Raw genomic sequence first — 144,179 nt, forward strand, 5'->3', positions numbered from 1 at the left:
GGTTTTCCGTGGTAATTCGACACAGTAAATGGAAAAGGATGAATTCTAACTGTTTACATGGATGTCTCTAGTCAATACATTGTTCTAGGTTGTAAGACATGCTATTCCCAGAAAAAACTTAAAGGTGAGTTAGATGTGGTGGTTTGGGTTAGCCCTGGAGGTCATCACTACCACATCCAACGCCCCTGGCTTCCCCATCCTCCAACATCAAACAGGCAGACTGCATTCCTCGGCCATGTACCAATAAGCACTAATAATACTGAAAAATCCAAATCAAAACAGATGGTGTCCAATAGGGCGGGAGTATTTCTGAGGCTATCAAAGGCTGTATCTACACATGTGGGCAGTTCATTCTGTTCTCAGCAGAAGGACACAGAATTGTCCCGTTGCTCACAACACAAAGGGTTCCATACAGTATCTGTGGAAGCTTCCGTAGTGTCTAATCATGCAGCACACTTCAAGACTCTAAGATAATGACTGGCTTGAACAAAGTGTTAGACATTGGTCACCACCACTCCACCACTAACAGTTAACCACAATGCAATAAAAAGTGCCCAACAAAAACAGAAAGCAGATTCTCTTCTCCCCTATTGGACTAGCATTGGACTGAGAGCAGGGAGATCCAGACAATAGTTAGAAGCCTGCTTGTCTTAGGTCCACTCTGTAATTAATTGGGCTGAGGAAAATGTGGTGACTGTTCCATTGAAGGTTGAGAAATACTGATAGTAAAATATGCTCTCATTGTGCTACAATATGCTATGACTATGAAAACAGAAGAGGTCAAATCTTTTCATTGTTGGGTGTATAGAGCAAACATAGTAATATTTTACAGTAGATTACTGAAAGGTTTAAATGGTATGAATGGTCTGCTGATTTCAGAAGTGGAGGAAGTGTTTTAAGGTCTTTGACTGAAACATATTTCTTTTGATTGTCTCCTGACATGCTATGGTCTTGAGAGGCAGGCTGCCGAGAATGTATCCAGCCATTCATTTCCCCCATTGGATAAACAAACAGGACCATTTACAAAAAATGTCTTGGTTTGGAATGTACGAAAAATCACTAGGAGAAAAAATAGATTATAGAACTACAACTGTCTCTCCGGTGGAAATGTGGGATTTTGGAAATCGAATGAAAATATTGTCGCAGGACTAATTTCCTATGCGGTGCCAGAGTGGCAGAAGAAATATGTGTGAAAAGCCTAAAGAGGCCACCATTAAGAGTGGAAATATATGTGAGAGGGTGTGAATGGTAGAGGTCAGCTCATGTTTCAAGAGTGGTGTTTTTTTGCCCAGTCCACAGGCCACCCCCCATGTCTGTTTCATGATCTTCTTCTCTGGGTTGACTCAGAGTAGACAGTACTACAGGTGACCATTCTGACTTCAATGTTATGGCTTGATTAATTCTGGTAAACTTCACGTTTTGTGTTGATGATGGGCAGGACATGTTATACGACCAGGTGTAGGAGAGCGAAGAGGTTTCAAAGAGGGAAAGAGTAACACATATTTTGTTAGCTTATATCATATAATCTCCTAAAATATTAGAATCCAACATGAATGAAAAGGATATGGACTCCGCACACTACAGTTTAATAGAATTCCATGCTATGTGTTTGCTGGTGAGAAAGCTTTCAATTGTCCTTAGAGCCCAACACTGTTGGGCCAGCTCCATGCTGAGGTCTTGACTAATGTTCTTTTCAAAATGCAAACACACTGTGGGTTCTCCAGCTCCCTGTGTGTTTACTGTAAATGAAGCTCTGTTGTCCTTTCTATTTGCTGTGGCTTTCAGTTTGTAATCGTCCCACACATGCACTGCCCATCATCTGAATCTGCTTTCAGAAAACAGTCATTATGAGGCCCATTCACTAGTCATCTCACATCACAGCTGTACAGACCCTTTAGTCATGACTCTTAATTAATCTGAAGTAAAATCAACATAAAAATGAATTATAGCCTACAAGAAAAAAAAACTGTACAGGGATATAGTTGTACAGTATATTGTGTAGTTCTAAAGTATATTGTACAATAGAAATGGTAACTGCGTCAGCCTATGTGTGTCATAGAGGAGAAATCTCAGCAATGCAGACGCAAGCCATAAGTCACATAGAGGCAAGCTGATAGTGGTGCTACCTTGTCATTTTCATTTGAGGACAGGTCAACAACTGAGATTTTTAGGTGATGGTGTGAGCAGTTCCCCCTCAGGGATTGGAGAGAGCATGCCAGAGAGACAAGGGAAGATGAACAACCATAGCTTCCAACACCTGCCATGTCAGATCATTGGGATGATACGGAACAGATACACTGTGAGAGAGGGAGCGTGCACACCACATCCCTCTCCGAGTCTTCGTTGTGAAATCAGTGGATCTCACACAGTGCTCTTCACAGTGACATTAATGTTTTACCTGCTATTGAAAATCAACTAATTTACTCTCTCTCAAAAATGTTGTCCTTCGCTATGTTTGAAGGACACAAAGCAAACAAGCAGCCAAAATATAGCTATGAACCAATGATGACACAAAAGAGTGCTAAACTAATATTTGAAGAATGCTGACCAGCAGCCTTTCAGCAGGCTTTTACATGCAAGAGTGAGGAAGAGTTCAAAATGGGAGTGACCAGGAGTATCACCAATTTAAAGATGACAGCCCAGATAACCAGACATCATCAGACAGTACACAGAAGGCAGCATGTATGGTGGGGCATTGGGGGAAGTGTCATCTTGCTAACAGCATTGGGGAGCTGTCAGGGAGCAACCCGGTGTTTGCTAGTCTACATTCAAGCAGCTGCTGCCTGCCCTGCCTGCCTGATGTAACCCCTCTAGGCTGCACTGCGGGGTTTCCCTGGAGCCAACTGAATCTATAGTACAGTATCCTGTTCTATTTCTCATAAGTACTGAAAGTTCAATCTATCTTTATCTCGCTCTGTCTCTCAATAAAATCATGCGTAAATGCAGTTTCAAAAGTTATCGATTCACATAAAATCCCCAAAATATAGCAAATCTTATTTTGTCTCTTCAACAACTGATATACCATTGAAATGCACTATAATTCATTCTTGGTGTCAAAATTGCATTCATGAGGTTCAGTTTCAGGTTAGCATGAATTCAAATATTATCAGGAGAAAGATATTATTGTTTATTCAATGAACCAATAGACTTTGGTAATTTAGCAATATCTTAACATTGAAAATGAACATTTAACATGGTCTCAAGTCTGTAAGAAATAAATAGCACACTTTTGCTAATTTCCAGCTTGGCTAAAACAGGGTTATGGTTCATAATAAAATGGCATACAAATTCATTTTGTAATTTTATAATCACTTATGACATAACAAAATGTTCTCCTTTTTAAATAAAGCTTCTCAGACTTATAAGTACCTTCAAGAGCATGTTATAGTTAAATAAATAGAATGGTTTCCATTTTAACATGCACAACCAATTTGCTTGGGAAAATATTTACACTGAACAGACACTGTACTCCCTATTTCTTTTTCTGAAGGTATATGTCTACACTCTTTCTCTGACACACACACGCGCACACACACATACTCACATCCTCTCTTGCAAACACATTCTGTATATTTACTGTGAGCACAACATCTTCTCTTTAGGGCTAAAACTATCAATGTGATCAAAATGCATTATAAAGAGGAAACATGGAGTTCCGACACCACATTCCTATACCTCAACAATTTACAGGATGTTTTTTATGGGTTTAGGTCATATGGTCGTACAGTTAATTATGAAGACATGCATAATGAGAACTGGTGGGCCTGTTGTATTTGATTTGAATTTTCAACAGTGGCTTTGAGAAATGTCTTAATGTGGACAAAGAAAGGTGTGCTACCTCTATGACAGTAATATACAAATATGACACCAATAATCTCAGAAAAGGAGAATAGTTTTAGAGAATTTGTTTCTCTTTTTCAGTCCATCGACTGCACATGATCCAGGAGTCATTAGAAGAGGTCGATGCGTATGTCTTGTCCATAACAGTGTGAAAACTCCTTTATGTGAGGCAGTTGAGGAAGTTGGGAAGCAGAGTTTGTGAATGACCTGCTATAATAACTAAAATCATTTCTGTATGTGGCTTTCATGATGCAAAATAAGAGTTCTGCATGGAATAAAGTCGGTCAATTGGTCCCACACGTGCTTGCATGTTGACCTCTGAAGATGCCATGAAGCAGTCACTGAGGCTGGTTAAAGATGTGTCACTGTCTATGTCATGGAAAATGGAATCATTACCTACAAAGAAGGGAAAGAGAAAAGTATGTTTATGGAATATAATAAATTAAGTGTTAAAAAAATGCTGTACACAATTAAAAGCAAACGGCACTGATAAATCAAATATATTTATGATTGTCTTAAAAAGCAATGGTCTTGGATGCTAGCGTGATTCTGAACACTATTTGGACAATATCTCCCTGAATGCATTGTCCTGCCTCTCTGGGACAGTTACTATGGATCTGAGACGAACATGTCAACAAAGAGCTGAATAGCAAATGTTTATGCCTCTCATCCTTTCTCATATTATTTTTCCAGCGGGAATTGTTAACTTTATTGCACGCCAGTTTTAATGACACTGTTACACAAGATGGGGACATAGTGATGAAGAGACATATTTTTAATGTGTTGGCAATATCACCCTTCCCTCTATGTATCCCATAAAAACGGAGGGAGTGTGATGAGACAGGGACTTGGGGTGTTGCAATTGCAAGAAACAAAACGCGGGTTTCAAAAAGTCCAGGATTTTCTTTTTATGGGGCTGGAGACACTGCACTTCTTAGTTTTGTCTCTGAAGTGGCACAGTGGTCAAAGAAGCTGGATCACAATGTGGCTGCTTCATTGACCTCGGTTCCTATCTTGGTCATAGCATCCCAAACTTTCCCATAACTACAGCAAAGGGTAGAGCAAATTGACTCAGCAACTCCCTGGTAGGGAGGGTCAGACAGGGTTGCCAGGACATGCCTAAATATAGTGACTCCTTGTGGTGGGTTGGGCAGCTGCCATCTCAATTGTGGTTTTCAGCCACGTGTCCTCTCCTTGCAATGCGATTTTTTTTTTTCCCGGTTGAGCAAGCTATATGATAAGAAGTAGTATGGCTTTGCAAAATGTGCTTTGGAGGACACATATCCCAATCTTCAACTCTCCTATGCTGGGATGTGCTGCAACTAGGAAAGGCCATAATCAAAATGTCTGTTTTAATATATGTATAATTCACCCCATGTACATAATTTGAAGGGAAGGAACGATGATTGAAATATTTTTTTGGGTTTGCCACAATCCTGCGACATACCGATTCTGACATATTAATAAAATAAATGGTTATTTCCCATAGTGGCACATTACTTCACTCATCATGGTCACATTTGTTTTCATTATAATTTACCACAAGCCCTTAGGATTATTTAAAAGCATCACTGCATAGTCTGCAATGCAAACTCTCAGATATCACAGTGCATGCCACCAAACCACATGCCCAGACAGAAAAGTGATTAATTGGAAATTGGGAAGGGGAGGGGAAGTTGAAAATATTGGACTGATTTGAAATTGAATCTCCAAATAATCCAGTGGCCTGTGAGTATGTTTGTGCCATCTTATGTGGGCGCGGGGCAGCTTGAACCTTGTGCAAGATGCCTAAACCAGGGTTCTGTGGCCTGAACACATCCGCTATTAGTTAAGCAGAGAGCAGAGGTTTGGACGCTCACCATAAGGGTTCATGTGGTCTCCGGGCATCTGTGGCGGGGTGAGGCCCTGCTGAAAGGGGTCCGTACTGTAGCCGTTCTGATCCATGGCAACTAGCTGCTGCTGGGGTGGGGCTAATGGCGTAAAAGAGTTCATTATGCCCTCCATCCGATTGGACATCACCTCTGTAACACAGCCAACCATGAGGAGAAAGACAAATAAACATTATTGTGGAACAGGCAATTACATGATCAGAATATTCTCATCAGTGATAACGGGAGCAAAGCTATGAATTGTAAATCTAATATGGAAACGAGACCAAGAACACGGTCTCCATGGAAACACTGTGCTCTGCTGTGGCCAAGACAGCTCTTCCTTGAATTCCCTGCAGGTTTTAACTCACTCAGTGGTAAGAGAGAAACTCACACATCCCTTGCCACCAGCCTGGAATCTAACACCCTGCACTGCAGGTGAGCCGTTGAGATGTTTTATTTTGAGATTAATTTTGATTGGGTTCCAGAATTTATTATTGAATTTTCTGCTATCATGCTTTCTACATTTATCTAGTCTTTTAATTATCATTAATAATATTACTATTAAAATAATTACTATTAAAAAATAATATATTTTTGTTTAATGTACAGTTAGGTCGGGAAATATTTGGACACTGACACAAGTTTTGTTATTTTGTCCATTTACCAAAATATGTTTAAGTTACAGCTAAATAATGATTATGGGCTTAAAGTGTAGACTCTCAGCTTTGAGGGTATTCACATCCAAATTGGAGAAAGAAATTACAAATCTTTAATATGTAGCCCTCAAAGGACCAAAAGTAATTGGACAATTGACTCAAAGGCTGTTTCGTGGACAGGTGTGGGCTACTCCCCCATTATTTCTTCATCAATTAAGCAGGTAAACAGTCTGGAGCATTTGGAAGCTGTTGCTGGGAACCCACAACATGCAGTCAAAGGAGCTCTCAATGCGAGTGAAACAGGCCATCCTTAGGCTGCAAAAAACAGTTAGGTACATTCTGAGAAAAAAAGAACGCACTGGTGAGATTTGCAACACAAAAAGGCCTGTACGTCCAGGGAAGACAACAGTGGAGGATGATCATAAGATCCTTTCCATGGTAAAGAAAAACCCCATAACAACATCCAGCCAAGTGAAGAACACTCTCCAGGAGGTAGGCATATCATTATCCTAGTCTACCATAAAGAGAAGACTTCACGAGAGCAAATACAGAGGGTTTACAAGTTGCAAACCATTCATAAACCTCAGGAATAGAAAGGCCAGATTAGACTTCACCAAAAAACATCTAAATAAGCCAGCCCAGTTCTGGAACATCATTCTTTGGACAGATGAACCTAAGATCAACCTGTACCAGAATGATAAAATGAAAAAAGTATGGAGAAGGCTTGGAACGGCTCATGATCCACATAATCTCTAAAACACATTGGATGATGGCATACAGATGCCTGGCTTCCAGTGGCACTGGGTCACTAGTGTTTATTGATGATGTGACAGAAGACAGAACCAGCCGGATGAATTCGGAAGTGTATAAGGATATACTGTGTGCCCAGATTCAGCCAAAAGTTGATTGGACGGCGCTTCACTTTACGGATCGACAATGACCCAAAACATACTGCGAAAGCAACCCAGGAGTTTAAGGCAAAGAAGTGGAATATTCTGCAGTGGCTCAGTCAGTCACCTGATCTCCACCCGATCGAGCATGCATTTCACTTGCTGAAGACAAAACTAAAGGCAGAAAGACCCATGAACAAACAACTGAAGACAGTGGCAGTAAAGACCATCACAATGCAGGAAACCCAGTGTTTTGTGATGTTATGTCCATGCGTTCCAGTCATTGCCTGCATAGGATTCTCAACACATTTTTTAAAATGAACATTTTATTTAGGATTGTGTTAATTTGTCTAATTTCATTTGAGCCCCTGAAATAAGGAGACTGTGTATGAAAATGGTTGCAATTCCTAAAACGTTCAAACACATGAATTAAAGATGAAAGTCTGCACTTCAATTGCATCTCAGTCGTTTCATTTCAGATCAATTGGTATGGCGTACAGAGACAAAAGTTGTGTCAAAATATTTCCAGACCTAACTGTATATCACAGCAACATTTATTTTAAATAATTCATTTCTCTAAATCTCCTTTAGCCGTTGAAATGCTCAGGCTGATCGTACCGATAAAAATACATTTGAAATAATAATGATATAATGTACTAGTAAAATTAGCTATTCGTCGGAAGTGTTAGGTCAGTGGTTAGGTCAGTGGTTCCCAACTCCGGTCCTTGAGTACCCCCAACAGCACAAATTAAAAAAATTCTTGTAGCGCTGGACAAGCACACCCAATTCAACTCAATGAGAGCCTGATAATTAGTTGACAAGTTGAATCAGCTGTGCTTGGCTGGGGCTAAAATAAAAATGTGTACTGTTGGGTGTACTTGAGGACCATAGTTGGGAACCACTGGGTTAGGTTATGGAATATTCAGTATTGTAGTACCTCCTACAATCATTCCTGCCCTGCCATTGATAGTTGGTGAACTCCGTCACTGCCCGCTCGCCGGAAACTAGCATAAAGTCGGACATTTCTCAACTCTTCGCTGTCGCTAGGAGATATCGTCTTGGAGAGTAGCTCCGCCTCTGTCGCCATGATTCGCTGGCTCTCTTTGAAAATGTATGAGAGCGTGCCTCTTTGTAGCTCTAGCGAGCGGACAGTGTGTACGTAGGGTTACACTTCACTCCTTTTCATTTGAACGGTCATTGTAATTGAAATATAATTACACTAACACTTTAGTAATTTAGTAATTCAACACTTTCAGCTGGAAGGGCATACTGTACATTCTAATATAATCAGATCAAATTGTCACATTTTGATGTGGGTCTAAAGTTATCCCAACTAAACAAGATACAATTACACTCACCTAAAGGATTATTAGGAACACCATACTAATACTGTGTTTGACCCCCTTTCGCCTTCAGAACTGCCTTAACTCTACGTGGCATTGATTCAACAAGGTGCTGAAAGCATTCTTTAGAAATGTTGGCTCATATTGATAGGATAGCATCTTGCAGTTGATGGAGATTTGTGGGATGCACATTCAGGGCACAAAGCTCCCGTTCCACCACATCCCAAAGATGCTCTATTGGGTTGAGATCTGGTGACTGTGGGGGCCATTTCAGTACAGTGAACTCATTGTCATGTTCAAGAAACCAATTTGAAATGATTCGAGCTTTGTGACATGGTGCATTATCCTGCTGGAAGTAGTACATGGTGGTCATAAAGGGATGGACATGGTCAGAGACAATGCTCAGGTAGGCCATGGCATTTAAACAATGCCCAATTGGCACTAAGGGGCCTAAAGTGTGCCAAGAAAACATCCCCCACACCATTACACCACCACCAGCAGCCTGCACAGTGGTAACAAGGCATGATGGATCCATGTTCTCATTCTGTTTACGCTAAATTCTGACTCTACCATCTGAATGTCTCAACAGAAATCGAGACTCAACAGACCAGGCAACATACTCCAGTCTTCAACTCTCCAATTTTGGTGAGCTTGTGCAAATTGTAGCCTCTTTTTCCTATTTGTAGTGGAGATGAGTGGTACCCAGTGGGGTCTTCTGCTGTTGTAGCCCATCCGCCTCAAGGTTGTGCGTGTTGTGGATTCACAAATGCTTTGCTGCATACCTCGGTTGTAACAAGTGGTAATTTCAGTCAAAGTTGCTCTTCTATCAGCTTGAATCAGTCGGCCCATTCTCCTCTGACCTCTAGCATCAACAAGGCATTTTCGCCCACAGGACTGCCGCATACTGGATGTAAACCTTAGAAATGGTTGTGGGTGAAAATCCCAGTAACTGAGCAGATTGTGAAATACTCAGACCGGCCTGTCTGGCACGAACAACCATGCCACGCTCAAAATTGCTTAAATCACCTTTCTTTCCCATTCTGACATTCAGTTTGGAGTTCAGGAGATTGTCTTTACCAGGACCACACCCCTAAATGCATTGAAGCAACTGCCATGTGATTGGTTGATTAGATAATTGCATTCATGAGAAATTGAACAGGTTTTCCTAATAATCCTTTAGGTGAGTGTATATGTTCATACAATTCCCAACTAAACTGTTCCCAACTAAACTGTTCATATAGAAAAGGGGTATTGTCTTTACTATGTAAATAGCATTAAATTGAAAATGGAAGTAGTAAGGTATTATAGGTGGGTAAGTGATACATTTAAATGCAAGTCTTGGGATTTCCACAGCAAAGAAATGTAGAGCTGCTGTAGCTTGTACAACTATATTTCTCTACTGCATCTCTTCATTATGCATGATTTGTGTAGACTCTTCTCTTATTTTTATCTGTATGTTTTCTTACAATATTGTGCGACCAAATACTTAAATAGTTGATATGTACCTTTCTAATAAAGCTTTCATATATGACTATAATCGCTTAATTTCAAATCAAGTCAAAATTCCAAATCAAATCTCATTTAAGAAGAACTTAAACCTTTAAAAGAAAACCTTAAATCCTGCCGATTTAACTGGTTCAGTGACTATAGGGCGAGGCAGTGTGGCAGTGTGACATTGTGAGCAATATTTAGACTCTTCTCTATATTTATTTGTCTTGAATTCTGAGAAAATAGAAGTCTAGGGACACTCGTTGGTGTGGCTCTAACCCAAACTAACAGAATGTGTAGGACATTATTACAGGGGTGCAGTCTTTGAACAGAAACATGAGTGTCTGGTCTGGCTACAGCATGCATACTACCAATACTCACACAGGATGGGTCATCTGCTCTACAAGACTGCTTAACAGGTTTTGAGTTGTAAATCTCCGCACCCACACAAACAGCTCCAGTGGTCTCCCCTGTACCCCACCTGACTGGGGCCACATACGCCAGCCTCCTCCAACTCCACAAACCAGCGATAATACGAGGGAGGCCACACATGAGCAAAAGCCATCAGGACAGTTGTCTCCTGTAGTTTCTATGTTGCCTCAATCATTGCCAACAATAGTCACACAGGGGTGTGGTATACACTGAATCCGATTATCCTGTCTCTGTGTTCACCGTTGAAGTACGTTCACGGCTGTCTCAGTCATCATTGCCGCTATAGAATGTGATTATCTCAGATCGCAATTCAAACGATAAATGCAAAATAAGTGTCTAAAGCTTTGGTGATACTATAGCGGTACCAGCTGTTTTTAATGAAACAACTTAAACGTCTGTTAAAAGGATGCTTGGGCGGTGGTTTCTGTGCTACAGTACTTCAGCCTGAACTGTAAGTTGTTCACTGTACCTTGGCCAAGTCGCTGAGAATTCTGTTGTTCTTGTTGCTGCTGCTGTCGTCTTGCCAACTTTTTCATCTGAAAAACAAGAAAGAGTTTTAGGTAACTTCTCAAATTAACATGCGCTCTTTCTTGAACATTACGCTCCTTGATGCTCACCCCTGAATGAACTACAGGAATATGTATCTAAATGACTGTATTTCATTATCAAAGGTTTTCGAAGATAATATCAAAAAGGAGGTGGGTGTGGACATCTAATGTAACACTGCCTTAGATTTGCAAGCATTGCGCTTTAACTTTACAGAGTTGAAAGGAATGCAGTGAAAAACATCATTGATAGCTGTAGTGATTTGTTAGCTGTAGCCTATTGAGGTAATACATCCCAATCCTACAAATACATATGTAACTACATTGCTCTCATTACATTAGTGTCTTGATTAATAACAAACAATACAGCCTTTGGGTGGTTATGCTCTCACCTTAGCTCGCTGGTTTTGAAACCACACCTGAACCACACGAACACTTAGGCCAGTCTCAGCGGCCAAGGTCTCCCTCACCTTAAACCGTCAACACAAAAGCATTTCAACTTTTCACCAGAAAACAAACATTTCATTCCAGATTGAAATCTTATGTATATATATATATATATATATATATATATATATATATATATATATATATGAAAAAAATTGCGTTGGGCATATCTCCAAGTGGGCCCCTCTATTTGCTTTGATTTCAAATGTTGAATAAATTTGGCAGTCTTTTGGACCTCTTGGTAACTGCCTCTTCAAAGCTTTGGACCGGGTGCAGTGATGTTTTCAGGAACTTTGCTATGGATGCAATTTCTCTCTCTCGCAAAATGTCATTTGGTGCAGGGCAGCTCAGCTCCATTAACCCCCTACCTCATTTAACACAGACCAGAGTGCTGCCGGCCACTTCAAAGGACCGCTTTGAGGTGCTGGAGATTTTTTGAATTTGGGAATTTTATTTGTGGAACTACTGTAGGCCTCATGGCATGCCTCCAAATCGGCACATGTCAGTTTGTACTGGGGATTTCATTAAGTATTGCTATGGACTGCGATCTACTGTACACTGCAATAACAACCCAAAGGAAGTTTAAAACATAGATTTTTACTTTATTTTTTATGCTTTAAAAACAGGTTTACTAATGTGTGTCTACTATAGCCCAACATACTTTTTAAATAGCTTTCCCAATATAGGTTATTTTTCTTACAAGATATGTTCGTACCATCGTTATTTATACATTTGAGCTCAAACTGCAGCCATTGTTTTCATACAAGAGGTTAAAAAGGGTGTAGGTTTTCAGCTCAGTTGAGTGTTCCGTAGGCAGTCAGCTGTCTGTATGTCTGGTGAGAAACGAGTACCTGTGGTGGTGACCAGGTCACGTGTTGAAGAGGAGAGGGCCTCACCTTTCTGCAGGGTTTGGAAGACACCTCAAAGGAGGCTTTGAAGGCTCGTCTCTGCTGAGTGGTCAGAATAGTGCGTGGCCGCTTGGGCCTCCTGGGGTCCTTCCCATCATCTGCCTTCCCCGGGCCTCCTGTGCCTTTCTCCTGCTTGATATCCAGATCTTCATCATCACTTTTCTCTGCATGGAGATGCAACCATTTCGACTGATATAAGCATGGGTTTGAGCTGACAACAGCCCTGACAGGCTACTGATGAATATGTGTTTTTTTTCTTTTTAAATTTGAAGAGATTCTGTCTCCACAAGTGTATCCATAATGAAAGGAGACATGTGGTTTTAATACTTTTCTTATCAATTTATTACAAAAAGAATAGACCACATTCATGATTAGACATTCAGAGGACTGTATGTCTTACCAGAAACACACAAGGAAATATGCACATTTGTCATTATATTTGACATTTTGTCATTGGTGATTCATTGCACTCAGCTTTGGCTGTTTTACACCAAATAAATCTTTGATAAGAATCCTACGTAGCGGATCTACCACAACATGAAAAGGCAGCATGAGCACATGAGGGAAATTAACTCAAGATATCATGTGAAATATATACATTTCAGAACCTCACAAATTCAGAATTAGAAGTACATGCATACTAGATCTGAACAGACCAAAATACTGCATGTATAAAGTGCATATTTGCAAAATTTTCAAAAGGTCACTGATTATTGTCTGCAGTAATTGAATGCATCCATTAAGGGACCTTGGGGCCGGTTTCATGGATACAGATTAAGCCTTGTCCTGGACCAAAAGAAATCTAACCCAACGGAGATTTTCTATTGTGCTTGATTTTTCAGTCCCGACCTAGACTTAATCTGGGTCAGTGAAACCAGCCGTGATGTCTCTTTCTATTTGCACACATCAAAATGACTTAATCAGCGGATTGGTCTACACACATTAGAATATGTATCTAACAATATCAACGTGTTAGAAAGATCATGAAAATTATATCAACAAACATTTTGGCTCTGTTTGGTGGAAACAGATTAAGCATTGTCCTGAACAATAAAAATCGAGCTTAATGGATTTTTTTTTGTCCAGGACTAGGCTTAATCTGTGTCTATTAAACCGACCCAAAATTCTCCATGCAGCTTGATTTTTTAAGCCTAGATTAGTCCCTTGAATCGGTATCTCTAAAGTGTTAGTAACAGAACACAAAGCTTGTGTGAGTGTTTTCAAAAGCAGCAGCACAGTCAATTAAAGCAACAAATGATGTGGGCTCCCAGACTGCTTAGAGATGCATACTTGATGGTTCCATTGTGCCGGCTGTCATCTGGTTCTGATCTTCTCTACCATAAATATTGTTGTTTAATAGGCTAAACTGCATTTCTCAAGTTGATTTCTACATTCTGTCTGGGGTATATGCTGAGGTTATACTCTGTTCAAGTAAAGTTGTGAATTTCAAAGACAAGAAAAAAAAATACCAATGTGATTAACTGGGACAAAACCAAATACGGAAGTAAAACAAATATTGTAAATAATTGATAAAAGTTTACACAGGCACATATGTATTTGACAAATTATCCTTTGAGTCCTGTTTGAGTCATGTTAAAATGAGAGCCAGATGGATCTGAACAGTAAAGCTTGGCAAGACGTCTCATTGTACAGCGGCAAAGCGAGGAGGCGAGGAACACAGAGGAACAGATAAGAGAAAATCAGCTCTGCCCTCTGCAAAGAGGCCTCAAATCATCCCGTCAGTCACCAATATACACTGATTCTTTCCAGAACAAGAGCCCGCCCACACAAAGATCCAGCAGCCTTGCATACAAAGCATACAAAGTGACTTTTCCTTTGTCTGGTTCCCACTCCCTTACCCTATGAGCTTCTGCCCGTTGCCCATGTCATCAATTGTGCACAGACTTACAGTCATTTTGGTGTGTCTGTTGCCTATTAACTGTGCTTATTTGGCGACTGTGCAGTAAGTGGCAGAGGATTTGATCTTACCTGAGTCTGAGTCATCTGGGCTGACAGAACTGAGCAGGTCCTTCTCCTTCTCGTAGTCACTCTTACACAGCAGCTGGCCCTCCTTCAGGACGAACTCGTCCCCTTTCCTTAGTTGCCGGTCACAAACACAGCAGGAGAAGCAGTTGAGGTGGTATACACACTCCAGGGCACGCATCACAAACTCTGTGGGGGCGATCTTCTCCAGGCATCCACTGCACTTGGTGGCAAACAATCTATGAGATGAGATGAGAATGTAGTTACCATTCATTCAATTCAAACATGTAAACATCATTACAAGTTATCACTTAATCAGGGGGTTATAGTATCCCTAGCTTTACCTGTTGTCATCAGGTTTTGATAAAAAAGGGGAAGGAGGCACTGGGCTGATCTTGTGATCAGCTAGTACCTGTATATAACCCCATTAGAGCTCATGTGTAACAATAACTAGGAAGTAACTTCACGCTGAGTAATTGTTGCTAAGTGTGAAGTGGAGTACACTCAGTGCATACTCAAGCTACCTTTACTTTATTTCGTATATGGAGAATATGGAGAATGCATTCCACAGGTTTTTGGCTGGGGTATGCATTCTCCATATTGATGTGTACCAGTGAAAACTTTCAGGTTGAGTGAGCAGTGTGATTAGTGCGAGGTTCTGTTTTGTTAGGTTTCGCTTTTCCCTTTGTTCTTAAATGTAGCCTGTCCTTTTGTTCTGATGGTTTTCACCTGTTTGTTGTTTAGTCCTCATTAGCACCCAATTTAGTTTACCCAATTCTGTCAGCCCTTTGTTGAGTCATTGAGTGGTTTTGCGTATGTGTGTTGCCTGCTATCAGTCTGTGTTTTTTTGCCTGCCGTTTTCCAGTTTTTTATCCACCACAGTATCCTAATTAAACCCTTTCTGCTGTCCTTCAAATCTGCACCTTGTGTCCTGCATAACCAAAACGTGTAAATAAGAATGTCTCAATCTATTCTGCATCCCACTACTGTGGAGTTGTTGCAGTAATGCAAGGAAATATGGGAGAAATACTGTTAAAAAGGTTAAATACATTTCAACTAAAAGTAGACATTTTCAGCTTTCTTTTGTTTGTCATTCACGATTAACCTTTTTCAGCATCTGATGTACTTGGCTCTAAGCACAGACAATATACTCTGTCAATATGCTCTGTTAGAATAATGTCTAAGAACTGGAATCTGCCAAATTGTCATCTCCCCCATTCTATTCTACTCCCACTATTTCTGAGCCATGACTGGACTGATGATTCCTACTGTACTTCAGACTTATTATTTAATCTGGTAGTCCTAACTATCCTCTATGGTGTATTGGAACATTACTAGGGCCAAGACTATTTATATACCTTCAGGAATATTTGAAACTGTTTGTATTGTTTTATTGGGGGCTGGGGCAGTTTTTAATTCATTAGCAAGGAGGCAGAGAGTGTGGTTGATCTTGTCCAGCCGTGAGGCGGGATTTATTAGCATGCTCTTTGTTTGTGTTGGTCTGGAGGACAGCTGGCAGCTGCCTATCCATTGGTGGAGAACATCTATGTAAGGACAGGGAGGGAGGGAGACGGAAGGAAGCACAGATATTGAAATCATCTGCTGTTTCAGACCTGAAGTGAGTGATAGTGATCTTTATGTGTAAAACATAGGGTACAGAAACCCATGTCAGGGAAATCTCATAATATAATGTCTTAGGGATTCTAGAAAATTAATTAGTTCTACAGTAAAAAAAAAATATATACGATTTTGTTAGATTTTTTAAGCTAAAATTCTGTAAGAACTTTTATTTTATTTTTCAAAACTTTCAGAACTGTCATTCATTACAAATGTGGAGATTTGGTCAAATTACATGAAATAAAATCCTGGAAAAGGAATAAGCAAGGATCCCTTCTTCATTACATCAATATACTGAGTGGAAACTTTCACTAGGTTGACTAAATTTTTTAATCTGTAGAAACTATGTATTTTTTTTTACAATTTAAAATATAAAAAATAATTTAAATGGAATACAATATTCGGTGCTTGTTGTCTCACTTCAACAGAAATTAAGTGAACTGTGTATTTTTGCAAACAGGAAATCGCTGATGGATTTCTTTCTTGCACCTGTTTGCCAATGTTCATGTGTGTTAGATGATTGTGTTCCTTAGTGATGCGGATGGAGGACAGGGTGCAGCTTTTCCATTTGACAACAGAAGCCGACACCATTTATTTCTGGGTAACAATTTCATAAAATATAATGCAAAAAATTCTACGTATTGCCCATTCAACTACTGAAAAGTATTATCTGTGAAAAGCACTTCAGCCATGTTTTGTTAAAACAACCGTCCATCCTACAGTATGTTTAACCAGCCAATAAATGAAATGATTGTGAATGCAACAAAATATGTTTATATTTTATATAACCTCACACATTCACTTTTATTTGTGGCTTTATACCGTATGAATGCACCTTATCTCCACATTAAATGAGATCCTGTGACAATTCTGCAGTTAATGATTATGTCATGGCTATGCCATAGATTGATCCAGTGGTCTTAGCTGATCCCTGAAGTGCACTTGTAAACCTTCAGGATGGGTTTGAATCTGGCCCGCTGATTTCTCAGGAAAAACTCACTCCCCTGTCAATCCCCAATGTTTTTGTCTAATAAATGCCTGAAAATCAATCTTATAAAGAAATATTATGAAATGTTCTTCTATTTACTGTTTTACATTACTTTAAGGCAGGTGAGAGCCAATGTTACTGTACATCCTAGAACAGAAGTGTGCATGTAAAACTATCATTTACAAATGATAGTTAGATGATGCTGCATTACTACAGAGATGACAGTATATCTGTTCCATGCTTAGTCTGAGAGACATGAGGAGATGAGGAAGTGGAGGCAAGCCCAGGGGTCCAGCTTTAATGTTTAATGATTGGTATTTTAGTATGAGAAGGAAAATGCAGAGGAAATAACTTGTTAGTACCTTTTCTGTTATGGCCTGATTCCATATTCACAGCGAATCCCTCTCTAAATCTCCTCCAGATGAAAGAACTCCTATTCAGCCATTTCGTTCATTCTTTTTTCTTTCTTTCTTTCTGCCTTTCCTTTCCTTTCTACCTCTAATCTTGCAAGCAATAATTTATCTATTTCCCCTTTCTGTCACTTAGCAGAATTTTGGTGCTGTAATTCCTATTTGTTGCTTGTGGAATGATCCTTTCCGCTTTGTCCTATGGTTTAATCCGGATCTGTAGCCTGTTGTCAGCCTGTTCCCCATTCTCAGTGGGGTTCAGATGGAATATCCATGCCCATTCTATGGCAACCACACCTCAACATGAAGACAACTGAGACTTTGGGATAGGCAGAAAGGGCCTTTCAGAAGCTGGCAGCAGAAGTAAATCCTTCTCTAAGGAACAAGGGGAATTAGCAGGGAGTACTGGACTAGGGATTTAACCCTACCCCTGTCCTTTGAAAGGCCCTGTTAGTCCGACTCCCGTGGCTAGCTACAATCAGGGGGTGGGGGGGGGGGGGGCACAGCTCCCTGAATGACACAAGCACTGGATTGTGGAGGAACATAATCCCACTTTAATACCTTTCCAAGTTCAGCTCCTAAAAAATGCTCTTTAAAACAACATCAGTGTGTGAGCAGTGAAGTCTGACCACAGGGAGGCATGCCTTTCAACCTGCCTAACGTTACCTTGATTAGCCGACAGAGGCCCAGGTGGCCAGCACATGCCCACGGGAGACAGTGAAAAGACCCAGATGATGATGGTGATGATGAAGATCACGCTGATCCATAACATTCTGTAATAAACACATCAACTATCAAGGTTGTGCTGACACCAGACATAAGATGAACAGGGTCTGCAGTTTGTACTGTAGCCTAGCCTCCTAGTAAAAGCCTAATGGGGCCAGGGGGAAGCGATGCGTAAGTTCTTCTAGAGCTGGACCAACATGGTTCGATTATTACTCTCATCTGGTGTTATGAATACGATCACTCATGTGAATGAAAAATGATCAGCTGAATTGATCCAATCAGTAGCTGCCAAAGATCCACCAATGAAAAAAAATCAGTAATCAGGTTCTGCTCCTGCCAGTATTAAGCCCTATATTGGACACTGAAATAGAAGGTTTGTGTGCTCAGCAGCTGTCCTGTACGTCTGCTTAGCAAAGGGATAGAGCAGGGACCTGAAAGAGGACCACCAGCAGGATTTGCTGTCCCTGATACTATTGGCCGTCAGGATCTGCATTTCTCTGCTCACTACCTGAAAGCACAGACCAGCCCATGAGACCCTTCTGTGCGAAAGAAAGAGTGATCACATTTCAAGTAGCAAAGTGCCAATATTTACCAAGGCCTCATCAGACCTAAACCAAAGAAAAAAGATAATCCCAGCAGATACCTTAAGAGTGCTCTCAAGGGGATAATTATCTCCTTCAAATATTTTGTCCACTCAATTCCACTTCCTTCGTTACATCTCTTAGCAGTTTTTCTTTAGTGTGTTCTTTCCCTCTTACTTTCTTTCTATTTTCCCCAGTCTTTGACAGTATTTTAAGCATACTATTCTGAGATGCAAAATAAAATAATCACTTTTACAAAGATATTGTAAAACAATGCTCTTTTTCTATCCAGTAATGTTATTGACCTGTTGCTAATTAACCTAATTAGTTTGTGAGATGTTCCACCAGGTTTCTTTTTTGTATTACACAACTTCCTGTCTTTTGTAGCCCCTGTCCCAGCATTTTCTTAAAGTATTGTTAGCATCAAATTCAAAATGGGCACATATTTTTCAAGGAACAATAACATTTTTACATTTCAACATTTGATATGTCATCTTTGTACTATTGAATTCTATTGGATACAGGGTTAAAATGATTTTCACATATTTGCATTCTGTTTTCAATTAAATTTTACACAGCGTCCCCACTTCTTCGGACAGGGGGTTGTACAAAGCAAGCTGTAGAGAGGGTCTATAGGGAATGTTCCTCTGTGTTCACAATAACAAGTACCTGAATTGGCCCTACTACACTGACACTGTGGTAAAGAACAGCTCAGGCTGCATTAAAGCAATCATAAGATTCTGTGGAAGGTTGAAAGGTCAGCCCAGAGCACTGTTGAGGGAAAGCTGGCTGCTCTTCAGGACATTTACTCCACATGGTGCCAGAAAGCCCATGAAAATGGTTATGGGCCTCAGCCAGTCAAGCCACAGGCTGTTTGTGCATATACCATCTAACTGAGACCTGGCATCATAACCCAGACCCTGGAAGAAGGCCCTAACCCTAACCCTAACCCAACCCCCATGACATATAAACCCTGAACTCTGAGCTGCAGCATGTCCTTCTGACGAAACACACAACCTAGCTCAATCACACACACCCAATCCCTATGCAGACACTTAATCATATACACACATCCACTCACACATCCACACATTCACACCCACACATACACTTTGTCATGTTGCCATCCCATGCACATAGTAATCCTGAACACCGGTCAAATTCCATTTAAATCCTGCTCCCTTTTTTAAAGTGTTAATATACAAGCACCGGCTCCCACTTGTCAGTACTGCCGATCAACTTGATGGTAAATAAGTGCATATTTAGAAGTATATTACTGTGTCTTCTTGTGTATTTGTTATTACACCTACTGAATTGTATAGAAGCATGAAACATGACTTCAGCTACACCTGCACCATCATGGGCTACATTGCGTATGTGAACAATAAACTCTGATTTGCGCCCAGTGCAGATGAGTCCTCAGCCTTGGGAGTCATGAGATTTTACCTCCCTATTTCTCATCTTTCTTTTCCCGTACTAAGGCCCGCTGGAGAAGTATGCACTTTCCCTTTGAACAGATTATAGGCAATTTAAAGTGTGACAACATCTTAAGCTTTCACCACATGTTGCCAATGATTTCCCACTAAAGACATTACTTTCAATGCTTCTGCTGCAGTGATAAGGATCAGGGTAAGTGGATGAAATAAAAAGAAGAGCCCGGAGGAGTGCTGGAGTGGTAAGAAGGAGTGCTAGAGGGGTAAGGAGGAGTGCTAGATAGGTAAGGAGGAGTGTTAAATAGGTACGGAGGAGTGCTACAGAGGTAAGGAGGAGTGTTAATTAGGTACGGAGGAGTGCTACAGAGGTAAGGAGGAGTGTTAAATAGGTACGGAGGAGTGCTACAGAGGTAAGGAGGAGTTTGTTGCTTGATTTCCATGGTACATTTAGCAACACATGCTCTCATCTCGCCTACTCCCCTTTCGCTAGTGATCAACCAGAAAAGATCCTAACAATTTATGTCAATTTATGCCATTATGTCACCACGTCATCTTCAAAAGAAAGAGAGGATCAGGATTAACCCAAAGAACAGCTGAAAATGATCACTTTGAAGATATGTCTCCTTGTTTCACTAGGAAGCCAGTGGGCCTGCGAGGCCATGTCAATCAGCCAGACATGAGGGATGAAGTGAATGGACCCGGGTCACAGCCACAGGAAGGACTCTGGACACTGCCTCTGGTCAACACAGCATGGTTGGAAGCTCACTGATTTACAAGCTTTGGCCTGACCTTTCTTTTCAGCCATTCATCTGCAATGCAGTCCAACAAGAGCCCAGTCCGCCTGTCTCCTGGAGGCCAAGGAGATGGATAGAGTGAGAGACCAGAGAGAGGGCTGGGTGGGAAGATCAGATGGGTGGGGGCAGAGGGAGAGACCAGAGAGAGGGCTGGGTGGGAAGATCAAATGGGAGAGGGGCAGAGGGAGAGACCAGAGAGAGGGCTGGATGGGAAGATCACATGGGAGAGGGGCAGAGGGAGAGACCAGAGAGAGGGTTGGATGGGAAGATCAGATGGGAGAGGGGCAGAGGGAGAGACCAGAGAGAGGGCTGGATGGGAAGATCAGATGGGAGAGGGGCAGAGGGAGAGACCAGAGAGAGGGCTGGATGGGAAGATCCGATGGGAGAGGGGCAGAGGGAGAGACCAGAGAGAGGGCTGGATGGGAAGATCAGATGGGAGAGGGGCAGAGGGAGAGATCAGAGAGAGGGCTGGATGGGAAGATCAAATGGGAGAGGGGCAGAGGGAGAGACCAGAGAGAGGGCTGGATGGGAAGATCAGATGGGAGAGGGGTTTGCAGGTAGAGACCAGAGACCAGTGGAAATGTCCAGAGCAGGGTAAAGGACGGTGATAAACAGAAGCAACTAAAAATAACATGGCACTGTTACTCTGTTCCAACGGAGACTGGATTGTAACAGCATGACTATGAAGAGAAGGTTGATAGGAAATGACCTTGTTGTACACTTTTCTGTTTCACCCTGCATGTTAAGACCACAGAAGCAACTGATCTAAATATAGCAGCCTCAACTATGAGCCTACTTTGTCCAATTGCTTACAGTGATACCAGAGAACCATTGATGTAAAACACAAAATATTGGGGATACTTGACACGGTAGAGCATGGGCTGTCATCAACTAAAACCACACTAAACTTGTATATTAAATCCCATGTAGAAAAATACAAGGCATAGCTCCTCAGCTGTATGTTTTCCACATTTACCTTAGGTGTGTATAAATACCTGTACAAAGTAATGAAGCTAAACAAGAAGAGGTCCCATCCTTTCAGTCCCCAGGGTCAGCTTAAGTCATCTTCAAAAGCTGCTTAATCACCTCGCTCCCCACGCTTAAAGCATTAGCATAGTAATGGGCTTGAAATTTAGCATTTTTTTCTACTTCTAACTGTCGAAAAATATGCACACCATTAAAGGTGTTTTTCCATGGCAGGTTTGCACAGGTATTTGACAAGAAAATCATAGTTCTTTGTCACAGTTTGCTGCCATGAGTCTGCCATGTTCTATAGCTAATACTGGCCAGGAACCAAGAACAAGAAGGGTAGGTGGTCTTACAAATAGCAAAACCCAATGATTTGTCAAAGTGTTATGAACTGCTGCTATTTTAAAAGTAGTAGTTAGCTAGATTTGGACTTTTATGGATTACCCTAACAGATAATGCCACAGCAAAACATTTATACAATGACCATACTGTAACAACAGAAATGGATCAGTCTGGAAACACTGAATTGTTCAACACCATCTAGACTGCAGTTGACTTTGTGCTTTGGGACAGCCCATGTGGATGGCTAGTTGGACTCGGAGGACATAGACATCAACAGCACTAATTAAACACAAACATTGGTGATCAGTACGGTAATGCACTGTTTTTCTTGCACCTGGAACACAAATAATAACCCACGAGGCTAGTTTGTGCTGGTTCTGGCACGGTACTTTAGGAACTAGTACTACCCGTGGAAAATATAATGGCCCAGTAGTGCCTTTTCCATCAAAACGTCAACATGAGCTCTCCTATACTCCTATATATAGTACACTGAGAAAGTATGATAAGCTATCCCCCACCGATGAAATCTAAAGAAAAGAGACCAAAAATCAAAAAGACCTAAAAATCCATTATATGCATAGTTGTATACAGAACATGTGCTGGCCTCACAAAGCTGCTCCATAGCCCAGAGGTCAGAGCAGGTGACTTTATCCAAAGGTAGTGAGGGTGATGCTATACTCGGGGTTTTTAAGAAAATCTGCATACTCATTCAAAACAACCATGTAGTTTACTTCTAAACAACTTTGTAATAACTCCAGAGGATGCCTATCCCAGAGTTCTGACTGAGATTGAAAGGTTATTAGGCTGATGAGAATTAGCATTACGACTGAACGCAGTGTTTTGATTTTTGTTATACTATGCTATTAAAAACACTTCTGTAATGTAGCACATTGTGGCAACATCTGGGTGAATGATGCGTCATACTGTTGAGAGCTGGCATTTTCAAAATTACTTTGAAACAAGCATTAACACATGTGCTTGAAACGTTTGTGTATGGAAAATCTGCTTGACGTGCCAAGCTGCAGTGTAGGCCAGTGGTCACTTCAACTCTGTACAATTCAGGAAGATCTAAATACACACCCCATTGAAATACATAGTTAGGCTGATACAAATAACAGACTTTGAATAACCTCTGGATTCCAATTTGGAATATTTAACAATTGGCAAACATACTTACTGTGACCTGCATATCTCATGTGGTCCACGCGCTGTGGAATTAAGACCACACTAAAAACAACTAAATGTATAATCATTGATTTACTGTGTAGAGTATGAATTCATTCAACACTCACTCAGCCAAAGCTTCAAGTTTGTGAGTTATTGAGTGCAACAACCATGTCTTTGTTCCTTATAATCACAGTCATGGGTGGGAATCTTTCACATTAATTTAAAAAAGCATGCTGAGATATTTGCAAATAAGACTTAATCAATACTAATAAAAAAATGAATTAATTGATCGGGTCAAACATGTGTGAATCATTACCTTAAATGATTTAGGTTGAGTCAGTGATGTATTGCATGCAAGTTAGACTGCTGATGTTCACCAGATCCAGAATCTATATGAAAACATAGCATAGTTTTTGGACATCACCATAGTTTACAATATTAGTAATAATAGTGAGTCATAGTCTGGGCTGAGGAGGTATTATTCTTATTGCTGCTGGTTTGGCTGAAATGAACAGAGTATTTCTAGAACAAAATGATCTCCAAGAACTGGAACGCTAATTCATTCCTTCAGACAGACAGCAGATAGTCATATTTACATATTTGGGAAGTACCAATTTATTACACTATATACAAAAGTCCTTTTCTAATGATTACATTCTAACAATGTTTTGTTTTTTTCCACCCACTAGACACGAGGTGAAACAAGATTAAACTTATTGTATAGTCCAATCAACATCACAATGTATTATCCACATTGGTTTATATGGCAAAATATATCAACTTATATTGCAGTAGTTTCTTCTTTTCCATGTTAGTCTGATGTTGGCTTTTCAGGACCACTAGACACTGTGAACTCTGTGGGCACAGGGTTACAGTTTGATTGATTGATTGATTGATACAGGCTACATGCTGCATGACACAATTAAGCAATTAACATAAATTAATGCTCTGCGACATGTGTAAAAATGCTGAGCAATGCACACCATGATTTTGGATCCAGATGGCAAAAGTAGAGGATTTAAGTTGAAAGAGGGTTCATTATTGGGTCTTTGTCACCTGCCTGTATATTGGCACCCATTAAATTAGGTATTTTGGTATTTTGGACTCATAGAAGAGAACACAGAAATTGCTGTTGTCCACAGAAAAAATATTCAACACAATAACATATTTTGTGTTTTTTAAAGGATTGTGTTGTAATGAAGGTAATGAAGTTCCCCCTTATGTTTGAGGCCATATGATGACTCGTGTAGTTTATGTTTTGCATTAACTTTTTCTCAGTTTAATGGCTGTGAATTGCGAAGCTGGTATTAAGAGTGCTCTGCTTCTTCTCATGGCCCCAATCAGTCCAGCTGACAGTTACTGAAACTGTTAGTATGGGCCATCTCCTCTGTCGACTGCTGGAGATGTGACATGTTTACAGCACATGCTCTGCAAATGAGCGCTGCAGAGAGCAGAGCTAGGGCTTTGGATAGTTTCTATTAAAAGCCACTGTATATTATTGTTCAACCATTTTATATTCTTAATAAATCCTTCAGGGCCTCTCTCTGTCTGCCCCTTCCAAGCTAATATAGGTGAGGTATAGCAGATCCCTAATTAAAGGCAGTGCCCACTCAGTGAGGCATCTTGGGTGATTGCTTCTCTTGAGGGAAGGATCTGGAGATGGCTAGCTATAGTTTAAACAGTATGTACCATGTATTTTGGCATACTGTTGCCTGATACAGTAACAGAAAACCTGATATCTGCTGTTCTTAGCCTAGGTTACTGAAGTTGTGGCAGAGGACGCTTCAAGCGTGCGCTCATTACCACTCTGCACCTGCACCTGAGGGCTGACATCCTCTTTCAAGCGTGGAGACACTGTACTGTCCTAGTAGAATACATAATATTAACTAAAAGTAATAGCTAAGGTTGCAGTAAACGAAATGGAGGTGTTTGATGATGAATGATCTGATCCTCCATCAAACAACAATCAAAGAAGAATCTAAAAATCTAAGACCACAACAATTTTTGAACAATTTTGAACTCAACACAACACAATTAGACACAGCCCTGGGAATAAAAAAACACATGGTTGTTTAAATATATCAAATAAAAGGGTTCTAATTTCTGCAAAAAGTGGGTTTTATAGTATTATATGTAAAAGTGTAATGCCAACTGAGAAAAGTATTTAAAGCCATTATTTGAGCAGTACATTTTGTTTGTCTGAAAAAACAAACATTGGAAACTATTAAGAAATGTAAATACAATGATACATTCATAATGATACATTCATAAAGATACATTGAACATTAATACAAAGTAATAAAGTCATGTCTTTGACATAATTATATCCTCTCTTGATTTTGGCTGTTCTTTAATCGGTCCATGTGATCCTACACAGCTTCAAATAGGATGAGGTAGCAAAGTGTTTTGGCATCCTAAACTTACTGAAAGAAAACTTTTCTGTCAGTCAAAGATGTACATTTCTTGTAAGACTCCTTCTCATGGTCTGTCAGTGTGTGACTGTGTCAGAAGCGTAGGAAGCACTTTGCTGGATTTCCTTCTGTCTCACAAAGATGTTACCTTTAGGTACTGTTCATCAAATATTCAATTTTCTGTCCTCAACTTGCCCAGTTCCTTCAAATTTGTTCATGGCATTTCTTCCATCTCACAAGATAACCAATTAGCACAGCCAGTTGAGACAGGAAACCAGAGTGGCCATTGATCAGTGACACACCAGCTGATGGGGATCCCTCATATCACAATATCAGATTTCATTTTGACTGTAATCGTCAAGATACTAATTTAGTTCTGATGTGCACTGGTCTAACTAACATGGTACAAACCCACCCACCACTGACCTTAATCCTAACCCCTAACCCTAACCCCTGTTTGGTCCCTAACCCCCTGTTTGGTCCCTAACCCCCTGTTTGGTCCCTAACCCCCTGTTTGGTCCCTAACCCTCTGTTTGGTCCCTAACCCCTGTTTTTTTTTTTGTAATCTTATATATTATGAGCAAATTAACACTTACTGCCCTGATAATTAGCTTCACATTTTTTTTTTGGTGGCCAAAGACTTTTGCAAAGTACTGTATATTTAAGAAATATATTTGGGGAAATATACATTGAACATCATCTTTTAGATCCAGCACTGAAATGGTTAAAGAGCAACATTTGGTGAGGAAGGTTTCATAATTACTATTGACCTCAGAGGGTACCAGACTAAGAAATAAAACAAACAGTAATATGAGGTGCTCTGAAGCAGAGGTCTACAAATATGCAAAGACATGGTCTGGTGGAGAACATCACGCCTTGGCTTCTTTCTCAGCTCCTAATCTGAGGTTGAACACAATATTAAAACGGCTTTAGAGCCACTTGTGACCCAGCTGTTCACTAATGAAAAATTCCAAAGCTCTGTGCAGAGGCCAGTAGGGTCTGCCCCTTTACCACCTACCAAGCGCTGTCCATCTTGTAGAGTTTACCATGGCTGAATAGATACCGAATTAATATGTAGAGACAGGGAGGCAGTCGATCATGATGTTAATCCCAGTGCCTTTGCTCCCTCCGCTTCCTCACAACTTCAGGATATTGGTGTGAAGACAAGTGTTTACTGAGGTTTTCAATATCAGCAACGATGTGGTGATTATTGTGATGGGGAATAGTTGGGTGAGGGTATCAAGTTATTCAGCAGAGAATCAGCCTGAGTCCAAAATCAGTCTGACTAGAAGAATCAGGCAGGCAAATTTGAGCTTTTATTCATGAGAGCCAGTCTTTTTCAATCTTTCGACTGATTCTCTGTCATTCTCAGCAAAATAAAGCCCCTTAACTGTAATCCACTGGTTTGATTTCAGTTTTTATAGAAAAGTGTGTAAATCTACTTTGATAATCTCAGTTGTTTATTAGGTATTAAAAAAAATACAAATTATATATAAAAAATATTATTTATTTAATTAAGTGTTCTGGAATTGAAGATCCCCTTTCAACCCAAAGATTCCTGTCTGACTATAAATTCACATTTAACAGCATGAAAGAAAACAGAAATACAGTGAAAGGCAATTTATCTGATTGCCTAATTGAAATATTTTTTGGACTATAAAATTATATTCTGTTTCGAGCAATTGTTAAAGTAAATAGGCTCACAGTAAAAAAGTCTTACGCACCAGAAAGTCAAACTACAGCAATTTTTTCAGGAAGTAACTATTTATTAGTAAAGAAAAAAGATATACACTGTACATACATCTCTAAAACTGTTGCACAGTGTTGTACTCATTGAAACTACTCAGAATATAGACAAATTCTATTAGGGGACAATGAGGACAGTCTGAATTTTTTGCCCAAGGCATCTTTACCACATGAGTTTCCATGGCATTCCCATGGCATTTCCCTGTTCACCACACATAGCCCCTTAAAAAGGTAAATATTGTTTTGTGCCTAAGCATATTGCCATGGCAGCATTAGCTATAACATGAGAAGGGTTTCTGATGGATGTCTTGGAGGAGGTTAGGTTAAAGATATCACAACATCCCTTCCATAGGTCAGCAGACATTAGCGGCTGTTGTGAAAGGAGGTTTAGGGACAATGTTCACTGGACGTTTTCTATAAAAATAATAAAAATAAAGCTTTTTGTTGAGGAATCTCATATATATACAGGCACTGGAAAGACCACCGGCTTTAGAGGAGGAAGCCACATATAATGGAAAACGATAAAGAAAACATATGAAAGAAAGTGGGAGAGAATGGAAGAGACAAACCCAATGAAAAACAAACAACCTTTTTCAATGACAGGATGTTTCAGGACCAAAAGGCCAGGGATTAACATTCAGATTAGCACGCAAAAAATAAATTTGAAATTCTGATCTGCAGGCCTTTTCAAAGAACCAAATCCAATATCAGCGGGTGTTATGCTAAAAATCTTATTGTGGGACAAAGTTACTCTAGCCAAACAAATATGTCTTCTAATGTAAAAGCTGGAATGAATACATGGATGTAGACACAGAAACCAATTGGCAGCGCTGAGGCTGAAAATGAAAGGGGCTGGGAGCAGTGTTGGAATGTGTGAAACATACAGAGGGATCAACTCTATTGTTCTAAAGGGCAAATATAAAAGTTTATTGTGAAATTACAAAGCTCCTCAATTGCTCGGTATTTTCTATGTTTTGGACACTACAGACCACAAAGTTCTGTGGGAGGAGTAGTTTGCTTTTCTCACTCACTCCGGAAAGTACCCTATACAAAATACACCTTTGACTTTTTTCTTATATATCATTGTTTTTAAAGCAATTTTTTATATTTTAAATCAATCGTTCACTTTATAGCTTCATTTTCTTATAATTCTGAACAACCATAACAAATATGCTTTAGAAACAGCTATGCTACAAAATCAAGGGCACATGACTTCCTTGAAACCCTTTCGCAAAGCAGGGGCCATGCTCGTTTTGTTCCCTATATTACGTAAAACATCGTTTTCGAGACTATTTATGTGGTCACGTCCGAGTTTTAAACCTTTAATTTTGAAGATGCCAGAGAACCTTAGAGGTAGTATTTTCAATTTGTGAAATGGGAATGATTATATAGTTAACTGTGTGCAGAGAGCACTGTGGTTGCTATAAGAATCGAAAAAAAGAGCCTAAAATGTGCTCAGATGTAGAAAGAAAACCAGAAACACAAATGTCTCGGAATCATAAAGGTAAGAGTAACAGAATGCATTGTCTAGACATTGTGAGACAAATAACAACCTCAAACTTACTTGCCAAGCAAATACTTGCTAAGACTTGCAATGTGTATCTGAATACTCACAGACACGATGTACACACAAACTCAGAAACAGGCCCACCAATACACACATAGCTGCCTTTCATGTGTCTGGCTCTGTGCTTCTGTGAAATAACTCCAACTGGAAGAAAATACAATTCTCTTTTTTCCATGTGGAGCCTTCAGGTTATAGAGAGGAATGGAAAAGCGTGGCAGAGCACGTCTCCTCTCCACAACACACTTGATCATGTATTGATAAGCTGCAAAAGGATGTCAAGGTGATGATATTATATGATGGCAACAGTGAACAACATTAAAGCTTATTTACAAATTCTCACAACCGCTAATACACTAAAAATTGTTCCATAAACAATATACACCAAACTATTGCACTATTTACCTGTTGTCTTTGTTCCATTCACACATTTGCAAAACCCTAAATACAATTCTGCACACAAAATGTGGGAAGCTGGGCTTAGCCAAGCCTCAGCCATTTCACTGTAGCATCAAATGTCCGGGAGGAAAGGAAAAAAAGGAAAATAAGTTACTTATTGTAAATGATCTCTTTGCTTTCACCAACAATGTACTATTGGTACTCTCTTTTGAGGCAAACACAATGAAAACTGGCCTATGGAGAGGGAGCAGTATGGTATGACTATGGGCAGGGTGAGGTGTTTAAGGTCATCAGAGAGGAACAAAGCCAGGAGCCATATCTGATGAGATTCTGATGACAACTATTTGACAATATCATAACCCATGGATTGACTGTCTAGATATACTTTGAGCTAAATCATCTGAATCTTCAATGTGGGACCACTGGTAAATCAACCTCTGATGTTTGTTTCACTAACTGTTGTAGTGCTGTAAATAAGAGACATTTTGCTCTTGTTTTAGACTTCAGAAAAGAGTAGCCGGATACTGTGGTTGGTTCAAGAGAACAATGTAATTTACTTTCAGGAGGTCAAGAAAAACATTATTGATCATTTGCCAACGTACCTACAGTCAGCATAGACAGGGTTCCTAGAAGAAATGACATTAGAATGAAACAAGTGTACAGAATCCCCTGGGACCAGGACAATGACAGGGTGATTCCGTGCCAGTGGGCTCAGGTTTGTGAAACTTTACCACAGCACCTTTAAGTATTACTGTATTGAGTCAATTATATAACTATATACTAAAAGCATAAAATACATCTACCCTATGTAGTATATGACACAGTATTTGACATTGTAATATAACCCCGTTTATGTCATCAATCGTGTTGCTGGCATCAAATTCTATGTGAGCATACATTTTTCAAGGAACAATCAAAAAAATCTTGTTTCAACATCTGATATGTTGTCTTTGTACTATTTTCTGTAATGATTTGCACATCTTTGCATTCTGTTTTTATTGCCATTTTACACAGCGTCCCAACTTGTTTTGGAAACGTGGTTGTATAAAGCTCATGCTGTGATCGGCTTTCTCCTCAGAGAATCATGGAGATTGATTCCAGTGCCATCCCACACAAGTGTGTGTTTGTGGATGAAGCAGTTTTTAAACCCACAAAGAAAAGGTGAACCAGACATGTTATAGGGAGGAGGGCAAACCTCTGACATCCCTGGTCAGCCTGGGGACAACATTACCATGTGAGCCTCAATTGGACAAGGAGTGATATATTTCACCATGTCCATATTGGTGCTTGCAACAGTCTTTCTCGATGGGCCGGCCCAAAAGCTGAGAGAATTAGATGATGCTGCTGGTGAGGGGACTCAGTCCATCATATGGGACAAGGCACGGTTCCATCAGTCTCCAGGTGCAGCAACGGTGTGATTTTGAAGATCTTCCACGCTCTATATTCCCTATTCCTGAACGGCCATGAAACATTGTTTTCCCGCCTGGTGGTGCCAAGCGTGCCAGTGTTGTGCCCGAGTGCAGCCTGCCCTCCTTGATGCCATGGAGGCTTAAGTGCTGAGGCTTGCCAGGGTTGGATCAGGCACACAAAGCTTTACATTACACGTCGCCCGGCTTGGGAAAACATACTGAGTGACGTAGGAGAAGGTGAAAATGACAGGAAAGACAATGCCTAACAAAATGTAAGCGTATCATTTATAATTCAGTAAAATTACAGAATTAGTCAGGGGTTTGAATACCTTTGCAAAGCTCTGTATTCAACAGCAATACCGCAAATACATAAGCAACAGTACTGTCAATGTGCCATCAGCTGGGGGGTAAGAGAGACTATTCAGAACAGAGATATAAGCATACTGTCAATGTGCCATCAGCTGTGGGGTAAGAGAGACTATTCAGAACAGAGATATAAGCATACTGTCAATGTGCCATCAGCTGGGGGGTAAGAGAGACTATTCAGAACAGAGATATAAGCATACTGTCAATGTGCCATCAGCTGTGGGGTAAGAGAGACTATTCAGAACAGAGATATAAGCATACTGTCAATGTGCCATCAGCTGTGGGGTAAGAGAGACTATTCAGAACAGAGATATAAGCATACTGTCAATGTGCCATCAGCTGTGGGGTAAGAGAGACTATTCAGAACAGAGATTTAAACCTTACAACAATGACCGATAAGGATCTCAATTTCCCTTCTCCTGTACTGATCATCTTAGTGAGCCCTGTCAGAATGGGTTTGTTTCCACCAGACAAATATGCCTGGGACCAGTCTATTCTCTGACTCTGCTTGGAAAAGGATCCGTTTACATAATGCAGTGGCAGCACTTCATGCTACCGATAGAGGAAGAGTAACTGGCAGAGCTTAAGGACAAGTGAAAAGCATCTGAAACATATTTTTTTTTTAACTTTCAGTCATTTAGCAGAGGCACTTATCCAGAGCAACTGACAGTTAGTGAATACATATTAACGTGGACCACCCACACAACTCAGTAGTATTGAGTACATAATCCTCAATGAACTAGCTATCAGAAAAAAGACAGGGCTGGGAAGAACAACAACAAAAATAAACATAGCCAGCGCTAGTTCACGAAGGCTTTATGGAGGGGTTGGCTATTAAAATAAACAGACAAGTAGAAGAAAATGCACACCTACTAAACACAGTAGCATTATAAATGGGTCAATCAGCATTTTTTATTACAAGTAAAAAAAAAAAAATCTTAACACTAACCTTAAACTAATCCTAACATTAACCCTAAAAACCTAACCCTAACCATTACTACTAACCATAAATGTAACCCCCTAATGTCTAATCATATCCCTAATTCTAACCGTTACCCAACCATTTTTTTTCCTTCCAAAATGGGGACGGATATTTTTGTCACCATTTATATAGTCCATGCACAATGTACACACACTGTGCAGATCAGCAGATATATTACCAGAGGCAATGGGCACGTGCTGAGGGGATAACTGGTCGACATGTCCCACCAGCCGAGGGCATTCCCCCGGGAGGAAGGCCACACCAGGAAATACAGCTCTCCTATCCTTAGGGCAGTCACCTTTCTCTCCACCTCTCACCTCCATACCCTAATGACTGAGCCCTGAGGCCTCATCACAGTCACCCGCCTACCTCCCCTCCTCTGGCCCCGCTGTCCTTCCCAGGTGCCTGTCGGAGGGGTGTCTGCTTCACAACTGGTGTCACCATGGCCCCAGGCCCAGCTTTTCATTTGATGTGCCCAGGCTCAGCGTTGCCACAGCCTGAGCCCATGGCCTGCAGCCCGGGCTATTGTCTGACCTCAGAGAACACCATTATTTCAACTCAATTTAATGTGAGTAAACAGTGAGTGATGAGTAGCCCTCCCCCCCCCCCCACCCAACCCCACACCCCCATATCATCCCCAGCCTATCCCTCACACACACACACACATTTGTTTATCACTGCAGGGACCTTAAAACCAGAAATCTAAGTTCCCTATCACCTAACATTGTCCCTTCCCCTTTTAAATAATAAAAAAAAACAAACATACACTCTGGGGATAGATATGTTCACATTTTAGTATCTTTGTGTCCTCTCAGTTTCGCAGAGACGTGGATCATAAACATTCCGACTTAAAAACTATTTTCTCCTAGACCATGGGCTGTAATATAGACTGGCAAATACACTCATAAGTATATCAGGTTACTCCATTCTAACTTCCAATAATAGTTATTTACATTCGAGTGTTAGATGTTAGACTGATAGATGGTATTGATAGATGAGAGACAATTGAAATGGGAGAATGCATTTCGGTGGCTTTTGTGTTTACCAGACAATGGTCCCAGTGTGGCTTGACACACACAGCTGCAGAAGGAGACTAGATTGGGAGTGTGTGTGTCTAATGTGGTCAGTGCAGTCAGTCCACACATTCAAAATGCATAATGACACTAGCATCTTTTGATTAAATGTGAGATGAAGCCATGAGGATGTGTATGCAGCTCTTAGGGCTCTATTTTTTTGAACGTGAAAAAATGTAAATACATACATTTTTGTAAAAATAGCACCATATTCCTACGTGAAAAGCATTTATGTGTGAGAGACAATAAGGTATGTCTTAATAACAGGGAATTACCCGGCAGCTTTAACTAGCGGTCGTTTATACTGTCTCTGCCCGGCATTGATAATGGGGTTATTTGGGGTGTACTTTATCTTGGGCAAAAAGAGGCTGAGACAGTAGCACAAACTAATGTGATAAAAGATCTAGCTATCACAGCTTGATTTACGGATTTTAAAGGTAACTGCTTATGACAAGGTAATAATGCCGCATGCAAAAGGCTGGCCTGTAAATTGGTTAGTTAGGGCGTGATGGATGAGGGAGAGACTAACCTTATTTTCAATAGAACCACTTGATTTCTAGAGCTGAGGATAATGAATTTGATTTAATTAGCCAATCCTTTATCTAATTAAGAGTTTAAGAATTGTGACCCTACATGTAGTAACATACAGAAGAGGAACATTGTGGTACGACTACTATAAATATCTAAAACCAAACCCCACCAAATCGTTTTATTCTCAAAAGAAAACTACTACAGGGGCTGTACTAAAAGGGAAAGAGGTATAGTGCATATTTCCACTGTTCAAGCCAGCTGTTGATATCTGCAATAAAACATTATGTACTGTATCCTTTTCTTTTACCAGTTCATCATTTAAAATAAAGAAAGTAAATATAAGGAACTGCGGTAAACAAACCAGTGTGAAGTCATCTGAGAGCAGGAGGCTAGGGGTTGTTAATTAAGATAGTGATTCATCATCAGATTATTAATGAAGTTTGTGTTGGGCCCTCCACTCCATAGTAAAGTGCTGGTGTATATCTGTCTCCTGGCCTTCTGGGTGGACCTGGACCTGGTCGAACACTGCCAGCTAATCTCTTTAAAGGCCAGGGGGAGATGGGCTACACGCCCCTGAGGCTCCACCATGCCTCTTAAATGTTCCCCATCACTTGGTCCCCATGGCTCCCCACACAGGTCTACCTGACACCTATTATGACTGATACTTCTCACTGTTTCACCCATTCGAAAAGTTCTCTCATGTCCATCCTTTGATTGTGTCCGCCTATCATTAATTGACCACAGTGGAGAGCCAAAGAAATAGAAACGGAAGAAAAATAGAACTGAGAACAAACGATGGGTTCAGCTGCTGTAGCCTGTCCGCTCCAACATAGGGCAAGGTGTTTATACAAGTCAGGGGTTTTGGGGAGTTATTTTTCTTAAGCCAGATTTGATTTGCTGTACTCTGTGTAGATGTGTATGGCCTGAGTCCTAAGCCTTCTGACTGAGGAAATCAGCCAGCACTAGAACGGGAGTTAGAGAGACATACTTATCACTGACAGTCCATCACATGCTCCCGCTGGTGAGCTGGGAAACAAGAGCAACAATACACAGCCCAATGATGCTTAAGAGGGGTAGCACATTGCAGATCCAATTACCTGTAATACACACGTTAGTTTATCTCACTCCTAGTCATTATCTAAATTGCTGACATATCATTAGGCTACCTGGTCGAGAAGTGTGTGTGTGTTTCTCTGTCTTCTAATAGGGCCCAAAGGGACATTGTTGTTTTGTAACTAACCCTCGGTAGGCCACTAAGGCATCGCTTTATAAACTACTTTTAAAACTGGAGGCAGGACCTACGGAACACTTCACCATTATGCATCGAATACAAACATATCTGTCATGAGATGGAGATGGTGAGCTTTCTCTCTCTCTCTTTCTTTCTCTCTCCCTGAACGTTGTGGAATAAGGAGATTAATTATGTGATTGGAGAGAAAAGGAGCCCCAAACCCTTCAGTCAGACCAGTCCCTCATTACATTACTGAGGCCTCTGGAGAGACCCATTTGACTACATACCCACACAGCTCCACTGCTTCAGTGGTGGAAGAGTGAAGTACCTACCTACAGTACCTACAGACAGTAGACAAACTTAGATTGAGAACCAAACCATACTATCGTATTATCGGTCACAAAATGTTTCTGTATAATACCACAAGATCAGGAACACATTGCAGATGAGAAAATACAGTGTTAGGTCAAAAAGCAGAATTAAAGAATAGTTCAGTTTGTTACCATAGACATGTTTCTTAATTAATCAGTTATTCAACTGTTCTAGTATTCTCGTCAACTAGATTATCCATACAGTACTGCATGGAAGAAATACATTATGGCCCTTAATCGTTAAAATCCTTGAAAAACATAAATAATCATTAAGCATAACGTTTAAAATGCTGCTGATTCAAATAGCAGTATATGTACTTCTGATCACCATATGCTTTTCTTTTAATATGGGGATATGAGGAAATGATTACTAGGAGCCAGCCAATAAAATAACATATTACATCTCAGATACAAAGATCTTAAAAACCATCTAAAACACAAAACCACTAAGCATTGACATTAAAATGTTCAGCTTTTGCGTACTGTCAGTTTCTCCTTTCCCGCTTTTGAGTAATATTATAACCGTGAACTGCCATATCGTCATTTACCTGTACTACGGTAATCCAAAACCAGCGACAGATAACACCTCTTGTCATCACCATAACCAAGCGAGTGATATCTATGACCATGGCCTTTTCTCATAGACCTACATATGCAATTATAGAAAAGGTGAGGTGGAGGATGCCCCATCCATAGGGAGTTTCACACAAGCAATAACATGCTATGAGAGAGAGTTTCAGCTATCCAGACAGACAGGGAGCATGCTTAATTCCACTCCCATCATCTGGTTATGTTCAGAGGTCAGGCTTAGCTAATTTAATTCCTGGGATTTCCCACCCAAAAAAGGCGAGTGCCACTCAGAAGAAGTGGCAGGGAGAGGGGGGGGGGTTAAGGGAAGAGGGGGAGAAGGCCTTGAATAATTATTAATCAGGAAGCTTAACCTTCTGGCGAGTTAATTTGAAGAGAACTGGGAGGAGGAAGAGGGACTTTATTTCCCTGGGGTACTCCTAATGCCATTGTGTTGGAATGGAGAGATTAGGCTGCAGAGCAATATTGTGTCTGTTAACGGCCATATGACAAGCTGACCCCGTGGACAATCACACCTGCCATCATTGCGGCTAATTTGTTAAACATATCAATAGCTCTCTTTCGGTCCTTTCACTCCCATATTGGCCTATTGATGCTGCGACTGTGGTGAGTGACAATATACCCCCCCCCCCTCCCCATCAAGCCACTCGGAGGAGAAGAAAGAAATAGGAAAACATCAGATTCCTGGCCATATTGGCTGAAATGACAACACAACAGAAGACGCTCAGCATACACTTGAAAGAGGACGGATAATGACAATTTCTGATATTGTCACAACACCTTCTATATTTATCAGGCCTACTAATGTTTCCCCTCGATTAATTTTGACCATAATGTATGTGTGTTTTGGGAGAGGGACAGGGATCAGGAGGGGGTGGATAGTGAGTGCCGGGAGGCAGGGATACAGACACAAACCAAGGGTTAGATAAATCACAGCATGTGCAGAAATGATACTTGGCAGTCCCTGGCTTTGTGAGGCGCACTAGCAGGAATTCTTTCATTTGGAGCGGGGCCCCAGTCCCCATCTCTCTCCGGGAGAGTCTCCTGTCATGTTTGCAGTTCGGAGCCTGAGAGATTGGATCGGTGGATGGCAGAAAGGCCCTGTTGTGTTGCTCTGGCAGCAACCTGGGCCTATGGCAGCGCGGGCTGTGACATCTGGTTTGAGTTTGCTGTGAGCACACTCAAACAGGGCTGCTCTGCCAAAAGGAATCTCAGCCCTTTGATTCCTACTCCCTACTCCTGCTCTAATTGTCATCTCTCATTATTTAGTCCAAGGTGCAGGGATGAATCATAAACTATTATGTGGGGATGACATTCTCCTCTCCCAGTGAAATACTCCTCTCATTTTAGCTTCCTCCCCCTTCTCGCCTTGTCTAATAACAGCACTTTTTTTCTCAGAGGAGGAAAGACTAGAGGATAAACATTGCTCATCTCTCAGACTGAAGTTTTCTCTGCTCAGATTTGGCTGAGAGGGACTCGGAATTCTATGCTGTCATTTCTTCTCAAACCGCGATCGACATTAGATGAGAGCAGTGGAAGTTCACAATGATTTAATGAGAGAGTTCAATTAGAAACAACTTTGTCTTTTGTAAGGAATGCCTGAACACAACAAGGGGAGTTATTTCCATGCTAGGGTTTAACCAGTAGCAATTGTGGAGATTATTGCAAATAAAAGTGCTTACTGCATGGTGAAAGAAGCTTCATATTGAGAGGTTGGGTATTTCCTATAAATTAACAGCATACTCAAAAGCATTATAATATTCTATTGATTTACAGCAAATGGAGGGGGAGGTCAGAATGTAAAAAAGGGTGGAGAAGTTCAGAGAATTTCAACAGTATCAGTGAATAGATCCTATAATCATCCAAGATGGCTGTATATCTATTCATTGTTGCACTCCGTATGATCCTCTCCTTTCCTATTTATTGGTTGAGACCAACTGGTTCAAATCTGCTCAAACACATAAACTGTACACACTTTGATAATCCCCCAACATCAGAAATGTGAACCATGGCGATGTCATATAATCAAACAATAATTCCCATTCAAACTAATACAAAGTATGTACACACAGAACATGTACAGTACATATGTGAGAAATGCCCCATTAGAAATGTTTCACCCCTGTCACATATTTCCATTGTTTTTATAGCAAACACCGGTCATGTCATTTGAACAATCCATAGCATGGTCCTTGTTCATTGTGGCCTCTAAAGCCCTTCCACAGCAGTGTATTCAGTTTGAAAATACTTCTAAAGTTTACAACTGTCTCTATAAAATGTCATAATTAATGTAAATTAAAATGCTCTGTCACTGCACTATTATCATCCTGCTGTGTAACATTTGAATTAAGATACAGCAACTAAAGTTTTTGTGAGCCTAGACTTATATCTGAAGATTTTAAAGGACATCCATGTCACATATGGCATGTACCTTTAGCCTTATAATCTGGCCCGTGTGGCTAGTAGGGAGTATGCCAGTCACGGAGTTAGTCAGGTGAGAACAGGTTCAGTTGCATTAAACGTCACCACACTGCGGGTATGCTGCTGCCTGCTCTCCATGACATTCACATTGTTTCCTCTAGTTGCCATATTCTATAGGAAGGAGCTGAAGGTATGTCTACAGTAGGTCCTTGGGCCAGGGCCACTCAATACACGTTAGGTACGTTTTGAAATTCAGATTTTAATAGATTACAACCAAGCCCATGCATTAAGGGACATGTCTGGCCAAAGGTTTAATAGGAGTCTTACTGAGCTACCAAATGTCACTGCAGTACTTTCTCTCTGACTACAACAAGTACCACATGCATTTGCAGGTCAACTGAAGGACTGAAAAGGAGGCGGAAAGATAAATATCAGTCCTTTCTATCTTACACAGCTCTGACTCCTCTGTTTATTGTTGTTCAACACTGGTTGAGAAAGGCTATTTTCCTTTTCGTGTGTCAAGAATACCATCAGATTAAGCAGGCTCTGATTTCGGCACTCATTTTGCTTGTCCACTTAAGAAGCTGACAGCTCCTCAAGTGAGAAAGCAGACCTTGGTGACACAACACTCCATCATTGGCTAAATGATCACCACTCAAGAGCTACATGCTAACACTAATAGCACTACTGCCGGGCATCTGACTTACACATCCCTCACACAGAGCTACATGCTAACAGCATTAGCTAGCTCTAATGTCGGGCTTCTAACTAGCACATCCCTCACTGACGTACATGCTAACAGCATTAGCTCTTTGTTGGAAAAATAACCCGGACCAGAATGCAGCTCTTTAATATAATCAGGCAAATTATTCTGCCTTATCACCCTCTGTGGTTGTTTTGGGAAATGCCCCCATTTTTGAGAATGTGCTCTACATTGTTAGGGAGATAAATGCTGTTTTGATGCCATCCTGTTATATCCACAAATGCCTACATCTTCTTGAAAGTACAAGATGTGCCTGTAACACTATTTTTCAATGTCCGGGACCCAAACACGAGCCCGGCTCCATGGGGAAGCAATGCCTGGTGCAGATCATAATAACAAATTACAAAGATAAAGACAAAGAACAGACAAATACTGAATTATGTACCTGATTTAGATGCTGCTCTCATCCTTCACATCTAACTGGACAGTAAGGAAAACAAAGCAGGCATCTGTGACATTAGAATAACTCATCAGCACTCCTAAATTAATATTTAGAGCAAACATGCTTGATCTAACTTAAACATCAGTTGGATGACCTTGATAATAATGTCCCACTGTTCTTATTAATAAGAAATAGGTCGGGGACAACCCATTTGTTATGTTACTACTGAAGAAAATAATAATGCATATGGAGATGCGTGTTAATACTACTATCACTACTAAGGGACATTAATAAAAATAAGAATACTATACATTTTAAAAAAACTCTATTTGTTTCATGTAATATGGCTTGGAATGGTTTGTCACTTCAAAAAAAATTGTTGAATTTAAAAACATTGAAAACCACTGCTCGAAGAGGACTCACCCTTCAAATCCTATTATGATTTTAAATTCCACATGCACATTGAACAACCAAGACCATTTTTAATTAGAACAAAAATCTGTCAAATTTACATTGGGTAAAAACAATAAAAAAAGGAATGTTTTTATCTATGGAAGGATTAACTGGCTTTATTTAAGATCTGTGCCAATGTGCTAACAGCAATAATTATGTTATAAAGAATTATGAGAGGAAATCAAATTTGCCTCGCCACTTGAGCACCACCAAAATGCCAAACAATAAACTACCAGATTGCAAATTAGATCAGTAAAAAATATCAAACACATTGAGGTGGAAGAAAATCCATAATTGCGTTTAGCGCCAGGCATCTCTGGGGAGGCGAGACACTAAAGATCATCAGCACACCGCTACACAAGAGATGCTATTGACAGAGCAGTAAAAATCGACAGGCTAACTAAATAAACACTTCAGGCATTATTTAAATATTCAACAGCTGAGATTAGACTGGAACGCCTGGATCTCCCATCCTCTGCGTTGGCTTCTTTCTCTCTGAAGCACATATTCCTCAACCCCCACACTCAGCATCCCCTCCACCCCCAGCCCCTTCCCCCCGGCTCCTGACAGCAATAAATGATGTGGTGCCTGAGGGCCCTGCTGCAGTGGGAGACCTGGCTGGGAGGACGGCGCAGGAGAGCAAAGGAAATAAAGAAGAGACAGCCTATGACCAATGGCCATTGACTGGGGGCTAAGGCGAACTCCTATGACACCCGACGACCCCCCCTTGTCCCTCTTCAACAGAAATGGAGAGAGTGTCACCAAGTCCACCCACCTGACTCATTATGTAACCCTTTCACCGCTGGGACGTCCTAACGGAAGTGTCACGGAGAAATCACACATCCCATGCCACCGAATTCTATTGTATCCGCAGAAATAGCAAAGGAAGTCGGACAAAGCAGTTATATTTCATAGAGTACCAGAGGCCGACGCGGTAAAACAGAATACGCGCCGTTTCCCCGCGAACCGCACTGCAATCCGGCATCTGTTTCATCACTGCCTGTATTTCAAACAGCACTCGCCGCATGAAGAAAAAAATACATATCCTTGAATAATAGAAACTCCTGAGGCAGATGACAAGATCATATGCGTTCATCTACCCTTGTGAATGGAGCGGTGTTATGCAAATGGCCGATGACAACGTTATTGTGTGAAGAATATCAATGGAGTAATTACTGTTAAATGTCAGGCTCCCCCTCCTCCACTGGGCCCTGCTCTACACTCTATATCTCAGCACTCGCACTCCCAGGGGAGAGATGAGCCGCATGCTCTCGAGAGCAGAGCTAATAACAGCAGTTCGGATACGGGCATGGCTTTGACGAGCCCTGGGGTCCCGAACCGCAGACTGCTAAATGTCGCCCGGCTCTCAGGAGACTTCCCCAGCACAGATCAAATGATTAAAAACCACCGGAGCTGAGTGACAACCATGCCTGTCACCTAGGAGATTCTGTGTGTAGGGTCTCACCAACTTTTACAACAACTGGTGACCTTTTACCACATCAGATGACATCAGACACTGACACGTGCGACTGACAAAAGCTGATTTTTATACAACTGGGAAAACATTAATGAATGCACAATAATAGCAGATGATTCAGAAAGATCATGGTTCCATGTGTATTATTCTCTGTACACTAATGAACGTATAATTGTTTTACACTTACTGTTAATATGCAAAAGCAAAAAGATAGTTTTGCCAGCTGGCAAATGAACAGTCTAGGCATGTAAATTGAAATGTAAAGCTCTAGTTTTTCCTAGGTGCACATCCATCTATGTGCAACAGCAGCAATCTGCAAGAAGATCAGTAATATGCAATGAACTCCTATTCCATGCTGAGGGATTGACAAAAAAATTGCAAGGTAAGACAGAGGTACATCTCATAGAAAACGAGATATTGAGAAAGAGAAGTGGAACATGAAAATGAGGAGGCAGGCTTGTGTATACAGTACGCTGTGGCTGTGAAGTAACATACCAACAAACCAGGAATGCCCCCCCCACATGCGTTATCAAGGAGGGAAACCAAACGGCTAGTTCATCCCATGAAAACTGCAAAAAATCTTATCGATGGTAATGTATTTCTTTATAAAATCAAATACAATCCATTTGAAGACAAGAAAACAAAGACATTCAAGACGCAGGCGAGAGCAACCCCATGCCGTAAAGTTGGAGAATGATCTAGTGTGCTACAGTGTGGGTTGAGGAGAGAAGGCCAGGGGTTTCTCTTGTACCCTCGCGCCATTCATTTCCTGGTCAGGTGCAGTGTCCAGACACCTCATATATCTTCTGAAGTAGGATCAGGCTTATCTCCACACTTATCTCACAAGTAATAAGTCCCACTTAGACCAGCACCAATCTAACATAACCAGGGCGGGTAGCCCGAGATACTTGGGTGGTAGGCTACACTGCTCCTAGCACAGCCTGACCAATACTACTTTCACCACACCTCCTAACATGCCCAACACACACACACACACACACACATGCACCCATGGATGTGTGGCCGAGCTGAGACACTGATCCAAGCTCTGAAACACAAAAACACATTTCTGTATAGACATGTCTGTCAGGATGTGTGAAACATTAACAAAAGGAATAATGAACTGCCCACTCTGGGCTTTTCTTTCTACTGATGTAGATCATTCATGATAATTTTCTTCTTCGATCATTTTCTGGATTTTGGATGAAACTAAACCCCCAAAATTAAGATGGTATTCCAAAGCTGTTTTTAAGTAAGGGTATGGTCTAGAAATGGTAAAAGGCCATTTCAGCCTTTACTTTCAAACCCAGCTATATTTCAGGAAAAAAAAGCATTGTTAAACAAACAAGACTAAAACAGTCAAATCAATTAAGACTTCCCCAGCTGACAAGCACCAGAATACTACAGTGGGACAAGTTGAGCCAAAGAGCCACCCTTTGTTTCTAGGAAACATAACATGAATGATCTGAGCACACTGAATTCCAAAAGTATCTGGACAAAGACATATCATTACATATCTGATGAGCCAGTTAGAAATTGAAATACATTTCGTACATAGTTTCTCAATTTTTACATTGACAGATTAACATTATGGGCAATAAAGTAGTCATGGTTAGTACGCAGTTGCACGAAGTTGGCAACCCATGGACATAACCAGATGCCGGTTCTTCCATGGTGATGCCCTGCCAGGCCTTTATGGCAGGGCATCTTTAGGTTCCTGCGTGTTTTGGTGGATTTATGTCTGCAGTCTTGTCTTGTCTGAAAGGTGTGCTCAGTTGGATTCAGACTGGGTGATTTAGATTGGCCTTGGTAGGTATGGCGGTGTTTTTGGGGGTCATTGCCCTTCTACATAATGAAGCTCTGTCAGTTGGGTTAAGAGGCACTTGGTTGTTTCTGAGCAGACAAGATGTTTCTGTTCACTTCAGATTTCATACCGTTACTGATGACCACAGTTAGGACATTAATAAAGACAAGTGAGGCATTTCCACTGGCAGCCCTACGTGCCTAAAACATAATAATCCCTCCACCATGTTTCACTGATGATGTGGTATGTTAGTTAATTCTTCTCATATGTCCTTAAAACCTTATTCCACATCTCTGTAGGCTTTTTTTGTTGTTGTTACTTTTAAGGCCATACTGTTTTTGAGGCTAACTAGTTTCTTTGCAACTTGCAATCCAGCTTCTCTAATTCAGCTGATAAGATTTTCTGTAGATGGTAATGGCTGGCATATCTGCACTTTCCCCCTGAAGACAGAACCTGATGCAGTCGGGTTAAGAGTGCATTGCTATGATAGAGGATATGATAGAGGCTATGATAGAGGCTATGATAGAGGCTATGATAGAGGCTATGATAAAGTAGCACAGGGATTACCAAGTAGGCAACTAGAGACAACTGAGTAGGTTGCCAAAGACAGGTAAGTTACTTAGGAAAGAATATATAAATACAAATTAAACCATGTATAAAGATTGTACTTAAGTGTCTGCATAAAACAAAACAAAAAAAAAACACCTCAAACATGATATTCACATTTAAAACGTGTTGGGTGATTTTTTTATTTAAATGAAATGTTTTGTTCAAATTAAGGTGATGCAAAAAGTCGGTCATATATGTACCATCAACCACTGTCACAGGACCATCCAAGGTCACATCCAAGTTACGCCAGAGACCACTGTTTTCTAGGGATACATAACATCCGGTTGGAAAAAACATCAATACTTCCTTGACATAGTGATGCTGAATGTAAAAAAAGCATACTTATAGTACCCCAGTTTCCCCTATTAAAGTCAGAGGACCAGAACCCGGTCATACTTACACTAAGGTCTTATCTGACATCAATGCTTTAGACAGTGTGCTACTCAGTAGTTCATCACAAACAGCACTGCACTGCGAAGGAAAAAGCTCATCCAATCAGTGTTCTATTTCAACCCTAGACAGAAAATAAATTACACAGCAATAAAAAAAGAGCCAAAAACAGAATATATGGCTGTGGTGGGAAATTTCAAATGTTTTCTGGGGTTTTTCCCCTACACTACTTTTAAGCGCTATTGTTCTTATGTTTAAGTGGTCTGGTTTTTATTTTCTGTATTTTTTCACAGCAATAAAGATTAATATAGTAAAGAAATTGGCCTCTTCCTGGCATGGTTTCTCACCCTGGGATGAGTTGTAAATGTGATAGCAAGATTAAGCATGCATAACAAAAATAAGGTAATATTGTTTATTTGTTCCTTTTTCCTTGCCTAATATCTTTTCAACAGGGCTTTGATCCTTCTAAACTTATGAACCATCACCGTAAAGAGTTACCTGCTCATGACACTTTTAATGTCCTGATGTTGGATGCCAGACATCTGCAAGGAAGTCCAGAAAAAGACACAATTAAATCTTGTGCAAAAGGCATTCCTTTTGGATTCTCGGGTCACCATTTTGGTAAGGTTTTATCACATGAAATATTCTCTCATTGTGACAGTATGCTGTTCACAGGAAGACATCATCTGTACTGCAGAGACACCTCGCTTCTCTGTCAACCAGATTGGTGCCAACACCAATGAAGCTTTGAAAGGCATTGCATATTTACCCACAAACCACTATGCCAAGAGGCATTTTCACAGATTCTAAAGGACAGTTCAGATCTGACTGTTGCTCAGAAGAAAGTTAAAACCCTGCTTTGATACCTGACACATTATAAACAAAACGGTTTTGACCCTGACATAAGTTAACATACATCTCTGGAAAAAGATAAAAGACCACTGCACCTTTTTCTTTCCTTTCCAAAAAAGTTGAAAAGGGAAGTTTTGAGTGAGGAACAGAAGCATTCAATTTGCAGTGGTCTCTTAATTTTAACCCTTCTGTTCCTCCCTCAAAACCTTCCTTTTCAACTTTTGTGGAAAGGAAAGAAAAAGGTGCAGTGGTCTCCTAATTTTTTTCCAGAGCTGTAGTTATGACTTTGAAACTATACCATACTGAATATATGGGCATTTACAACCCTAATATTCTAATAACACACATAACACACTCAAACACACATGCATACACAAACCACAACAAACATACACAGAATAATAATAGCAGCTCTTTTACCTCAAGACTATTTGCACTAAGCATGGAGGGGAGGCCACTGGAATGGTTTGTCAGAGTGACTAATCACAATCAGGCTTGGACTCAACCTATAACAGGTCCACAAGTTTCTTCATCCCACACTGAGACACTGAGTGCTATGACATGTGACTTGACCCTCTCTTCTTCTCTGCCCTTATCTGCCCTCCTAGCCCCCATCATTGTCCCATAGACACAGCTCCACAGGAGCACTGTGACGTTCCCCTCTTTCCCAGCAAGACCACAAACATCAGCCTGAGGGCACAGTAAGCAGAGCACCATGCTTTAGTCAAAACAAATGTTCCCTTTCGTTTTGGTTTATTTATCCCATTAATAATCTTAATAATTAGCAGATAGTACATATTATTTCCCCTCTCAACCATGTGTTCAAGCCTATGAATATCAAAGACACAAAGGAATAATTATTGTAACAAAAGAATGCTACCAGAAAGGGAACGACATGTGGTTGCTAGGCAAAGTAAGAGTTTCCATTAGCAGTTGCCAAGGCGCCATTAAATGTTATGGGCACATCAGGGCCTACAGAGCATGTTGGTCAGCACAGTGGGAGCATGACATCTTACACTGTGCAGGGCTCCATTCTGGACCGTGGAGCAAGCTTCAAAAGAACTAAACACTCAAGAAAAAAAACAGTCTGTATGAGGCTACCATGGTGACAAGGAGCAATGATAACTTGGTTCCACTGCTGTTTACCTATAAGAGCTACATTCAACGACATTGTAAGCATTAAGCCAAGCTAACCACTCCATATGAAAAAGAGCCCTAATGCATGAACGTACCGAGCCCATCAAAGACTTGTCGAAGCAGTTGGTCACAACACTGAAATACAGCGCAGTCTGTAAAGATATATACACTTAAATTAAAGACAGTCTGCACTTTAACCTTTCAGTCATCTCCCTTCAAATCCAATGTCAAGGAGAACAGAGCCAAAAGAACAAATCTTGTGTTACTGTCTAAATACTTATTGACTGCACTGTATCTGTAAAACAGGAATGTTTGAGCATAAGAAAGGTGTTTTAAAAAGTCTGGGTGTAAATCTCTTTTAATGTTTCTGTTCCCTGTATAAGTGGTGTATCCAGAGACCACTCGCTGTTTCTCGCTCCCCACAGTTCCTTCATTACGCATAGTCTGGGAGAAAGGGCTACTTTTTCACCTCAACTTCTCAAATATTGCAAACTATAAGCAGTTTTTCAAAGTTATTAGTTTTCAAACTGCAGAGAACAGCTCTGCCAAGAGTCTGCTGCTCTCTCTGTATGTCTCTCTTTCCATTTTTTCTCTGTGCCAAATTTGTGACATAAAAAAAGCTCTTGCTCTTACATTAAAGCTCTGACTCAGCTTACATTTTATTTGACATTGACCATTATCATGTTGACCATCTGCATTGACTGCAAATTCAGCAAAAGGTGTCTGGCAAAACTGTCCAATCATTCTCCATATTTTGCTCCAGGTAACCAGGTTAGGTCACGGTGGTTAGATTAGCCAACCTATTTTCTTTCATGCTTATCTTCCTGCCATCCCTCTGTGGTATGGCGTGAACCCACTCCCTCACTGGTTCCAAAACCACATGCGTCTCTATCCAGAAGTTCTGCATGACTAAATGTGTGTATTTTCTGAGGGCATGGGGGAAGTGCATCTGTGATTTGCGCTTGTGTGTGTGTTTGTGTGAATGTGTATGACAGTTCAAGATATGGGAGAGAGGATACTGTATCTTTGGGATGTTTGGTTGTGTGTGTGTGTGTGTGTGTGTGCTATCTATGAAAGAAGACAGATATCAAACCTTTTGCAACACCACTCCATTACGAAGAACCCTGACATGACAATTCCTGCACCTGACAAATCACTCACAATGAACTAAATGTAAATAGAAAACCACTGGTTAATGATGTCAGAGGTCATTACTGCATGGTACATCAACCACCATCAAACATACAGGTATGAATGATTTGACTGTTTCAAAGGAAAACCTTTGAAGCACATATAATGTAGCCTTTACAGTGCACATTTGAACAAATACTTCAACTAATGTTGTTTTCCTCTGAAAGGCCAATAATTCTCTCTCTGAAAGAGGATATAGAGTGTCAATTTACCAAGTACAGAAAAGAAAAACTTGGTTAAAATAGTCAAAATATCAAGAAATCAGTGGATTGTGAAATTACACATTTAAGAATTATGGAGTGCCTGCATACAGCACTTAGCCATAGTATTGGCAATATGCCACAAACCCCAGACATACCTTATTACAATTATGAACCATTTAATAACCCTCAATGTGATGTTATTCACATGGCATACTATCTCATATACTACTGCTTTCAGCCAATCAGCATTCTGGATTCGAACCAGCAGGTATTATTAAGTGAAATAATATTTCTGTAGCAAATGTTTCAATGTTTTGTTGGCGACATAGAGATGTTGTCACGGGTGATGAAATCCTCACATCTACATGTAAAACATTTAACAAATCAGTGATCCAAATGGTAGTAAAGTATCTAGTCCATTGAACTGTAATGTCAGAGTGCATGCTGTGAACTTGCTTCCCCATCAGCCAGTGCATGGCTTCTGGTTAGTGTAACTGGGATCCGCCTGAAAGCTAAAAGAGGCCTTCATTTGTATATGTTATGTTACCAAGGAAAGATAGACCAATTCATCTGATTATAGTTACAGATCCTACATGTGTATGTCTATGAGCATGTGGGGTACAGATGTTTGGAGTATGTTTAAGTCCTTGTTTTACTGTACTGTACTTGATGACCAAATAGACTTTGGCAGGTTATTTTGCTTATCCCAATAAGGAAAAAGGCTAATTTCAGCATACTCTAGCTGTAAGGTTCAGGGTCAAATTTTAGGAAAGCAGTAAGGATTATGTTTAGCATTATGGTTAGGAGTTTGGGGTAAACGTTAGAAAATGTATTATTTAGCGAATGACAGAGGGACTCTAACACTCAGCTTTGACATACATTTACATGAATATTATCACATTTTCAAAAACAAAAACTTTCAATGTCAAGCATTTTCTCTCAAGCCTTTTCACTCGTTATAATGTCCACACACAGAATATTACCTCATACACAGACACACACAACTCTTCCAATCCCTGGACTGGAAACATTTACACAATCATTCCCTCAACTGATGTTTCGCATGCATTATCCCTTTATCAACTGAAAAAAGTGTGTTATCCACTTAGAATAACACAAGTGAGCAGCAACTGTATGCAAATACAGGCCTTGGGTGACTGAACGTCCCTCGGAAGTTGGAAAGTGATGGAAAAAAAGAGACTGAAAAGAAATTCAGAGTGAAATAGTAAACCATCTGTCAAAGCCTTCTCGGTCTGTTTGAAAACACAACACCAGAGCACTTAAAGAGTTTTAAACAGCCTCTTTTTACTGGATAGCCATGAATATGCCTTTTCCTTTCATTTTTATGTGAGTCACTCACAGCCCTGTCTTCCGGAGGGGTGTGTGTGTGTTGTGCCACTGTAGGTCGGCCGTGCAGAAGGGTGAGAGGAAGGAGAACGAGGAGCTGACAGACAGGGCCTGATACTACACCTCCACCGCAGGCAAATCCCCAGCTAACCCCTGTGCTGACAGCCAGGATGTAGCACTCATCCGCGGGCCACAGGCCGGGGCCCAGAGAAGGCAGGCAGGGAGAGGGCCAGACCACTGGTGACTGGGGCGGTTCAAAGAAGTTAGAGGACCACTGGTTCGAGCTCTGTTTGGGACAATCAGACAGTGGAGGATGAGATACCAAGTAATCAGCATGACGCCCTTAATGTAGTTATGTGTGAACGGGACAACCGGGGGAAAGCCACAGACTATGTTGCCTGCCAACACCGTTTCCAATGACTGGCTGTGGGACAGAACCACATCAAACACACACACACATTACATCAGTGCAAATGGTTTAATACACAAAAGCAGAGCTGGACATAGTATACAGACAAGAACATAGGATACAGAGAAGAACATAGGATACAGATATGAACATAGTATACAGACATGAACCTAGTATACAGACAAGAACATAGGATACAGAGAAGAACATAGGATACAGATATGAACATAGTATACAGACATGAACATACTATACAGACATGAACATACTATACAGACATGAACATAGTATATAGACATGAACATAGTATACAGACATGAACATAGTATATAGACATTAACATAGTATAGACATGAACATAGTATATAGACATTAACACAGAATAGACATGAACATAGTATATAAACATGAACATAGTATATAAACATGAACATAATATATAAACATGAACATAGTATATAAACATGAACATAGTATATAAACATAAACATAGTATAGACATGAATATAGTATATAAACATGAACATAGTATATAAACAGGAACATAGTATATAAACATAAACATAGTATAGACATGAATATAGTATATAAACATGAACATAGTATATAAACATAAACATAGTATATAAACATGAACATAGTATATAGACATGAACATAGTATATAAACATGAACATAGTATATAAACATAAACATAGTATAGACATGAATATAGTATATAAACATGAACATAGTCTATAGACATGAACATAGTATATAAACATGAACATAGTATACAGCAATCTGTAAAAAAGTGTAAACATTGAGTATTTGGCCAAAAGCATTTGCTTGCACTATTAATATGAAAAAGTGATCTCTATTTTCAAAAATGATGTGTAAACTATCAGTTGCTTTTTCAGCTAAACATTTTGGGGCATTCAGCATCTCCTGTCTGTTTACTGTAGATTGCAACCCATTTAAACTGATTGCAACCCATCTGTCTGTTATGTTTGAGTCTGCCAATAACAACTGTCATACATACACAACCTTTACACATAATTATCACCACTCTGTATGGAGCAGAAGATTCTCCAGTCTCCATGTAGAATGGGAAAAGGTCCCCATATCCACATTGCAAGAGAGCAGGCCCCGGTCAGAGACAGGGCTATCTCTCAAGCTGTGATCACAACGCTAGACTGAGGCTTGGGTTTCAGACCAGGACCCCAGCCTGAGGGCTCAGAGGTGGGACGCCTGTCCCCTGTGCTGGGGAAGAGGCAAAACCCAGCAGTGGGCCTACAGGACTGACATCAGACAGACGTCCACCCCAGGGGGCTGGGTCCGCTCACCCGTCCTCTCTCAGGGGGAGGCAGTGACAAGCACAGGGGCCCAAGATAGATAGGGCTGCCAATAGGGCTGCCGTAGACCACAGGTTTGCCTTTTTAACTGTTTAATAACACCTCACTGACTCAAATGTAAAATCTCTATAAGAGATTTTACTGTAAAACGCCACCGGGATTCCCAATGGGGACGAAGCATTCAAATGTTTCTCAAACAAAATCAATATAGTGACAGTTCTGATTTAAATTTCAATGTCCTTCATACAGAAAAGAGACAGATAAATCTTCATTAACGAAATGTATCAGAATCCATGTGGTATTCCATTCTGTAAATCTTCCATATTTCATTCCCTTATCTAGTCTTCTCCAAGGTACAGGATCGTTTTGCCGTGATCATGAGCACTGGAATTTCCCAGGAAGATGTATTGTAGCTGTTTTCTGGGAAATATTAAGATCCAGCCAGCAGAGATAGAAGGCCAGGCGGCAGAGAGAGGGAGAGGAGGGGTTCACAGACGATCCATATCATTCTGTCTCTGATGATGAAATGGCTCTTACACCCCAGTTCTCTCTCTCTACCTCACTTTCATGCCTAATTTTCCCTTATCTACCAATTCTATCTTTCCATCTTTCTCTATAGATTGTCTCTTCCTTGTCATACAGGTGCCTTGTCAAACAGGTCTTTGGGGCAGTGTCCGTGAAGGCTAAAGCAGGCAGCAACTCATAGTAAACACTTAACTCTTTCATAACCACATTACAACCTCTACATCTGCATTGTCTTACCACTGGTCATCAACACTTCAACCCCCACAACCACCCCCAGGCCTTCCACTCTCACTCCCTCAACTAGATCATCCAAATATTTCCCCGCTGTGCCTTTTGAAGCTACCATGGGTCACGGGACCCGGAGCACAAATCATTGTAGCTGGTTGTGGGGTTGGGGGGAGGGGGGGGCAGTACCACAGTGGTTGGGAAAGACACATCAAACCACAATCTGCAATGTTTTAACTGCAAGTAACTGAGAGGAGGTCTGTACTGGTCTTTGTGTCATGGCTGCAGTTCACTTCAACATTTCTCCTCTCCTGCTTCAGGGGTCTGGCCTGAGGCAACTGGGGCAACAGCTTGCTGTGCCTGGCTTCAGGATTTAGCCCCGGATCTACAGTCCCGACTCTCATTTGATAGATGGAGAACACAATACATCTCCTGGTTTCCAATAAATTTTAGTTATTCGTATTTACAGTGTGACACCTCACTTGCCGTATTTGTTTTTATTGAATTATGGCCCAATGTAAAGGGATCCAAAAAGTACAAAGTATGTGCCTCCTCTGAGCTGAACATAACCCTCACTTCAGTTGCCCCACAAATGTGACCTAAAGTATAGTATACTGAAAAAATATTTTCTTAAATTATTCTTCCTCAGATCTTAGTGCACCTTGGAGAACACTTTGAAGTAACTGCCTAGTGAAAAACATGATATGTTAATTCAAACCCCAAAATGTTGTCCTACACACATGTAGTTGCCAAATCCCAACTCAGACAGTCCCGGAAAAGTCGCTGTCTGGATGGCAGCATATGTTGCTCCAAAACCTATATATACTGTTCAGTATTAGTGGTGCCTTCAAAGATGTGCATGTCACCCATGCCATTTGCACTAATGCACCCCCATACCATTACCGATGCTGGCTTGTGAACTGTGTGCTGATAAAAATCTGGATGGTCCTTCTATTTGTCAGGAGGACACGGCACCCAAATTTTGATTCGGCAGACCACAGGACAGTTTTCCACTTCACTTCAGTCCATCTTAAATTAGCTTGGGCCAAGAGAAGGCAACTGCATTTCTGGATCTTATCTTATATGGTTTCTTCTTTGCATGGTAGAGCTTTAACTTGCATTTGTGGATGCACCAACATACTGTATTCACACACAATGGTTTTCGGAAGTGTTCCTGAGCCCATGCAGTGATGTCCACTAGAGAATCATGTCTGTTTTTAATGCAGTGCCGCCTGAGGGCCTGAGGCCCTGATCACGGCCTTCCAAAATAGATTTTCGGCCTGGTCCCTTGCATCCAGAGATTTGTCCGGATTCTATGAATCTTTTAATGATATTATGTACCATAGATGATGAGATCCCCAAACACTCTGCAATTTTACATTGAGAAATGTTATTCTTAAACTGTTACACAATTTGCCCACACAGTATTTCACAGAGTGATGAATCACTCCCCATCCTCACTTTTGACAGACCCATCCTCTCTGGAATGATCTTTCAATACCCAATCATGTTACTGACCTGTTAACCTGTTTTTATGATCTCTGCTGCCTGCAGCTTTCTGACAGAAAGATGACGTTGAAGAAGAATTTCACCTTTAAACCTTTAAACATGACAACGCAAAGCACACAGTTAAACCATAACCCTAAATCAGCTAAGTCAGAGCCTGGACCTGACCTAAAAATCTCTGGACTGACCAAAAGAGGGCTGTCTGATTAACTGGGGTACTATTGCAAAATCTGTGTGCTAGGTTGATCTACTCTAACAGACTTACTGCTTTAATTTAAAAAAAGGGCTTCCACAAAGTTTTATTAGTGGGGTGGGTACACCTTTGTGTAAACGTGGAATTGACTTTTTTTTATTCTTCTAAAATCTCTTTAAAGGTGACAAAATACATAAACAAAAAAATCTGCATTTTCAATAAGGGTCTGTATACTTTCAATAATGAGTTACTACACAATGTTAGATTTCACAATGTTAGATTCACAGAAGTTATGTCCTTGGGGATTATATATTTATTTTACCCACTAATAGAATATAGGTGGTTAGGTGATTGGTCAGTTGTGTTCCTGGGGATGAATTACCAAAATACCCTAAACTGTTTCCCTTATGGCATCACTCTCAAGAACCATATTTGGTTTCAACTTGTACCTTTGTGGTTAAGAATATAAATTACTGTGGAGAGAGCCAACATCAACTTAAATTTTCAATTGCCCGCCAAAACTAATGGTATGGGGTAATAAATGTCTAAATATTCATAGAGAATAGACTTTCAAAGCAACTCTGCAGCCAGAAGATATTATATTAAACAGCTCTGTATGCCACTGGCCTGAGAGACAGAAGCCTCTGATGGACGGGATAGTGAACCATGGAAAATAATTCACAGTAGTGCCAGCGACCCACCCACCTGCAGAGTACATCAACGGCAAATCAACTAGGATGAGGCGGCAGATGAGAAGCTGAGGAGGAATCTGCAGGCCTAGTTCAAGTAATCCGATTGGTTTTCCTGCATCCGATCTGCAGTGTAACAGACTTCCAAACAGTTGAATGAGTAAATAAAGTGCCCCAGGGGACTCCTGCTGGAGAGAGATTATTGTAACGGTGCACAGATAGGGGCCTATGCCCCGGCACTCAGGGGACTCCAGACAAAAGCCTATGTTGGGGTTTTATCACGGAACCAACCAAGTTTATTAATCTCATCCTGGGCTGCACCTCCTGCCATTGCAAGCTGTGCAGTTACATACTTAGAAATGCATGTCCTCAAAAATACACTCACACACACACACACACAAACACGTATGCAAGTAATTTACATGCCCACACACATAGAAACACACACACACACACACACATTTAAAGCACATGCTTTTTTGTTCATCTAATCCTGTGTGTGTTACTAGTTTGTGGGAGCATACTTCAGCGCACACGTTTCTTTGTCAAACTCATCCCGGTCTACACTTGTTGCTATTGCAGGCCATGCACTTGCTCACATAAAAATACATTTGTATTCCCAGGTATGTACACCCAATTACACACACACACATTTTCTGTGAAGACCCAAAATAAATATTTCCTATTTCCCCTATCCCATGAGCACCTCCCTTTAATTTAACAATAACCTTAATCTCAATATCCTAAACCTTGTCTACATCTAGCATAACCACAACACCGAACCCTAAATCTAACCCTTAATGCCAAACTCTAAAACTAACCCAAATTGTGAGGTTATTGTTAGCTTAAGTGAAAAGGGTTAGATTTAGTGTAAACCAAATTGTAAGGTTTACACTAAATCTAACCCTTTTCACTGTCAGGACTGCAAATTATCAAGTTTTACTATCTGAACATCTGGTCCCTACTTGCATACTAACACCAGGATTACAGTGAAATATACAATAGATGTTTCTGAGTATGAATGTGTGTATGTGTTTGTGTGTGTGGGTGTGCGTGTGCGTGCGCGTGTGTGTTGGTGCCTCATAAGATCAATCTCATGCTTACTTGGCTGTGGAAGAGGGTTTAGCAGAAAGTTCTAGCTGTGGCATTATGGAGCTCCAACCCATCCTGCACAATTATTCCTTCTCTCTCCAGCCTGAAACAACTAAATGGATTAAGAGCCCCTGTTTCTATCAGGTCCTCCATCCAGGACAAAGCACTCCACAGCTTAATGTCACAGAGACAGCTTGGGAAGAAATACCTTATTTTAAAGCCAATCTCTTTACAAGGTCAGGGAAAATAGTAGCAATAGAGTCATCTTTAAAGACTAAAGTGTGTTAAGTAAAACCAATCATTGTCACAATGCATAAAGTACATTACATACGTAAAAGAACTAAGGCACACCATTCACCAGTACCATTATATTTCTACTTGCATGACAAACAGACATAATTCATTGGTGAGCATAGCTTACATAGTTATGAGTTATAATAACAAAATAACAAAACATGGTTATACCTTGCACAGGGGAAGAAAAAAGAGAAACAGAGAGACAGATAGACCCCTGGTTGCGGTTAAACATTCCCAGATCCCCATGTGTTGTAGAATGTGTGATGTCAGTGTGAGAGTGTGCTATGGCCATACAGCAGCCAGACTGCAGCACTTGCCACACTGATGCCACCCCTTTCTTGTGTATCTGTGAAAAGCATACGTGTTAGAAAAACATTCCAGAGTGGGAGCCCACGGAGATTGGGGGTGAGCTCTGAAACCCAGAGCCCTGTCTTAATTCTACATGCAAGTTTGACTCTGAGGCTTAGACAACAGGCAAGGAATGAGCTGATGCTGTTACAGATAATGTAATTGCACTAAAACATTTGCATAGTTTTTTTTGGACAGTATAATTTTGTATATTTTTGTATTTAAATAATGTGGTAAAAATCTCACCAATATCTTGTAATAAGGGATTTTCAAATTCATAAACACGTTTGCCTATCTCAAGAAAAATATAAAAAGTTGCATATTGACTGTAAAATAAAGTTACAAGTTTAACTGTAACAGCATTGATGATTTCAATTTCAATCCGCAGCAATGAATTTCCTTATGAAAGGAAAAATGGAACTGAAAGCAAGCTTAACAAAAAAATGAAAGCGCTAAATCATTTCTAGCCTGTCTATGTATTGGTTGATGTGTTCTGCTCAACTCTGTTTTCCATCATCATATTGCAAAATGAGCAAAAACCAGTTATATATAAACATATTTAATAATAATAAAATGAGACACCCGTTAACGTAATAGCATTCACCTCAAAAAAGATATGTTTTGTCTTTCAATATGCAGAAAGTAATAGAGGAACATATCAAAATGTTTAGCCTTTATTCTTACACAATTTCTTGAATTTATGAAAACATGTGGTATACATTCTATAGTATTTATTTGAATTGTATTAATTGTATACATGTAGTTTAGATGACATTTTATTGAATATAAAGGGCTTTTAAAAAATCTAGATTGGACCATAATATCAGATTAACGATCAAAGGGATACAAAAGGCACTCATTTTGTTGGACAATCATCTTACATTTTCCCAAATTGACACCTTTACTAAGGTGTCTCTAACTTCTTCATTGTATCTTATCTTTCTCTCTCTCTCACTCTCTCTTTCTCTCTGTGTATATACATACATACAAGTATTTATAATTTGTAGATTTGCATTTATGCAGCTTATTGAGATACAAATTGACTGTATGTTTTTGAATAGCTGCAATCCTCTGAATATAAACCTGATCCCCTGAGAGTTGAAGCAGTATGTAACCATATGTAACAATGTGTAACAATGTGTAACCCTGTTTCTTTCTCATGGCTGACTGACATGTCCAGCTGCTTCCCTGACTGGACCCCTAATTGCCTGCTTCAGAACTTGAGGTTGAGTCGTGGATACCCACAAACTGTATGCTTCAGTTGCTTTGTCCCATTTGCCATCATTCAGAGTAATGTTAGCCCACCAGGAAGCTCCCAGTACAGATCTGACTCCTCTTCCCCTTAGGCCAGCAGATCCCCCACAACAAGCCACAGGCATAGCCCCACATCTCTATGCCCAACAGCCTGGCCTCTTGGTGATGGGTATCAAAATGGCATAGCATTTGTGGCTTACCAATGTATCCTGCAAGCTTTTCAATTTTCTGCTATTACAGTGCACCCATGTACAAGCATCTACATGTAAACAATGATACTCAGTGATAACAATGATAAGCTGTGATTAAACCTAGTTGCAGACATATTAAGCAAACCATTTTGTTAGTTTATGAACAACTAGGCCTTTATTACCATGATTTGGATGTTGGGTATTATGACCTGTTTAATAAAATATTAATAACTGAATGTTACTGCAAGAGAGCATCTTATAATTGGAAACTACATTAACCACTAGGAAATAGATAAATAGAAAGGGCATACACCATTACACACAAAGTCCCCTACAACACCCAGGTTACAATGTACGTTCTGAGATGACAGATGATTGCATCATTTAATGCTGCTGGGACAGGCAAGGCAATGTTGACATAGAACCCAATACTTCCTTACAGAGGAACACAGCTAGCCACAGCCAGCTCCTTGCCACACTGTGCAGTAAGAATCCAGACAAGCTGAAGCAATATTATCTAGCTTATGGCAGATAACATAAAATGTGTCTTTCTGCTGGGCCCTCAACCTCTTCACTAGATAATTCTTCATTCATCCTGACTATTTATTTTGGAAAAATGTGAGAACAGAAAGCAGTGCGTCTTGCGAAATACATCTCACTGTTTCTGACCTGTTTGTATGTGCAAGAGTACCTTGTCCTACTCCGAAATATCCAACCTTGTCCATTTAGCATGACCAAAGGCCACACGGGGGTAAGTGAAACTCGGTGAGCTAGTGCAGGAACCTAGCCATCAGCATGTAGTATCTTTCATCCCACATCCCGAACACAACTAATTAAAAAACAACAATTCACACATGAGCAGCCCTAACAAGCCTAAAAAGCACCTATCATCCCACAAGGGGAGTCCAACTGAGAATTATAGGGACCGAGCGAACGGGGCTACTATGGATCAGTGGGCCGTTATAATGGGCCTAGTGATATGAACAATATACTGCCACTTAAGAGAGTGGATCAAGTGATTAGCAATAAAGTTATTATTGTAAAACAAAAATGAATTAAAATATTAATCGTTTGTTTAGCTGAACATTTCACAGGATCGGTTGCCACTCAACTGCTTTTGTCTGAACATCATAGCGTAATTAATTGATTTCATCTATATTCAGTACCAGTCACACTTTTCACTGGTACAATATATTTTAAGGAAATAATACATCTCCCACACAGGCCAACCTGCTCAACATTCCCTAATGATGGCCTACTAACCAACAAGAGAAGTGACACACTTATTACATGATCCATTTTGGACCAGAATGTTGGTTAGGGAAAACATCTCGGGGACACATGCCTCCTCTAATGATATCCAGTTTGACTCCCAACACCAGGATAGAAGCAGCTCTTAGAAACATGGCAAATTCCCACTCCAATTTACATCTCCACCCCTGTCCCACAGATGACCATCTCATGGCTTCGGCTATAGCTCCAACACAACAGACAATCGTTATTAGTGTTTTCTTTACAATCACACTTATGCTTGTCTAAAGTACTTGAAATAGAATCTCAATTAGGTTCGAAGGAGACTTAAAAAAATCACATTACAATATGTAAATATAGTAAAAACATTTGCATGCATTTGACTTAATGGAATATGTGGACATTATAACACACCCTCAAAGGGATATTTCACAGCTGTTCTACTCAGTTATATACACTACCATTCAAAAGTTTGGGGTCACTTAGAAATGTCCTTGTTTTTGAAAGAAAAATTAAAATTTAAATAATATTAAATAAATCAGAAATATACAGTAGTGAAATATTTATTATGGAATATCTAATTTACGTCTATCATTGTAAAAGGCTAATGGAACATTTAAAAACCCATTGGCAATTATGTTAACACAGCTGAAAACGGTTGTGCTGATTAAATAAGCAAAGAAAACTGGCCTTCTATAGACTTGTTCAGAATCTGAAGCATCAGCAATGGTGGATTCAATTAGAGGCTCAAAATGGCCAGAAACAAAGAACTTTCTTCTGAAACTCATCAGTCAATAATTTTTCTGAGAAATGAAGGCTATTCCAGGTGAGAAATTGCCAATAAACTGAAGATCTCGGATAGCGCTGTGTACTACTTCCTTCACAGAACAGTGCAAACTGTCTCTAACCAGAATAGAAAGAGAAGCGGGAGGCCCTAGTGCACAACTGGGCAAGAGGACAAATACATTAGTGTCTAGTTTGAGAAATACATGCCTCACAGGTCCTCACCTAGCATCTTCATTTAATAGTATCCGCAAAACACCAATCTCAATATCAACTGTGAAGACTCCAGGATGCTGGCTTTCTAGGCAGAGTTGCAAAGAAACATTTCCTGATTACAGGCAAACCACAACATCGAAAATAAATCAACTATTCTTGTAGTTTTCTTTCAGATGCTGAGGAAACAGGGCTCTGTCAAACTGTAACCTTTACAAAGTCAAACAAAATGTATCAGCTAGGCTTTCCTACAGTGTTGTAGAAGAAAGAAACATTGCTGAGACAAGTCAAATGACTATTGAACAAGGAAAACCATATAGTGTGATAAGCAGTTGGTAAAACTCAGAGGCCATAAAAAGAGCTAGAAAACATGACTATCATCACTTCAATCTGATTTTTACATCAGATTGAAGGCTCAATCAACCAAAAACATTATTGGTAGAACTTACTATGGACAGAATTTTTTAAATACTGCATTATGCAAAATTATATCTGAAACACCTCCAATCCCTTATAACTACTTAGAGAGTCTGAAAAGGGTATTTTGATTAAAATGTATCAACAGAACAAATATATATATTTATAAACTGTGGATTTGTCTATTGTGTTTAGGTCTATTAAGCCATTGTGAAAAGTAAAAAAAAATAGAAACATTCTGTAATAGAAATCCTGTTGTTTATAATATCAATGGGGAAAAGTCTTCAGAAAATATATAGAATTACATTTTACCCTAATCCTACAATAAAATTGTATTCCCTAACTGGGGCAGATTTTGTAAAACTAACACCTTTTGTAGTTGTGTCATTCAATGCTGCCAATCTCTTTAAGGTAACCTCAGATAATTATGGGGCATGAATCAATAGGAATGTAATAAGGCACCTCTGCTGTTCTATGTCCAGGGGCCTTGCAGCGAACAGCCATTTGTGGGCTGGAAAATGCACCTTAAATGAATGCCATAAAAACCAAAAGGTGCCATTTACATCCGAGTATCCCATCAATGCCAATGAAATAAACTAATACAGGTACATGTGTATGTGTGGGACCCCTCATTAGTTGTTGACCTTAGAATGATGGAAGGTGAAAAAGGTGTGGTGTGATGATGGATAAAGATGTGGGAGTACATGACAGCAATCAGCGGGTTACCGATTAGAGTGGTGGTGTTCAAATCTGGCCCTCAAAGCCAGTTCTACTCCATTTTTCTATTGTAACCCCCTAATCAGGGACTTAGCCTACTGTTCTACCTCATCATTTATTGCACCCACCTGGTGTCCCAGGTTCTAAATACGTCCCTGATCAGGGGGTTGCAATGGAAAAATGGAGTAGAACTGGCTTCCAGGGCCAAACTTGAATAACGCTGGCTTTGCCTTTGGAGCTCACACATTTAGAAAACAATTGCCATAGAACTTTATGGACAAACACACTACTACTGGCTGTTCAGGCCACATACACAACTTATATGCAGGCACATTCCTAATAAGCAAACTGCACAGAGGGAAAGGTGGTCGAATAATTGTTTTCTTCTCTGAGTTGCACAGCTTCCTGGCCTCTTCTCCCAGGGAATTGCATCCCTGACCTGCTACTTTGAAATTCACATTGTTACCACTAACTGCTTACGGTCATGTTGGATAGAACAGGATGAATGGCAGACAAAAACAGTGACGCAAAGCAATATATGTAGCTCATTGTTTGTTGCAGGGTATCTAGCTGAGAGCTATTATGTCCCAGTGATTGAAGGAGCAATGTTACAAAGCCCTGACTCAAAAAGCTTAACATTCAGTGAAAAGCATGGACAAGCTCTCATGCTATGAGAGGGAACACAGGGCACCCCAGGGTCCACATGCTGCACAATCTACGAGGAATAAACTTCAGCCTCCCATGAAGACAACAGCCAACACCACCAGCCAGTCAGTTCAACTCACATGAACTCACAGGTTGGATGCTCACAATGGTAATTTTGACAATATGATTCCGGTTTGCAGTGTCCTGCTTAGCGCATGTATGTATTCTGTACCTAACTATCCCATAACCGTAATGTTTTGTTGAATTTACTTACGTTTATAACTGCATAATTGTTGCCAGTTATAATTATACGATTTATTTCCATTTAAGTTTAATTAGTCAGTCCCAAAAGAGTGGCAATTCCAAGTAAAATATTATTATTAATAATAATAATAATAATAATAACGAGTTAAAAATAATAATTAAAATTATTATTTTAAAATATATTGATTTTTCTTCAGTTTTTGGTTTTAACAGTATTCCTAGAACGTTAAATACATCATAAATAAATAATTTTAGTAAACAAACGCACTATATTCCCCCCAAAAATATGTAGCTCACTTAAATTATATTTATATTGTGTGTGTGTGTGGGGGGGGTGTATGCGAGCGAGAGCGATAATAAGTGTGTGTGTGTGTGTGTGTGTGTATGTGTGTGTGTTTTTGGAGACGGGGTGGAATTACAATGATAAGTAAAAACGAAATAATATCAATAAACTACTCCTTTAGGTAGTGTGTATTTTTTGTATTCCTGCAACGAGAAAAAAAGCCTAGGACAAATATGTTTATAAATATGTTTGTTAACTTAAAAAAATCTAAATTAAATGTTTTGGATCAGACTTTAATCATGCCGTTATGGCATTCACTAAATGCACTACTAAGTGCTGCAGTGGCCATAATCGGTCTACAATCCAACCAGGCACTTTCCTCAAGAGATCTAAGTCCTAACAAATCCGAAAAAATCTATACTTCTAATAAGTAATAAGCACCACAAAACCTACTGAGTGACTGACTATAGACGACCAAGCAATGGATACGGAATAGGTTACCCAAGTTGCGCCAATTAAGGACGTTATTTTGACATTCTTGTGGTAACATTTACTTGTTACCACACGAAGTTAAACAGAAAGAAAACACTGAAAATATATTTTCTGAAAATGTATTTCAGGTCTGTGGCAGCCCAAGTGTAGTCCAGGTCCATGTCATTGACCAGCAGGCCAAACGAAGTGCGTGTGCCTGGATCGCACTGTTGAACAACGCAATTTGAGATTCGGACACTTAATCGTTTAGGCCTAGTAAATGAATGATTTAAGATAAATCAATCGGGTTCATCAAATTAATAAACACAGCCTACACCACTATTACATGAATTCATACCAAACGGTTGTATGAGTCTTGATGATTTGTCCTTGTGCGTAAAACAAAAAAAATACAGATCAAATATAAATATAATTCTTACTGTTGGTAGTCACGTTTGCAGTACAATTTTCTATCCCGGAAGTAACAACTGGCAGTGAGAGGTTGTAGACACATAGCGCACTGCAAACACTCCTCGTGCCATGAGGAATCGTTGACTCTCATCAGAAACCGGTCAGATATTGGACGCTGGCATCCTTCACACAGAGATTGGTGATGGCATTCCGTCCCTTAAACGAATGTAAAATATGTTTTGAGGCAACGATATTGACAAAAAATGTAGACTAGTAATGTATCCATATATTCAGAATCCTGAAATAATTTAACCGAAATATAGGCCAGGAGATTTTAGTTAATGTGTTAAAGATAGGTTCAATAATTGTGATCCAATTACCTAACAAATTAATAATTTCACAAATGAATGGAATAAGGTTGTTTGTCAGTGTAAAAAGGAGACCGTGAATACAGTGCTTTGTTTTAGGATACACAATAAATGCAAACATTTATTGACCATTTAACTGGCAATTAAACAAATGTGTACAACTTAGAAAATTAAGGAGTAATGAGGCCTGGATAGCTGTAGGACACACAATTACAGAAAATTAAGTATATGCTATAACTTTCTCGTATCATGTGTTTCGTCTGTGCTCCCAGGCTCTTTTGGATGCATATTAAACAGAGGACTTACCAAGCATGACTCCGAGGGTAGCTTGACGGTGTGGTTGATCTTCAATCTTAATACCGTCTAACATCCTTGGGTACTTGGACTGGTGTCTCTTCCAGAAACAGCGTTCTAGTGACTCGGGACCTGTTGCAATATCCATAACAATGAACTGTCAGACCTGCCTTCACTTCAAATCCTAGCTAAAGCCCACAATATTTTGACTAGGCTACGGTTTCCAGGTCGCTCACTTTCAGTAACGATAAAAGAAAAAAAATGAAAGATCGATGCCCCACTGTTGAGATATTTCATACATGTATGTCTCGGAATCGTATGATAAGCAAAATAAACCTGAAAAACACTATTTGGTACTGTCACCTGTAAGTTTGGACTGAAAACGTATAGTCTATCTTCTTGTTTGCACCCGTGCGTGTCAGCATAGGAAGGCAGTGGAGTAGGGATGTACCCGCTCAAGTTTTGCGTCTACCAACACAAAAAACAAAAACAACAACAATAAAAAATCCAGGAAATATTTGTGAAATCATCCAGTGGTAACTGTTGAAATAGTTTGACTCCGATTATTGCTGGCTGAAAAGTCTCAGACCGAGATTGAAGAAAATGGATCCTCCCACCCCGCCGTCCCGCGTCACATCTTTTTCTTTTTTTCTTTTTTTTGTGCCTATTTACTAACATGGGGATGCTATTGATGTTCACTCGATCCTGTGCTGTACAAAGTTGATATATGAGTTCCGCATTTTACTTTGAATTAAGTTATATACACAATATGGTGATGTATCATAGTCAGCAGGCCTAGACAAGAATGACCAAGAAAGACAGTGTACAGTAAATAAAGTTATTTCAAGTAGGCCTACACTATAACTTGCTATGACGATTTATAAATATATATATCGTGTATATGTTGTTTTTACAAAAGGTAAAACGTTACAATTAGAACGTATTTTTACATGATTGTGATTAGAATGTATCCAACTACTAGACTGCTACTACAAGGCTACTATTAAAGCGGGCAAGTATAGAAGTTGAATGGTAGGCTACTGAGCCTGTTATTGGTTGTTGGTGTTGATAAGCTCCGTCTCATAGGTTAACTACCATTGTAATCAAGTATCGGACCATCACGCTTTCGACGTTTACAGTCTTGTGTCCACTACAAAGACTTGAACCTAGCGACCCCTATTCCGATGCACCTGGCGATGGGTGGCGATAACTGAGCCCCTCCGCAGCCTATATGCCTAACGGTGAGAGTGGATTCCCCCTCAAAATGCTTGACATACAATTTTCCCCCCCAATAAATACACTACATAGACTACTATTTATAATATTGAGACCTTTATGGCATTCATTCATTTGGGGATTCAATTTTCCTTACTAGGGCCACTTAAATTATTGTTGATGTCCTATACATCAGACATTTCGTCCGGTTTGTTTTTATACTTAGCTAGGTAATTGTAAGCGGTTTGATAAACTTTTTTGGGGGGTGGGGGGTCGTGCTTGCCGATCAATCGAAAATATTATTATAGGGGGTGTCATTTTTTGAATAAAAAAAATATGCACACTAATAATTGCAACAGTTATGAAAACAAATAATGACTAGTTATAATTATTCATACTGGCACAATTATGCTGTTCTTTGTCTGACTCAGGCCATCATTATAATTCAGCAGAGGGTTATTCCTTTCATCTGTTTTTATCAATTGCACGTGTCCTCAGTTGTGGTTGAGATGCACAGGACTTGGAACCAGATTTATTCATGACAGGATGGACTAGAAAAACAATCCTTGGAATCGAAAATATCCTCAACAGAAGATAAAAAACACATTCCTCAATTCGAAATTATTCCTGATTTCAACCAATAAAAAGATACAATATACAATGTGAAACAATTAAAAATACATTGTATTGCAATTGTGTGATTCTATAATATTGTCTATATCGTTATATTTGTCTAACACTTACAATATTTTCTTACATTTAGACTTTGTTTTAGGTAGTCTGGAAAGGTTAGCAATGCGAATCACATAGGGTTCATAATTCGTAATGCCTCCCATTTCGAATTTCTTCAGTGATGCTGCACTTCGGATGCGTTAAGACACTTCACGCAGTCACTCTGGGATACTGTCTCTTCAGCCTCATTCCTCACTGTCACTGGAGCAGGCAAAACATAATTGCAGGCCTAGAAAATATTGCCTATGCTTACGCGTGTAAGAATATTTAGAGCAACAGTTCCCTTTTCAAATATTTGTGCTGAAATACTGGCATACAAATATCGTGCAGGAGGTGGGTCGGAAGAGACTGCTTCTGCTATTATTTATGCGCGTTCGACTAAATCCAAGGTATATCCTATGTTAGAGAAGTCAAATTTAACTACTGGATCAAACTTATACCGACTTTCAGCAAACAAAATGATGCCAACATTTTGTTCATTGATTAAATCGTTTAAATGAGATTAATCATATGTTAATATTTCTTTGCAAAATGACGTTATGTTGCTGCAGGGTTTATAATCAAAGCCACATTTGTGATATCTAGGAGAGACATAATAAATCTGAGAAAGATGTACGTGTTGGCCGGTGCAAATAATTGTAGCGACATTTCGATGACAAATGTCAGCACTATACAAATACTTCGTAACAATTACCGATACAAAATAACCCCAACAATTAAAACAATACCACAATTGCCAAATAATAGTTATACTAATTGAAAGTATTACAATCCGAGTAAAGGCACTGCACCTTACCTGGTACTCTACACATATGCCTATGGAAAACACATTTGTAGCCTAAAAGTAGGCTATAGTGAAAATTGAAAATGTAGACACATTTTAGCATTCTGGAAATATTTGCAAGTGTGTCATTTTCACAATACTCAAAAAATGCCCCATTTGCATACTACTCACCATATTTAAGAAAGTGAAATGACCAAATTATCCATTACATTTAGGGAAAAAAATGCATACGTTTCAATATAGAATGTATGAAATCTAGGTTAAAGCTACCTCGTATCCATAAGTGTTCTTGATATCCTTTGTGGATCATATATGAACTGTAGCCTACTTTGCAATATTACAAGCCGGAGAACTGCACGATGATTTGTTAACGACACCCTCTTGCGTTCAGAAGAGGAATTGCTAAGGGCTATGACTGGAAAGAAGTATTCACTATCAGTAAGTCACTATTTACACATTTTGGATGGCATTTGGGCAGTGTTTGATTGGGAAAATTGCTTATATTTGTTTACAAGCGTCAGTGGTTAAACAAACGTGCTTGTCTTGGCAGAGAGCAATGTGTTTTATTTCCTTAGCCTTTATACTAGCCTATATGCCGCAGGCATCAGGAAAAGGTATGATACAACTCGTATCATACCTAATAAACACGTTTTAGGGTTTAATTAAGATCTCTATACAATAATCTCTGTTACAGACGGAAAAGGCAGTGGTCTTATTGACCGGTAGGCCTATAAGGATGGTGTAGCCTATACAGGCTAAGGATGTTAACGGCAGTGCCCCATTGGAATATCTACATTCATGTGTAATACAGCTAATTATAGTTACTTTATTGTAATAATTATTTCAAGGATGGACACACAATACCTCATAAGTAGGCCTACATCATTGCAAGTATATCATATCGACAAAACAATTCAAACATTATTGTGATGAACACAAACTGGCAATCAGAAAGGCCATAGCCTTACCAAAAGCTGTGATTTTGACCCGCGTTTAATGGGTCTAAGAATCCCTCCCCATATAAGCCTACTAATGAAGAAATTTCACGCAGCAGGTGTGTTACATGTGCACCTTGGGGAAAGGTCGTATACTAAGATTATAAGGGTGAGTCTGTTCAGTAAAACAACCAATTTCTGTTGCATCCACCGAAAAGGTAAGAGGTTATTGTTTGAATGAAATGCATGCAAATGCGAATTTTACTTTACATTTTTGTCATAAGACAACAAAACTGGTAGCCTAAGAGCACGTTACTTATATAAGCTAAGCTAATGCCAATTGATAGATATGTCAAAATATACTCAAGTTTATTAGCATACTCAAACCATAAAACATTTTGTTACGGTAAAATACACTGTAATAGCCTATATTAAAATAAACCAGTAAATAAAAGTAAAAAAGCGAAAACTAATGGAAGTAATCTAAAAGTATTCCTTACATTTCAACGTCATTAGGCCTGTGATTAGCCTACGCATCTTATCGAGCTCAACATACACCCAAGATTTTTCAGAATTTTACACGTGATTTTTAAATGTTAAGTTTTATGAGTGTGTATTAGAGGCCGATCACTGAGACTGGTCTCAAAACCATTATTAGTTTTTTCGCCTAGAAAGCTTCCTGTAATTGACCGATGAGGAATTTAACGTGTTAATACAATTATTAAAGAAGGAAATATGATAGATTAAGGAAATTCAAAGAAACTACTTATTGACAGTTATGTCTCTCTTGTAGAAATAAACACGAACTTTGTCGTATTAATTGTTTTTACTAATAATAGTAAAAATAAAATGAAAAACTAAATAGTTGTTAGTTTAAATAGCGAAGAAGTCATGTATGTGATTGTGTTCACTGTGAGGGTACATTTGAATACACATAACACTTATTTAATGCAAAGTCTTAACAAATCAGTCTTAACATTTTCAATATTGTAATATTCATCCAGCATTAGCTGTCGGTCCCAGCAATCACATGATTAGATTAGGTTAGTAACAGGACGCTATAGTGTAGATTAATTAATGAAGCAATTTCAGAAGTGAACCGCTTGGGAGTACGTCTTCTTGTAGGCTGCTTATCTGGCATATGCAGAACAAACAGCGTAAATCAAACTATTTTAATGGGGATTGACGAAATGCTAAAAAAGGACACAATACATGACTTAAATGCTATCATGATTATTCAGAAGCGTATATATTTTTCACTCATTTTTAAATAGGCCTTATTTTGATTTATCAGATTCTTCTGTGCACACCAAAATGTGTTGAACAATGTGGTAAATAAACATACAAAAGACAATTTTTAAATCAAAATACTGCAGTTTAACTAATTCAGCACTAGTATATTTGAAACAGCATACAAGTCTTTAGGTAGAGGAAACAATGCCAAAAAGAAAGGTGCCTAATTCTAAACTAGATTTGAAATTGAGATTGTTTTCAACCATTTCGGTAATTAGGGTTTCCAGAACCTTATAATATGTTGCTCAACAATTACATGTAGTGATGTTATAACACACCATTTAATATTGTAATACATCTCAACAAGATATATACAGTACTAGCAAAGTTAGGGTTTAGTCTCTGTCACTTTGGTGGCAACTTGTTACAATTGGACTTACAAAGCATTTCATTTTAACATTACAACATTTTTATTTAAAAGATTAAACCAGTAATATAGAGTAAATTGCAATGTTGGAAGACTGGTTCTTAACACTGATATTTTAATGAATGATCTATATACTTTTGGCTCTCCGTGCTTGTTTAATAATAAAAACTTTCAAGTGGTTTTTGTTTGTCCCACCCATGGTATGGCTTATGTTATTTTAGGCTTATAGCGGCTTTCGAGGGAGATCAGGACATGATCTCTGAGATTTAAAAACAACATGGCTATTATATCCTATTTAAATAGGAAGGTGAAATGATTAGCCATTAAATCACCATCCTAATGTAATATATTTGAACATAATTAAAAGGATGAAAGCATGAAATAGTTGGGAAATGTATGCATTCACTCGCTCTTGATCCAAGCATCTGCTACTGTAAATTACTAAAATATAGATGTAAAAAAAATAGATTTTCTGAAATGGTGCCTGAGACAGAATTTTCCACAATTATCAACAAATCACAGATGAATTTCTTTTGGTCATGTTGTTGCATCCCTCCAACTGAGTTTCAAACAGTTGTTCTGTAGAATCTATTCAAAAGTGCATTGAAGCTCTTCTGGCAGCAGGTGGTGCCCTATAAATAAGCTTTATGTTGGTGTTTCCTTTATCTTAACCTGTGTATCATGCAGCATTCAGCTTTTAATATAGACTAATGAACGCTCTCTAAACAGCCAACACATGGTAGCTGTCTGAGAGGAATAGCCTTTGATACGTCTGGGATACATAACAACAAGGATAGAAGTGCAGTAATGAAAACAAACATAAAATACAAAATCAAACAACAACCCAAAATATAACATCACTGTTAAAAATAAAACATGTATAGCACCAGTCTGAGAAAGATTCAGGACAGAGGCTCTCCTCATCATGAGAACAGCAATGATGCCCCCTGCTGTACAATCTAACACATTTACTTGAAATTTGAGTTTTCTATTGTCCTAAACAAGTCTTAAGCCATGTTTGCGATACTGGACCTTAATGAGTGAGTAATAAAGTCTGAGAATAAAACACAATGTCAGCTACATTTTACTTAATTTCAGAATGGAACATCAAATTCAAACACTTATGAATTGATGCGTAAAGAGAAATGGGTTGCCAGTGAAGGATTGCTGTCCCTGCAATCATTGCATTAAAAAAAAACACACACACAGGGATACAACAAGATTTCCCACCAAACCAAAAACTTAACATTGTGGAAAGAGCAGATAAAACATACTGACAAGCCAGCATTGGATAATGCTTTATATGCAATGCTGAGTTCCTGAGCAAGACCATTAACCCGTAATTGCTCCCAGGTCTTTGCTGTAAACAAGAATGTGTTCTTAGCATACTTCCATGGTGAAAACAATGTTTCCCTGCTTTGTGTCATACTGTACATAAGGCATTGTGAAACATCCAGCGAAAAATGTCTCAAGCACCCAAATGCCTGGAATACACTTGAAATACTGCAATATTTCATATTACCAAAACCATGTTATTACAAAATATCTGTCAGTCCCCCAACATCTATCCATGACACTTACCAGATGGTTGTGACCATAGTTAACCATACCATACCAATGTGGGTAAAGGCTGGTATCATCCATCTGGCATGTAGATATTGCTGTGACTAAGAAACATTAAGCATCTGAGGTAAGTGCAGAATGGAGCTGTAGAACAGTAAATAGAAAACCAAGCCACATCTGGAGAAGTTAATAGGCCACATATACAGACTGGGGAGTTGTGTCTGTGAGTGGGAGATGATAGAAAGGCCAGAGCAAAGACTATTCAGCTGAAACAATAAAGAACATATACGTTCCATTTGTTGCTCACAAAAATCGACCGCCACTGTCCTTCTTGCTGGAGGAAAAGTTGTTTCACTTGCATTAGATGGTAAAATGTTTCCCAATTCAAATACATTTTGCAATGCCTTTTATTGGTTGTATTGTAATTTGATTTGTCTGCAGAACAATAATATATCCCTCCACAGGGCTGCAGTTACTTGCTAGATGATGTTAGTAAATGTTCCATTAACTGTTGTTGTGTGGGACACATTCTCTACTCTTAATGTGCTTAGACATTGTGGCTAGAACACTGAAAGATGAGAAAAATGTATCTAAAAAGTATCCATGCTTTCATAATGCCAGTTTAGCATTATGTAACTGCTTGCCTGGAAAACAGGATATTGATAAGGCCCATCTTTTTGAGAATCAAATACATGAAAAAAATCATTCATAGTATAGCCTTGACTCAGCAACTCCCAGCAGGCTCTGGACAGTAACAGATTTGGGTCATGAGTCCCCTGAAACAGCTTTTTATCACACTACTCACTCAACAAGGAACCAACACACTTGGAGGAGAGTGCTCCTCTGACTAGCCACCACAATTTTTTTAGCAGTGCAACTCTTGCCGAACAATCTGTCCCTCATCCAAGATTTTGCATTTTGCCTTTAACTGCTGTGTCACTTGGGAGGCACTAACACTGTCAAAATTACATTCTTTGGAACACCAAAACTAGTGGCAACTAAAATAAAATAAAAAATAGACATAGCAAAGTCCCTTCACTAGCTTAATCATTTACCAGAAATGTTTGAACTAAATTCTCTATATGAAATGTCATTAAAAAACACATGTTTTTAGTATATTTTTTAGTCTCTTTTTACCTGCAGGGGTTTCCAAATGCAGGAGCCTATTGCAAATGCAAAAGACATCCCTGTTATGAATATTGTAAAAACAATTGTATTAATAGTACAAATCAAAAGCTAAGAGTAGAATTTGGTTATATTAGACACAATCTGAAAAAGTTTTCTTTGATTCAACACTCTTAAAAGCTCCAATATTGGGATCATATCTGGATGTTTTAGAGTACTACTGTTCTGTTTTAGAACACTGTCTGTGTACCATATGATTTACAATGAGTTTACATTGACTTGTTAATGTAATTTTGTTTTCATATCTGGCTATTATTATTATTTTTTGTCTTTGGTGTTGATGTAAATTAAGTTTAGGCCTTTGAGGTTACAGATAGGATTAGGATGGGGATTTTGGTTAGGTTTAGGGAAAATAATAATAATTTTGCATGGGAATACTTTTTCAGACTCCTCAAGGATAGTTATCTAACATTTGCATGTTTGTGTTTATATTACTAACATTGTGGGGACCAAAAATCCTACTTCCAGCTGAGGTGTTAGGTTTAGAGTTAGGTGTTAGAGGTTATGGTTACATTTCTGGGGTTACAATTGGGGTTAAGGTTCAACATAAGGTATAATCCTCTTCACAAGGATAGAGATTCCTATATTGTGTTTGTGTGTGGGTGTGTGTGTGTGTGTGTGTGTGTGTGTGTGTGTGTGTCATTAAAAGACTGAACTTCAAAGAAAAGGTAGAAATCCAACATATGTTTTTCAGCTGGGTTCAGCTGGTAGTGAAGATCTAGACAACATCTGTCACAAGGGAACATTTCCAATCTGCACTGTACATTAGGCAGAGTATTCCGAAAGCATTCTCTATCACAAAGTTCAACTCTTTTTGTGCTAACATAACTTCATCATATCATAAGAAATAGGCCTACTCTGAACGTCTGACTGAATTGTTACATATAGCAGAATAGTGAGAGCCAGGAGGGGGAGAAAGGAAAAAGCTTTGTTTATTGCCAAGATTTGAAAGCCAGAGCACAAAATAAATATTCTTGAATGTTTTCTGCCCCTTAAAAGTCTGTCCCATTGCTATTTTGACATTGTTCCACCTTAGACTGGAGATTTTTATTTAAGTTCCACCTCTGAATATTGAAGCAAGTATATTCCTCAAAATGGGTAGAAAGATTTTGGTGCTCATGTGAAGAGGAACAATAGCAACAGCAAATGCTGAGGTTGATTCTCGCCCCAGAGTGTATAGCCATAAAATAATGGGATTGTGATATTTCAGCAAGAACAAATCTGCTTTAGTTATAATAATGTAAACGCATTTTCTTGGCGTATTGGCATCTTGAACATGTGAAATTCCATCCCAGTGAGGCGTTTTACTGCTGGCAGGCCACAGGAGGCTATAATGCCCTACAGCCAGCGGGCCACCAGCTTTTGACGCTTTTCTCCTGATCTCAATTTGCATAAGCTAATTTGCATCTCAGGCAGCTTTCCACCAGCGGCCCGACTGCGTTACGCTGGCGGCTAGCCGGCGAAGGGCGTGCGCTGTGATCTTCTGTATCTGCTTGTGTTGCCAATTTCTTCCAGAAGAGATGCTATTGTACCTCTTTTATTCTTGTACTGATTATTTGTATTAACTTTATTTTAATATTATTAAATCCTAGTGTACAGAATCTTGGTCAACATTGGTTGTTTATGAATAAAATAGACTTAGATTTTTGCACTATTGCTTGTGTAAAGGACCTTTGTGTAGACATATACAGTAAACACAAAGAAACAGCCGTCTCTCGCCATTGCTTACCATAAATGTTTTCCCAAACTAATGGCCATTTTCCACTGCATGGTACCGGCTCAACTACTACCGGCTCGCCTATAGCCTCGACTTCAATCGCTTCATTGGGGACAGTTCTTTACTGTGTTTAAACACTTCCTTGTCCATAGATGGTGCTGTAGCGAATGTGAATTGCACGTAAGGCAAGACCATCGCCATTTTGCAAGCTAGAAATCCCACGTTCTAGTAATGTGAAAACTGGATTATTTTAGTGACTTGGTTCTTTAAGTCTCGTTCAGGAAAAGGAACAACTATTTTTCAAAGGGTGTAAGGTATAATCTATATGCTCTGTATTGGACAATACAACATGTGGATTATGACATTGTTTTACTACAATTTGATGAACTCCCGAAACAAATGAAGATCGAGATTTCTTTGGAGATTGGAGTCACCTACACAGCTATGGTGAGTTCTGTTCTGTGTTATTATAAATAACTAAGTGTGTGTCAAGCATGCAGGTGAATTTGAAAACGTAATAACAATTTGAAACTTGGAATTAAAATATGTTTTGCAGGGTAAATGCTTACAAAACCTTAAGTTTTCCTAGACACGTGAGAGACCAGACGTGTATTGCCAGAGGAGCGAAAATCATTCCAGCGTGGGATCCTACCACCCCAAGGATGCACATCTACACCTCAAAACCAAGTAAACATTGCTGCCCTGGAGGTATGTGAATTAAATGTTGATCACGTAATTGCTGCAATGTTTACTTGGTTTCACCATATTTACCTGTTCACCAACGTTTATGTTTATTTTTAGGATAGAGCAAGCACAGTACTCCAAGGCACCAGAGAGGTACTCCACGCCACCATGTGGAGGACTGCTACATAGGGATGTGATGGTTAATTTACTTAACCCAGATGCTTAACTTGTTATTAAAGCATGTTGCTTCCAATTTTATTTATCAATTTACATTTATTTTTAAGGGCAAGAAGGCAGAGGTTGGGGGAGGTTTTAGCTCTGAACGTGTGCCCTTTACTAAAATGCAATACTGTACTGCCTTTCTGAAATTACATGTATATGGCAGTTTTCATTTCATTTGTCTTGAATGTCATGCAATTCTCAAAATCATGTCAGACCATTTAAGTACAATATATGATTACTGTATTACAGGAGCCATAAGGAAGAATCCTTCCAACCGGGATGCCACTGACGAGGCTGTCCAGAACCAGGTCCCCAGGTACCAGAAAGGGGCAGCAGACTGTACAGGTGGGAGAAGAAGTCACGGCGGTACAAGGGAATGAATGACATCTCCAGCACAACCAATATTGCTGCTAATCTACAGTACAGTTTTTTTTAGAATTTTTTTTACTGCTGCTATGTACAGTGTTATATATATATGATCGCATTATCCTCTTAATTCTGACTGTAGTTGTAGTGTGCTATGCCACCATTCATACGTTTATTGCACTGATGTATCTATAATATTCAATAACTATCGATTGCTGCTAGGTCACACTTATGTATATTACTGCCATTATAGCCCTTGTTTATTTAGTATTGTATTGTTTGGTACTTTTTCACATTCAAATACTGTAATTGTACTGTTGCTGGACACCTTTTCTCGATTTTTAAAAAAATTAACATTTGCACATGTTTATTTTGTATGCTTGCTGTATAATGCATGTTTTTTTGTATGCATCTTGCAATATTTGAAGTAAATTGTTTGGATCTTATTCAGTTCATTGTCATATTATAAATAAAACCTAATGTTGGGGCGTGAGGCATCACGCTGGGTTAAATACAGAAAAGCGCAGAGCCGCTCCGCTGTCGAGCCGCTGTCGAGCCGCTGTCGAGCCGCTGTCGAGCCGCTGTCGAGCCGCTGTCGAGCCGCTGTCGAGCCGCTGTCGAGCCGCTGTCGAGCCGCTGTCGAGCCGCCTGTGGCCCGACTGCGACGTGTGCTATTAAAAAAAGACGCTTTGCAGAAACGTTCGGCAGCTGCAGCGGCAAAAGCTAGTGGGCCGCTGGTGAGCCCCTGGCGTGTTGCTTGCTGGGATGTACCTTTTCCCAGTCTAAATACGTATTAAAATGTTACATGATGAGCATAGGTGAAACTGTGAAACTGAAGCCACGGAAAATACAGAAACTCTCCCAGAACATGTCACGCTAGAAAGATAATGCAGGTGCTTTAGTCAGTCATGTCGCATGCATTTGTTTACATTGCTTTCTTTATCTGACAATATAGGAACCGAGAGTGTTTTTTGAAAAGATAGCTGGCCACAGACTGCAAACATGCAACTGCAAACATGTTGCGGTAGTTCTCAATGTTCGTGTCCTGCATTTAGGTGGTTCTGCTAACGAAGACGAGATGAGAGAAAGTTGTATACCTTTTTACGTAGGACTTCTGAAGACAAGAGGTTCCAGTCTGCAGTGAGGCCTTCATTCTATGTCCTGGTAAGTAGGCCTACTAGCCAACTGTATGCATAATTTGAAATGTCAGCCAGGAAATGTGAAAAAGCTAGCTAACTGTATGATCTGTGTGGCCAGGTACATTAGCTGATACTATTGCATCAGTTTCCAATTCTAATATTAGTTGGCTGACTAATTATTTACTTGTGTGATCTGTGTAAGATTAACATCTCTGAAAAGCAGCTGATGTGGTTATTTCGTACTGTTATTACACATTATACCTAACATTAGTTGTTACAGTGTTTAAACAAAGTACTCAGTTTTATGTTGATTTGGTCATGACCCATTAAGATGGGCAGGTGTTTATGTGATTATGGCCCTCTATTGTGTCAGAAATGTGAACACAGGCCCATCCGGAGAGGTACAGAGATGTGATTGTGGTTATAGGCTCCTTTTTGCATGCCCCATTACCACAGCCACATTTGTCTGGGTAAAGCTTGTATACTACTAAACATTTTCTTACATTTGTATTCTGTGATCTTTGGAAATCTGTGTATGTTATCAGTTTACCAAGCTCTTAAGCAAAGGGCCTTGTGAAGTTGGGTTAGGGTTAACCTTAACAATTCTGGATGAGTGTAAACAAAGAGCTGTAAGAGTGAAGTTTCAACTAAAGGCCCCGCTGGGTTAGAGGAATAACTTTCAAAGTCATTCCTAAAATAAGATGCTGGGTCCCTACCATACAGTTATGTGGGTTCACTTAAAAGGGTCCTTGTTTTCCATGAAAACATGCTTGAAATTAGTTTGAATAGCAAATTGAATAGGAAATATAATAATTGACTAGGTTAGAAATAATGACTTACTTGATATAATAATAGTGTCCTTCAAACTTTTGTCAAGGAATCCTCCATTTGCAGCTATTACAGCCTTGCAGACCTTTGGCATTCTAGATGTCAGTTTGATGATGAAATAAAGAGATTTTGCCCCATGCTTCCTGAAGCACCTTGCACAAGTTGGATTGGTTTGATGGGCACTTCTTACTTATCATACAGTCAAGCTGCTCCCACAACAGCTCAATAGGACTGACATCCAGTGACTGTGCTGGACACTCCATTACAGACAGAATACCAGCTAAATGCTTCTTCCCTAAATAGTTAATGCATAGTTTAAAGCTGTGCTTTGGGTTGTTGTCCTGTTGTAGGAGAAAATTGGTTCCAGTTAAACGCCATCCACTGGGTAGGACGTGACATTGCAAAATGGAGTGATTGCCTTCCTTCTTCAAGATCCCTTTTACCGTGCACAAATCACCCACTTCACCACCACCACCAAAGCACCCCCAGACCATTAAATTGCCTTCACCATGCTTGACAGTTGGCATCAAGCACTCCTCCAGCATATTTTCATTTGATCTGCATCTCACAAATGTTGTCTGTGATCCAAGCTCCTCATACTTATGTCTGTCCATAACACTTTTTTTCAAATTTTCCTCTTACCAGTGTCTGTGTTCTTAATCGTTTCTTTTTATTTGCCAGTCTGCGATATTATGATTTTTTGCAACTTTGCTTTGAAGGCCAGCATCCTGTAATCGCCAGCTCTTCACTGTTGACATTGAGACCGTTTTTTTGCAGGTACTATTTCATGAAGCTTCTACTTCAGATCCGCTGTGAGGCGTCTGTTTTTCAAACTAGACACTAATGTATTTTTCCTCTTTCTATTCTGGTTAGAGACAATTTTTACTTTTCTGTGAAGGGAGTAGTACACAGCGTTGTACTAGATACTTTTCTTGGCAATTTCTTGCATGGAATAGCCTTCATTTCTCAGAACAAGAATAAACTCAGTTTCTGAAGAAATTTCTTTGTTTCTGGACATTTTGAGCCTGTAATCATAACCCACAATTGCTGATGCTCCAGACACTCAACTAGTCTACAAAAGGCCAGTTTTATTGCTTCTATAATCAGCACAACAACTTTAACCTGTGCTAACATAATTGCAAAAGGACTTTCTAATTAATGATTAGCAGCACGTCTGATCTGTATGGTATTATATCTACTGGGTAAGCACCCCTCAACAATGTGGGAGTAACTGAGGGTGATTGTTAGAAACGACCTTGCTGGTCTGCTGGAATTTCCTTTCCAGAGTTAATGTGCCTAGTAACCACCTTGGCAACCTCGTGCCCTATGAACTGACCCTGTCCTCCCTCTGGGTTTGGTAGGGAAAAGAAAATTATTCTCTTGGGAGTGCTACAACTAACAAGAAAACTGCTATCCCAAATCTCTCAATACTGCTCTGTGTTTTCCCTCTGGACCACTTTCAGCTTAATAAACTTCTTAACTGGGCAAGCGTCCCACGGGAGCTTCTGAGAAATCCTACGGGCAGCCAGAACTCAGGAGCTGGCCCTTTATTACATCCAGGTGGCTGTGTTAAAAAACACTGGCCGGCCATAAATGTCCAATAAAATGCATGTGGCACCTCGAGGGGTCTACAGGGTCACTGCACCTGTCTGTGGAGTAAGTCTCTCCTGTCTTTCCATGGCCCTTCAGTTTGCTGCATCACATCACCTCCAGCTTTACTACACCTCCGCTCTCTCTATGCTTGTCATACAAAGTAATCTGGTGGTACTATACTACATAACTCCTATTTTCTTAATTCCACTGAGGAAGGTAAGTTCTCATTATGGTAGGAATGAGTAAGTTGTGTTTGACAAATCATTATTTCAAACATTAGCGTGAAGTGAGGTTTGCATGTGTACATATAAACAATCATTTGAATAATATCCAAAATGCCAGTATCCCGTTGGCTTGTTAATGAACATCCGTCCCAGACAATCACATCACCCTTGCTTATGACCAGCTCACACATATGAGACACATGGCAGCAAACTGCCTTCATGTGTCCAGTCCAAAGGGCTTAATTAGGCTGCAGGTTTGGTTGAGGTCTGGACACAGCACATTGGCCCTTTGATCTTACTTGAAAGGAGTTAATTGATCTGGGTTACAGGCGCTTTGTGTAGTAGACTTGCTCTCTCCGGAGAAAACCTTTAATTCTGACTATTCATCTCAGAAACCGAGAAATATCGGAGGGAGAGAGAGTGAGGGAGAGACTGCGATCACGTCACACCCGGCTCCGTCCTTGCTCAATTACAGTAATGTGACTCACATGGTTCTGACATGGTGGCAGAGGGGAGAGCAGTGGGGGGAGAGACTCTGAGATCACTCTTCACACTGCAGCACTCGCTGGTTTTGATATCGCTCTCCCCCTTGAGAGCTGTTGGAGCTTGTTACAGTAGACATGAGGGGAGGACCACACGTTCAAGCTCCTCTAAAAGGCTCAGTGGGACATTCCACTGATGACACGCATTGAAAAACTACGTCTGGATGCCTCTAGGTCAGCTTCAACCAGTACTAAAGTTCCGGTTAGCGCAAAACTCTCTGTCTACTATGTCATATCCAGGACTATTTCTCTAAGCCGATTAAAATCACTGTACAAGTGTCATGTTTTGCACATGAAGCAGAACACCAGTTTTAGATGGTAAGATCTGTTTCGATGCGACCAGTTCATAGATCCCTTGTAAACCAACAGTATTATAAAAGACTAAGTCCTTGCTCATCTTAAACAGTTTGTCCTGTAGACATGGTTGGGTGTGCCAGTGTTTGTGTTCTTGCTATAATTTGTGGTATGTCCATGGAAGTTGCTGTTGCTACTGATCAGGTCCCCTGTGCCAGTGGGAGGGGCTCTGTCTCTGCAGCCCATCAACTAGAAAAACAGCCCTCCATGCTCGGGGATTAATGGCTCCCTGTGCTCCTGTTCACATTGTAGGCAGTTTATCAGTGGGTTGCAGGATCACAGGAGGCCTGTCTCCTTGTCTCCCTGCCCTGGGACTATAGGACTGCCTGGCCCTGACAAGCCTCACGCCATCACTCTTTACCTCCCTTTGCCTGGTCAGCGCAGTACAGGGGAAGCAAGCCTGTCAGAGGGAAAGCAAAAGGCCAAGCCAGTCTCAACACAGCACCTTAAACCACCTTATAAACACAGGCTTCCTTTTCCAATTTCCAAGCAGCAGATCCACCCCTGTCTACATGCTTACATACTGTTCCCTGTCAAAGTATTGGGTGTGAGGTGAAACATGACTGTGGTGCATCTGGCCTATCTCTCAGAGGGCGGAGCTTTGAAGTGCTGATCCAGAGTTTAGTTGAACTTCAGCAAGTCAAATATTAAATGAATTCTACCTGAAAATAAGATCTCACTATGATTCCTGATGCATATAGCAGTGACAGGCTTAGCAGGGTCGTGACAAAGAAGGGAATTACAAAGAGATGCCTTTAAATATGTTGATACAACAAAACAAATCTTTTCCACTAAAGACTCTTGCGAGCTTTGACCCTTTTACTACGACATGTTTCACAAAATAGTGACCCAATGAAGGCTTAATGTTTTATAATGTGGTCTCTAAATATCATTAGTATTTCTTTATATCGTTAAGTGGAGCAGAGGGAAAAGTGGAACCATGTGAGGAAGCTTTTTGAAGGGCACTGGGCATGGCTTTTGAAGGAGCTGTGGTTCTGACAGAGAGCCTATTCTGAGATTGTCTGGAGGGCTTGACCTGCCTCAATCCCCAGCAATACACCCCATAAAGTTGCTCTAGTGACAAGGCCACCTAAAGATGAAAATCACCCTGAAATCATGTAATTCAAGTAGGTTGACAGCAACCACTCATTACTGCGGGAGGATACTCATTATTTCTGTAGTTCCACTACTTCATAACAAAGTGCTGTTCCTGCCTTTTTCAACGTGCATACTAACTTTAGAAAAGTCTGTTTTGGGAGGTATGGTTGGTATCTACACTTGATCCCTATTGATAATACAGTATATATGTACTTTCTACCACAGTTTAACTTTTGAGTTCTATATGTGAATCGGAAACTCGTGTGCAGTTACATTTCATAGATATTTTACATCCATCCATCTACTGTATATTGTCATGACCAAGTATGCATTTGTTAAAATTGTATAAACCTACACACCTCGCCATAAGATTAACATACTTCCAACCACCTTGAAGCAAATCAGTTTGCACATGTTCATCGCTGTCCTTGCTTTCACACCTGTCCTATGCATTGCCATAGTGACAGGATAAACATTGACCTTAGCTTGAAAAGTTAGGACTGTGAGGTTGATCATGGTAAATGTTGACTTTTTTGTACAGTAAAGCAAGTATATTATTTAACTATTTATAAGTTATATAACTACTACATACAGGTTCTTGTGATGTAAAAGAATGAGACAACGATAAGTCATGTCAGAACCTTTTCCACCTTTAATGTTACCTATAACGTGAACAATTCAATTGAAAAACAAACAAATCTTTGAGGAGGAAAAATTTTAAAAACTCACAATAACCTGGTTGCATAAGTGTGCACACCCTTAAACTAATACTTTGTTGAAGCAACTTTTTATTTTATTACAGCACTCAGTCTTTTTGGGAGTCTATTGGCATGGCACATCTTGACGTGGTATTATTTGCCCACTCTTCTTTACAAAAGCGCTCCAAATCTGTCAGATTGGGAAGACATCTCCTGTGCACAGCCCTCATCAGATCATCCCACAGATGTTCAATTGGATTCAGGTCTGGGCTCTGGTTTGGCCATTCCAAAACGTTAATGTTCTTCTGGTGAAGCCATGCTTTTGTGGATTTGGATTTGTGATTTGGGTCATTGTCTTGCTGAAAGGTGAACTTCCTCTTCATCTTCAGCTTTATAACAAAATTGCCTGGTATTTGGAACTGTTTCCATCACCCTGACTAAGGCCCTGGTTCCAGCTGAAGGAAAACAGCCCCAAAGCATGATGCTGCCACTACTATGTTTCATTGTGGGTATGGTGTTCTTTGGGTGATGTGCAGTGTTGTTTTCCGCCAAACATACTTTTTGGAATTATGGCCCAAAAGTTCAACCTTGGTTTCATCAGACCATAACACATTTCCCACATGCATTTGGGGACTTGATGTTTGTTTTTGATGTTTTGTTATGATGTTTGTTTTTCAGCTGGGCTTGGATGTTTTTTTTCTTTGTAAGAAAAGTCTTCCGTCTTGCCATCCTACCCCATAGCCCATTCATATGAAGAATACGGGAGATGTTTGTCAAATGTAGCACACAGCTAATACTTGCCAGAAATTCCTGCAGTTCCTTTAATGTTGCTGCAAGTCTCTTGGAAGCCTCCCTGACCAGTTTTCTTCTCTTCCAGTTCTTGGTAATGTCTCTGTTGTGCTATATTTTCTACACTTGATAATGACTGTCTTCACTGTGTTCTATGATATATCTAATGCTTTGGAAATTCTTTTGTACCTTTCTCCTGACTGATATCTTTCAACAATGAGATCCCTTTGATGCTTTGGAGGACCATGGCTTCTGCTCTGAGATGCAACTAAGAAAATGTCAGGAAAAACAGCTGAACTTTATTTGTAATTAATCAGAGTCACTTTAAATGATGACAGTTGTGTAATGACTTCTATTTAACACAAGTTTGAATGTGATTGGTTAATTCTGAAAACAGCCACATCCCCAGTTATAAGAGGGTGTGCACACTTATGCAGCCAGGTTATTGTAAGGTTTTTATTTTTCATTTTTCCCCCTAAAAGATTTCAGTTTCTTTATCAATTGAATTGTTCACATTATAGGTCACATTAAAAGTGGAAAAAAAGTTCTGACATGATTTATCTTTGTCTCATTCTTTTACATCACAAAAACCTGGCATTTTAACAAGGGTGTGTAGATTTTTATATCCACTCTATATGCTGATATTGGCTGTATTATTGTGTGGCCATATTTTTAACACCTGATAAATGCTAAAGTAAAAATGTAAGAGCATTGCACTGTGGGTTTGCAATGTTGGTTGCTAACTTGTGTACAATTACACAATAATTGTTTTATATACACTGCTCAAAAAAATTAAGGGAACACTGAAATCACACACTGGGTTTCGATGAACAAAATATATTTAAGGGCAAACTCTTTACTGTCCATTTTGTAACAAAATTATGTAACAACGGTCAATGGATACCAAAATCACCAACCGATTGAGGGCTGGATTCAAACTCACACGGAAAAGAAAAGTAAACAGTTGAAATCACAGGCTGTTCCAACTTGCGTGCATTTCGTCACAGCAACTCATAATGTGACTCAGTAGAGTGCGTGGCTCCCATGTGCCTGTATGTACTCCTGACAAAGTCTGGGCATGTTCCTAAGGAGACAGCGGATGGTGTCCTGGGGGATCTCCTTCCAGACCTGGATCAGGGCATCTGTGAGTTTCTGGACACTCTGTAGTGCTACTTGGCCGCGTCGGATGCACCAGTACATACATTTGAGTAAAATGTAACAGTTTTTGTTTTATTCTGTAAACTACTGACAACATTACTCCCAAATTCCAAATAAAAATATTTTCATTTAGACCAGAGGTGTCAAACCTGTTCCACGGAAGGCCTAGTGTCTGCAGGTTTTCGCTCTCACCTTGTACTTGATTGATTGATTAATTAGGTCACTAATTGGTTAGTTTCAACCCTCACCTGGTTGTTAAGTCTGAACTGGGAACCAATTTAAAGGAAAAAACTAAAACCTACAGACACTAGGCCCTCTGTGGAACTGGTTTGACAACCCTGATTTAGAGTATTTATTTGTAGAAAATAACAACTGGTCAAATTAAACAACATTTTCAACAACAAAATAGTAATGTTTTTATGTTGGAAGAGTTCAGAAATCAATATTTGGTGGAATAACCCTGATTTTTAATCACAGCTTTCATGCATCTTGGCATGCTCTCCACCAGTCTGTCACATTGCTGTTGGGTGACTTTTCGCCACTCCTGGCACCAAAATTCAAGTAGCTTGGCTTTGTTTGATGGCTTGTGACCATCCATCTTCCTCTTGATCAAATTCCAGAGGTTTTCAAGGGGGTTCAGGTCTGGAGATTGGGCTGGCCATGACAGGGTCTTGATCTAGTGCTCCTCCATCCACACCTTGATTGACCTGACTGTGTGGCATGGGGCATTGTCCTGCTTAAAGTTTGACTTGTCAGAGAAGATGACCGTACTCCATTCCTCTACGGTCCAATCCTTATGGTCTTTTGCAAACTTCAGCCTTGCTCTTCTTTGCTTCTCATCGATGAAGGGATTTTTTCTAGCTTTGCACAACTTTAGCCCTGTCCCTAGGAGCATGTTTCGAATGTTCCTCACCGTGCACTGTTTGCCATTCTTTTTGTAGGTCACTTGTTGAGTGACATTCGAATGAGTTGACGGTCATCTCGTCAGTGGACACTCGTTCTCGCCCTCTGCCAGTCTGTAGCTTCGTTGTCCCCAATGTCTTTTGCTTGACCCCGTTCTTGAACCGCCGTCTTTGAAATTTCAGGATAGAAGCAACCTGACACTAACTGTATCCCTCTGCCAGTAAAGCAGGGAAATTAACCTTTCTTTTCCTCACTCAAAGCTTTTATTTTCAACTCTTTGTCATGCTGAATAGTTCAAATTACCTTTGAGGTACTCCTTGTGTAGCAGTATGAGTTTTAGCTCATAACTACCTGTGCGTTTTTTGCCAATCACAATGGTGGAGCCCTGTATAAAAACAGCCAGTAGTCCGCCCACTGCCTTTCCTTCTTGTTGGTGACTGGAGCACGCTGCACTTCTGGCTTGTGACTGCTGTGATTTGTCTGCTCGAGCGTCGGGTAAGGTGGTGGTTTGGCTGCCTCTGCACTAAATGTTGTTAATCATTTGTGGCCGTTATTTTATTATGTATTAAACGTTTGTAGATCTTTGGCTGGCAGGTTCATCCCTCCTCCCCTCCTCGCCGAAGTAACATAGTAATGCAAAGCGAGTAGCACTGATAGTTGTCTGTGCACGTTGCATTCTCGGTGTGTCTTCCTTCTGGAGCGACTCAAACTCTGCGTGAACGGTATGTGGGCGAAATGTGGTGGGAGTTATCTTTTTAGGTTTATTTGGTGTTCATTTTGGTTTTGTGTAAACATATTAGGGATTGGACTGAAGCTGCCGGAGATTCTTATTAGCCGTTGAGCCTCTCAACCACCAGCTGTCTGTTTTGCCTACGCACAATGTTCATATATACTACTATTTGAACTGTGGTCTATTGTTGAGGCACATGATCCAACCATCCACTGCCGCAGCTGTGGGGCCGTTGATGTGTAGGCCTCAGTTTTTAAGTGTAGGAATGTTGTGGAAGGGTTAGCCCACCTACATTAAGAGTGGATTAAGTTGATTTCTTTCAGTTTGCTCTTCATTTTTTTAAATATTGTTTTGACTCTTTTGTTGGAGAGTGAACCCTCTTTACATGTGTGTTTCCCATTCCCCCCCCCCCATTTTTAGTGGCTGAGCTGAAGGTGGTGGTGTCTCCCTTCCTGTGTGCTGTGCCTCTCCCCGTTTTCATTTGCTGTGCTCACTGGTTTTGTTTGCGTGTTCACGGGTGACTTTCCCTGAGATCCTGTACCGTCCTTGTTCCCCTTTCCCCCTCCACTGGTAAGCCTCACAGCCCTAATTATTTGTCCCCTATTTGGTGTGAAGGTATTTTTCAATTGATTGTTTTTAACTTTATTGATTTTGTAATAAAAATGTATAATTTTGAAAGTTGAACCTCGTCTTTGGCGCCTTCTTGTAAACTGACCTGTGTGTCCTTAAGCATTATATTGATGTAGTGATTCAAACTAATTCTCTGGGCGAAATTCCCAGAGTGGCGTTGTCGGTGTTTGGTTTTGTCAGCTCTCGTGCAGCCACACTTGCACTGTTTTTGCCTCCAGCTGGTCCTATTGCAAGAGGATAGTGATGATAGCGGGATTTTTATACTTTCCCTTGTTAAATTAGATTTGGTTCAGGTAATCACCTAATCAGTACCTCATTAAGTAAAATGAGGTGTGCCTGTGTTGGAATTTAACAGACACTGGAATTGAATGGCTGCCATACATGTAGATATGCTGATTTAAGAATTTTTTTTGCATGCTTTCTTCATTTTTTCCAGATCTGCATATAGATAGATATTGAAATCTGAATTATGAATTAATGCACTTACTGATGTTGCACTGCATATGCACACAAGCCTCACACACATCATATACACTGATGCTGTTACTTTTTATTATCCATCCACTGCTAACCCAGTGTATATGTACAAGAAACGAAATGACGTACACCCACACATTGGCTCATATTGTATGTATTCCTTGTTTTCCTTGTTATTTGTTAGTAATGTCTATCACTATGGTATGCTGTATATATTTATAATTTTCTGGTTACATTTTTTTTTCTTCTATCTGCAGTGTTGGAAAAGACGATCTACACTTGTTGTTCATGTGACAAATACACTTTGATTTGATATAGTGTAACTGTGTTTTGTTCTTTGGGGAAGTGCGTGAAGATGCTGTCTCCGCCTGTCACTGTGCTTTAAGGCTTCACTGATATTGGGTGATAGGTGTCACCTTCTTGAACAACAGCTTCACAATGTAACAGTGGCTCTCACCAGAGTATTCCTGAAGCAACCCTGTCGGTCTGGTTCAAACAGCAGAACAGGAGAGCGACACCCACAACACAGCCTTGTCATCTGTTGCACACATCGCTAAACACTTATGAATCAAAGTCATTAGGAGTTCACATAGCTTACAAAGAAATCACAAATTCAGAAAGGTAACGAGCGAGTCTAATTAAGGAAGAAAATAATTAGATTAAAGTAATTTAAAAAACAAATTAAATCTGTGGAGATGGAAAATGGATTCATTTATGTCCATTTTTTTAATTACATTTGAGCAGTTGTAAAATGCAATTCATGTCAAAGAGTACTATTTAAAGCGGAAGTCTCAATATGATCTCAGTAGAAATGAAAGCCTACTACACTGAGATTTGAGTTTTGTTTTTTGTCACTGGGTAACAATGGAGGGCAGTAAATAGTTTTAATAGCTATTTCAATAGGGGGCTGAAATGTGTTTGGGAGGGGTCTATTATGAAGCATCGCTCATTCTTGCAGAATTATGCTCATGATGTACTATGTGATAGATGTCTGCTTACTGGGGGAAAAAAATCACATACATCTTCAAAGAGTTCTGGCTACCTAACTCGATTTATCTGTCAGAGACAGCAGAGCACTGATACAGCATCCCATTCATTCCCTGCACTCTCAATCACTGCTTCTGCTACAAGGCTTCAATACATTTGACAACCAAAAGGGTAACTGATAGTTAAGTTATACCCTTTTTATTACAATTTTTAATGAACCTTTAATTTGATAGTCCTGCTCAGAGAAGTCCCCTTTACAGATGAGCCCTGTAAATTCAGAAACAAAGAACAGTTGTAGAAAACAAACACATTCTTCATTAAAATAGTATTCAATGAGTTGTCTGAAATGACCTAGAGGCACCAATTGATGAAAGCTGTTGAAACTCTGGGTTTACACAATGGAAGCATTTTTGTCATTTCTGCCTAGTGTGGTTTTCATGGATGAGTCCCAGTTTCAACTTCACTGGGCAGCAACTCAGTAAAACCTTAAGTTGTTGCATGTTTTTCCTTTTTTGTTCAGTGACCCTTTTATCATCATAGATCTTCCCACAATCCTTCTGTCTAGACAAATGTTACATTTAATTAATTCAACAGATGCACTTTTCCAGGGGTACAAGAGCTACAATACACTTAACCAATTAAGTGTCTTGCTCAAGGGTGTATTGGTAGATGTATTATCTAGATTTTCTGAGGGATTCAAACCAGGGATGAGCCAACACAGAGCCAGGCTCCTCATTGCCGGTCTGCTGTTTCGTTGTAGCGATGTTCGTTGTAACTCCTGTCTATCTCTGAACTCAGACTGACAGATATGAGAATTAAGGAGCACTTAAGACATTAAAAAGTGTGTTTGAATCACTGTGTTTTACCTGTGCCATCATGACTGTAGTATATATAACTTTAGTATACACTAAGCAGATCGGGTTTGTGTTGGACTAGCAGGTGAGATAGAACTCCACTACACCATGATTATTACTCTCATTAATCTTCATTGGACAGAGGTACTACAGAGAGAAATGAAGAGAGGTAAAAGAATCCAAGACAATGCACTTTCTTCTTTTGGTCTTAGAATACATCTGGAATTTGAGTCTCAATGATTTATTTCTCCCACCCATGGCAAAGTTAATGAAAATAAGCAGCACATACACTCACCTAAAGGATTATTAGGAACACCTGTTCAATTTCTCATTAATGCAATTATCTAATCAACCAATCACATGGCAGTTGCTTCAATGCATTTAGGGGTGTGGTTCTGATCAAGACAATCTCCTGAACTCCAAACTGAATGTCAGCGTGGCATGATTGTTGGTGCCAGATGGGCCGGTATTTCACAGTCTGCTCAGTTACTGGGATTTTCACGCACAACCACTTCTAGGGTTTACAAAGAATGGTGTGAAAGGGAAAAAACATCCAGTATGCGGCAGTCCTGTGGGCGAAAATGCCTTGTTGATGCTAGAGGTGAGAGGAGAATGGGCCGACTGATTCAAGCTGATAGAAGAGCAACTTTGACTGAAATAACCACTCATTACAACCGAGGTATGCAGCAAAGCATTTGTGAAGCCACAACACGCACAACCTTGAGGCGGATGGGCTACAACAGCAGAAGACCCCACCGGGTACCACTCATCTCCACTACAAATAGGAAAAAGAGGCTACAATTTGCACAAGCTCACCAAAATTGGACAGTTGAAGACTGGAAGAATGTTGCCTGGTCTGATGAGTCTCGATTTCTGTTGAGACATTCAGATGGTAGAGTCAGAATTTGGCGTAAACAGAATGAGAACATGGATCCATCATGCCTTGTTACCACTGTGCTGGCTGCTGGTTGTGGTGTTCTGGTGTGGGGGATGTTCTCTTGGCACACTTTAGGCCCCTTAGTGCCAATTGGGCATCGTTTAAATGCCACGGCCTACCTGAGCATTGTTTCTGACCATATCCATCCCTTTATGACCACCATGTACCCATCCTCTGATGGCTACTTCCAGCAGGATAATGCACCATGTCACAAAGCTCGAATCATTTCAAATTGGTTTCTTGAACATGACAATGAGTTCACTGTACTGAAATGGCCCCCACAGTCACCAGATCTCACCCAATAGAGCCTCTTTGGGATGTGGCGGAATGGGAGCTTCGTGCCCTGGATGTGCATCCCACAAATCTCCATCAACTGCAAGATGCTATCCTATCAATATGGGCCAACATTTCTAAAGAATGCTTTCAGCACCTTGTTGAATCAATGCCACGTAGAATTAAGGCAGTTCTGAAGGCGAAAGGGGGTCAAACACAGTATTAGTATGGTGTTCCTAATAATCATTTAGGTGAGTGTAAATGTCAGCCTAAAAAGTGATACAAATAAATTGGTTGTTATTTGCTGGGCATTATTGCCTGTCGCGCCTATAATGGTGCCAGTAGGACAGCATCAGTCGTGAGCCCACTGGGAGAACATTTCTAATTCACAGTAACAATCTGGGATGCCATGTAGAGGGACAAAATATAATATTTTTCAACTTGTCAGTTCAAGAATTTGATTTAGCGAACTTTTGTTTACTGGTCAGATGTTTTAAGCACAAGGCTATCTGCTGCTCCTGGTGTACAAGAATACATGGTGTTATATGGTAAAAACTTAAAAATCTGGCAATTGGTTCATCAAGTCTAAGAGTCTCATTGATCAACCCAAGTGGCTGAGTTAATAAGGAGACAGGGCATTATAATTTAATATTTTTTGCCAGGTCCGTACTTTCCTCTGTTTATCTTTCCCTTGATCCAGAGTAGTTTCTCAGTCCCTGCCACTGGAAAACATCCCCACAGTGTTATGCTGCCACCACCATGCTTCACCAACATGCTTTACCATAGGGATTTGACAGTTGATGTTCAGTGTCTGTTTTTTTTTCTTCCAGAGGTTGACTTTTTGCAGTCACGTGAAAGAGTTTCATCAGATCAGTGAATCTTGTTCCTCATGATCTGAGATTCCTTTTGGTGGCTTTTGGCAAACTCCAAGCAGGCTGTGATGTGCGGTATTCGGTATTGGGGGAAATGTACCTTAAACTGACTGAAAAAGCTGGTACCATTAAGTATTTTCTTGTCTGTAGTGACGGTTAGTTAACCAGAATATAAAGGTTGTAGTGATAAGTGTAAAGGATTTTTATATATAGTGTCAAGCCTGTACACTACATTTTTGTAATTTAATCAAAATTGTGTGACATTAATTTCCCTTGGCTTCCAAACATTATCATTAAAGGTTTACAAATGCTGAATCTGTGTTCGAATGAATCTTAAAGGGGTAATTTGTATGTTCTATACTGTACTATTAGCATAAATGACCAGAAGACATTTGCAGGGATTGTTTCTAATAGTAGTCATTTATTTCTGAAATCTTTTTAAGTTGCTAAGTTATTCCCCAATGAAACTTTATCGCTGGTCTGACTATCAGTTTGCACTTACTTGTAGTGTACTCATAATCACCTTAAACACTCACAGTGCCCCACACCTACACACTCTAAACCCCCTCATTTTCCATGTGTACAAGCTAATAGTATTCAAGTCTCGTTTGAGGGAAGGATAGGAGGAGACAAGTCCTGTCATTGTTAAAAATGATTGTGAATATCAGAGGCAGGATTCTACACCAGTGCCCAAACAAATGTTATATACAAAATGATTGGCACCCAAGACCTAATTATTGGTTGCATATCTTTCAACAAAGATTATTGCTGTTAATTGTTTCAAGTAACCATGAGTAACCTTCCTGCATATAGAACTAGCTACCGAACGTATGTTTTAAATAGCCATATAATAGCCTACATTTAAACAGCAATAAAACACAAACACTATGATCCAACAAATGTTTTTAATGAAATTAGTCAGCAGAATGAACTCTTCACAATCTCTGTGAACTGAGCATATAGGCTACAACTAGGGCTGTCGCCTGAACGCAATAATTTGAGCAAGCTCGTAATTATTTTATAGACAACTATGTTTTTGCACAATATATTGATTACAAAATCATGTTTCCAATCTGAATAAGGGATTTTGAAGCCAGTGTTCGAAACGACTCAACAAATACCATATGAATTGTCAGTTTCCACTGGATGTCTAGTCCATGGGTTCCAAAGAGCATTTGACAGCTCTGCATAAAGTTATAGGCACAGATAATTTACTGAAACTTTTTTGCTTCTAAAATTCAGTATGTTTAAAATTATCTCCCACTGCACCATAATGTAGCATAATTTTGCAACATTAGTATTTAATTGAAAACTCATTTCAGTAGCTTATTTATCAGATCAACTCTGATCCACAAAAGAAAAAAAACAACACTCAAACATGTAACATATATTGACTAATTGTATGTCGAATTTTGTCATTTCCAAACATACTCTCTAATTAGATAATACGCATTAAAATATATGGATATCAATATATGTTGTCCCATTGCATATTAAATGTTTATGCTGGAGGGGCTGCAGGAGTGTGAGGCTTTTGAATCTTGTCGCACAAGTCTTACTGAAACATCGGAGGCTTGCTGTTTTCTTGGCAACAGATCGTATACGCTCCACCACTCCTGAACGCACCCCGGTCATCAGATCCCAATCACCATCATTCTGATCACCTGTGTCCCCAACTGTGTCTGGTTTGTGTCCCTATTTAGTTCAGTTCTCCCTAACCTTTGTGAGGTATTGATTGTTTTTCATTCTTTACTGAGCCTTTGTTTTGCATTCTACTTTTGAAGTTTAGCCGTATCAATAGCCTGTGTTCTGACCTTAGCTGTGTTTCTTGTCTACTCCCATTTAGCTCCGTGATTTTGTATAGTTCGCCCCTATTCTGACACTCTGATTTTGACCCTTTGCCTGCTTCCTTCGACTCTGCTTTAGCCTCATCCCTTGCTTAGTAATGCCCACCACTAAATAAACTGGTGACGCTCCACGTCTGGATCCAGTAACCAATCTCTCTGGCTCAGTCATTACAAGTGGTTTGTTAGTGTTGTCGCTAAAAAATGCAACCCCCTAATATCGGCCACCTTACTATTTTGTTGAATTACATTATAATTTATATTTATTTGTATTACAAGTGACAGACATAAGTCTTCTCTGACGTGTCTACTAGAAAGTTGTAGCTAGCTTTCTTGTCTTCCAGTAAATAAAAAAAGACTGATCACTTTGATATTACATGACGTCTAGTCTGTCGTGCAAGTCTAATTTCACGAACTGCAACTTGTCCAAGCTATTTCTATACATGACATTTTTACGATCTCAGAAATATGTTTTAACCTCCATACATTTCTATAAAAAGGGCGGTGGGCTAGCTTAAAGATTATATTGATTAGCAATACGTACCGTTGCTTTCCAGTGCATTTACATTTTGAACTCGAGAGGATTTACTTCTCTGACCACTACAAACGTTACAAACGCTACAATTACAGAAGACCGCTCGCTTCAGATGGATGAGTTACGTTCAAAGCATCAAACTCAACCGAACATGCTGCCAAATGAACACGATTCTCTACAATTTGTAAGAAGTTTATATGTGTTCGAAATAATGAATAATGGAGAAAATATATTGACTGATATTTTGATTTATTTAGGGAGGGCTAATTATTTTTTTTGGCTAGAGACGTCCCTGATTATGGTTGTGTTTGGACGATTGCTGATTTCAGCTCTCATCATAGGTTTTCTATGGAATAAAATCGTGTTTCAATTCTGGCAACTTCAGAACAGTACAGCTTACTGTCTATATTAGGATATTGTCAGACTCAGGTGAACATTTTTTGATTCACAATGACCGGCTGTCCATTTGACTCTAATGGATGTTTACCTCAGTCTGACAGAGGTCCATGTGTGACTGAAAGATGTTCATGTGAGCAACTATGTTCTAAAAGGGACACCCTACCTTTTCTTGTTTGATTATTCCTGAGTACATTTGGATGTGCTTGAGGTTGTTGTCCGGCTGGAAGACCCGGTTTCTGGCCCTTTGTCAGCCTCAGTTGAACATTGTACCTCGTAAACACCTTGGTAATCAATAAAATGAATGATGCTTTTCACATGTTCAGGTCCAGAGGCAGAAAAGCAATCCAGTACCAGTACTAGTACTGGAATCCAGTACCAATACCTCCAGTACCAGAGGCATCAAAGTAATCCCCAAACATCATGTAGATTTTACACTAGGTAGGGTGTTTTTTTTATTTGAACTCTTTATTCGTATGTATGTAAACATACTACTGATCACATTTTCCCAGAAAGGATTTTGGCCAGTTAGATGGTTTTTGCCAAGTTCACTTACAAAGAACTTTCAGATAATGGAAAATGTTTCACTGTTTGAATTATTCCCCTTATTTATTGAAACAATATAGGTGTTTCCATTCCTATTTCATCCTTCAGAGGGTGCCGAACAATTCCAATAAGTTGATTATAAAAATAATTAAAAATGTAAATAATATCTAAGGGGGGGTGTTCTTGAAGAGAAATCAATGTTTTTTTTATTTGAAATCATGTATCATAGAGAGAGGAAAAAAATTATTTGATCCCCTGGTGATTTTGTACGTTTGACCACTGATAAAAAAAATATCAGTCTATAATTTCTATGGTAAGTTTATTTGAACAGTGAAAGACAGAATAAGTATTTGATCCCCTCTCAATCAAAAAGATCTCTGGCTCCTAGGTTTCTTTTATACAGGTAACAAGCTGAGATTAGGAGCACACTCTTAAAGGGAATGCTCCTAATCTCAGCTTCTTACCTGTATGAAAGACACCTGTCCACAGAAGCAATCAAACAATCAGATTCCAAACTCTCCACCATGGCCAAGACCAAAGAGCTGTCCAAGGATGTCATGGACAAGATTGTAGACCTACACAAGGCTGGAATGGGCTACAAGACCATCGCCAAGCAACTTGGTGAGAAGGTGACAACAGTTGGTGCGATTATTCGCAAATGGAAGAAACACAAAAGAACAGTCAAACTCCCTCTGTCTGGGGCTCCATGCAAGATCTCACCTCGTGGAGTTGCAATGATAATGAGAATGGTGAGGAATCAGCCCAGAACTACACGGGAGGATCTTGTCAACGATCTCAAGGCAGCTAGGACCATAGTCGCCAAGAAAACAATTGGTAACACACTACGCCGTGAAGGACTGAAACCCTGCAGCACCTGCAAGGTCCCCCTGCTTAAGAAAGCACATGTACAGGCCCATCTGAAGTTTGCCAATGAACATCAAAATTGAGCTCTTTGGCATCAACTCAACTCGCCGTGTTTGGACGAGGAGGAATGCTGCCTATGACCACAAGAACACCATCCCCACCATCAAACATGGAGGTGGAAACATTATGTTTTGGGGGTGTTTTCTGCTACGGGGACAGGACAACTTCACTGCATCAAAGTGATGATGGACGGGTGAGAACCTTTGAAAATGGGTCGTGGATGGGTATTCCAGCATGACAATGACCCAAAACACACGGCCAAGGCAACAAAGGAGTGGATCAAGAAGAATCACATTAAGGTCCTGGAATGCCCTAGCCAGTCTCCAGACCTTAATCCCATAGAAAATCTGTGGAGGGAGCTGAAGGTTCCAGTTGCCAAACATCAGCCTCGAAACCTCAATGACTTGAAATATCTGCAAAGAGGAGTGGGACAAAATCCCTTAGGAGATGTGTACAAACCTGATGGCCAACTGCAAGAAACATCTGACCTCTGTGAATGCCAAAAAGGGTTTTACCACCAAGTATATAGCAATGTTTTGCAGAGGGGTCGAATACTTATTTCACTCATTAAAATGCAAATCAATTTATAACATTATAACATGTGTTTTTCTGGATATTTTGGTTGTCTCTCACTGTTCAAATGAACCTACCATTTAAATTGTAGACTGATCATTTCTTTGCCAGTGGGCAAACGTACAAAATCAGCAGGGGATCACAATATTTTTTTTTCCCTCACAGTATAACATTTCTATTTTAATGTTTAAGCAGAGCTGACTTTACTAGTATTTGTTAACAGTTGTTTTCCCCACATTATTTGTCTATATACCTGTAATATTGGAAATTCTGGAAGAGAAGAAGGAAGGGATAACAACATAAGCATTTGCATGTCATCAAACCACTAGTTTTAAACATATACATACATCTGTTGTATGTTAGAATATCATTTAAAGGAATTATGATTTGGTTATAGGTTGGCAATGTTTTGTAATCTGTTATTTATTGACAGACCTTAGAGAGCTATTTGTGACTTGTCATACATTTCCAGTTGATTAACTACTGCCCATGTTAGCTTGATTGTCAAATTAGGCTAACCTGCTATCTATGTTAATTGTCTTGACCAGATAACATGCTGTTGGGGGCTCGATCCCAAAGGGGCCTGCAAATTATTTTATTGATTCACTCAGATATGAACAAATATTTCTGTAACTTGTAGAATTTCAGGAAATAAGCATTAAAAAAAGCTATATCTTCTCTCCACCACCATCTTCTCAGTTTGGAGCCAATGTCGTGGTGCTAACATAATTGCAAAAGGGTTTGCTAATGATCAATTAGCCTTTTGAAATAATGAACTTGGATTAGTAAACACAACGTGCCATTGGAACACCAGTTTGATGGTTGCTGTTAATGGGCCTCTGTACGCCTATGTAGATATTCTACTGAAAATCTGCGGTATCCAGCTGCAGTATTATATTCACAGCATTACAATATCTGCATAGTATTTCTGATCAGTTATTTTTACACACTAGCTGTTCCTTTGCCAAAGATTTTAATCTAGTCAGCTTCAAATTGTGTGTGCTTTCCATTGGACATTAAATACATTATTCCAGTAAGTGCTTTGCTGTTGTGAATTGGAAGTGTTAGGCAATATTCATACTGCCATAGTTTCATTAAGTTTAAAATGACTTGTTGTGAGATTTGTGTCTGCTATACACTGTATTCTCTTATGGTCTTCCCCTCCATTGTAAGTTTTCTCAGTACTGGCTCTCGGTGATGTGATCTGGAGCCAGTATGGGAGGAAGTTATTCTCATACTGCAATAGTGTAGAATAGAAAGACATAACAAAGTCCTCAGTATAATTTGTTTACCTAGGAAAACAACTTTGCAAACGCATTTGGAGATAATGTAAAATAATATATTTTTTAAGGAAATCACCACTTAGCATACAATAAAACATCATATAAGCAGTCCTCTTAGAACCAGAGCCATTTTCTTTTACAAAAAAGGATAGGTATGTATTGGAATATACATCAAGAAATGTGTGCAAACACCGCAACCTTATGGAATATGTGTGTGTAAAATCAAGCAAAAAGGCAAGGAAACACTGTCTGTAAGGTTAAGGAGAAAATCTCAATACCGCTGTATTTGCTTCGCACAATAAATCATTGAGATGCTTGAATTTGATATGTGACCCAGTATGTCCTGGTCCTCAATAGACAAACATTCATCCAGATTTGGTTACACCACACGAGCATTAACAAACACTGCAGTGAAGGACAGCCATGCAAATCACTTCACAACATTATTTTATAAGAATAATTCTAGACATAAACGTTGGGTATCATTTGACATGTAAAAAATCTGAATACACCTTCCACAATAGTCTAATCTGCAATACAGGGTCACGGCACTAGGTGATGCTGTAAGATCATGAAATGTGTTTTAATATTTAGTTACATTGAAAGATCTTACCCAATGCGTGCGTTGTGCTTAGTTATCTCTACATCCAAGACAACACCCCTCTGTCAATATAGAAACCACAGGTATAAGTTACATGACAAGATGGGTCGTTATAATGAAATTGTGCTACAATACCTGGCAAAATAAATAATAAAATATGTGTTTGTGTGTGTGTGTGTGTGTGTGTGTGTCTCTCTCTCTCTCTGCGTGTGGATGATGGATAGCGGAATGGGGTGTTATCAGGAAGAGCATGTATCACTGTCTGCCACTTTTACATGCGGGCTGACAGGACAGTGACACACAAGAACATGGGCGGCAGTCACCCAGATGAGCAGAGCTTCTTTTCCTGTCCCTGCTCCACTGCCAAAAATATGTTGTCTTCATTAATTCCACCTCTATATGGAGCTCTTTCTTGCTTCTCCCCTTCTCTGTCTGGCTCTTTCCGTCTCTCATACACACCATCTCATACACACCAAGGCGCGAGCACACACACATACATACACACTCACTGCTTTACCACATACACATGCCTAGGTGCAAATGAAAATGGTCATCAGATGCTTTCACACATATGGAGTGACATCCACACTGGCAGACACACTCTCACTCAGTAACTCTAAAAATCAATCGCCAGCCACTAACAACAAAAAATGTCAACAGTGCAAACTACATAAAGACGTCAGCTCAAATTGCTTACTAATTAACACTTAAAGAGACACAAATTAGATATGCGTGGCTAAAAGCAATTATAATCTCCACAAGTTTTGCGAGTCATTTGGGAAATTAAAACCATGCCTAATTGCTGGAACCAACATCATTTGAGAAATATGGTTTAAGTGATGCCTGTTAGGAAACATTCTTATATATTACTGTATGTGATTACAGCAGTTTTATTTTTTTCAATCAACTGTACAATTGTTAAATACCACCAAGTACCATGTGTTTTTATTGAATTAAAAGTCAGTCAGTTACAATGTGCTTTAACATAAAGACTTTCTACTCCCTGGAGACAATGAAATCTCCACAGAAATTGTACAATGACAGTGACCTCTGCTGGACAATGAGAAACCACTTACAGTGAGCTGAGAACAGTCCGTATCTTAATTTAATGAAGGTTAAACTAAATATATAACTTAGATACATCTTTCCAATATAAACAGAAAGATCTAGTGTGTTGAATCAAACAGTCCAAATAGTCTGTGATACATACTTACATAATGATGTAACAGCAAACCATCGCCTACATTTTGGAGCTAAAATTCTTTTTTTTGAAATATATTTTACAAAAATAAGTACTCCAAATGCACTAAACAGATTGTATACTGTAAATGCCATTTATAATAAGACTATATTATTTGCCCCTCGTAGTGGGATAATAATTAGAGAGGAAAGAAGTAAAAATAACAAAATGGTGAGGGATGTTTCCTCTTGGAAACTAATTATCAAGCTAAGCTGTGACTTCCTCCCCATCAGCCTGGCCCCACCATTAATCTTGTGCTGTCGTCCACTTCACTAAATCCTGCATGTTACACTAGCTCACATTTACTTCATCAGCTCCAGCTACCACCGCAGTAATTAATGATTCCTCACGCCCTTCCCTTCCACGGCTCAGCTCGCCATGTGTCTTGCTGCTAATCACACTCTGAGAGGAGAGGAGCCCGAGCCTACGGGACGAGCTGCCAGGCTGTTTCACTCAGCAGACCACAGTGGACACACACACAAATGCACACACACAATATTAGTACCTGAGCTGACAATGACAATGAGTTCCATTCTTGGTGACCAGATGACAAGATGGCGACTCTATGTGATTTATATACTATGTGACAGAATACAGAGTCAGGGAGCAGAACAGACACCCAGTTTGATGAGGGAGTGTTTGCTCTGTAACACATCTCAAACCCAACAGCACCTGTTCTTTTACAGTGGTCTGTCACTTCCTGGCAGTTCTGATACCCAGATATTGTGCTAATGAGAGAGAGGGGGGGTTGTCACTCTATATAATGCACACACAATAAGCGTGTGAAAACACACACAAGCGCATACATGTGCACCACTCACACGCGCGCACACCATTTTTCTTAGTAAGATATTTGCTCTGTAACAGCACACAGCCTACTGTTTTTATTTGCTCTGCAAGATCTTGTATCTCTGTCTGCATGTTGCCTATGTTATTTGGAGAAAAGGGTTCACAGAGGGATAATTGTAACCAAACACACACATTGTGCTTCACACTGGCAATCAATTCAAACCAGTTCAAAATGAACGCCATATGAAATCCAGAGTTTATTGAACGGGACACTGGCCTCTGGTTTCCATACAGTGAGAGTGCCTCAGTCAGAAATGGCCTTTCCCGACTCAGACACTTAATTACAACCCCCAAGAACGTTTGCTTTGCATTCTGGGCCAATGGCGTCATGGCAGCCGAGCATTGCAGCCCCTACTCAGGTCCTCCTCGATCTCTGCCAAGGATTTGATCGTAATGCCCATTAAATTGACTTGCTGCATCTGAAATCAAAAGCAGAGAAAGGAAAAAAAAAGAAAACATGGTGGTTAGGAACATGGCTAAGTAAGCATGCTTAAAATCTTTAATCCTCTCCCTCTCTGTGTCAATACAAATGGTGCTATAGTGACAGCCGCCGCCAGCCAACAAAATGGACTGCATTGAGCCAGCTCTGCCTGGCTGCACGCATTCATCACTCAGTCTACACTAGAGAAGAGGAGATGTATGTAGGACTGCCTGGAGATTAGGTACTGGAGATGGAAGAATACAGTCATTCTAAAACTTTAGAGACTCACTTTGTCAGGCGTGCTTGTAAATTTGTCAGACATTGTCAAGGGCACATCTTCAATAACTAAAAAGAGACTAAGGTAAGAGAATAAAAACATGGCAAAACATTTCACACATTTCATACAATACCAGTTATCTCAGCCCGGCTAAGTGTAGCCTTATTAAGTATAAAATGGAACAATTTAGTAACGAACCCAGACCAACCCTAACCCTTTTTCAATAGCTCAAAAGACAAAAGGGTTTTGATTCTCCACTGTATTGGAGTACCTTAAACCACCTCCTTCCCTCCTTCCTTCTTTTCACTAAAACCCTCACCAGCCCTCTTCCAGTTTAATTATTAATGATTATTCCTGATTCTGTCTTGTCAGAGAGATGTTACACTCCAAAACAAAGACACACTTGCACAGAAAAAGGAGGAAAGAAGGGAGACAAAACATTCACCGGATACTGATTTGCATGAAAATAAGCCTCGGTGTTCAGCAGGCAAAACGTGGATTGAAATGCGGACTTGCCAAGAGCGTGGTGGTGTAATTAGCATTTGACCAAACAAATGAGCTTCAACAGAGCTATAATTAAGCAGGCCTGTAATTAAGTGGATGCCCTTTATCATAATGATCATGGTTAAAATTATGTGATGGCTGCCAGTTGATTATTAATGGTGTAACCCCATACTGCATGCAGCCTGCATTGGAATCAGAGTGTCACGACTGTCAGGCTAGAGAGCAGCCCTTTGTTTATAAAATACATTAGGGCTCAAATTAACACACGGTGACAGGGGACTCAAAGACTCTTGTTCTGTTACTTAAGAGAGTTGGGAACTAACTGCTACAGCTCAGCTCAGCTACACTTAAAAACAAAAACCTTCACAAGGCACACAACTTCCAGGTCCTGTCTGTCGGTCTCTGAGGACCTACATAATATTCCAGAGTCTCAAAAAGAATTTTTGTTTACCCATGGTCCATGCCATCCTGTTGTCACAGGAAAGGGAACTTCTAAATGTCACCATATACAGTTGTGCTCATAAGTTTGTATATCCTGGTAGAAACTGTGACGTTTTGGCATTGATTTAGAAAATGCAAAAAATATGTATTTTAAGGATCGTGAACATATGAAGCCATTTATTATTACATAGTTGTTTGGCTTCTTTTTAAATAATAATGATAACAGAAATCACCCAAATGGTCCTGATCAGAAGTTTACACACCCTTGAATGTTTGGCCTTGTTACAGACACACAAGGTGACACACACAGTTGAAAATGGCAATTAAAGGTCAATTTCCCAGATCTGTGGCTTTTTAAATTGCAATTAGTGTGTGTGTATAAATAGTCAATGAGTTTGTTATCTCTCATGTGGATGCACTGAGCAGGCTAAATACTGAGCCACGGGGAGCAGAAAAGAACTGTCAAAGGACCTGCGTAACAAGGTAATGGAACTTTATAAAGATGGAAATAGATATAAAAAGATATCCAAAGCCTTGCAAATGCCAGTCAGTACTGTTGAATCACTTATTAAGAAGTGGAAAATTCAGGGTCTCTTGATACCAAGCCAAGGTCAGGTAGACAAAGAAAGATTTCAGCCAAAACTGCCAGAAGAATTGTTTCGGGATACAAAGAAAAACCCACAGGCAACCTCAGTAGAAATATAGGCTGCTCTGGAAAAAGACGGCGTGGTTGTTTCAAGGAGCACAATACAATGATACAAAAATGAGCTGCATGGTCAAGTTGCCTGAAAGAAGCCTTTACTGCACCAATGCTACAAAAAATCCTGGTTACAATATGGCTGACAACACCTTGACACGCTTCACAGCTTCTGGCACAATGTAATTTGGAAAATGTATGGCATGATGAATGCACCATGTTATCAGAAAATACTGGCAGACAATTTGCATTCTTCTGCACGACAGCTGTGCATGTGATGCTCTTGGACTTTCCATCACGACAATGACCCTAAGCACAAGGCCAAGCTGACCCTCCAGTGGTTACAGCAGAAAAAGTTGAAGGTTCTGGAGTGGCCATCACAGTCTCCTGACATTCATATTATCAAGCCACTCTGGGGAGATCTCAAACGTGTGGTTCATGCAAGATGACCAAAGACTTTACATGACCAGAAGGCATTTTCCCAAGACGAATGGGCAGATATACCACCTGCAAGAATTCAGGACCTCATAGACAACTATTACAAAAGACTGCATGCTAACATTGATGCTGAAGAGGGCAATGCACAGTATTAAGAACTAAGTGTATGCAGATTTTGAACAGGGGTCAATACATTTTTTTCTTTGTTGTCATGTTTTGTTTTATGATTGTGTCATTCTGTTATGACCTAGAGTTGAATGTGAATCCCATAAGAAATAAAAGACGTGTTTTGCCTGCTCACTCATGTTTTCTTTACAAATTGTACATATATTACCAATTCTCCAAGGGTATGCAGTCATTTGGTGCTATAGCGCACTAAAAAGAACAGTTATTCTGATACTTTGGACACTGGCCTTTTTGTGACCTGCAATGTTCTCATGAAAGTGTTACATATCAGGTCTTTGCCATCTCCCTTTGAACTCACACGGCGGAATAGAGCATTGCGGAATACATCATTAATATCACCCCTTGCTGAAACCCACCATTACCAGCCACTACTGTAAGTCTACACAATGAGTTAGGACTGATTAGAGGCTAGCTTTTGGCCCTCGTTAACCATCATCTTTAACCATTCAGAAAGTCAGCCCTGGCAAATGTGTTTCAACCATCATAAGAGTAGGACTATTTAGCAGCAGTGGTAGCTAAAGGGCTATATACAACAGCAGGACTGGATGATTGGGTGGGTATGATGGCTTGTTTAAGCCCATAACAACAAGTGAATAAACATGTGCTACTGTGTCACCGGGAGCAAGGAGGTAGGCGGGGGAATACATTAGAATCAATACCCAGCAATAGGAAGAGCAGATTGTGCTCTTTTGATGGATCTGTGTGTAACAGACAGATTAATCTAGGCTGGGATGTTTCGTTATTGTTCAAGGATTACATTTGAAATCAGATCTCACTTAGTATTCTTGCAGCATCCACACTGGTGGGTCTCACACCAAGAATAATTGAGGAAGTTGGAGCCCAGTGCACTGGTCCAGAATGGATACCTTATCAGGGACATATACAGGGATACATAAAGTCTACACACCAAGGGCTACTGTAATGTCAAGACAAATCATGTGACGCCTTTTTTTAAATTTTATTTAATAAGATATTGTATGCAACAATATTTATGTGATTATTTTTTTTTTCCCATAAGAATTATGTTAAAAGAAATGTATGCCTCATTTGTGTAGGCGTGGACATCTCTCAACTAATATTGGAAGCCCTTTGGATTACAGCAATGAGTCTGTTCGGGTAGGCTTCTGTCAACCTAGCACACCTGGATTTTCTTACTGTTCTATGCAGAATTTTTCAAGCTCAGTCAAATTGCAATCGGATCTCCTACGGATCTCCTACAGTCAACAGATCCAGGTCATTGATTCCTTGATAGATTTTTCTGTGTGCTTGGGTTTGTTGTTAAAGTCAGTCTTCTGGCAGGTGGCAGCAGGATTTGCATCAAAATATGTTTTTATTTGGAGCAGGGGCCCCTCTGTCCTAACTAGAGCCTCTGGCCACGCTGAAGAGAAGCATTCCCTTGGAATGATGTTGCCACTACCATGCTTGACAGTTGGTACAGTGTACAATGGCTGATGAGCCATATTGGTGTTGCACCAGTATACACTGCTCAAAAACATTCACGTAACCCTTAAATCACACATCGAAATATATTAAATATCAAAATCTTTACTGTAAATTGTGTAATTCGTTGAGAACAAAATGTGAATGGTGAATGGAAACCGTAATCACCAAACAATTGAGGGCTGGATTCAAACTCCCACTGAAAATAAAAGTAAACAATTGAAATCGCTGGCTGTTCAAGCCTGCGTGATTTTTATCACGGCAACTCATAATGTGTCTCAGTGGTGTGTATGGTGCCCACGTGCCTGTATGCACTCCTGACAACGTCTGGGCATGCTCCTGATGAGACAGCGGATGGTGTCCTGGGGGATCTCCTCCCAGACCTGGATCAGGGCATCAGTGAGCTCCTCGAAAGTCTGTGGCTCTACTTGGCGTCGTCGGTTGCACAGATACATAACGTTCCAGAAGTTCTTAATTGGATTTGGGTCTGGGGAACGTTAGGGCCAGTCAATAGCATCAATTCCTTCGTCTTCGTCAATTCCTCTGGCTACATGAGACCGGGCATTGTCCTGCACCGGGAGAAACCCAGGGCCCACTGCACCAGTGTAAGGACTGGGGATGGGTCTGAGGATTTCATCCCAGTGCCTAACAGCAGTCAGGGTACCATTGGCTAGCACATGGAGGTTTGTGACACTCTCCAAGGATATGCCTCCCCAGACCATCACTGACCCACCAATCATGCTGGATGATGTTGCAGGCAACATAACGTTCACCACGGCATCTCTAGACTATTTTAGGTCTGTCACATGTGCTCATCTGAACCGACTCATCTGTGAACAGAATGGGGCACCAATGGCCTGCGCCAATGACCAGCCAATTCTGGTGTTCTCTGGCAAATGTCAATTGAGCTGCATGCTGCTGGGCTGTGAGCACAGGTCCCACTAAAGTTCAACGGGCCCTCATGCCACCCTCATGGAGTATGTTTCTGACAGTTTGGTCTGAAACATGCATACCAGTAGCCCGCTAGATGTAATTTTGTAGGGCTCTTGGCAGTGCTCCTCCTGTTCCTCATCTCACAAAGGAGCAGATACCGGTCCTGCTGCTGCGTTGATGCCCTTCTACAGCCCTGTCCAGCTCTCCTTGTGTAACGGCCCGTCAAAGATCTTTGGCTAGCTTAGGTCTGTTTGTCTGTTTAAGCGCTCAGTCATAGGCGTATTAAAACTGTTTTTCCTGGATTAAAAAATGTATTAGTTTGGGCAAAATGTGCTATTTAGAACCTAAAATAGTTATTTTGTCTGTCACCATATGAGAACCCTTTGGAAATCCCTTTTTGGTTCCAGAACAAAACCTTTGCACAGTCTTTGACTTGGAGCTCAAAAAGGTTCAAATTGAAATTGTTCTCCCGGGAACCATATAGGATACTCCTTTGCGAATAGCTATAGAACCCTTTTTCTAAAAGTTTGCTCAATGTACTAGAATTGTTAGGGATAGACACTTTCTGGGGAATTAACTAGGTTCCAGAAAATCTGGTGAGGAAAACAAATATAAGACCCATAGTGGCCCAATCTCTATTTATGTAAATATTATAGTAACAATGCTTCTTTTTCTGTCAAACTAATTTTCATTCAAACATTCACAGGTGATCAAATTAGGTCTCTCTTAAGTAAAATGATGATGCTGATAATAGTGATTATTTTTACGTTCTCTAATAACGATGACAACAAGGATCATGATGATAATGGTAATGATAAGTACAGTGGTGTTAGCGAGCACGGGCCCTTTGGCCTGACTGATGGCAGTGTAAAGAACGGAGTCAGCACGGATCCCGTGTGGATCATTGCCTTATTAATGGCTCCGTCAGATGCGATGAGGAATGGCTACATTGTCATCTCCAGCCCCTGGGTGCAGAAGAATGGCTGTTTCAGGACGGGAAGGGGAAAAGCTCCCTCATACGCTGTGCTGAGCATTAATCCCTCACACTTCTATTGTTGGATGCACTGTCACCGAGGACCTTAGATTCAGTCTTGCTATGAACCATATACAGCATCTCCAGGGCTTTCACACACGCACGCGTACACACACGGCGGGAATTATGCTTGCAAATGTTGTAACCACGCATTCCTAAAACGGCCAAAGATGTAACGTTGTGGTTCCCAAAACACCACAAGAAAGCTTGTTCAGTGTGTTGTTTGATCATGTGTTGATGCTTACAGGATTTAAAGAAAAGCAGCGCTGCTCTCATGTCAACTTTCACCAGTCAAATTGTCTTATTTTAATATTAGGATTAGTCCACCAAACAGACATTATCACCTATGGTTTTTAATATTGGCTTATCATACACAAAAATGAACTTTGGTACATTGGATGCAGTAAATTCAGAGTAACTTTGTAGTTGAACAAACACAGGAATTACAGTACCATTAAATTGCACTACTGTAACTGTAGTTTTACAGCAATGTTAGTGAAAAGGTTTGAGTACACATACAAGACATTTTGGGCAGTAGTTGTTGCTCACGAAAACACTGTATAACATTACAAAAAATTTAAATAAACCTTAATATATAATGTTGTTGAAAATAATTGTCATCATAAAGTATTATGCTAAACCTAGGCAAAATGAAAAATGCCATTCCTGCGATCTGTCCATTGTTGTTTTCTTTTATGCAAAAAAACAGCAGCAACCCACCATATAAAGGCCTTTTCTTGTAATACTTCATCTCCCAGTTTAGGTGTGTATTTTGGTGTCAGGTGACTGACAGATGCTAAGCAATCACTTCAATGGATTTACTTCTGTTTCTCAAGGAGATTACCTTTAACTAAATTTTTTTTATTGTGCTATTGTTTTGTATTTGTTTTTAATGTTTTATAAAGTTTTTACCAGTAAAGGAACACTAACTGCACAGAAACAGTTCAGAGTCAAACATTTTACTGTTACTGTGTATACAGTGGCTTGCAAACGTATATTTACAGTGGGGAGAACAAGTATTTGATACACTGCTGATTTTGCAGGTTTTCCTACTTACAAAGAGGTCTGTACTTTTTATCATAGGTACATTTCAACTGTGAGAGACGGAATCTAAAACAAAAATCCAGAAAATCACATTGTATGATTTCTAAATAATTAATTAGCATTTTATTGCATGACGTAAGTATTTGATCACCTACCAACCAGCAAGAATTCCGTCTCTCACAGACCTGTTCGTTTTTCTTTAAGAAACCCTCCTGTTCTCCACTCATTACCTGTATTAACTGCACCTGTTTGAACTTGTTACCTGTATAAAAGACACCTGTCCATACACTCAATCAAACAAACTCCAGCATCTCCAATATGGCCAATAGCAGAGCAGGCGTGGATTTATGGATGGGCCTGGATGGGCACAGGCCCATCCAGATTGACAGGTGGCCCTCCCAATCAGATTCATGAAAATAATAATATAAATGAAACCATAAATAATTTATTTTTAATGTCCATTTGTCTATCCTTGAGAACATTTAGAATTTGAAATATATACAGTTGTACTACAAATCGAAAAAAATTAGTAGTACTACAAACCGAAATTTCTCATGAATCAGTCCACAAGGCTTTTACGCAACATCACGTTGGCGCCATCAAAGTGGCGTTTTTTTGCACCATTAGCTAGCAGCCCAACTGAACTAGCTATGGCTAAACAGTTGTCTTTGACACACTTTAAAAAAAAAAACACGTCTAGACAATGAACTACTTTTGGACCAGGCTGTGCCTAGGGAAATTTCGCACTGTTCGCAGCAGACTGGTTGTGAGACGTTTGGTGGCTCTGGGAATGCGGGAGAAGCGGCCACATCTTCATCCACTCTCGCTAACGTTAGCATGCAGTCCACAACAAATAGGCTCCAAACACGCCTGAGATCATCCATGCTGACTGGACGCCTGAACAATTTGACACTTTTGTGTTTTGAAAGAGAACTTATTGACAGTTCGGATTATGATGACATTATCAAAGCCCAGGAGACTTCGCCTTGTGTAGCAGCTCCGGTAAGGAGAGCTGTTTTTTATGCTGGCCTGCAAGGATTGCTTTTTCCGAAATGTTGCTCTGAATATGAATACATTTATTTTTATTATAATGTTCAGTTTGAGTCTAGTTCTACTCTTATAACAAGAGTTATGCAGTGTTAGATGTTATTTGCCTATTTCTTATTTCATGTGTGGAATTATTCATCTGACAGGTGTGTCTCTCTCAGTCATTTGGATCTGAGAGAGATAAGTATAAGTGTTCCTCTTCTAAACATAGTTCTAATGTTTAATGCACATAGAATGACTACAGTATGTTGAGAAAGATCGATGTAAGACAGTTGTAATGTGTAAAGTCGGAGTCTGTACCATTAGGTGTTTAAACGCTATTGTGAGGTTTACCATTGTACTGTTGTCAACTATTTTTTTGAAGTGCTGCCTCTATCTCGGAGGCGCTTTGTGCACTGCTACATTATGGGAAATGTAGTTTTACTATGGGATTTGTATAAAATGTGGAAGATGTATTAATCCTGTTGTGTGTGTGCATATACACTCATCTAAAGGATTATTAGGAACACCATACTAATATTGTGTTTGACCCCCTTTCGCCTTCAGTACTGCCTTAATTCTACGTGGCATTGATTCAACAAGGTGCTGAAAGCATTCTTTAATAATGTTGGCCCACATTGATAGGATAGCATCTTGCAGTTGATGGAGATTTGTGGGATGCACATCCAGGGCACGAAGCTCCCGTTCCACCACATCCCAAAGATGCTCTATTGGGTGAGATCTGGTGACTGTGGGGGCCATTTCAGTACAGTGAACTCATTGTCATGTTCAAGAAACCAATTTGAAATGATTCGAGCTTTGTGACATGATGCATTATCCTGCTGGAAGTAGCCATCAGAGGATGGGTACATGGTGGTCATAAAGGGATGGATATGGTCAGAAACAATGCTCAGGTAGGCCGTGGCATTTAAACGATGCCCAATTGGCACTAAGGGGCCTAAAGTGTGCCAAGAAAACATCCCCCATACCATTACACCACCACCAGCAGCCTGCACAGTGGTAACAAGGCATGATGGATCCATGTTCTCATTCTGTTTACGCCAAATTCGGACTCTACCTTCTGAATGTCTCAACAGAAATCGAGACTCATCAGACCAGGCAAAATTCTTCCAGTCTTCAACTGTCTAATTTCGGTGAGCTTGTGCAAATTGTAACCTCTTTTTCCTATTTGTAGTGGAGATGAGTGGTACCCGGTGGGGTCTTCTGCTGTTGTAGCCCATCCGCCTCAAGGTTGTGCGTGTTGTGGCTTCACAAATGCTTTGCTGCATACCTCGGTTGTAACGAGTGGTTATTTCAGTCAAAGTTGCTCTTCTATCAGCTTGAATCAGTCGGCCCATTCTCCTTTCACCTCTAGCATCAACAGGGCATTTTCGCCCACAGGACTGCCGCATACTGGATGTTTTTCCCTTTTCACACCATTCTTTGTAAACCCTAGAAATGGTTGTGGGTGAAAATCCCAGTAACTGAGCAGATTTTGAAATAGTCAGATCGGCCCGTCTGGCACCAACAACCATGCCACGCTCAAAATTGCTTAAATCACCTTTCTTTCCCATTCTGACATTCAGTTTGGAGTTCAGGAGATTGTCTTGACCAGAACCACACCCCTAAATGCATTGAAGCAACTGCCATGTGATTGGTTGATAAGATAATTGCATTCATGAGAAATTGAACAGGTGTTCCAAATAATCCTTTAGGTGAGTGTATATAGTCACCTTGGTTAACTGTAATGGATTAGACATGTGAGGCAGAGGATGGATGTTTCATTTTGTGTATCCCTCACAGACTGAGAAGAGGGGATGCAATCCCTGTCACATATTGTATATTACAGAAATCGCTGTAAAAAAATTTGCACCAATATCCACTATACGATTCTTTCAACTAATAGATGTTATTTAGACCGTGTTATTGTTATTTTTTGTTATATGCATTAGTCAGTATTTGGATCTGAAAGAGACAGTAGTTTGAGAAGAGGGTGTGAACTGATGCAGTCCCTGTCACATGTGTTATTACACTCAGTAAAGAAAAGGATCCAAAGGAAGCTGTGGGTGTCGTAGTATTTTTTTGTTGTGTCCTGAGTCTGCTGCATATATGTAATCTTAAAAACCGAGGCCCATCCAGACATTCCCAGGCCCACTTATTAATGAAGTTCTGTATCCGCCACTGGACCAGAGAGCTGTGTAAGAACATCAGGGATAAAATTGTAGACCTGCACAAGGCTGGGATGGGCTACAGGACAATAGGCAAGCAGCTTGGTGAGAAGGCAACAACTGTTGGCGCAATTATTAGAAAATGGAAGAAGTTCAAGATGATGGTCAATCTCCCTCGGTCTGGGGCTTCATGCAAGATCTCACCTCGTGGGGCATCAATGATCATGAGGAAGGTGAGGGATCGGCCCAGAACTACATGACAGGACCTGGTCAATGACCTGAAGAGAGCTGGGACCACAGTCTCAAAGAAAACCATTAGTAACACACTACGCCGTCATGGATTAAAATCCTGGAACGCACACAAGGTCCCCTTGCTCAAGCCAGTGCATGTCCAGGCCCGTCTGAAGTTTGCCAATGACCATCTGGATGATCCAGAGGAGAAATGGGAGAAGGTCATGTGGTCTGATGAGACAAAAATAGAGCTTTTTGGTTTAAACTCCACTCGCCGTGTTTGGAGGAAGAAGAAGGATGAGTACAACCCCAAGAACACCATAGCAACCGTGAAGCATGGAGGTGGAAACATCATTCTTTGGGGATGCTTTTCTGCAAAGGGGACAGGACAACTGCACCGTATTGAGGGGAGGATGGATGGGGCCATGTATCACGAGGTCTTGGCCAACAATCTCCTTCCCTCAGTAAGAGCATTGAAGATGGGTCGTGGCTGGGTCTTCCAGCATAACAACGACCCGAAACACACAGCCAGGGCAACTAAGGAGTGGCTCCGTAAGAAGTATCTCAGGGTCCTGGAGTGGCTTTGCCAGTCTCCAGACCTGAACCCAATAGAAAATCTTTGGAGGGAGCTGAAAGTCCATATTGCCCAGCGACAGCCCCGAAACCTGAAGGATCTGGAGAAGGTCTGTATGGAGGAGTGGGCCAAAATCCCTGCTGCAGTGTGTGCAAACCTGGTCAAGAACTACAGGAAACGTATGATCTCTGTAATTGCAAACAAAGGTTTCTGTACAAATATTAAGTTCTGCTTTTCTAATGTATCAAATAATTATGTCATGCAATAAAATGCTAAAAATATCATACAATGTGATTTTCTGGATTTTTGTTTTAGGTTCCGTCACTCACAGTTGAAGAGTACCTATGATAAAAACGTGACTTCTACATGCTTTGTAAGTGGGAAAACCTGCAAAATCAGCAGTGTATCAAATAATTGTTCTCCCCTCTGTAGACCCCTGATAATTAAAAAAAAATTGGATGCCATTTTTGCACTCCACACTAAAACATGGGCACTAGGATATATAAAAATGTTAATTGATGTTACATTGATTTCAATATCCTATGATTAAAATGTAGACCTATAGGCCCCTATATCCCATTCACCTTTTATGCAGTCATTGAAGTTTTTTTTTTTTATTCTTGGTTTGTTTTTAACAATTACAAAAACAGAATACCATGGATGAACAAAGCCCCAACATAGGTTCTAGATTAACATAGTCACCATGTTAATTTGGGAAACTGTTGACTCACCATATATGCATGTTATCTTAAATTTAACAATGTTTATATTATATATAATATCTGGGTTAAACTGCTGTGGTACATCTGCTGAGATACAGTGAGGGGACAGCCAGTGGGAGTGTAACAATTCTGATGGTGACAAACAGACCTAACCTACTCAGTTTGTGAACGTTAATAAGGGAGTTTCCAGTATCCATCTGGACTTACCTTTAAAGACACATTGTTAACCATTCTTCCTGCCTGTGTGCACAACCACATCAGAATCCAAAGACTATTCTTTGTTTCTTGCTACACTCTCTGCCTCCTTTAAAGTAAATGAAGAGTGGATCCAGACTGAACAAGAGGAAGAGGGCCTCTTCTGCCCACTCACAAACCTCACTCTGACAATTCTCCACATGAGAAATAGTAGCTAGTCCTGACAGCATTTCTGAGATATTGTGGTTTATTTTGTCGCCCGGGCATGCCATCTGTGCCATTCCAATAGAGACTGTGCGCTCAGGCTGCTGCAGGAGAGAGGGCGCGAGGCGGAGGGTCCCTCAGTAGCTCTGCAGCCGCAGCAGGTCATTAGTCAAATTGCCTAATGAGAGAGAATACAAATGGCCCCCTACCCTGACAGGAGGAATTTTGGAGGTGTCAGAGCTCCTGACCCGTGCTATGAGAACAGATGATCACGCGTTGCTATTTTCAGATTATTTTAATGACTATGGCTCTATGAATTCCACTCCTTTTCCTTTCTAGCTTCTTCTGTCCATTCCTCTAGACAGAATTCTAGAAGTCTTCCATGGAAAAGCAATGTGTTACTTTTATTATCACTGTTAAATTAAAACAACTACTGAGAATGACAACTACTGAATATATTAACTTTATTAGTTTGACACGTTACAATCATGCAATTATTCAAATACTTTTCAGCATTTATTTTAAACCGATATTTTCATACAAAAAATATATAGGCTAGGTCCGGACCTTGGGCCGAATGCCACTTCTTATGAATGGTACCCTTGCTATGTTAGAAAGATCCAGTGTAAGAAATAGATGCCCAAATATTCATGAAATTGAGAAAATTGTGAAATGCCAAAGTGCAAAATAAAAGTGGTTTTAAAACGAACCGCTAGTCCCAGATAGATTGAAGGGCTTTGTTCTCTGACACCGTGCACTTGATCATTAGTACAGGTGGATTATATGAATGTCTCTGCAGAATTCTAGGCAGCTGTGGAGTTACTAAACATTCCCAGGTTTACAGAGAGACAGGGAGGAGGAAAGGTGGAGGCGTATTAAGCAAGGAGGGAGAGAAGTTATTTTTCCTTTGTGTGACAAACAGCCCTTGAAAACTGGTACAGGGTTTGGTGCCAGGAAGCAGTCCCACTTGGGCGCGGTTCCATCAGTCTTATAGAAAGTGGGCAGAACAAGCAACACCTACAGTGTGCTGTCCCCAAAAACACCAGCTCAACAGTGAAATAATTTGGAACAGCTGTATCATTTCTGAAATTCTTCAGCTTTTTTTTGTTTCAAATGTTTGACACCTACAAATCTATAAAATGGAAGCTTGGGAATAATGACCAATCATGCATTTTAGGACCTATCTTTTCACAAGTTTGTAAAATGCATGTTCTGTACATACAAACATGAGCATCGTGAAATGTTTTGTGCGCAGTGATTTTACTGTGAAGACAAGCATCACTGTTAGCACAAGTCGGGTAATTGAATGGAGACCAGAAGTTGATAAGCAGCACATTGTCTTTAAAGATTTAACAGTGGTACCAGCATTGAGCCCCAGCTGTGGGTGCTGGTAAATGTGCTGCAGAATTGGTAAATAAATGGGGTACGCCTCTCTGGACAAGTGTAAAAGCTGGCAGAGAGTTGACAGTAAATTGCATGCACCGGATGGGACACAGCAGAAGGCACAATTACACAAATCCCCTCTTAATTAGCGGTTCTGTGGGCAAACTAACCCTAATGATGCAAGGGAAAGACCCCTACAAACCTAACTAGGTACACTCCAGAACACTGGAGCAAAATCACATGGCCTAGTGCCCTCTGAAGGGGGGGAGTACTAGGCCAAGGTCACGTGTACCCCCGTCCCCACATTCGTAGCCCTCTCACAGCGCGTTGCTCACAGTGGTGGCGTTATTAAGTTTTCTTTACTCACAGTAACATGCAATGTAAAGTGGCACCTCACATGGTGAGTAATGAGCTGTGCCAGGGCAGAAGCAGGAGGGATGACAGCCAGAAAGGCCTCCTTGGCAGCCACTAAACTGGGCCTCAACCAATTCATCATCCCCCTAAACCAATCCACCAATGCCTCCATACCATTTATCATTAATTATGCTAATAAGCGCACAATTACTCTCCTGGTGAAACAGGTTATTAGTTAAAGCCTTTTGGATAGGTTGACACTTGAAAGAATGTTTCTACATGTCAATGTGGTAGGTTTTTGTGTAGGTTTTTGTGTGAGAGACAAAACTGTTGATTCAATTACAATTTTACACTGTATATTCTATTCTTGGGGTCGTAAAAAGAAACTTACTGGCTTTCATCCAGTCATTTGGAAATTTTGTAGATTCTTAATTAATCAGGCCTATTGTTATGTTATGCACAATCACATTAATCAATTTGTGTAAAGCAGGCTATTTGATTGAACATTTCTAAAGCACTATGAAGCACTTCATAGTCCTTGCAGAAAACCTAAACTATTTAATATAGCTTCTGGGAGCCCCAGATGCACTTTTTCAAAACAACTTAATTTCCAGAATATCACTGTGCTTTTCAAATCACACTGCGGTATGTATCAGGAGATCATTAGTTATGCCTAAATTGCCTAAAACTATATTTCATTACTGTTTTTTATGTGTGTATATATTCAAACCAAGTTCTAATGACATTTGTGATTAGAAAGCCTGCTGTACCTAGAGGTATTCAGAGACCTGTGACAGACCTATCATTGATGGCCTCCATGTCTGGCCACTGAGAATAATGGAACACTGGTCTTATCCCAGGGAAGAATATTGATCAAGGAGGGATGCAACTTCAGGGACTAGTCTGGCCTGCAAATGCAATTCTATTAAACGTAACTTATTTCAGTCTGATCGGGTTCTGAGCTATTGAATTAAATACATGTATTAATAAATATGGTACCTTAATATGCTTAAATTTTATTTAGATCATTAAGTAATAAAACATTTGCTTTTAAAGTAAAATGTATTGACAAAATCAAATAATTAAGATATGAATACCTAAAATGTACAAAAAAATGTTTTTGGTAAAGAAGACAAGGTACTTATGGAGACATTCACTGTGTAAGAAAGCATGGTTCACGCCTTTCATCTCTTCACTCTCCACTGATCAATAAATCTTATGAAAATAAAGTTAGAAGTGTTTCATGCCTTGATGCGACTCTACCTTTTGGCTTTGTTTCTGACATTAAGAAAAATCTTAATGTGTGTACAATGCTTATTTTAAAACGTGTATATTTAATAGTAAAACAGCAGGAAATCGATCCAGTTGTGCAATTTACATTATCAATTTTGTTAACCAGAATTCTTGTAATCTTTGGCTATAGCCTTTACTGAAGAAGAAAACACCACACTTTTTCTTTTTAAGTAAACCACCAGAGGTGCTACTAAGCCATTGAATAAGAACCACGTATTGATTACTTTTGTGTCAGTTGCCAGAGGTTGTGTATTTTAATCCCTCAGCCTAAATAACATTGTTATTATAAAATATAGGCACTCTAGTGCAAAGGTAGTTGAGATACATCATGGTGGGTTGAGATTAGAGTTGGAGATCAACAGAGGCTCTGCTCTAGCCCAGTAAGCACTGTAACATTGAGAGAGATAAGATGGAACTTTTGTTTGAAACCTGATGAGAAGCCTCTTAATGAAAGTAGTGGGCCAAAAATAATCTTTTTTCTTTGTGTTAGTGAATCAAAAAATGTTGTAGTTGGGGAAAAAGAGTAGAAAGTAATTTTGCATAATCAGTGAGCACCATCTGGAACAATTAACCAAATTCTGCAGAACTCAGAGGATCAGTCATATTGGCTTATTAAAGATCCAGAATTATTGTAATAAATCCTTGGAAAAACCAAGTGCACCCCTGCCTGTCACGACTATTTTAACTTCAAATACAGTGGAATGCTTGATAAGGCTGAAAAGAGGAGATTAATATATGCAAATGATGTTGAGCATTTAAAAGCCCCCCAACAACTGTCTCTTTTTTTCTGTCTCTTATTACGATGCTTTATGTTTTATTCATACACCAACTCACCTGTCATTTCATAAGCTATATTATGAGGGTATTATTAAACAGAGTAAAGTGGCACTTTAATTGGAAATCTCCATTGCATTTTCCAATTATTTGGAACAAATTAAAAGCAGATGCACATAGTTTAATAAGAATTCTAATATCGGTTCCGGAAAATCTAAAATCATTGTCATCCTTCTGCCATGATATTTTACAAACCCAAGTTAATATTATATCTTCCCTTTTTTCCCCTCCTATCCGAAAGATGAACTGTCTTCCGTCTGTTAATTGAACTTCTTTTAATGGATTGGGAAATAATTGCACTCCATATTATATTATATCAAGGCCAATGTCAGGATATTTTGATTAACGCAATAGATATGTTAATGTATTACTTTTTATTAGGTTTATATTTATCTGCCGAATTTGATATGCTTTTTCATTGATGCATAATAAAGAAAAGAATATATGAACACCAGTGAAGGAACGATCATCTTATGTTATATAGTGAAGTTAAGAAAAAGGAAATATATCTATGTAAATATATATAAATATATGTATGTATAGTATAAATGCTCCCACATACACACAATAGCCTAGGTAATAAAGTGGCTACACTACAGATGTATTGTTTTATACTATATATATGTATACGTATGTTATATATATATATATATATATATATATATATATATATATATATATATATATATATATATATATATATATATATATGTATATATGTATGTTATATATATATATATATATATATGTATATGTATATATATATATATATATATATATATATATATGTATGTATGTTATATATGTATGTTATATACCATTGAAGATACATTTGAATAAAATTAAATACATTTTGTAACACAATTCATGAAAATTACATAGTAGAATAAATAGCTCCCCTGTCAGCAGAATAGAAAATAATTGCCAAAAAAACTTGAAAGAGATACTGGTTAAAAACGAAAAAAGTTGGGGCTGCTGTGAAAATTCCATCTGTGTTAAAATGAGCTTGAACTGTCAAGTCAGAAAAGCTTGCAAAATCAATGTGAATTAGTTTTTAATATTCTGGTAATAAATGTCAGCGCCTGTATATCACATCCGCACATAACGTGACTGAAGATGACAGATTTCCCAGACATGTTGCATCTCCTACCCTCGACCCGTTCTTTTTCTGTTGGATTTTTGTTTTGTTGAGAAGTGACGGAGGGTTTAATCAAGAAAGCAGGCAATTCATCAATCCTAAAGAAGGCGCCTGTACAACCCTGACAGAGCGCACATGGTTTTAGACCAACTCGAACCTGGCCAGCTGTCAACGCACCACACCACACAGCTCACAATTAACACAAATCCACCGTCTGCTCCAACCCCACACTTGGTCTGCAGGTCGTCACACTGTTAATGAGGGAGGAAAAATTCTGCCTCTCAGAATCTAAATGTATGGCGGAAAGGTTACTCTGTTTAAGTTTCTCTTTAAAAAAAAAAAAGTAACCTGAAAGCATTTTTATTTTTTACAATATGGTGAGAGGATTAAGCTCTCTCTTAAAATCCCCAAAAGTGATTAAAACAGAGAGGAAGCCTCTGAGGCTTTGTCAGAAGACAGAAGAGCTGGCACCAAAGGCATGGTACGATTACTAAGCACAGCCTCTGCCTCTATTGAAAAGTGATGATTGCTGACAGTGCACAGCATTTCTGTGGTTCTTATAGGTTACTTAAATACTGTCCCAGAAGAGGTTCAACACAACAGACCAAGGCAGGTAGCAGGTTCTCTAGACAATGACATTGACATTTTAAAACACAATCCCCAAATCACTACTGTAATTACATATCTGTAATAAGATTGTATGAACTCAAATAATACTGGACTGGAAGGCCTGACTATTAATGTGTGCCAGGGATAACTGGGATGATAACCACTTGCCACAGCCTGCTTTCTCTCACTGGTGGGACAAGAAGAATCCTCACCACATGGTGTCTCTCTCCAGCTGGGTAAAACCTACCTGCCCTCCTCTCCATACACCTCATCTGGAGCAACGCCTTACCAGCCACTGCGATAGTACCTCAGCAAGTTCGGACTATTGACCGAGTTTGAACCAAGCTCTACTTCAGATCAATTGTATTGCACTGTCCTCATTACTATTACTAAAAGAGCATTCAACTAGCGTTTCCCCTACCACCGCAAGCAAATGTGAGTGTGGCATATGATGAATCATATTTGACAGCTGTTAAACGTTCTCGGGTATAATGCTGAGTTCCTCAGGGAAGCAGTGTTCACTCTTTTAGATAAGCACAGCTCTTTACCCGCCTGTGATAAAAGATAGGCATTCTGTATGCATTGATCAATTACCAAAGAAGCAATGATCTACGTAATGGTGGCTGAAAAACCTTGATTCTGCAATGAAAGAAAGTGAAAGAAAATAACACTCCGCTTTAACTATAAATGGGTCAAGTTGGGGCACAGTAAAAGAGTAACAATTATTTAGAATAGAGTTATGGGAATTGTCCTCTAAAGCATTCGTAGCGTTAAGATAATCATAAGAACCATCTTACAATGTATTAGTCTTTGTTAGAAATGTGTTTCTTAAAAAACATCTGCACATCTACAAGTGACATTGCATGTCAAGATCATGTGCTATGCACTTTTAGCCTTACAAGTCAGTTTATTCAATACAATCATAATATTTACAATCATAATGAAAATCTGTCAGACTTTCATCAATAACTTAAGTGACCAAATTGTAATTTTACAAAAAAATAAAAAACTAACTAATGATCCCTGAGTCCAACACATTGTTTAGAGGATGTTCAATGCTACTGTGCCCCTATCCAACTCTGTAAATGTTTGCAGCACATGTGCAATGATGAGCATAAAATACTACTGCCTATTTGCTAATCATAATAGACAGGAGCCTATTGAAACCACAATCTTTACTCAGAAAATGTGCAAGAGTTTTCATTGCTTCTTATTTAATAGCTATTTGAATGTGCATCCCCACAAGCCCCATCAATTTGCTATGTCAGAAATGTTGGAAGTAAACGTGAGGCAGTGCTTTAGTAAAAAATTCATTATGTTTTGTTCAATTTTAAATGGGATTTCCAACTAGTGGTGGGCATCCACTTCATTATCAACACCACTTGCCGACAACATCAAAGCACACTTTCCGGACTCTAAGTCAGAAGAACATTGATTTAGGTGTCAGCCCGGCTACCTATTTGCAGCCGCATGTTGTAATAGCTCTCAACGAGCTGATCCTTTATCAGTGTAAAGTAGCTGATCCTTTATCAGTGTAAAGTATTGTAATGTTAATGTACAATGAAGAAAGTTGATGTTCTCTCGTGTGCTTTTCTCGGAAACACACACGGAAATGCATCTGATAAGTTTATTGTAATGTTTACATCAAAACTGGGGGTAAAGCAGTCTACACAACATTATGCTAAAATCAATCAATTATGTTTATTTTATGAATTCCTATTACATCAGCAGTTGTCACAAAGTGCTTATATAGCCACTCAGTCTTACACCCCAAAAGGTAAGTAGCAATAAGATTAAGATTAAAGTACACTAGTTAGGAAACCTTCCCTAGGTTTGAACCTGGGGAAGTAAACTTGTTTAGATAACCACACGTCAATAACTGCCGTTGTCAGGCAGAATCTAGATCTTCACCACAACCACATGGACATTATCATCAGGCCAGGCAGTCCTGAGGTTTGGGCCTAGAACTCAGGACCTCCTAAGATCCAACAGTGCACAAGAAAAATAAGGAGTATTCCTAAAATGCAACAGGATACCAGATAAGGCAGGACAGACTGACCCTAGTCTCCCAGCACATAAAATAATGTAGCATAGATATCTGGGACTGAGACGGAGGTTGTCCAGAAACACTGTGGCACCATGCAATGATAACGCTAGACAGTGCCAACAAGGTAGGATATAGTTCCGCCCACTTTTCCAAGCATAGCCCCAGACCACCAGAGACACTAAACAGACCATGAACCACCCATAGACAAGGCTGAGCTGTTAAAGTTTTGCAAGGTTTATGTGATGTGAAAGTGACTAGATCCTTCAGTCAGGCCTGTTGGTGCTTTTGCTGTGGAGGCTGGTGGGAATTATCACAAGGAGATAAAGCACAATGCCAAATTAGACACAGGTATACAACATCGAATGGGAAATGTTTCTCTGATATCTGGAGAAGGCAAAGATGTGGATTTGGTGTCAGCAGTGGAAAGTATATACCGGGGCAGGTTCTTCCTACTCCAACCCCATCATTCCCACGACGACAACCCCACTCCTGTCAAGATCAAACAAAGCACTGATCAGGACAAGATACACCTGACAGAAGAAGGGCTGGATATGGAGACGTGAAAAAAGCTAACCAGTGTGAAAGCATCCCATATGGTGAAACCTGAATAGTTCAGGATTAGGGTTTGGCTAGTGGTGCTAGGTTGGTATTAGAAAAACACTGCATGCAATGCACTTCATAGGCAGTTGGACCTAACAAACCATATAAGATTGCAATCCTCATCAATCAAATTATAATGAATTATACCCTGATTACACCCCTCCCCCCCACCCCGATCGATAAATCCACAGCCAGCGCAATTAATTTTGCAGCTTCAAGAGAGCTGCATAATGTGGACATGCTTTGAAGTTTAAATGAGCTGCTCATGATATCCACATTATGGAACATCTGATGTAGCTATAGGGTTCCCACAGAGGGGCCAGGACAAGACAATTAGTATGAAAATATATGCACTTACTACTTTAGATAAGAGAATCTGCTAAATTATGTAAATATACATGTATCTGCAACATGTCCTTTGTATTTTTTCTATGCTATTTTTACATGCTGAATAGGTGGTGAAGAGATAAAAGAAGAAGACAGGCAGGTTGTCAGGGTGACGCAGCATCGTAGATATGTTGCAGGTGTAGCGGTGTAACATTAGTCCAAGAATGGTGATAAAGAAAGCCACGTATGATAGGTAACTCGGTAAATCTTAATAGAAGTTGTGTAATCAGCTCAATGTAATCAAACACTTGTGATCATCTAAACTGGTGATATTTTTCAGTCAAAGCTAGCTGGCTTGGCTGGCTAGCAAGCTAATGTTTGCTAACGCTTCAAACCCAATTGGGGTCAAGAAATACATGATTGTCTGGTCATTTCATTTCCTGATATCAAAGTGATGAACTGGGACACTGGTTAAAAGCTACACAAACCTAGCAAGAGTTGGCATTGGTGAAATGACATACATTTGTTACGGGTTGCTTCCCCTCCGCCCTGAGTCAGGTGGTTTGGTCCCTGTTTTGTTTTTCCACCTGGAGTGCTGGGGGTGTGTTCAGTAGGGCAAGGGGCGTGGCAGAGTCTTCACTGCAGAGCCATTCTTCGCAGCTGCACCTCATCCACATGATTCACTCCAGCAATATTTAAACCCGGGCTGATCACCTCTTCGGGCGCCAGTTCGTTATCTACTACCCATGTGGTACTTGGCTCTCAGTTCTAGTTACTTGCTATTATCATCCGTGTGCTCCATTTTTTGCCTTTGTTCCCTGTGTTTGTACTTACCCTGTGTTTCTCTCCTGTTACCTGCTCAGACCTGCTGCTTCCTCTGCTGCGCCTACTAGCTCCTGGCCTCACCACCCAGCCTTCACCGTCAGCTCTCCCCCAGCTTCGGACCTGCCTACACTGTTTTCTCATACAACCCTGGCTCTCCATTAAAACCTTTATTTTTGAATCTACCTTACGTGGTCTGTGTGATCTCTCTGCGTTCTGGGTCAGACGTACTCTAACAACATTTTAGACAAATAAAAATAAAGAGATCATGGAGGAGAGCGAGAAATTGAACCTATTTCCAAGAGACAATGTTTGAAATGTTTGGAGGGCACTACTTTTATGTTACTAAGGGGTACAAAGTGTGGAAATCTGCACATAATGGCTTTATAGAAAAAGATGTTCAGTATCAGCATACTTGTGTGCTCATTGTATTTAGTCTTTAGAGAATGCGGGTATAATTGTAGAACATATATTAATTACATAAACCTGCTGTTTTGGAAAAATTCAAGTAAGAAAAGTTAGAAATTGCATCTCTTGAAGTTAAAATAAAATGTTATGTAGTAAATATAGTTATATATATATATATATATATATATATACAGCTCTAGAAAAAAATTAAGTGACCACTGCAAAATAATCAGTTTCTCTGGTATTACTATTAACTTTATGCCACTCCTGGCACAAAAAATTGAGTAGCTCGGCTTTGTTTGATGGCTTGTGACCATCCATCTTCCTCTTGATCAAATTCCAGAGGTTTTCAATGGGGTTCAGGTCTGGAGATTGGGCTGGCCATGATAGGGTCTTGATCTGGTGCTCCTCCATCCACACCTTGATTGACCTGGCTGTGTGGCATGGAGCATTGTCCTGCTGGAAAAAACAATAGTTGGGGAACATTGTCAGAGCAGAAGGAAGCAGGTGTTCTTACAGGATAACCTTGTACATGGCTTGATTCATGTGTCATTCACAAAGACAAATCTGCCCGATTCCAACCTTGCTAAAGTATCCCCAGATCATCACCAATCCTCCACCAAATTTCACAGTGGGTGTGAGACACTGTGGCTTGTAGGCCTCTCCAGGTCTCTGTTTAACCATTTGGCGACCAGGTATTGGGCATAGCAGAGAAGATGACCTTACTCCATTCCTCTAGGGTCCAATCTATGGGCTTTTGCAAACTTCAGCCTGGATCTTCTTTGCTTCCCATTGATGAAGAGCTTTTTTCTAGCTTTGCACGACCTCAGCCCTGCCCCTTAGAGCCTGTTTCGAACTGCCCGCTGCCAGTAAAGCCAGAATTGAACCCTTCTTTTCCTCAAAACTTTTCTTTTCAACTTCTTTTGTCATGCTTAATACCACCACCATGCTTGACTGTAGGCAAGACACACTTGTCTTTGTACTCCTCACCTGGTTCCCGCCACACATGCTTGACACCATCTGAACCAAATAAGTTTATCTTGGTCTCATCAGACCACATGACATGGTTCCAGTAATTAATGTCCTTAGTCTGCTTGTCTTCAGCAAAGTGTTTGCGGGCTTTCTTGTGCATCATCTTTAGAAGAGGCATCCTTCTGGGATGACAGCCATGAAGGCCAATTTGATGCAGTGTGCAGCGTACATTCTGAGCACTGATAAGCTGACCCCCCACCCCTTCAACCTCTGCAGCAATGCTCGCAGCACTCATACATCTATTTCCCAAAGACAACCTCTGGATATGATGCTGAGCATGTGCACTCAACTCATTTGGTCGACCATGGCAAGGCCTGTTCTGAGTGGAACCTGTCCTGTTAAACCACTGTATGGTCTTGGCCACCGTGCTGCAGCTCAGTTTCAGGATCTTGGCAATCTTCTTATAGCCTAGGCCATCTTTATGTAGTGCAACAATTCTTTTTTTCAAATCCTCAGAGAGTTCTTTGCCATGAGGTGCCATGTTGAACTTCCAGTGACCAGTATGAGGGAGTGTGAGAGCGATAACACCAAATTGAACACACCTGCTCCCCATTCACACCTGAGACCTTGTTACGCTAACGAGTCACATGACACCGGGGAGGGAAAATGGCTAATTGGGCCCAATTTTGACATTTTCACTTAGGGGTGTACTCACTTTTGTTGCCAGCGGTTTAAACATGAATGGCTGTGTGTTGAGTTGTTTTGAGGGGACAGCATATTTACACTGTTTTACAGTGTAATTTAGAAGACACAAATCCAGGGTGAATTACACTTACGGTAATGCATAGCAATTCCATTGATAACATTTTGCAATTGAATGTATAGTTTTAGGACCTATTGAGATTTACAAAGTGAATAATATAGATAATACACTCACCTAAAGGATTATTAGGAACACCATACTAATACTGTGTTTGACCTTCTTTCGCCTTCAGAACTGCCTTAATTCTACGTGGCATTGATTCAACAAGGTGCTGAAAGCATTCTTTAGAAATCTTGGCCCATATTGATAGGATAGCATCTTGCAGTTGATGGAGATTTGTGGGATGCACATCCAGGGCACAAAGCTCCCGTTCCACCATATCCCAAAGATGCTCTATTGGGTTGAGATCTGGTGACTGTAGGGGCCATTTCAGTACAGTGAACTCATTGTCATGTTCAAGAAACCAATTTGAAATGATTCGAGCTTTGTGACATGGTGCATTATCCTGCTGGAAGTAGCCATCAGAGGATGGGTACATGGTGTTCATAAAGGGACGGATATGGTCAGAAACAATGCTCAGGTAGGCCGTGGCATTTAAACGATGCCCAATTGGCACTAAGGGGCCTAAAGTGTGCCAAGAAAACATCCCCCACACCATTACACCACCACCAGCAGCCTGCACAGTGGTAACAAGGCATGATGGATCCATGTTCTCATTCTGTTTACGCCAAATTCGGACTCTACCATCTGAATGACTCAACAGAAATCGAGACTCATCAGACCAGGCAACATTCTTTCAGTCTTCAACTGTCCAATTTCGGTGAGCTTGTGCAAATTGTAGCCTCTTTTTCCTATTTGTAGTGGAGATGAGTGGTACCCGGTAGGGTCTTCTGCTGTTGTAGCCCATCCGCCTCAAGGTTGTGCGTGTTGTGGCTTCACAAATGCTTTGCTGCATACCTCGGTTGTAACGAGTGGTTATTTCAGTCAAAGTTGTTCTTCTATCAGCTTGAATCAGTCGGCCCATTCTCCTCTGACCTCTAGCATCAACAAGGCATTTTCGCCCACAGGACTGCCGCATACTGGATGTTTTTCCTTTTTCACACCATTCTTTGTAAACCCTAGAAATGGTTGTGGGTGAAAATCCCAGTAACTGAGCAGATTGTGAAATACTCAGACCAACCCATCTGGCACCAACAACCATGCCATGCTCAAAATTGCTTAAATCACCTTTCTTTCCCATTCTGACATTCAGTTTGGAGTTCAGGAGATTGTCTTGACCAGGACCACACCCCTAAATGCATTGAAGCAACTGCCAAGTGATCGGTTGATTAGATAATTGCATTAATGAGATATTGAACAGGTCCATCCATCCATCTTCTACTGCTTATCCGGGGCCGGGTCGCGGGGGCAGCAGTCTAAGCAGGGATGCCCAGACTTCCCTCTCCCCAGACACTTCCTCTAGCTCTTCCGGGGGGACACCGAGGCGTTCCCAGGCCAGCCGGGAGACATAGTCCCTCCAGCGTGTCCTAGGTCTTCCCCGGGGTCTCCTCCCGGTGGGATGGGACCGGAACACCTTCCCAGGAAGGCGTTCCGGAGGCATCCGAAAAAGATGCCCAAGCCACCTCAGCTGACCCCTCTCGATGTGGAGGAGCAACGGCTCTACTCTGAGCTCCTCCCGGGTGACCGAGCTTCTCACCCTATCTCTAAGGGATCGCCCAGCCACCCTGCGGAGAAAACTCATTTCGGCCGCCTGTATCCGGGATCTTGTCCTTTCGGTCATGACCCAAAGCTCATGACCATAGGTGAGAGTAGGAACGTAGATTGACTGGTAAATCGAGAGCTTCGCCTTGCGGCTCAGCTCTTTCTTCACCACGACAGACCGATACATCGACTGCATTACTGCAGAAGCTGCACCGATCCGTCTGTCAATCTCCCGTTCCATCCTTCCCTCACTCGTGAACAAGACCCCTAGATACTTAAACTCCTCCACTTGAGGCAGGCACTCTCCACCAACCTGAAGTGGGCAAGCCACCCTTTTCCGACTGAGGACCATGGCCTCGGATTTGGAGGTACTGATTTTCATCCCCACCGCTTCACACTCGGCTGCAAACCGTCCCAGTGCATGCTGAAGGTCCTGGTTAGAAGGGGCCAACACGACAACATCATCTGCAAAGAGCAGAGACGAAATCGTGTGGTCCCCAAACCTGACACCCTCCGGCCCCTGGCTGCGCCTAGAAATTCTGTCCATAAAAATTACAAACAGAACCGGTGACAAAGGGCAGCCCTGCCGGAGTCCAACATGCACTGGGAACAAGTCTGACTTACTGCCGGCAATGCGGACCAAGCTCCTGCTTCGGTTGTATAGGGACCTGACAGCCCTTAGCAAAGGACCCAGGACCCCATATTCCCCAAGCACCCTCCACAAGATGCCGCGAGGGACACAGTCGAATGCCTTCTCCAAATCCACAAAACACATGTGGATTGGTTGGGCAAACTCCCATGAACCCTCCAACACCCCGTAGAGGGTATAGAGCTGGTCCAGTGTTCCACGGCCCGGACGAAAACCACACTGTTCCTCCTGAATCCGAGGTTCTACTATCGGCCGTATTCTCCTCTCCCTGGCATAGACTTTCCCGGGGAGGCTGAGAAGTGTGATCCCCCTGTAGTTGGAACACACCCTCCAGTCCCCCTTCTTAAAAAGAGGGACCACCACCCCGGTCTGCCATCCCAGAGGCACTGTCCCCGACCGCCACGCGATGTTGCACAGGCGTGTCAACCAAGACAGCCCCACAACATCCAGAGACTTGAGGTACTCAGGGCGGATCTCATCCACCCCCGGTGCCTTGCCACCGAGGAGTTTCTTGACCACCTCTGTGACTTCAGCCCGGGTGATGGACGAGTCCACCACTGAGCCCTCATCCTCTGCTTCCTCAATGGAAGACATGTCAGCGGGATTGAGGAGATCCTCGAAGTACTCCTTCCACCGCCCGACGACATCCTCAGTTGAGGTCAACAGCTGCCCACCTCTACTGTAAACAGCGTTGGTAGGGCATTGTTTCCCTCTCCTGAGGCGCCGGATGGTTTGCCAGTATCTCTTCGAGGCCAGCCGATAGTCCTTCTCCATGGCCTCACCGAACTCCTCCCAGGCCCGAGTTTTTGCCTCCACAACCACCCGGGCTGCAGTCCGCTTGGCCTGTCGGTACCCGTCAGCTGCCTCAGGAGTCCCACAAGCCAACCAGGCCTGATAGGCCTCCTTCTTCAGCTTGACGGCATCCCTTACTTCCGGTGTCCACCACCGGGTTCGGGGATTGCCGCCTCGACAGGCACCGGAGACCTTACGGCCACAGCTCCGAGCGGCCGCTTCGACAATGGCGGTGGAGAACATGGTCCACTCGGACTCAATATCTCCAACCTCCCTCGGGATCCAGTCGAAGCTCTGCCGGAGGTGGGAGTTAAAGATCTCTCTGACAGGAGACTCGGCCAGACGTTCCCAGCAGACCCTTACAGTACGCTTGGGCCTGCCGAGTCTGTCCAGCTTCCTCCCCCACCATCGGATCCAACTCACCACCAGGTGGTGATCAGTTGACAGCTCCGCCCCTCTCTTCACCCGAGTGTCCAAGACATACGGCCGCAGGTCAGATGAGACGACAACAAAGTCGATCATCGACCTGCGGCCTAGGGTGTCCTGGTGCCACGTGCACTGATGGACACCCTTATGCTTGAACATGGTGTTCGTTATGGACAAACTGTGACTAGCACAGAAGTCCAATAACTGAACACCACTCGGGTTCAGATCAGGGGGGCCGTTCCTCCCAATCACGCCCCTCCAGGTGTCGCTGTCGTTGCCCACGTGGGCGTTGAAGTCCCCCAGTAGAACAATAGAGTCCCCAGTCGGAGCACTTTCCAGCACCCCTCCCAGAGACTCCAAGAAGGTCGGGTACTCTGCACTGCGGTTCGGCCCGTAGGCACAAACAACAGTGAGAGACCTATCCCCGACCCGTAGGCGCAGGGAAACGACCCTCTCGTTCACCGGGGTAAACTCCAACACATGGCGGCAGAGCTGGGGAGCTATGAGCAAACCCACACCAGCCCGCCGCCTCTCACCATGGGCAACTCCAGAGTGGTGAAGAGTCCATCCTCTCTCAAGGAGTGTGGTTCCAGAGCCCAAGCCGTGCGTAGAGGTGATCCCGACTACCTCCAATCGGAACCTCTCAACCTCACGCACTAACTCAGGCTCCTTCCCCGCCAGCGAGGTGACATTCCACGTCCCTAGAGCCAGTTTCTGTGTCCAGAGATCGGGTTGTCTAGGCCCCTGCCTTCGACTGCCGCCCGATCCTCTTTGCACCGGCCCCTTATGGTCCCTCCTGTGGGTGGTGAGCCCACGGGAGGGCGGCCTCACATCACCCATTCGGGCTGAGCCCGGCCGGGCCCCATGGGGGAAGGCCCGGCCACCAGGCGCTCGCATTCGAGCCCCAACCCCAGGCCTGGCTCCGGGGTGGGGCCCCGGCTGCGCCATACCGGGCGACGTCACGGTACTCAAAATTGTATTCTTCATTAAGGGGTTTTGAACCGCTCTTAGTCTGACCCGTCGCCTAAGACCTGTTTGCCTTGGGAGACCCTACCAGGGGCATATAGCCCCAGACAACATAGCTCCTAGGGTCACTCGGGTACTCAAACCCCTCCACCACGTTAAGGTGGCAGTTCTTGGAGGGGATATTGAACAGGTGTTCCTAATAATCCTTTAGGTGAGTGTATATGCATCATTATCAAAAGTTTGCACATACCGCTATGTTGCTAATAAACACATTGTAAAACAAACGTGACATGGCAAAAATATTATGCTTTAGACATTATCTGCAAATTATTCTTTTATAGTGATTTTTAGACAACATTTTGTCAGCCATGAAGAGATGCATATGAACCATTTCTTTTTTACACCAACCCGATGTTAAGATGCAGTACATGTCCCCCTAACTATATCCACTGCTCTTTAAGTTGTTATCACACTGCTCATTTAGCTATGAAATCTACCTACATCCTTACGCAACTGAGGGAATGTATTCTATGGTCTTCTACCTTGATTGAGCTCTCAGGCGCCCAAATCACCAGAATATAATTTGCTGCAAAGCAAAAAGGCAAGGCAATCCTAATCAATAACTAACCCCACATACCCAGACAGTCCTGACCAACTGCACTGCCTTTTGTCGGACCCCTGGGATGAAGGATTCACTGGTCACAGTTCTGCTTGGGATTATGTTTTTGTTTGCTTTGTAAAATGTTTCTAAAACCTTTTTAATGTTTCTTAAGTGCTGTTATATTTATACATTTTATAACTGAATTTTTGCCATGCATAAGAATGTGCTGTTTTATCATGTGTATAGTTTACAGGCTGTAATTATATAATTACGTCTTAATTAGCTGCCTTTTTACGTAAAGGTAAATACATATACTGTTTGTTTTACTTTGTAACAATAACTGAATGTAAGAAAGTAAGCATATGATGATGTTCCCTGTACTCCATCCTTTTGGGAAAATGTTATTTACTTGTGTGCAGCACAAAGAGTTGGAGTATAACAGTTGTTTGTGACTTTTGTCTTTTCCAGATGCCTTAACTATGGTCCAATGGTAAATGTCAAAGACCTGATGCAATGTAATACATAAATACTTTATACTGACTGTTTTGGAAAAGCTTGACAAAAACATACACAAAGATATTCATAAGTTATCTCAGAGGCAAGACAATGGACTTAATATAATCTAATGCTTTTCAGTTAGAAAAATCTATACATTTTAACTCTTTAGATATGTATAAAATAGATAAAAGATATGTGAGATATAAAAAGATCACTAAATGCAATACTGTCTATCAAAAGGAATGACAGGTTGTGGTATTTTACAGCTTAAGCCTGCATCTCGTACTTATTTGTCATGATAGGGACGACTTTTCCCCTGTTAATTTACATCAGAATTTGGCCATGTTAAATCTAGACCAATGGTGAATTTTTAAAAAGGTTGGCATCAATCTTGTGGAACCGATTGCCACATTAATGAAGACTTCTCTTACTCTTCAAAGGTTGACTCCTCTGCTGAATTGGAAGGTACATGTCTCTCTAAGATGTGAGATATTTCTCAAACATTGATAAACTAAGAGGAGATTGTTTGGCTGTTCTTTTAAGAAATGTTATCTAACTTAAGATCTAACTTAGAACAATTAATAGATCCATTGAGGTCATTGTAAGATAAGTAATCAGGAAAAAAATATATTTTAAATATCTATTTGTTTAATATCAACAATTTGCTAAGGATTAGAAATGTATAGAGTTTTATAATACACTAAAGTCAATGGATGATCGTAACAATGGAATCATAAGCAAAAGCGGATGCTAAAGAAGAACTGGATTGAATAAAATCTAACCTTTTAAAAGGCTGCTCTTTTGATTTAAATATAAAACAAGGAGCTTATGAGTTCCATGTTCATATTCATCTTCAAGAATTAACTGTCTCAATCCAAATTCTGGGATTTCTAGACATAATCTTGGTGGACTGGGTATAGGGTACCATATGGCAAATCAATTACATGTGTAATTCTTAAAACAAAAACATGGCAAGTGCATTGCTACATAATCAATGGCAACAGTTGGGCTCAGATTATGTTGGCCACTGGAGTTTTGACTACAATTAATCATCATTCTAGGAAAGCAGAGCCATATTGACACTTGTTCCTAATTTGAATATTTAATTACAGTGTAGTTCCTCATTAAATTTATGTAAACTGGGAACCTAGCCTGAAAGATTTAAACAATTACAACTTCACTCAGGAGCCCACTGGCCCAATGAAACTGATGTAGAAAGTAATCACTAACACATATGCATAGAAACCATATGCATACTGTAACAACCTGATTCATTTTGAGCTTGCCCACATTGTTTCAGTATACCAGTCAGAATTCTCCAATTGAAACTAGGATACTGATGATTGGTTGATAAGATAAATTAGCTGTCAAAATACTACATTACTGTACAGTATAATTTTAGCTGTGGCTTTATATTGGTTCAGTGTGGTCAATAAGAGAGAAATTAGTTGAAAGCAAATTAAGCTGTCTATCTGAAAAGGGAAGAACATCTGTGGACTGGATAAAAATAATATAAGTTAAGAGCTTGAGCTGCGATAGTGGGAGATGGGAGCTCTTGTTTTGACACTCATCCAGCCTCTTTCCTGACAACATCTCCACACCCTCCTCAACATGCAGACAGTCCTGCTTTTCAGGGGCTGCTTTCTCACCCATCGTTATCTCCCTTTAAGCTTTGTGTCAGGTGCTGAAAAAATAGCTGCCTGAATTCACAGGAAAACCTCTGAGCACATTGAGCGCATCAGATCTCACTTGATGATTCTATTGTTTGTGGCATCGTTCTGCATTCATTTACTTGATTTGAGGCACATATGCGACTTTAAAAAAGTAGTGCCCTCAAAAAGTATGAAGTTGATGCTGAGGCTTGGAGCTCCGTCAAAATAACACAGACGCATACACAATGATGTCCTCAAGAATCAGGTACAGGAAGAGTGTGGTTAGCCAAATAGGTACGGGGACAGGTACATTACCGACACACAGATGGAACGCAGTGGGAAGTGTCATAAGGACAGGACCAACGCAACGGACATAAATGTTAAAAGACATTACATGCATGCCAATCTGGCCATTGAGGTATATTTTTAGGGTCTGACCTTTATCAGACATATAGTTGATGGATAACTTTTACAAAATGAAATCGTGACAATACAGTCCAGTGACAGCATTATCCTCAACATTTGTATCGTTATACCATTTGATTAAAACATATCCAGGTATACATACACCAGGCTATCATTCTAAAAGGATGGGTCAGGTGGGGTTGTTTGACTTAGCACAAGGCTAATTTATGCCACAAGTCCATCTATGGGTCAGATAAGAGCTTCAGCAATGACAGTTTTATCAGGAGAACAAATGGCAGCATTACTTACAAGGACAGAAGAGGACAGCATAGCTTTTTTACTTAAAGAAGCCAGGAAGTGGCCAATTGGCCCATCTCAAGATATAAAGAGAGCTGAAGTGGTTGATACCAGGCCAAATTCATTCATTAAATGGAACAATGCAGGTTATTACGGACATATACTTCAGAACTTAAAAAAAGTAGTATGTTTTACCAACGTAGTGTTGAGCACATTAAATGATGTGCCAAATATGTGTTAAGGACGAAGAGCAGGACATATGGCCCAAACAAGACAGTTGGGGCTGAGCATTGGCGACTTGGGTTATGGGAATTCTCCATACAACAATATCTGAGGAAAACTGAATCAGCTAATCAACAGATATTATGCAGCATAATTGAAAAAGGATAATACATATTTTGTTCTACTTTATATATTTGGACCTGTAGTTGTTTCTTGGCCTCAGTGTGTTATTTGACTTGACAGTAGAGCAGGTTTCCAAAAGTATCTATTTGGAAGTCTCTACCAGCTTTGCACATCTGGACACAGGAATTTCTGTATTTCACAATACCACCCGTCTCTCACAATGTACAACAATTAAATATAACATTTTGTGTTACTAAATGAGACAAACTGACAAAAAACAATGGAGCTTGATAGTGAACAACAACTCACAACTGGTGTGTGTGCACTGGAGAAACCCAGTTGCCTTGCTTCCATCTCGTGTCTACACTAATCTTTTTATATCAGAGTTCTTATTGGTTATTTTTTATGAAACTATTCGTTTTACATGTAATCTACTGTACTATATACATATTTTCATTAATTATAGGTCACATTTCATATATATCCGAAAACACTGCACATATTCTATAATGTAAGAGTTTCACAGATGCAATCTTAACGCTATCAAGCACATCTTTCAGCCATACCAATATTTTTTGGTCTGATTTTATCTGTACAAAATATGTAAATTATCTGATAGTCATGGAAAACAATGTACAAATGTTGTTTTTCTGTGATGAAATAGTGTGGGTGTACACCAACAACACAATGGTGTGGATGTATACCATTGATTGAAAAAAGAACTACATTGAAAATGTCTTATATTTTGTTTTTGAGAGTTTCTGTTATGTATGCTTTTGGCTACAAATACTAATATAGGTCAGTATAAGACAACATCATTATTTGGGATAAAATAAAATTAGAGAAATAAAAATGTTTCACTTGAAACAAGCATTGGAGTGGGCTCCCTATCTCAAAAACATGCTCTGGAAAAACATCTGGGCCAAAACTGTCTAGTGAATGCCTGGCTTACATAATAATTGTTATCCCCAATTAAGCTTAAGTTATAAGACTAACCTTATTCAAAACAAGGTCTGTATACTTGTTTGTCTAGGTTATTATGGCATTCCAAATCACTGAAGTGGAGCTCTATCCATTTCAAGGCGTGGTCATACAAGTGTTTCTTCTAAACAAATGTGTTGGTTAAAACAAATGAAAATGGAGGATACTCAGAATTCAGTGGCACATTACCTTTAACCTACAGTAGATGCTGACAGCTTTAAATTCAGAAAAAAGTCAGGGCACAACTAAAACATGGCCTCGTTGCCTCAGGCAACCTAACATTTGTGAGAAATAACCAGCCTTCGACATAACAATGGTCATTAAATATTTACACAATATTGACTGTGTTTAAAACACATTTACGATTGACTGTGAAAGGCACTTACATTTCAGGGGTGCCATTCTTAAAGGCCATAAAGTCGTTATAAATAGCCCCAAGGCAGCATAGTGGATGAGAGGGAATTCTCACACACTGAACATGGATGTGATGCAAACATGTTTTCATGAATGACAGATAACATTCTAACTGCCGCAGTGGTTGGAAACATGTACATTATTATTCTAGTAATGTACAATAAATACCTCAATGGTAGAATTATCTTTATGAAGTATGTGCACTCCCAATGTTTGTTGTTTATGTCTGTAATGAGGGGTCTGGCGCTAGCATCTAAAATGCACTGTAAAATTGCGTTGTCTGCTTTGGTTGGCAAGAGCTTCGTCTTCAGCTCACCTTCTTGCTCCAGTGTGTCTGTGCATTGTGGATGGAGATGCACTAAAAGGAAGACTCTCACACTGTGGCATGAATTTTAATGTAAATATAAAAACAAGAGCCTGTGATCTCAGCAGGCATCAGGAGGGGGTATGTTGCTTCAAGGTGCAATTTATTCTTATAGCCCAAAGCCTCACTGACTTGAAAGTTGGCTTCAAAAAGAGCTAAGAATTACCACTAAAATGTGAGGTGGAATTCAGCTTTCTCAATTGTTTCACACAACTGTAGTTTTAGTGTCTTTCTTTTTAAACTCTATTTTGCTCACTTTAAATGTTGCCTGTAAAACTAGCCATTGCCTTTCACCAAGTAAACACATGAACAGTGTCCATTGACAATGCATGATCTTTATGATTTGGGAAACAGTATTTACATCGAGGAAATTCACGTTCATTATGAAGTATAAATCTAGTACTGCATTTGGAGAATAATGTGATATAGCCTCCTATACCTGTGTATGTATATATCTTTTGTTCTGAAAAGTGTTTGTTCTCATTGTAGTCTATTCATGCATTGTCATTTTAGAAGTTACAGTGACACAATTGTTTTGTGTTGGGTCTCTACCACAGCATACTGGAATTGAAATGAAACAATGATTCTGAGGTGAAAGAGCAGACTGTCAGCTTTGACATGAAGGTATTTACAGTACATCCATGTACCATGTAGGAATTATAACCCATTGTCAAGATCCTGGAACCTGCCAGCCTTCTTTGGGGGTGTTGGTACGATGCTGATGCTGCAGTTGGAGACACGTTCTCACTGCATTAAATATAGACATCATGTTAGGTACTTAATGCAAATCCTTTGCGTTTGATAACTGCCTGTCTACAACCCATAGATATCCTCGGACGGTAGGTATCTTCTCTGGTGATACTCTGCCAATCCTGTACTGCAGCCATCTTCAGTTTCTGTTTGTTTCTGGGATTTTAGTATTCAGTCTTCAATTGATTAATTCTTTGCCCTAAAAAATACTTTTCTTTGTAGCTTTGGAAGTGTATTTGGGGTCATTGTCCTCCTGCATGATGAATCACTGTCAAATGAGATTAGAGTTGGTGGTTTGTTGGTGGTACATGTCAGTTGGTGGTCCATTATCATCTAATATTTTTCTGTAAACTTTTGAATTTATCTGACTACAGCAGTTCCATACTCAGTGAAGGCAAGTGAGTTAGTTCCACTGGCAGCAATACATCCCTGAAAGATAATACCACACCCATCATATTTCGCTGATAAGGTGTGCTGCCCGTCAATCCCATCAGCGCTTCAGCCCCGTCGGGTTCAAGACCATGGAGAGCACGCACCGGGAGAAGACTGCAAGGCTCCGGAATGGGGAGGTTGCCGGAACATTCAAGAGGCAGCTGGTAGGGCCAGATCCACGCCTCCACACCTGCCGCTCATAACAAATAATCGGGGAAGGCTATATAGAGAAGACACTAAAAGTAAGGGAGAAGACATTATGGAACTTATGGGCCTGTGTTTTCTCTGTTTTCACAGACTGTGAGACAGATTAGCGGAGCCAAACCACCAGTTCTACAGCATCCTATGAGCTGAATATGACATTAGTGTCCTCCTGAGTAGGTAAATTGTGTTAAACACTTGTTTTTTTTTCTCCTTACTTTCTAGTAAAGTTGCACCTGTTATTGTTTATCATTTCCATGTCCTTGTTCTGCCTTACGTTACAGGTGATTTGTCAGTTCCTTTTTTTCTCCACACTTTTCTCTTGCCATCATTTCGGTACAGTACATGTATATTTTTCACTCATTTGACCAGAATATCTTCCTGAATTCTGCAGGCTCTTTCAGGTTAGAAAGTACCTTAAAATAAATATTTTACCATCCTTCTTTTCACCTTAAAGTCCAGCCTCTAGTTCTGCTGATTTCAGTGGATACTAGCAGTTAACAAATCCATATTTTCCTTCTAGAGTGTTCCTGATTATATTCCAGTTTAATTTTATTTCATTACGTAACAAGTGTGTAACAAGTGTCTCTGACCAATTCATTCATTCATTTATTTTTCATTCTCCTGATGGTCTGCTTTACTGGTTTTGACACTTCTTTGCTCTTCATGTTGAGAGAGACAACTGCAATAGACTCTATGCAAATGCCACATCTAGGATAATCTCTATACCTTGTTCAAGAACTAATGATTCAACGACACACATTTGGCCAAGAAACAGCTGAGAACCAAATTGTCCAATTACTTTTGGTCCCTTTAAACGGGTCTGTAATTCCTACATGGTTTATGATGGTTTTATTAAAATTGAAAGCCTTCATTTGAACTTCTTAGTCTTAGAGCACTTAACTCAGTGAGGTAAGTTTGTTTATTAATTTTAGAGTACAAACCTGCCAGAGTCACCATCTTTAATGTTTGCAGAAAACAACAAAGTGTTGTCTAGGGTCACACCAAAGTTTTCATGTTGAAAATACACTTCATGTTACAATCGAATGGAGAAGTCTTTGGAAACCAGTAGTGATACTATACCTGTGCCAACTGCCGTCACACTTGACTGTAGTTTTACACAAGAAACAGAGAATGGCATCTCACAAACTGTGCCAGTGGTATGGTTCCACCCCTCACAAAAGGAAACTCAGAACCAAAGCTTCCCTCACCCTTCTGATATTCCGTCTTTCTTTGTCTTGAGGACACAAAGTAGCATTTAACATAACACTTATTTTTGAATCATAGTAGTTTGCATAAAAAAAAAAATGTAAGCAATCAAACCATTATGGTATTTTATTTTTTTTAAAGACATATTAGCATGCTTGCCAACTGTCATAACATTACCTTATCATTGGCTGGGGAATGCTGGCTAACTAGTATGGGGAATCCAACTTAGAGATTCTGAATGCCAAGGAAATTTCACCAACATACTGAGAGATTATGGGCATGGAAACTTAACACAACGCATAAGTGCTGACTAACTCTGAACAAAGGATAATAGATAGGACGTGCCCATTATTGATGGGCCACACACACCCTACCCACACATTCTGTCCATATCTCCTGCTAGGTGTTGTCGCTGTGAATGTCATAGACTCTATGAACAGGCCCATACAAGGGTATATGAAACCTTTCTTATTGGAGGATAATGGACTGTGTAATTGTAGGGTATGATCACTTACCGCCTCCTATGTGTTCTGGCATAAAAGACTGTGTTAACTTTGCAATTACTGGAGAACATGTAAGAACTATGGAAGATCAACAACTTGGACTCATGCTAATAAAGAAAGTGTTTCCCTGACTTCCGGTTTTAGGATTTTGTTCATGGATCGAACATGGACAGACTCTAATAGTACGCTGGCCAAAACCAAGACATAGAAGTGAATATTGCCAATGGAGAGGCACTTTGGATTGCAAGACTGGATTGGATTACATGCAATAGTCATGATTAGCTGTAATAGCTGTAAAGAATTTGATGTCCTGCAAAAATATCAATAAAGTGATATCCTGCAAAATGGCCTAAAGAGCACCGGACTCACAACATATGGCTCTGAAACTTGCAGATAAAGAGAATTGGTCAGTAAAAACATCTGCACAGGACTGGTTGTTGGATATAGAAAATTTAGTACGGTGTGACTGATTTAGCCAACTTCAGTACAGGGTTAACGATGTACGCAAAAAGTATGTACCCCTTGACTGGGCCTAAGAATGTTGTGAATTGGCCACATAACCACATCACTTCAGGCCTTATTAGAAAAATACCAGTTAGCAGACACTTTTATCCAGCCATGCATGCATACATGTAACAGACGGCCTGTGTCGAGCCGGCTGTTACATTTCTATGTTCAATGTGTTTTGGTTCTGTTGGTTCTGTTTCTATGTTCTTTGATCGAGTTCACCTGATTCTTGTTTACGCCTCATTATCTCTCGATTTAGTTTCCTCATTTTTTCTAATTGTAGATGTTTTCTAACACAGTAATGTAGTACCAGTGAAGGTGTTATGGAGCCTTTTTAAGCTAAAGATCTAGCTTGACCCAAAATGTTAATCTTTAACAAAAGGAGAGGATAGCCGAGTCTGACACAGATAATAATGACTTTTAGCTTATAAATGCACCATAATGTCTTCAATAATGTCTGGAATGTAACATTTCACTTGGAGGAAGAAGTTATATTTTGTTAAAATGTATTTCTTGTGGCACTGACTAACCTAATGACAATGAATATGTGACCTGCTCCATAAAGGTCAGTTATTGATCCCAAATCACACAATCACATACTGTTATATATCAAGAGGATAATATTAGGTTTCTAATGATCCCCTTTTTATTTATCCACTCCAAATAAATAGCTGAGTCTAGTTGAAGCGATGTTACAGCAAAATTATGCAGTGCATTTTCAGTATTTATTCAAACAATTAACATTTCTTATTGGGCTTTAAGTCTTAAGGGACAGTACATCAAGGTATTCACTGCCAGTCTCTTTTCTTTCCGATCAAAGACAATCATTTCTGTTTTATCTTTATTTAGTTGAAGAAATATCTGGCACATCCAATTATTGATTTTTCCAAAGAACTGGGAGAACAGGGTCCGTGGGACCATAGTCACCAGGTGAGACTACATACATTTGGGTGTCATCTGCATAATTATTTCAACAATTTTGTTGCTTTGCATGATTTGGGATAACAGTAGCATAAGAATTTTGAATGAAAGAGGCCCCGGGACAGAGCCTTGCGGAACTCCACAAGAATCTCATGCGAGTTCTCTCTGATACATAGTTGCCTATGGACACAGTATTCCCTGTCTTGTAAATAAGACTTCAGAAGAATTTAGAACCATGTCACAAAGACCAACCCAGTTTTCCAGTTTGTCTAGCAGTAGGGTAGAGTCAACTGTGTAAAATGATGCACTGAGGTCCAATGACACTAGGGTTGACATTTTAAAGAGATTCAGTGTTTAAAACATGAATAAAGGCAGTCTCAGTGCTGTGCTACAACACTTCCACTTGTATTATTTTTTTTTACATTTTGTCATGTCTTTTTACCATCACATCAGGGTTAAAGAGTAAGCAACAAGACTCTCCGTTATTGATTTTGCCAGTACACTGACATTTTATATTTGATCGACATGCTCGACTGATATGCTCATTTTCTATTGCCCTAAATTTAGTACCGATCTTATCGTATAGTATGGCCTTCTTTATTAATATATAGCTTGCTTTTAAAGGATGTGAAATAATATACATTGTTAGCCCACTGGTTTTATTAGACAAATAGATGCAGCTAAATGGCTTAGTTGTAATGTTTATGTTGTTAATTTCACAACCGTTCACTGGTGTTTTTAAGTTAGCAGCCAACAGTAGAATATTATGACACTAGAATCACACAATCATGGACAATACTCTAGAAAAGGTAGTTTATAGATTTAATAAAACAAATGACCATCTCTGATTAAATCTTGTAGTACTTTTATGTGTGGACAAAGGAGTAATTATATGATTTGAAGTTTTGGTGTTCAACTGCACTCCATTTATGCCAGGACATGGCACTTTAAGCTGTCGATACCCTGGCTAAGCCTTCCTCTTCACTGTCACTGAAAATAAGTCTTGATTGTTTATTTACAATTTGCTCCGAAAATACGCAGTACGTCATTGCAATAAATATGTGGGCTGTTGGATTTGGCTGCAGTACAAAGACCTGCTCCTTTTCTTTGGGCCCCAGGGTGGGGAAGACCAAGCAGCTAAGGATGTTTGTATGGTATAGTAACAGTATGGCGTGGTGGAGCTCTTTGCTACTCTCTACCCTTCCTCTGCAGCTGTCTCTTCTTCTCTAGGCTATGTTTTTCCCTTTTATCTGCAGAGTACAACAGCACTACTGTCACCAGTAACTAAGAAAACCCAGCTTTCATTTTTGAGACAGCGCAAATAGCAGGAGTTTAGCCCGCATTTAACACATTTTACCAGGAGATCTCTGCAGTACTATCTCACTGTTCCCTGGCTGTGTACAGCCATCAGCCCATTTACCTTAAGGGTCGGATTTGAGGACACAGACTAAACCTAGTCCTGGACTACACCATCTTGGTCACAGGTCACAGAATAACAATAATGATGATCGTTCAACATCTTTATTGGTCTTCATTCATAAAATAAATTCTAACCTAGAGCAGCCACCGCATTTTGGTGGCAAATACAATAATGCATATAATATGTGGATTTTTACTGGATATGCAGGAAACCTTTAATACATAATGTTAGATGTAAACATGTTTTCACATAATGTAATATAACAAACATTACTTTAAACCACAGCCTGACAATACATAATATTTCAGTTTATTATTCCAGTTAGAAAACACAGCCGGGCTCACCCATATTACTTCTGTGCCTCTCCCATTTATTTCCAACCAGTGATAGAAAGTGCAGTGTAAATGCAATGATAATAAAAATAATAAACAAGCTGTCCTCACTCCCCAGACCAAAATATTATTACATTTTCAAGGCATGGATAGTGAGGAGGGAATACATAACACTCAAAGAGCTCTAAAGCATTGGGGAATGCATTTCATTAATATTAGATAACCCCCATCCCCTTGTCCTCTCCCCCAAATAAATACATAAATAAATAAGCTCCTCATAAAGAAAAGCACATCTCCAGCTGAGGTAAACAATGACTCATGATTCTCTCCCCTTGTACCTCCTGGGCAAAATGTTTATTTTATTCCCGCAGACTTTCATAAATTAAGCTAACCTGCACCCCTATAAGATTCACTATAAAGCTGTCCCAAAGGACTTCCGCAGAGACTGGTTAAAGTAAAGTCAAGGGGGAAAACCCTTTTGAGGTAAGATTGTGGTTTAGGGGCCAGCTTACTTAATTGTGTCCTTTTTCTCGGGAGGGTATGAAGACCTCTGGTAAAGTTTCCTACAAATAAATCGACTGGGTTTAAAAATATTTGAAATGACATCCACATAAGCCACTTTTACATGTAATCAACAGTAAGAGTCACTGGTCATTGCGAATAGTGATGTTGGTCAGGGTTCTTATGTTTTTGGAAGTTCTGAAAATAAATTACAGAGATATTGAATCAACAATTTCCTAAAATCTTGTGAACTCTCTAAGGAGTGGAGTTGACACAATGATGGAAGTAATGACTTCATAATAGCTTGTTTTAAAACAAGAACGCATCTGTAAACTTGCAATCATCCTCAACCCTCGGACAGGAAGTGTGTGAAGAAGGCTAGATTGCCATTTCATCAGAATGGGACTGGTAAAAAACAATCAGCGACTGTTTAGTTGTCATTTTCAAGCATGACTCATCTCAGCCTCCTAGTCTTCAGTCTATATATTTTCATTTTTCTCCATAATAAATTGCAATAATGCATAGCGGCAGTGGAGAGTGGGGTGACCGATCCGTGACTTCATGCGTACCTAAATTTGGATTTCAATGCTACTGTTGCCCAGCAGTCATTATCATTAGACATTTTTATTCATAGTTTATATTTGGATTTAGGGTGAAATATTGCTGTATGTTATTACTATGCATGAAACATTTTTTCCAGCATATTTGTTTTCTTATCCATTTTCCCATCAGGACCTGACAAAAGTGCAATCTACCTCTAACCCAGAGTATGATAAATCACAAACTGTTTACTTCCCTCCGCGTAATTCAGTGGCTAATTTTTACAGAATCTGTTTTTGTCAACGACAATTACAGCAGGGACTATATTGACTGGCAGACAAAATAGCCTTGGTTGATGGCTCTGTCATGTTTTATTTTTGTCAAAGTCTTTAAAACAGGACGGACACACATTTTGAAATAATACGTATAACTCAGGGCAAGGCTATTTGTGTGAAACATACTAAACTGTGGATGAGGCAGTGCTCCGTACACATGCAGGCCGCCATTAAGAGTTACATTTACAAGGCCTGAATTGTTTTAACGGTTTCAAATAGTCTAATAAGGAACTTCTATAATATCAGATTATGCTATAACTGTCCTATATCCTACTACAACAACGATTGATTTGTCAAAAGAATCTTGTGTGGTTCTGTTAGATTTCCTTTTTTCTTGAATGCAGCTTATCCTTTATTTTCTGATTGTCTTCACCTGCCCGTCGTTAGCACTCTGTTTAGTTTGCCCAGTGTCGAGTCATTGTGTGTCTTGCCTGTTTGCTTACCTTGTTCCTGCTGTTTTGTTGTTTTTACCCATCTCAGTGTCATCATTACACCCTTTTGTTGTCCGTTTAACTCTGCGTCCGGCCTCCTGCTTACCCAAAACCTTACAGAATAACTCAAACCTAACAAATGGACCCAGCGGAGTTAATGAGACGACTGGAAGACCAGGAGAGGCGCCTCAACAACCTGGCCCCGCTCTTTATGAGGGCCATAGCCTCCCGCCAGGGCCCTCAGCCCAGTGGCCCCCGCAAACATTTTTGAGGGGGAGCTATGGGTGCAGCCAGCACGGAGGGTCAAGGTGGTGCCTGGCACACCAGAGCTGCCCAGACCGGTCCCGTCCGGTTATCCCAGTCCAGCCTCGCCGGTCCCGTCCGGTTATCCCAATCCAGCCTCGCCGGTCCCGTCCGGTTATCCCAGTCCAGCCTCGCCGGTCCCGTCTGGCCTTCACAGTCCAGCCTCACCAGTCCCGTCTGGCGTCCCTGGTTCTTCCCTGGGGGCAACACGCTTGCTGTTGCCGACACAGGTCCGGAGCCGTCGCATGCGTCAGCACCCCGCCCTCCCTCCTCTTTGGACTTTCGTTGGGGCGTCTGGGAGTTCGCCCCTTCGGGGGGAGGGTACTGTGTGGTTTTGTTCTGTTTTTATCTCCTTTGTTTTTGAATGTAGCTTGTCGTTTTTGTTCTGATTATCTTCACCTGTTGTTAGCCCTCGTTAGCACCCTATTTAGTTTGCCCAGTTCTGTCAGCCCTTGAGTGTGTGTGTGTGCGTGCGTGCGTGTCTCTCTTGCATGCCATTCTGAGTTTCTGCCTGCCTTAATCCTGCCATTTTATTGTTTTTACCCGTCTCAGTTTCGTTAATAAACCCTTTTGTTGTCCTTAACTCTGCGCTTGGCGTCCTGCTTACCCAAAATGTTACAAATATGTCAAAGTGAATGCATAAAAGTAAGTTATTTTTTGCAGGCAAAACTCAATGCGTCATAAAGGAAAAACTGAGTTCAATACTATGCAATTTATTTAGACTGAATTCGAGGTGGACTGTACAAATGGGACATTTATTCAGCTGGCATATGACTTGCCCAAACTCAAACCATAAATGCTATAAATAAAGACACAATATAATTAACAAGTTTCAAATATCTCTAACGGCCCCCCAGCATGAGTATGTCATGTGATTTCAGTGAAGAGTCAGTGTACACTGACTGTTCCACAATTTGATTATGACCACATTTTACCAGTAGCTGCCCAGAATCACCACACTCATTATTTCGCTCATTTCTGATTTCAACTGGTTAACAGTATATTTTTAAACTGCTATGGCAATAATATGGGTAAAAGGCATGTCGAAAAGAGTGAATGGTAAGGGTTATATGATTGTAAGTGACGGCACGCAAGGTACCAGCATGTGGAAAATATCAATAAATCAGACAAGCGATTGTGTGGTAATCATTTATTTACTCTATTCACATTTTCAAATCCTTATGTCAAAACATGCATGCCAATTTACTTACTAATGAACTCATGGTTAAATGCCTGTGGTGAAGGTTATATGGATTGTTATTTTAGCTAATATTACTGCCTATGTGTGCAACCATTTTTGTTTTATATTACAATGCCGTAATGTAAATAAATATGGGTAAGTATGACCAAATATCTTAACAGAAATAACAATTCATGATCATGTCCGGAAGGCAAAGCACTGGTAAATGACTGGGAGTGACTCTTCGGCCTCTCAGAGTGATCCATCTTATCACCTTTATCTTGGGTTGATCATCCATGGTCGGATGACTTTTAAATAATAATTTAGTTTTTGCACAATGATTGTGACAATTCATCAAAGTGAAACACAACATTTCTCACTGCAAATCAGATTGTCAAGTGACCCAAAACACACTGAATACCATTTATTGCAATGGACTTTTCAGTCTCTGGACTTTGATCCTTTTGAAACATGTGTTTGAATTGAAATGGGCTGTCGAAAAATGCACAGAAAAGGATCTCAGGGACTTGGGGACACTCTCTACAGAGGAATGGTCTAAGCTCCCTTCCAGTGGATTCTACGATCTCATACAAATTATTATCCCCACAGGGGTTGGTTGCCCCCCTTGCATTTTGACAATGTGTTTTTGGAGAAAAGTATTACTTGGCAAGGCACTGAAATTAAATACTTTTTAAAATTATTATCCTTCGGTTGATTTGACTATTTACATAAACAAAAGCTGCATTTTTGAGAAGGGTTTGTTGACTTTTGATATCTGCTGTATATAGTCTGCTGTAAGCTTGGAATGTTGGATACTTTTTTATTAAAATGTACTTACCAATTAATAGGTAGACAACATTCCGACAGATTTTTATTAATTGATACAGTTTAAAGAAAAACGAATCACGACATGTCTGGAAGATGCAAGAACATCCACAATATATTCCTGGGATTTTACCAAAGTGTCTCACATTAATAATATAAATGCAATCACATAATCCAAAGTTCATACTAGTTTTGTAGTCATTTCAACTATCTTGCCTTAAATATTCAACATTACGATGGCAAACCAAGCCAACCAGTGTTACTAACTGCACAACGATAAGTGCACAACGCATAGTGAAAAGGACAAGTTTAAGTTTCGACTTACATTATTTTTCAGGAAACAGAGGTAGTGGTGACCTTGGATTTGAATAAGCTGTCCTTCCTCAGGTCTGTGTCAGAGCCATCTGTTGTTTTTGCAACCTCTGAATTTGGAAAAAAAACAACAAGGAGAGAAGAACATGCATGAAGTGGGATGAAGTTAATGTATGTATGGTGTGAGCTGTTGCTTTTTGCCTCTTCTCTTGCATACTTGTTTTAATTAACACTCGCCTGTGCTAGCGCTGCATGTCATTAGTGCCCTGTATGGATAATGAAAGATCCTTAGCCTCCAAGAAGGTGGCTAAAAATATCATACCCTAGAATTGGGCTGATGAAAGACAAAATGACAAAAACCTAGTAAAATACAGAAAAGCAAAACTAAGTCTTCTCCTAAAAGATCCCGGTCCAAATAGTAACATATTTGGATGGAAAGTGCAGGGATATTTAGTGTATAGTGTGCTTAGAAATATCAATGTGGTGCACAAGAGCTACATGAACATCTTAGAAAAGGCTATGAGGTACAGTAGGTGCAGCAGATCTGGTAGTTTGAATGCACTAAAGAATGATTAAGCCCAAATGACACTCACATGAGTCAGACAGCCAGTTCTCAGTAGCTATCAGCAAACAAGCTTGGCTGAAATGTCATGTTACATTGGCCATTGTTGGTAAATTACCAAAATGACTACCCAACTTATTCTCTGAGAGGATCCATTACAAAGAAGAGTCAATTTAATGAGGTTCATTTAAACAAATAAGTCCTGGATCTCTGCACCCACCCACACACATTACCACCCTGACAATAATGATGAACGACCCTGGTGATTGGCTATGGAAAACATGGCAAGGAGAGACTCATGCAAAACCACAAGTAACTAGATGGGATGAGAGAGGGGCTGAGAGAAGCCCATAAAGAGAGGGATAGAGAAACGAAAAGTGAGTGGGGGGAAGACAGTGTGTGCAGGCATCTCCAGTGGGTGCAGTGAAAGATCCCATAAGGAGCCTATACATAATCACAAGTCCCTACCGCCTTACAAGACAACCCATCTTGG

The 144,179-nt window shown here is 40.2% G+C and overlaps 1 protein-coding gene and 1 long non-coding RNA gene across 3 annotated transcripts; one reads left to right on the forward strand and one right to left on the reverse strand.

The window, feature by feature from the left end:
* Positions 1-3,204: 3,204 nt before the first annotated feature.
* Positions 3,205-66,270, reverse strand: lmx1bb (LIM homeobox transcription factor 1, beta b). 2 transcript variants are annotated; one of them, XM_020052280.2, is made up of 9 exons: positions 66,210-66,270; positions 63,320-63,775; positions 62,675-62,861; positions 14,410-14,642; positions 12,409-12,584; positions 11,458-11,535; positions 10,990-11,056; positions 5,700-5,861; positions 3,205-4,236 (listed from the first exon to the last, which is right to left on the reverse strand). In XM_020052280.2, exons 2-9 carry the CDS (start codon positions 63,453-63,455, stop codon positions 4,085-4,087), a joined length of 1,191 nt encoding a protein of 396 aa, XP_019907839.1. In that variant the 5' UTR covers positions 63,456-63,775; positions 66,210-66,270; the 3' UTR covers positions 3,205-4,084. The 2 variants fall into 2 exon arrangements, with proteins under 2 accessions (XP_019907839.1, XP_019907840.1); XM_020052281.2 differs by lacking the exon at positions 66,210-66,270 and having other exon boundaries at positions 63,320-63,439; positions 63,671-63,842.
* Positions 66,271-120,087: 53,817 nt separating this feature from the next.
* Positions 120,088-120,373, forward strand: LOC117595452. The gene is made up of 2 exons (XR_004576739.1): positions 120,088-120,117; positions 120,230-120,373. It is a non-coding gene; the product is annotated as an uncharacterized LOC117595452 (long non-coding RNA).
* Positions 120,374-144,179: the final 23,806 nt, after the last annotated feature.

The sequence above is a fragment of the Esox lucius genome, chromosome 13 (assembly GCF_011004845.1).
Source record: "Esox lucius isolate fEsoLuc1 chromosome 13, fEsoLuc1.pri, whole genome shotgun sequence".
Classification (NCBI taxonomy): domain Eukaryota; kingdom Metazoa; phylum Chordata; class Actinopteri; order Esociformes; family Esocidae; genus Esox; species Esox lucius.

Bases quoted from the DNA above. Each gene is read 5' to 3' on its own strand.
- lmx1bb (XM_020052280.2), bottom strand. From the start codon at position 63,455: ATGGATATTGCAACAGGTCCCGAGTCACTAGAACGCTGTTTCTGGAAG. The intron at 62,862-63,319 runs GTAAGTCCTCTG...CATTCGTTTAAG, and splicing joins TACCCTCGGAGTCATGCTTG to GGACGGAATGCCATCACCAA. The intron at 5,862-10,989 runs GTACAGTGAACA...GCTGTGTTACAG, and splicing joins TTCTCAGCGACTTGGCCAAG to AGGTGATGTCCAATCGGATG.